Below are 144,179 nucleotides of genomic sequence, written 5' to 3'. Positions count from 1 at the left end.
AAGCATAAAGGCACAAAAGTCGGGTTAAGGGGAGAGGAGGGGGGCAGGAAGGGAGAAATACATGCATACAGAATGATTAGCTGGAAAGTGCGAAAGGCTTGTGGGGTGAGGGGGAAGTTTGATGTGAGAAGAAGGAGTAGGAATGAACATACCATTGTTGTCCCCAAGGGGGTCAACGGCGCTGGTGGCCACACGCCGACCACCTGGCGCCCAATAATCTGCAGCACTCTTTCCCGCAGTGCAGACACTGGTTGGGTGAACATAAGTACATAAGAAATAGGAGCAGGAGTCGGCCATTCGGACTCTCGAGCCTGCTCCGCCATTCAATAAGATCATGGCTGATCTTCTACCTCAACTCCACTTTCCTGCATTATCCCCATATCCCTTGATTCCCTTAATATCCAAAAATCTATCAATCTCTGTCTTGAATATACTCAACGACAGAACCTCCACAGCCCTCTGGGGTAGAGAATTCCAAAGATTCACCACCCTCTGAGTGAAGAAATTTCTCTTCATCTCAGTCCTAAATGGCCGACCCCATATTCTGAGACTGTGACCCCTGGTTCTAGACTCCCCAGCCAGGGAAAACATCCTCCCTGCATCTACCCTGTCAAGCCCTGTAAGAATTTTGTATGTTTCAATGAGATCACCTCTCATTCTTCTAAACTCTAGAGAATATAGGTCTAGTCTACTCAGTCTCTCCTCATAGGACAATGTCCCCATCCCAGGAATCAGCCTGGTGAACCTTCATTGCACTCCCTCTATGGCAAGTATATCCTTCTTTAGGTAAGGAGACCAAAACTGTACATAATACTCCAGGTGTGATCTCACCAGGGCCCTATATAATTGCAGTAAGACGTCTTTACTCTTATACTCAAATCCTCTTGTAATAAAGGCCAACATACCATTTGCTTTCTTAATTGCTTGCGGTACCTGCATGTTAACTTTCAGTGATTTGTGTAAATAATAGTAGATAAGTAAATAATAATTCTAAAAGGTCTAAGAGCATTAAAAAAACAAGCCTGAAGGCTTTGTGTTTTAATAAGGTGGATGAATTAGCTGCACAAATAGAGGTAAACGAATATGATTTGATTGGGATTACGGAAACATGGCTCCAGGGTGGCCAAGGCTGGGAACTCAACATCCAGGGTTATTCAATATTCAGGAAAGATAGGCAAAAAGGAAAAGGAGGTGGGGTAGCATTGCTGGTTGAAGAGGGGATTAACACAATTGTAAGGAAGGATATTAGCTCTGATGATGTGGAATCTGTATGGGTAGAACTGAGAAATACCAAGGGGCAGAAAACGTTAGTGGGAGTGGTATATAGACCTCCAAACAGTAATGCAGAGGTTGGGGATGGCATTAAAAGGGAAATTAGAGAAGCGTGCAATAAGGGCACAGCAGTTATCATGGGTGTCTTTAATCTACATATAGATTGGGCTAACCAAATTAGTAACAATACTATGGAGGAGGAATTCCTGGAGTGTATACGGGATGGTTTCCTGGACCAATATGTCGAGGAACCAACTAGAGATCAGGCCATCTTAGACTGGGTATTATGTAATGAGAAAGGATTAATTAGCAATCTTGTTGTGTGAGGCCCCTTGGGTCGGAGCGATCATAATATGCTAGAATTCTTCATTAAGATGGAGAGTGAAGTAGTTGACTCAGAGACTAGGGTCCTGAATTTAAATAAAGGAAACTACGATGGTATAAGGTGCGAGTTGGGTAGGATTGATTGGGGAATGTCACTCAAAGGGTTGACGGTGGATAGGCAATGGCAAGCATTCAAAGACCGCATGGATGAACTACAGAATTTGTTCATCCCAGTTTGGCATAAAAATAAAATAAAAAAGTGACTCAACCGTGGCTAACAAGGGAAATTAGGGGTAGCATAAGATCCAAGGAGAGGACATATAAATTGGCCAGAAAAAGCAGTAAACCTGAGGATTGGGAGCAGTTTAGGATTCAACAAAGGAGGACAAAGGGATTAATTAAGAAGGGGAATATAGAGTATGAGAGTAAGCTTGCAGGGAACATAAAAGCTGACTGTAAAAGCTTTTATAGATATGTGAAGAGAAAAAGATTGGTGAAGTCAAGCGTAGGTCCCTTGCAGTCAGAATCAGGGGAATTTATAATGGGGAACAAAGAAATGGCAGACTAATTAAATACATATTTTGGTTCTGTCTTCACAAAGGAGGACACAAATAACCTCCCAGAGATGTCGGGGAACATAGGGTCTGATGGAAGGGAGGAACTGAAAGAAATCAGTATTTGTAGGGAAATGGTGTTAGGGAAATTGATGGGATTGAAGGCCGATAAATCCCCATGGCCTGATAATCTACATCCTAGGGTACTTAAGGAAGTGGCCCTAGAAATAGTAGATGCATTGCTGATCATCTTCCAACATTCGATAGAATCTGAAACAGTACCCATAGATTGGAGGGTAGCTAATGTTACCCCACTATTCAAAAAAGGTGGTAGAGAGAAAACGGGGAATTACAAGCCTGACATCGGTAGTGGGGAAAATGCTAGAGTCCATTATAAAAGATGTAATAGCAGAGCACTTGGATCACAGTGACAGGATTGGACAAAGTCAACATGGATTTACAAAAGGTAAATCATGCTTGACTAATCTACTGGAATTTTTTGAGGATGCAACTGGTAAAATAGATATGGGAGAACCAGTGGATGCGATGTATTTGGACTTTCAAAAGGCTTTCGATAAGGTCCCACATAAAAGATTAGCATGTAAAGTTAAGGCACATGGGATTGGGGGCAAGGTATTGACTTGGATAGAGAACTGGTTGGCAGACAGAAAGCAAAGAGTTGGAATAAACGGGTCTTTTTCCGAGTGGCAGGCAGTGACTAGTGGGGTACTGCAGGGATCGGTCCTTGGACCCCAGCTATTCACAATATATATTAATGATCTAGACGAGGGAACTAGATGTAATATCTCCAAGTTTGCAGACAACACAAAGCTGGGTGGGCGTGTGTGCTGTGAGGAGGATGCCGAGAAACTCCAGTATGATTTGGACAGGTTGGGTGATTGGGCAGAAGCATGGCAGATGCAATATAACGTGGATAAATGCGAGGTTATCCATTTTGGTGTCAAAAACAGGAAGGCAGATTATTATCTGAATGGCAATAGATTGGGAGAAGGGGAAGTGCAACGAGACCTGAGTGTCCTTGTGCACCAGTCGCTGAAAGTAAGCATGCAGGTGCAGCAGGCGGTTAAGAAGGCAAATGGCATGTTGGCCTTCATAATGAGAGGGTTTGAGTACAAGGACAAGGCTGTCTTGCTGCAGTTGTACAGGGCCTTGGTGAGACCACATCTTGAGTATTGTGTGCAGTTTTGGTCACCTTATCTGAGGAAGGATGTTCTTGCCATGGAGGGAGTGCAGCGAAGATTCACCAGGCTAATACCTGGGATGGTAGGAATGACGTATGAGGAGAGATTGGGTCGATTGGGCTTATACTCGTTGGAGTTTAGAAGAATGAGAGGCGATCTTATTGAAACTTATAAAATTCTGACAGGACTGGACAGACTAGATGCAGGAAGGATGTTCCCGATGGTCGAGGAGTCCAGAACCAGGGGTCACAGTCTAAAGATAAGGGGTAAGCCATTTAGGACAGAGATGAGGAGGAATTTCTTCACCCAGAGAGTGGTGAACCTGTGGAATTCTCTACCACAGAAGGCAGTAGAGGCTAATTCATTAAATATATTCAAAAAGGAGTTGGATATATTTCTTAAGGCTAAACGGATCAAGGGATATGGGGAGAAAATAGGGACAGGGTACTGAATTTGGATGATCAGCCAGGATCTCATTGAATGGCGGAGCAGGCTCGAGGGGCCGAATGGCCTACTCCTGCTCCTATCTTCTATGTTTCTATGTGTACAATGACACCCAGGTCCCTCTGAACACCAACATTTCCCAATCTCTCACCATTTAAAAAATACACTGATTTTCTATTTTTCCTACCAAAGTGGATAACTTCACGTTTCTCCACATTATATTGCATTTGCCATGTTCTTGCTCACTCACTTAGCCTGTCTATATCCCCTTGAAGCCGCTTTGCATCCTCCTCACAACTTACATTCTCACCCAGCTTTGTATCATCAGCAAACTTGGATCAGCAACCAAAGATGTGCGGGTTAGGATGATTGGCTATGATAAAATTGACCCTTAGTGTTAGGGGGATTAAATACGTGGGGTTACGGGGATAGGGTGGGATATGTGTTGGTGTAGGGGTTACGGGGATCGGGTGGGATATGTGTCGGTGCAGGCTCGATGGGCCGAAATGGCCTCTATCTGCACTGTGGGGTTTCTGTGATTCTGTGATTCTGTGATATATTACATTTTGTCCCCTCATCCAAATCATTGATATAGATTGTGAATAGCTGAGGCCCAAGCACTGATCCTTGCGGTTCCCCAGTAGTTACAGCCTGCCTACCCAAAAATGACTCGTTTATTCCTACTCTCTGTTTTCTGTCCATTAACCAATCCTCAATCCATGCTAATATATTACCCCCAATCCCATAAGCCCTAATTTTGTTCAATAACCTCTTGTGTGGCACCTTATCGAATGCCTTCTAAAAATCCAAATACACCATATCCACTGGTTTCCCCTTATCTATTCTGCTAGTTACAACTTCAAAAATCTCTAACAGATTCGTCAAACATGATTTCCCTTTCATAAATCTGTGTTGACTCTGCCCAATACTATTATTATTTTCGAAGTGCCCTGTTACCACGGCCTTAATAATAGATTCTAGCATTTTCCGTACTACTGATGTCAGGCTAACTGGTCTGTACCCCGTTTTCTCTCTGCCTCCTTTCTTAAATAGTGGGGTTACATTTGCTACCTTCCAATCTGCGGGAACTATTCTAGAATCAATGGAATTTTGGAAGATGACAAGCAATGCATTCACTATCTCTATAGCCACCTTTTTCAAAACCCTAGGATGTAGGCCATCAGGTTCAGGGGATTTATTGGCTTTCAGTCCCATTAATTTCTCCAGTACTATTTTTTTATTAATACTAATTTCTTTCAGCTTCTCATTCTTACTAGGCCCTTGGTTCTCTACTATTTCTGGGAGGTTTTTTGCATCTTCTTCCGTGAAGACAGACACAAAGGGTTGGATTTTCCGAGTGGAGGTGGGTTGGCGGCGGGTCTGGCAGTCAACGGGTTCTGGACCCGCTCCCAGCTCCAGCCGGCCTGCTGAAACAATTTTCGATTGATTGGGCTCGTTAAGCCCACCGTGCGCGTTACCCGGCCTGATCATAAGGTGCGGGTCTGCTGAGCTGCTCTGATGATGAGTTTGCAGCCGATTTATTTAAGGGGGCCGTGTCCCCATTAGCTCTCACTTTGTTTTTGATGCTCTATGTGCTGGTGCTCTCCACGATGTCTGCAGAGAGACCAAAGACTGGTCCCCGCTTCAGCGATGACTCACTCCATGTTCTTGTGGAGGAAGTCAGAGGACGCAAGGAGGTACTATTCCCGGGGGATGGAAGAAGGAAACCTCCTCAGCAGACAAAGAGAGCCTGGCTGCAAATAGCTGAGGAGGTAACTGCAAGGTGTGTGTTCAGTCACACCTGGGTCTAATGTAGGAAGAGGTTCAATGATCTCCTGCATTCTGGAAAAGTGAGTATAAAAGCTCACCTTAATTCTGCTGTGCCTGTCATCACATCCCCATCACTCTGCATTGCCAACCCAGTCCTGCACATCCTAACTCACCCCAACATCCCTTGCACCATTACCCATCCCTCTCTCCCTATGTACAGAATCACTTCCCCATCTTACTACGCAGCCCTCGCACCCACCCTCAAGGTTATGCACTGACAACAACTGACAACTGAAAAGGAGCAAACTTGGTAATGGGAACCCACTCCATCATAGTTTCCCTCAAACATCTATCCTGTCCATTCTTTACAATTATACCATCACTCTCACTGAAATTCCACTTCTTTCCCTCATTGCAGGAAAAGAGCGCCCACAATAAGAGGGAGAGGGAGAGAACAGGAGGAGGACCACCATCGTTGGCTCAGCTCACCCACGCTGAGGAGGCAGCTTGCGACATTGCAGGAACCGGTGATGAGCTCGAAGTGGGTGATGGAGAGAGGGGCTCAGTAGAACAGCCCAGTGACAGAATAATTTTCCATCCATCTTACTTGACATTCATGAGTGAATCATGTGGGATCTGCTGTCAATAGAAATTGAATGCTCATCATGTGCATAATGGGGTGTGTTTGCAATCTACATATCACATGTCTAATTCATGTCTTTCCTCTCCCACAGGACCATTCCCCTCCCTACTGTCCAGGAGGAAGAGCAGGAGGGCTCCTCAGAGGATCCTCCAGCCTCTGAGGGAGCAGCGTCAGCAGAAATGAGCACACCTAGCACCAGCATGGTGACGCACACGGCGGTGGGTCATTTGCGAGATAGAGTAGTGTTGTCACCTGGTGTCTCACAACTCACTAGTGAGCAAGAGCAGATGGTGGAGACAGAGACAGCAGTGGAGACTCCTCATCGGAGGCCGAAGAACGCTCCCAGCTCTGCTCAGCTGCATGTAGACGCAGAGCCTCGGGGGCCATCCAGAAAGAGGGTGATCCGGGAGCTGCAGGAACAAGTGCAGGGGGCTCTGACTGGGTTTGCAACCATGCGGACTGCGAGTGTGCAGAGAATGGAGGAGTCCATCTCAAATATGAGCAATGCCTTATCGCACGCAATGGCAAATGTAGGTACCGCCATGGAAAGGATGGCAACCTCCATGGAGAACATAAATCGCTAGACTCAGAACAACATGGTAACACTTCTAGATGGTCAGCTATGGAGGATAGATGGGCATCTATCGCGGAGATGAACCAGATGTTCATGGACGTCCCCGTTATGAGGAATATGAATATAGACATGGGTCCTCATGGCCCCACTGAAGTGCAGCAATGTGCTCTCCAGCTACTTGCTAGCAGGGAAGTGCGGGTGGCCCATGAGAGTGATGATGATGGGAGTGGGCATGCAACTGGGGGCTCCTCTCCAAGCGCTCTGACTTCCACCCCCTTGCCAACCCCTCGGTCAGAGCCTCAGATGCCTACCCGGACAGTGATGGCCGAGTCTGCCCCTGCACAGTCGCAGGAGGAGCAGACTTTGGCGGGGCCAATCAGAGGCTCCAAAACCCAGAGGATGACCGCCAAAGGCGTCTAAGCAGGGAAGTGAGCAGGCTGCCTCTACATCCACTGATGTCACAGGGGTAGCACCACGTAGAAGCATGCGTAAGAGAAAGCTACCACAGAAATAGTTACAAGGGTACTCACTTGGGTGTTCTGCTAGAAATCAATGTTGAGTTTCTGTTCTTTTATTCTGTTGTAATAACTTAAAGTTCTGTGAATGTTTGAATTCGTTGCCATATGTATGGTCACAATTTGAAGTGGCACAGTGAAGGGTGAGGATGCCTTTTATGTCCAGCAATGGCGGTGACAGTGCAAAGAATGCACAGATCATTGTAGAGATGTTTTATGGTGTTGAAGTGTGGTCATGGCAACCTTTATGTGCATGTGGCAGCCACATGTCTGTGCTGCATAAATGTAGGTGAATCTGGCAATGATCAGGCCACCCCTGGCATCACGGACAGTAATGTGCTCGTGTGCTGGTTGCAATGGGTCAGCCACCTCCTCCAGGTATTCCTCACTTGGGACTTCATTCTGTTCCTCCTCCTCCTCCTCTGAAGAGGCTGTGCGCTCTGTGCCTTATTCCTCATCCAGCGCTAATCCTTGCTGCATTGCGATGTTGTGCAGGGCACAGAAGACATCGATGATTCTCGAGTCCCTGGCTGGTGCATACTGTAGGGCTCCACCAGATCTGTCCAGGCATCAGAAGCGCTTTTTGAGCAACCCTATTGTTTGCTCTTTGAGACTTCTGGTGGAAATGTGGCTTTGATTTTAACGCTCCTCAGACTCGTTTGATGTCCTCCTAAATGTTGTCATTAGGCACGTCTTCAGGGGATAGCCCTTGTCTCCAAGGAGCCAGCTGGAAAGTGTGTTTGGTGGAGCAAAGAGCTGAGGGACAGTGAACTGGTGCAGGATGTAAGAGTCATGGCAGCTGCCAGGGAATTTGGCGCACACATGCATGATGTTCTTCCTATGGTTGCACACCAGCTGGACGTTAAGGGAGTGGAAGCCCTTGCGGTTGACAAATACTGCTGGGTTCTGATGGGATGCCCTGATGGCCACACGTGTGCAGTCGATGACGCCCTGCACCCGTAGGAAGCCAGCTAGAATGACAAAGCCTAACACCTGCGCAGTACCACCTGCCTCATCAGTGGAAAAGTGGATGTAATTGCCAGACTTGCTAAAAAGGACATTGGTAACCTGCGTGATGCATCTGTGGGCGGCCGACTGGGAGATGCCGCTAATGCCTGCTGCTGATTCCTGGAAGGAGCCAGATGCAAAGAAGTTGAGGGCAGTGGTGACTTTGACAGCCACTGGTAAGGGGTGTCCACATGTTCCTCGGAGCAGCAGGTCTTGATCGAGCATTGCGACTACCTCTCGCGAAAGTCTCAGCCTCCTTTGGCACTGCTGCTCAGTCATGTTGAGGAAGCTCATCCCCTGCCTGTAAACCCTGTGTTGGGGGTATCTCCTGCGGTGCAGTGCAACCCTGCCCTCATGGCCTTTACCCTGCACATCATCAGGTGGTCGAGGAGAAGGTTGGCGCTCTTTTTGTTGGTGCTGCTGGTGTGCCTAGTTATGCTGGTGCTGCGGCTGATCCTCTTCAGGTTCTGAGGACCAGGATGAGAGAGTATAAAGCATTCCCATTCTGGTGTATATATGGCAGTTGAGGATGAGATGTTATAAGCATTCAGTCAATGGGGAGAGAGGTTATTCCAAGGAGGTGACAGTGCATAAAGAGTTAACACCACACACTTACACCCTCAAGACAGATTGGCCTAGAAATTGAGTTGCCTTAGCGCCGCTTTTGAGGCGCTAGAGGGACTAGCGCCAGAGTTATGGCCAGTTCAAAAATTCCCTGGGGCCCTAAAGCGGCGTTGCACCGGTAGCGCTGCGCCGGCACCGATGACGTCATCGGTGTGCGCAGCGTCCCGGTTGCCATGCCGACGGGCCCCAGCGCCGAAATTCAGTTGCGGCCGCCTCGCCCGTGGCAGCCGCAACTAAGACTCTGGCAACAGAGTCTTACATGACTTTGCGCCGGCGCATTAAAGGCCCCGCGGCGGCCGGCCGCTTTCCCGCCGGCCGCCTGGCCGCAGCTCCCTCCCCGGACTTCCCCCCACCCCCCCCCCCGGAACAGAAGCAAGCCCGGCACTTGTCCGAGGTGCTGGGCTCATTTTTAAAAAGATTTTCGCGGGCCGCGGCCGGGTGCAGCCAGCTCCTCCTTAAGGGAAGGAGGAGGCCTGCACTTCCCGAACCTGCCGCACCGCAGCGGGCGCCGCAGCGCCGGAATAGCGCCGAAATTCAGCGCGTAGCGCCAGTTTTCAGGCGCAAACAGCTCTCAGCAGCGCCGGCAGCCGTTTGGGCGCAGAACTATTGAATTTTGGGCCTGATCAGCGCGACTTAGCTCCGGCACTAACTTCCGGCGCTAAAGCCCTGGCTGCGCCAAAACTCAATTTCTAGGCCACTGTGTCTTCTAAATCCTGAAATCAGCAACCTCTGACATTTGAAAGTGAACAGATGTGAGAGTTCAGCTTTTATACTGCAGTTGCACCTGTGAACTACTCAGCTCATTGTTACTCCCAACATACTTACCTGACATGATCTCCAAACATCGTGAAACCCATTGAAAATGTGTGAAAATAGGAAAAGGCTGTCAAAATAGCAGGTAACAAGCACTTAAGAAGGAGTTAAGTATCTTAAATCCCTCACCCACCACTTGGTGTCGGGTTTGGTCTGAAATGGCAGACCCGACACTTTGGAAACTCACACAGAGGTGGGATCGTGGCGGGTTACCAACCCGCCGTCAATTATTTTGAATTTAACAGCTGACTGCCTCCGAACCCGCCCTCTGAGCACCAGCAAAATCGCGGCCAAAGTATTTGTTTAATTTCTCTGCCATTTCCTTATTCCCCATTGTAATTTCTCCTGTCTCAGCCTATAAGGGACCCACATTTATTTTCGTTAATCTTTTCCTTTTTACATACCTATAGAAGCTTTTACAGTCTGTTTTTATGTTGCTCACTAGTTTACTCTCATATTCTATTTTCCCTTTCTTTATCAATTTCTTGGCCCTCCTTTGCTAAATTCTAAAATCCTCCCAATCCTCAGGCTTACTACTTTTTTTGACAACATTATATCTAATACTATTCTAATAGTTTGATCTAATACTATTTTTAATTTCTCTTGTTAGCCACGGTTGTACCACTTTTCCTGTGGGGTTTTTGTGCCTTAAAGGATTGTATATTTGTTGTAAATTATGTATTAATTCTTTAAATGCTAGCCATTGCTTGTCTACCATCATACCTTTTATGTAATTTCCCAATCTACCTTAGCCAATTCGCCCCTCCTACCTCCGCAGTGTGCGTTGTTTAGATTTAAGACCCTAGTTTAGGACACTAAATTTTTTTAAAAAGATGAATGAGGTATTTAAAGATTCCCTTCCCATGCAACCTTTAAGGCACTGCATCCCTTTAACTTTTTTCATAATCCCACCCGCTCCATAATTCATTTCCAGTACATCAGGTGCTAGATATTGGGAGCGCCATTGAAGGGACAATTCCCCACTCCTGTGCTTCCAGTAGAGAGCAGCACTCACAGGCTGAGGATCACAGCAAATCAAATCAACAATTAAAATTAATGGAAGGTAAACCATGGGCTGTGTGCCCGTCATTTCCCACACTTCACTTTCCTGCGAGCGCTACGCCACTCTGGGAGTGTGGGAGCACAGAACCCACCCAAGAATTTATTTAACTGCTTGTGAGGTCAGCTGTTTGCCCGACAGGCACAGCTAGCAGGCAATGCGTAGTGGTCCTGAGGCTGCATTGTCAGACCCGTCTAGCTAATACCGCCACAGTAAGTTCTAGCTTTTAGACTCGACAGCATCCATTGTAACCAAACCACCCGATGTGGGTTCAGGTCGCACGCCCGATTTCACGCTCCATTGACTTCGGGAGAGGGATGTAAAACGGGTGTTCGACTTCAACACGCCTCACTCCTGCCCGGCCGGTTAGGTTAAAATTGGGGCTTAAAGAGAAGTTCTGCACTGCCAAGTAAGTGCACAAGCAGGGAAACTTATTGAAAAAAATCCTGTAAAAATGAATTTCAACACTAGCATCAACTATTGGTTGGTAATAAAATAATGATTTTTTATTGTCTCTTTCCAATTGGTTTATTGAATGATAACATTTTTATTCAGAGTAAATTTTCTGAGAGGGTCTGATGACTCAGACTCTGCGAAGAAAGTTTCTTATGGTTTTTGCCAGGCACAATAAAAATAAAAATGATTTGCATTGATATATCTCCTTTAATGTAGAAAAACATTGCAAGGCACGTCACACAGTTATAAAGAAAAATGAATGCTGAGCCAAAGAAGCAGAGATTAGAATGGTGATCAAAACCTTGGTCAGAGCAGCATAAAGGGGGAGAGACAGATGGAAAGGCAGAAGAGTTTAGGAAGGGAATTCCAAAGTGTGGGGCCTTGGTGGCTGAAGACATGGCCATAATGGCAAAGTGAAAGGCGCGGGAGTGAACAAGAAGCCGGAGTTACAGGAATGGAACGATCAGCAGGGGCAGTGGGATTGTAGGGCTGCTGATTCCCCCTGCGGATCCCTCCCCCACCACTGGCTTCCCCTCTTCCCCGCCTTGGTTTTCCTTCTTCGCTGGGTGGCCTCCTGGCTCTCGGAACTTCTTGCACAACAGCTGCTCACACAATACCATGAGCAAAGACAGTCAACGACAGGGGACCCAACCTTTGTAAGGTAAATGCAATAACATTTGCAGTCGTCGCATGATCAGACATCTCACATGAGCACATGTAACATGGTCAGATGTGTAAGTCTAGGGTTCGCAAAATTCCCGCACTCCCCGAAATTATGGATCAAGGGACCCTGTTTGGACAAGTTATGAAAAACAGGGTACCCAAAATGGCTTCTGCAGCCTCGTGACCAAACCGACAGGATTTTTAAAACAGGGCTCTGCAGACAGGCAGGCCTGGAGACGAAACTTAAAATGCAGGAGGACTCTGTGGTGACAGACAGCCAAAGTAAACACAGAATATGCATTCATTCGACTTGTAACAAATCAAGCTAGAATGGGCCTAAAATCGTGGCCATTAGGTATTTAATCGGTAACAGCTCACAATAGCCATCAAGTCAGGATGGGGACAATTAAGTTTCATCCATGACAAACAACCAGGACATTGGGGCCATTAGACCCGGAGACAACCACTCCACAAGTCATTAAAATAGATGGCTGTAATCAGTTTAAACAAGCCCGCCAAAAGTAAAACAAAGGACTGACCTGATTTGGCGCGCAGATAAGGAGTTGAAGAACGGGTATAATTGTAGGCCCATCAGTGGTAATCGCTCTCTTAGCTCTTGCTCTGGCTTCTCATCGTTTGGCTTTTGACCTGCTGCCGCTCGTTCTCATGCCCTGGCCTCGTGGCGGGCTCTCTTCTCGCTCCCCGCACCGCTCAACAACCAAGGACGCCCATTACACCGGGGCCAAACGCGGGAGGAGAACGAGACCCGAGTTCAAAACCACACAGGACACACAGGCCACAAACGGGCAGACGAGACGAGACGAGACGAAGAAGAAGGTAAACCGATAAAAGCAGAGAAGGGCAGCGAAAGACGCATTGGGAAAAACCAAACGCCAAGTTATAAGCTGGCGTTTGGTGAATAAGTTGGCGTTGCACGCATGGACAGTAAAACCCCGTTGTGATGAATAAACTGGCGTTCGAAGCTTGGATAGTAAAATCTTTTAAACGGTAAAAACCGCCAACCGACCCCCGACCGTGACGTTACCGCTGATGACCGCCCGAGGGAGAAGAAGAAGAGAACTCATCGCGGCCCGACGACGATGGTAGCTGAGGTAAAGGGAGGGTGCTTCGCATCAACAACTTCAGCATCGCGCCCTGAGACCACATGGCGATGGGATACCCCAAAGGACAGCAAGAACGGACCCCAAAACTCACAACCATTAAAGCAACAGGTTCTGGATTGGTGAGCTTGAATTCCTGGCCCCTCATAGCTTAACCTAGTTAGGTTTAGGGGGTGGGATTAAGGATAAGGGGATTGTTAATGTAATTATTTTCACTCGATGTGCCGTGTGTTCCCCATTCCCATATAAGTGTAATTGTTTATGCCTGTAATTTTCATACCAGTAATTTTCATAAGATTGTTTTATTCTGCTTTCAATAAAATTCTGGTTTTCTTACAAAAACCACTTGTCTACTCGATTTTCTGTATCGCCGCCTGTACCTAAGTCTGGTATCTAGAACCCAGGGGTGTGGGAGCAATTCGAACTGCTCAAAGGACAGTCAGAGGCAAAGCTGACTGGGCGCACACACCACACCACCCCCCTTAGAGAAATGGCGACCGCAGTAGAACTCCAGCAACAGGGGTGCGATACAGTAGACAATGGTTCGGATGAGCAAACCATGATGGAGGAAAGGATTTCTGATTATGAATTTAGCAAGGTGAATATTACAAAGAAGTGGATCACCACTCTGTTAGGGGCTGGGCATCCGGTAGATGCAGCAGCTAAGTGGACAGAGGGGAGGGAACACAAGAAGTCCTTAGAGAAGGCAGTCTGGCTGATGTGCTTCAAAAAGCAGGTCCAGCTTTTGGACAGGGTCATTGCAGCACAGGCAGCCAAGTTAAAGGAGTCAACCCTGGAGATCCAGGATAAGGCTCCAGCAGGGGAGAAGTTACTGGTAGCATTGCAGGCCCTGAATCAGGAGAGGTTGGATTTAATGGGTGAACATAAGGCCCAGTTGGAATACCTACAGTGCCAAGTCACCAAAGCCAAGGGTAATGAGTTAAGGTTGTGGGAAAAGAACGTCCGCCTAGCAAGGCAAGTTAGAGAGCAGGAGGAGAAAGTAAAAGAGGTAAAGGCAGCTTACAAGCTAGCGAGTGAACAGGGGTTTGAAGATGCAGATCATGGCCCCTGCAAGGAGCAGATAGAAAATCTGAGCCTGGCCCTGAGTAAGGCGAAAGGCATGGTGTGCCTCATAAGCCCGAAGGCAGGCCAGGCGGATTTTATGGGAAACGAGGGGAGGACAGTTCAAACATCACTGGTAGTGCCCAGGGGCGACCCGGTTGAGGAACAGGAGGTCTCACGACCACCATCCGTAGCACCAGGTTTCAGCGAGGTCTGGCAGCAAGGGGGGGGTGGATTCAGAGGTGGGAGCGGAGGTGGAGCAACCCCCGCCAGAGAGGCCGGAGCCGGGACCAATGTGCCCAGCCCGGCATCGGAGGTTCGGCCCACCCGTCAATGGCAACGATGAGGGACCCCTCCAAAACCAGTTCGTATTACCCTATAGCACCCAACAGCTTAGGGCTATGGTGAGCCATATCCCAAAGCTCTCCGAAAAAGGGGACCCCTCGATCCACTTCAGGGAAGTAGAGCAGGCAGCCAGCGTCAACGACTGCGATAGCGCTGAGCAGGCCAAAATGCTGCTATTCTCCCTGGAGAGTAGGCTCCTCCAATCCCTCTCTGACGAGTGTAAGAAGGGGCAGTGCAGGTATGAGCAGCTCAGGGATGAAGTTCTGGAGGCCATGGAGATGAATGAGGGAAGTCCTTTCTCCCGTGTGGAGAAGACGGTGCAGCTTGCAGGGGAAATCCCGCAAGCCTTCGCGGACAGGTTATGGCCGGTGTACCGGAGTGCCTGTCTGGGGTCACCTAACCGGATGTTCCTGAAAGGGGATCCACTGGCCCACTGGCTCTGTTGCCTGGTGGCAAACAGCTTGCCACAGGTACGGGCCAAGGCGGAAGTCTGGTTCGACCCTAAGAATCCCCAGACCACCGAACTTACGGTGATCAGACAGTTGACCCTAGCCTATAAGAACGGTCGGGGAACCGATGCACACCCACCTAAGGGGAAGGTGCATGAGGTACAACCCGGACCGGGTAGGAAAGAGTGGCATCAGGAAGGAAATAACCCCCCCAACACAAAGAGGAATTGTTACGGGTGTGGGAAGGACGGTCATTGGCGGAAGGAGTGCAAAAACCCTTGGAAAGAAAACAAGGGAAAGAATTCCGCAGCCCCAGAGGCAGGGATCCCTCCCGCCGCGGTGGAGTTAGTGTTGGACATCATGAAATCCATATTGACTGGCCAAGGGAGGGTAGCAGCCACTACAGGTGCGCTGACCCCATCAGCCCCATCCAACCCACAGCCGTGACTAGAGCCAGCGCAACCTGTTTACCTGTGTTCCCTTCGATACGATGAATGGAAAATGTTGTGTCTGGGTATAATAAGACACAGACTGCAGGAGAAACGGTGCAACAGGTGTTTACTCAACGTGGCTCACAGTGGAACTGCCTGTACAGATTACTACTCAGTGCTATATACAGGTGTGGTCACTGCCGGTACTACAGTATACATGAGCTGTAAAAAGTAGTTCCCCCCTTAAAGGTATATACATTACAATTCCTCCCCTTTTAGATTAACAGTACCATAACACTCATTTAACAATTAAATATTAAACTAATTACAATTAACACTTTTAACATGCAACATTAGCTGAAAATAGTCTATTTATATATTCAGTCTTTGGGGAGGCCTCCTGATCCTTTCTGGATAGTGCCTTTCCCGAGTGTCTTGCTCTTGGTGCGGAGGCGATTCTGGCCCCCTGTCGTCGGTTGGTTCATCAGCTTCCGATGCTACTGTTTCTGGGGTAGATGCAACCTGTACATCGGGTTCCTCACCAGGTACGTATGGGCGAGGCATGGGGTTGACTTGTTCCTGTGACTCTAGGATCTGGTCAGCATGGCGTCTCACGATGCTCTCCCCAACGTCCACTGTGTACATTAGTGGGCCCTGCCGTGTGCATATCGTTCCTGGCTGCCATTTTTCTGTTCGGTAGTCGCGGGCCAAGACTGGTTGCCCTACATTGAAGCTCCTTGTTGGCTTCTCATGGATGTGCTGGAATTGCTTACTCTCAACATCTCTTCGTACGTTTGGTCTGAGCAAATCCAGGCGAGATCTTAACCTTCGGTTAAAGAACATCATGGCTGGGGCCTGGTTGGTGACTGCACGTGTCACATTCCGGTAGGTGAACAGGAAATTGTCCACCTTGTGCTGCAGCGGAATGTTGTCATTGTACATAGCCTTTATTGCCTTCTTAAAGGTTTGTATGAACCTCTCAGCCAATCCATTTGTGGCTGGATGATACGGGGCGGATGTGTAATGCCTTACCCCATTCTTTTTCAAGAACCTCCGGAACTCTTTGGACACAAACTGTGGTCCGTTGTCGGAGCAAATCTGTTCTGGCAAGCCATTCCTGGCAAAAATGGTCGGTAGGACTGCAATAGTTTTCTCCATGGTGGTGGAGGACATTTTGATGACCTCAGGCCATTTCGAGTGCGCATCCACGGCTATTAAAAACATTGAGTCCATGAATGGACCAGCAAAATCAATATGCACCCGTTGCCATGGAGATGAGGGCCACTCCCATGGGTGTAGAGGGGCCTGTGGTGGTGCATGTAGTGTATGTAACCTGTACTACCTTAAGAGGATACCTTAAAGTGATGGACTACTTTTTAATGGCTCCTGTACATTGTAGTACCGGTGGTGACCACACCGGTATATAAACCCTGCGGAGCAAGTGTACCTCAGTTCCAGCCTTGACCCTCAATCACTAAAGACCTGTTTACTTACTTCTGTTGTCTGTGTACTGTTATTCATCATATAAGTGCACTTGTAAACACAGACTCAACAGTGCATTTTGGACTTCCTGGCATCCTGAGCAGCTCTTGGTCAGGTCCTCGATTTGTTTATCGATTCCTGGCCACCACACATAAGCCCTGGCTAGGCTTTTCATTTTTACCCCTCCCAGATGACCCTCATGAAGCTCATTGAGCACTCTATCCCTTAACTTGGGTGGAATTACCACTCGGGATCCACACATCAAGGTCCCCCGGCACACTGACAGCTGTTCTCTCCTTGTCGAGAATGCTGGCAACAGTGAGTCGCCATGTGCTGGCCATCCCTTCACCGTCAAATCATATACCCGAGACAGTGTCGGGTCATTTCGGGTTTCCTTTTCGATACAAGTGTTAGTTACCGGTAGGTATTCAACTATAGTCGAATGGAATATTTCGACAGGATCCACTGCTGGTGCTTCCTCCGCAGTAGGCAGTGGCAGGCGTGATAGCCCATCAGCATTTCCATGCTGTTTCGTGCCCTTATATTCAATCTCATAGTGGTGCACCCCTAGAAAAAGTGACCATCTTTGTAGTCGTTGCGCAGTCATCACCAGAACGCCCTTCTTCAGATTAAAAATGGAGACAAGAGGCTGGTGATCAGTCAGCAAGGTGAATTTCTGAGCGTGCAGATAGTGGTTGAACTTTTTCACTCCCCACACTAGGCTGAGGGCCTCCCTGTCAATCTGGGCGTAGTTACGCTCGGCTGAGGTTAGTGATCGTGACGCAAAGGCTATTGGCCTCTCTGAGCCGTCCGAGAATTTGTGCGACAGCACCGCTCCAATGCCGTAGGGTGACGCATCACATGCCAACCGAATTGGTAATGCTGGGTTGTAATGGGCCAATACCTCTTTCGATGTGATTAGTGTTTTGTTCTTCTGGAAAGCTTGTCTACATTCGTCACTCCATTCCATGGCACCCCAGTTTGCAGTAGGGTGTTCAGTGGGTGTAGTATTGTAGACAAATTTGGCAAGAACTTATGGTAGTAGTTTACCAGCCCGAGGAACGACCTCAGTTGTGACACATTTTCCGGTGCTGGAGCCTTGACTACTGCCTCAATCTTCTCTGGGGACTTATGTAACCCCTCTTTATCGATAACGTGGCCACAATACGAGATCTGTTTTCTAAAAAACTCGCATTTGGGGCGGTTAGCTCGGAGCCCATATTCCTGCAATCTAGTGAGCACCTGCTCCAGGTTGGCAAGGTGATCACTGTCATTTTCGCCCGTGACCAGGATGTCGTCCAAATAACACTGGGTCCCTGGGATCCCTTGCAGGACTTGTTCCATTGCCCTCTGCCAAATAGCCGGAGCTGATACTACCCCGAATACCAGCCGGTTGTATTGGTAGAGACCTTTATGGGTGTTGTATGGGTGTTGATTGTGAGGTATTTTTTTGATGCTTCTTCTACCTCCATTTGCAGATACGCCTGGGCCAGATCAATCTTAGTGAAGCCTTTCCCTCCAGATAGCGAGGCGAAAATATCTTCCATCTGCGGAAGTGGATATTGTACGGTGTGAAGGACTGGGTTCTCTGTTACCTTAAAGTCCCCACAGATGCGAACCTTCCTTGGTTCCCCAGGCGTGCTGCTCAACGACTTTTTCATCACAGGGACGATGGGTGTAGCCCACTCACTCCAGTCTACCTTGGACAGTACACCTGAACGTTCCAGACTCTCCAGCTCTGCTTCGACGGCTGGGTGGATTGCATAAGGTACCGGTCTGGCCTTAAAAAATTTTGGGCTTGCGTTTTCTTCAATTTTAATCGTTGCTGTCATGCCTTTTAGTGTTCCGAGTCCTTGCTGGAACACTTCTTTCGCGTCAGTTAGGATCTTTGACAGTCGCTCAGGTGTGACGTCGTCATCCTTTTTGTCAGCCACAGTCAGTGTCTGTATGGAATGCCAATCCAGTTGTATTTTCCGGATCCATTCACATCCCAGTAATGGTGGTCCTCCATCTTGCAATACATACAGGTCTAGTTTTGGTGTTTCCTTACCGTTATATATAACGGTCACCTTTATTTTTCCTTTGGGGTAGACTTTTTGCCCCGTGTACATCTTCAAAATAATTTTTGTGTCTCTCAAGGGTATGTGTGAGAATAGCCGCTCGTAGTCCCGTCGGTTTATGACTGTTAGGGCTGATCCTGTGTCCAATTCCATATTTACCTGGACTCCTGCTATCTTGAGAGTGACCCAAATGGTTCGGTGATCCTCTGTTGTGATCACATTATGTAGTTTCAGACAACTCAGTTCCCTGCTTTCGGAGTCGTTATCACTCTTTTGTTCGTCTGAACTATTCTCCGTCATCTTATGTACCTTCTTGTACTTCCCTTTGGTAGGTTTCTTATTGCTGGTTTTCTTTCCCAACCTGCAGACTCGTGCTATATGTCCTACTTTTCCACACTGTCTGCACACTTTGTCTTTGAACCAGCAATCATTCTGGTCGTGTGTTGTTCTGCCGCAGTGATAGCATTTCTCTGTTCCATATGACATTTCGTTTGTGCCATATTCTTGCGGTCTCTGTTGTATCTCTGCAGCGCCCCATGCTGCTGCTTCATATGATACCGCAATGCTGAAAGCCTTTTTCAGCGTAAGGTCCTTTTCAGATAAAAGCCGTTTCTGGGTTCCTTCACTTTGAAGCCACACACAAACTTGTCCCTTAAGGTATCTGCCAGTCCCACTCCAAACTGGCAGTGTTTCGATAGTTTGCGCAGTTCTGTTAAATAATCAGCATTGCTTTCATCCTTATGTTGGTTCCATTTGTGAAACTGGAATCTTTCTGCTATCAGCAGCGGTGTGGGGTTTAAATGTCCCTGTAGTATCGTTACTATGTCTTCAAAACTCTTTTCTATTGGCTTCGTTGGGGTTACTAGATTTCGTAGTAAACCATACGTCTTTGCACCCATTAAATTTAACAATACCGATGCTTTCTTGTCATCTGACACCTCATTTGCCTTGCAGTACACCTCGATTCGTTCGACATAGGTAGTCCAATCTTTGACCTCATTGTCAAATGCGGTGATACTGCCACTCTTTGGCATTTTGGGAGTGGTTTAAAATGGCGTCTCCCAATGGCTTAAAATGGCGTCTCCTGCGCTTTCCTTCCTCCCCCGCTGCTGCCAACGCCGCTCCCGGCGGTTCTCGTGGCAATGGCGGCGCCCTGTAGGTTTTCTGTGCGTCTCTCTCTCCCTCTCTCCGACGCTGCTCGGCCCCTGAACACCGGCTGCGCCCTGTGCGCTCTGCCCTCTCTCTCTCTCCCCCGTCGACACTGCTCGGCCCTTTGCTGTGCCGCTCGGTCGGGCTCTAGCCCGCCACTGTCCGGGAAGGGTCTGCACATTACCTGTTGCCAGCCCGTTTCGCTGTACCACCTTGACTGGAAAGCCAAGCCTGGCTCTCGACAGCCTCCCCTGCAATTTTCGAGTCTCTGCTGGATGACTGGGCGGTTGCCCATGGTCGACGCCCAAGCCTCTGGCCTTGACCTCCAATCCACTGATCTCCAGGAACGAATCCCCGGGAAGTGATGCAGAGTTGCAGGTAGGTTCGAACTTGCCTCGTCGCCAATGTTGTGTCTGGGTATAATAAGACACAGACTGCAGGAGAAACGGTACAACAGGTGTTTACTCAACGTGGCTCACAGTGGAACTGCCTGTACAGATTACTACTCAATGCTATATACAGGTGTGGTCACTGCCGGTACTACAGTTTACATGAGCTGTAAAAAGTAGTTCCCCCCTTAAAGGTATATACATTACAGAAAAGACCCCTCATGGAGATGGAGGTGGAAAAGGTGAAGAGGACCTATCTGTTGGACACGGGGGCATCATGCACCGCGGTCCATTCAGCTAACCCCACCACCTCACCTCTATCTAATGGGGTCCCATACAGGCTGTCGGGGTTCACAGGCAAAGAACAGGCCGGCTCGTTTTCCATCCCGCTCGCCATTTGTTTAGGACCGCTCCGCTCTAAGTGGACCTGTGTCCTGATGAAATGGGAAGTGGAGGGTGAAAGAGGGGACCTGGGAGCTGACTTTATTGTAGGCCACGGGATCCTGGTCGATTTAAGAAATCATTGCCTATGGGGGGCAAGTACAGGAAAGGACGGCAAGGTAGTAATAATCCCAGGGAAAGAAGGGAAGGGGACCCTATGCACCATGAAGCCCAAAGAGGGTTATAACCTCGAGCTTATGGTCAGTAACACCCCAAAGGAGTTCCAGGCATTTTTGCAAGCCCAGCTAGCCACATTTGCCACACACAAACACGACTGCGGGAGGGTCAACGGGTTTGAGGTCAGCGTAGACGGGGACCCCATGGCCCGACCACAGAAACAGTATAACTTCCCCAGGGAAGCGGAGCCAGACTTGGAAGCAGCCATGTCCTCCTTAGTACAGCAGGGGGTTCTGAGACCGATAGCCACCCACGTAAACTCTCCACTGTGGCCGGTTAGAAAGCCGGACAATTCCTGGAGGGCCACAGTGGACTATCGAGTGCTCAACAGTAACATCCCAGCCTGTGCACCCACGGTAGCAGCAGTTGCCGACCTGATAGGAAGTATCCCAGCATCTGCGACCACTCTCACGGTGCTGGATATTTCCAACGGGTTTTGGTCCATCCCTTTAAGGAGAGAGGATCAGTATAAGTTTGCCTTTACTTTTAAAGGGCAACAGTACACGTGGAAGTGCTTGCCTCAGGGCTTTCATAACAGCCCCAGCATTTTCCATCAGTGCATGGCCAACAGTTTAAAGGATTTCAGTCAGCCCAGACAGTTGGTACAATATGTGGATGGCCTACTTCTCTTCACCGATTCGAGAGAGGAGCATGGCCCACTACTGGCCAAACTGCTGGAGCTGCTCGGGCAGAAGGGTTTTAAAGTAAACCCCAAGAAAGCGCAGCTCGGCCAGCAGGAGGTGAAATTCCTAGGCCTGACCGTACGTGCTGGAGAAAGGGCCATAGATAAGGCTAGGAGAGAAGCGGTACAAGAGTTACCAGTCCCCAACACGGTCATGGGTGTGAGGTCGTTTCTAGGGCTAACCGGGTACTGCAGGGATTTTATTGAAGACTACACAGCCACAGCAGCGCCTCTGCTCTGACTCCTACACAAGGGAGTGGAGTGGGTTTGGGATGAAAGTTGCCAGTCAGCATATGTCAGGCTCAAGAAGGACTTGCAGACTGCACCAGCTCTAGGGGCCATAGATGGGGGGAAAGAGTTTTTCCTGGAGGTAGCAGCCAGCGGGGATAGCCTGAGTGCTGTGCTGCTCCAAGAGCGGCACGGTAGGCTGAGGCCGGTGGTCTATTCCTCCAGGATACTCACGGATGTGGAGAGGAGCTACTCCAACTGTGAGCGGCACCTCTTGGCCACACATTGGGCTGTGAAGAGATCACTGATCTTCACAGGGACCTCTCCCACCACCCTCCACACTCATCACACACCCACCCAGATGCTTCTGGATGGGAGGATCAAGGATGGAACAGTGAGCAGTGCCCGCATTGCTCGCTGGACCCTGCTCCTCTCACAGATGGACCAAAAGGTGAAGGGCCTCTGCGAGCCAAAGCTCGCAGCCAACCTGGTATATCCTGGAACAGCCCACCGGTGTTCCATAGAAGGGGTTTGGGAAGTGAACATAGGTTTACTTACCGGGATACATCCCATGGGCCGCGAGATCTATGTAGACGGTTCCAGCATGGTACCTGCTGACAAGCGTCTCACAGGGTGTGGAGTTTATGACCCAGCAGCAAACATTGCCCTGGCAATTAAGCTCCCCAGCACCATGAGCGCCCAGCAGGCTGAACTGTCCGCAGTAGTGTACACACCCCAAAATCTTCCCTACCCCATACACGATTTGCTTGGACAGCATGTTTACGTGCAATTCGTGTATGGAGTACCTGGCCATCTGGTCCCGCCGCGGATACACCTCCGCCGACGGGAGACCCCTCACAGTAAAACCCCTGCTGGAGAAGATCCTGGCAGCAGTGGGGGAGGAAGGGGAGCTTTTCATTCACAAGGTGAAGGCCCATTCCTCCACAGAAACCTGCGGCCAAGGCAACCAGCAGGCTGACATGCTCACCAAGGAGGGTGCCCGTGCAGGCACTTTCTGGGACCCATATGGGTCCAGACCCATGGCAGCAGTCAGAGGTAGGGACGGGACCCAAGGGAGTGCAGGGGTAGCTTTAGCCCCTGACCTTAAGACGGTCCAAGCCCAAGACCCCTTCCTCAAAGCAGTCCTCAGTGCAGTGACTGAGGGAAAAAGGGTAGAGGGTCCTTACGGCACAGCATCCCTCTCCGTCAAAGAGGGCGTGCTGTTCCGGGGGGAGCAGTGGGTTGCGCCGCAGCAACATTGGAGGTAATTCCTTCAACTGGCCCATGAGGGTCCAGGAGCAGGGCATCCCGGGCCTGTGACCACCTGGCAACGGGTGGAACAGGCGGGATGGTGGCCAGGACTCAGGGAAGATGTCCGCGAGTTCTGCGCCAGCTGTCTGGTGTGCGCTGCTAATAACCCTGACCCCCACAAAAGGAAGGTACCTATGGGACACATCAGGAGGGTAGCGGGACCATGGCAGTCGATACAGGTCGACTACATCGGGCCCCTACCCACCGCCCAGGGAGGCTATAAGTACTGCCTAGTCCTGGTAGATGTGTTCACCAAATGGGTAGAGGCCTTCCCCTGCAGAACAGCCACAGCTCTGGGTACTGCCAGGATCCTGGTCCAGGAGGTGTTCTCGTGGTGGGGGCTACCACAGTATGTGGAGTCCGACCAAGGGAGTCACTTCACCGGACAGGTGATGCAGAATACTCTTATGCTGCTAGGCATCGAGGGGAAGTGGCACGTGGCCCACAACCCACAGTCATCAGGGATTGTGGAGAGGATGAATAGGACCCTAAAAGAAAGGTTGAGGAAGGAGACGGTGGACTCGCCCCGTAAATGGGCCGAGGTCCTACCGTTGGTTCTGATGGGGATCCGGGCCAGCCAGTCAAAAAGCACGGGTTACTCCCCGTACAAGCTGATGACTGGCAGGGTTATGCGGACCCCCACCCATGTACTAGCCCCGATGCTCACAGAAGGTCAGCTCAGAGAGGTAAACTGGGATAGGTTCGCCCGAAACCTCTTCGAGCACCTTAAACAGGTCCACGAGCAGGTGGCTGGGAACATGGGAAAGCAGCATCGGAGTAACCAATTGCTGTTAGAACCCCGAAAACACCACGAGTGGGAGGTAGGGAATCAGGTCATGGTGAGGAACTATGCCCAAGTAGGGAGTCTGGAACCATTATACATGGGGCCCTACAGCGTTGTAGACAAAGCCAGTCCCATGGTATACGCTGTTAAGATGCCTCGGTGTACCAAATGGTTTCACATTAATCAGTGTAGTGGCGCTTCTTAATTTCCAAACAGGCAGCCACTGAGCTTTGGGGCTTTTAACAACGAGTAGACGCGTGTCGAAATAAAACGTTCCCAAACGTAGCTTTGTCTTTTAAACTGTTTACTATAACACCTTACAAACAGAATTACAAAGCAAACACGTATAAACGAATACGGTCAAAAACTGTATTGCTCCAGCCCTCACAAGCTTCTGCCTCCTCCAGCCACGTGGAGTTTAAACTGTAAAATGGCTGCATACCATGTGACAATCTTTAGGACTGTACCATTGTGGCAAGAATGAAGGGGGTATCTCGGACTATACTACTGGAGCAATAAAATAGGGGGTTTCTCAATACAATAAGTCAGTCAGGTAAATTAACTGTATTATACTATTTAACCAATATTTTGAAGTATTTTCTTTCTTAAACTTTCATGGCTCTTACAATCAGTGTAAACTGTTTAAACCCGAAAGGAGAAAACAGCCAGTTGGGGTAGGGTCTGAGGATAGAAATCATCAGCCTGCAGCAGGGACAAGTTCACAGACTGCGCAGGCAGGCGCTGTGGCTTGCTTAAGGGGAGGGGTCATCCCGCCCACCGATTGGGACACTCCCTCACTCTTCTGGGCTCCAGATGAGGAGGGACCCGAGGGCGAAGACCCCGCCCCCGACCCAGGTTTAGAGGAGGAGGGACCCGAGGGCAAAGACCCCGCCCCGGACCCAGGTTTGGGACCTGGGGGCGGAGACTCTCAGCCTGCAGCAACAGGCTGCGAAGAGTTACCTGCTGATATACCTATCAATTCCTCCAATAAAAGGCGAAGAGTTACGAAGGTGACTAAAGGTTTTTATTGACTAAATAACAGAGCCCACTCTCGTGGGTGATCCGATCCAAGCAGGAGGAATACCAGTCAGTCGCTCACCTTTATACCTGGCCTGGTGGGTGGAGCCAAGGCGGAGTCGGCGGTGGTCATCCCAGGTATAGCAGTGTGGCAAGAGGCGACCTCGTACCGTGATACAATAGTGGTCAGTGATACAGTTATAACGAACAGTGGTGAACAGTGCTAACTACTAACAGTGATACGATAGTGAACGTGGTTTACCACATTCACCCCTTGTTTAGAATTAAGTCCGGCGGGGTGAAGTGTACTACCAATTCTGGTAGGTCAGTCTGTCCGGAGGCTTCGTAAGCCTCTCCGATCGCCGCAGCGGTGGTGTTGCCTTATCCGGTGCTGGTGCCTTATCCGGTGTTGATGCTGGTGTTTGCGTGGTCGGCGAGGGCTCGTGGGGTTCCGGCATGCCGTCTACCTGGGCTGGGGTTGGAGGGGGTGGTGGCGGTGTTTCCAGATCGGCTGAGGGTGCGAGGTCTCGTAGGGAGACAGTGTCCTCCCGCCCGTCTGGGTACGCCACGTAGGCGTACTGGGGGTTGGCGTGCAGGAGGTTCACCCTCTCGACCAGGGGGTCCGTTTTATGGGCCCTCACGTGTTTCCGCAGCCAGACCGGCCCCGGGGCGGTCAGCCAGGTTGGTAGAGTGGTTCCCGTAGTCGACTTCCTGGGGAAAACGAACATTCGTTCATGGGGGGTGGTGTTAGTGGCCGTGCAAAGTAATGACCGGATGGAGTGCAGCGCTGTCGGGAGGACTTCTTGCCAGCGGGAGGTTGGGAGGCCCTTAGACTTTAAGGCTAAGAGGACGGCCTTCCATACCGTCGCGTTCTCTCTTTCCACCTGACCGTTACCTCTGGGGTTGTAGCTGGTGGTCCTGCTTGCTGCAATACCTCTCTCTAGGAGGAATTGCCGGAGTTCCTCGCTCATGAAGGAGGAGCCCCGGTCGCTGTGTATATAGTTCGGGAACCCGAACAAGGCGAAGAGGGCATTCAGGCACTTGATGACCGTGCTACTGGTCATGTCGGGGCAGGGGAAGGCAAAGGGGAAACGGGAGTACTCATCAACGATGTTGAGGAAGTACACATTACGGTCAGAGGACGGGAGGGGCCCCTTAAAGTCGATGCTCAGGCGCTCGAAGGGGCGGGTGGCCTTGATCAGGCTTGCTCGGTCCGGCCTATAGAAGTGCGGTTTGCACTCCGCACAGGTCTGGCAGTTCCTGGTCATGGTCCTGACCTCCTCGATGGAGTAGGTCAGGTTGCGGGCCTTAATGAAATGGTAGAGTCTGGTGACTCCGGGGTGGCAGAGCTGGTCGTGGAGGGTCTGAAGCCTATCGATATGCGCGCTGGCGCATGTCATTCGTGAAAGGGCATCAGGAGATTCGTTCAGCTTGCCTGGCCGGTACAAGATCTCATAATCGTAGGTGGAGAGCTCGATTCTCCATCTCAAAATCTTGTCATTCTTGATTTTGCCCTTCAGCTTGTTATTAAACATGAAAGCCACCGAACGCTGGTCGGTGAGGAGGGTAAATCGTTTGCCTGCCAGGTAGTGCCTCCAGCGCCGTACTGCCTCCACGATCGCCTGGGCCTCTTTCTCGACCGACGAATGTCGGATCTCGGGGCCCTGTAGGGTCCTTGAGAAGAAGGCCACTGGCCTCCCCTCCTGGTTTAGGGTGGCGGCTAAGGCGAAGTCGGATGCGTCGCTCTCCACCTGGAAGGGGATGGACTCGTCCACTGCGTGCATCGTGGCCTTGGCTATGTCTCCCTTAATGAGGGAGAAGGCCACGCACGCCTCCTCCGTGAGGGGGAAGGAAGTGGCTTTCAGGAGGGGTCTGGCTTTGTCCGCGTAATTGGGTACCCATTGGGCATAGTAGGCGAAAAGCCCCAGGGTTCTCCTAAGTGCTTTAGGGCAGTGGGGGAGGGGTAGCTCCATGAGGGGGCGCATTCTTTCTGGGTCGGGGCCGATGATTCCGTTCTCCACTACGCAGCCGAGGATGGCAAGGCGTGTGGTGTTAAACACGCATTTCTCCTTATTGTAGGTGAGGTTCAGCCGTTGGGCCGTACGGAGGAATTTCTCCAGATTCGCGTCATGTTCCTGCCGGTCGCGGCCGCAGATAGTGACGTTATCTAGGTAGGGGAATGTAGCCTGCAGTTCGTTCTGGTCAACCATCTGGTCCATCTCCCTTTGGAAGACCGAGACCCCATTAGTGACACCGAAGGGGACCCTAAGGAAGTGGTATAGGCGCCCATTCGCCTCGAAGGCGGTATACTGGCGGTCCTCAGGGTGGATAGGGAGTTGGTGGTAGGCCGACTTCAGGTCGATGGTCGAGAATACTTTATACTGTGCAATCTGATTGACCATGTCAGATATGCGGGGGAGGGGGTATGCGTCCAGCTGGGTATATCTGTTTATGGTCTGGCTGTAGTCGATGACCAGGCGGTTTTTATCGCCGGTCTTTACGACTACGACCTGGGCACGCCAGGGGCTGCTGCTCCCCTCGATAATGCCCTCTTTCAGGAGGCGCCGCACCTCAGAGCTAATGAAGGCTCTGTCCCCGGCGCTATACCGCCTGCTCTTGGTAGCGACGGGTTTGCAGTCAGGGGTAAGGTTAGCAAACAGAGAGGGTGGCGGGACCTTGAGGGTGGAGAGGCTGCAGGTGTTACGCGGTGGGCGGTTTAACGTTTGCTGGTTGTTGACTGTGAGTGGGGGGAGGGGTCCACCGTATGCTAGGGTTACGCTTTGGAGGTGGGATTGGAAGTCCAGCCCTAGTAGGACGGCAGCGCAGAGATGGGGGAGGACGAGGAGTTTAAAGTTTTTATACTCCGTGCCCTTAACCGACAGGGTCACGACACAGTAGCCGCTGATGTCCGTGGCGTGGGACCTCGATGCCATCGAGATTCGGCTGCGCGTTGGTAGGACAGAGAGGGAGTAGTGGCTCACCGCGTCTGGGTGGATGAAGCTCTCCGTGCTTCCGCTGTCGAACAGGCAGGTCGTGGCGTGGCCGTTCACTTTGATGTCCATCATTGACTTGGACAGATGGTGCGGGCGGGCTTGGTCCAGGGTGACGGAAGCTAGTGTGTAGCTGAGCGAGTCGTTGTCATCTGCGGGCGAGGCGGTCGGGCGTGGTGAGTAAAATGGCGTCTCCCACGAGGTAGGGCAAAATGACGGAGAAGATGGCTGCCCCCGTAGCTCACAGGAGGCACTATTGTGGTCGGTTGCCTTAATCAAAGATGGCCGCCCCCATGACTCATGTGTGGGGATGCTGGCCTCAGTTGCCCTAAACAAAGATGGCCGCCCCCATGACTCATGTGTGGGGATGCTGGCCTCAGTTGCCCTAAACGAAGATGGCCGCCCCCATAGTTCGCATGCGGCACTGCTGGCCTCTGAGGATCCGCTCCTGCAGGCCTTGGAGAAGTGGCCTTTCTTCAGGCAGGTTCTACATATGGAGTTCTTGGCTGGGCAGCGCGACCTCGGGTGCTTCTCCTGGCCACAAAAAAAACAGCCGGCGGCCCGATCGCGGATGCCCGATGTCGGGGCCGGTGCCGGGGGTGGCGGGGCCGGTCGGGTCCGGGACGCCGACGCAGAGGTAGGTCCCGGGGGCGGCGCTGGGAAGGGTGCTGTGGTAGGGGTCGGGCCCGAGTCCCAGGGTCGCGAGCAGTACCTGGTGAATGCTTCCTGATCTTGGTGGGCCACTTCCAGGGAGATAGCGAGGGCTTCAGCTTTTTCCATGCTGAGGTCTTTAGCTTCCAGCAGTCTTTGCCGTGAGTACTCGGACCGTAGGCCTTTCAGGAATGCGTCGCGGATATTATCTTCAGTATTTTCGGCTGCCGACACCGATTTAAAGTCACAGTTCCTGGCGAGTGCATATAGCGCCTGTGAGAATTCGGCTACTGATTCTCCTGGCTGTTGCGGCCGTGATCTTAGGAGGTGCCTAGCGTACATGTAGTTTACCGGGGTCCGGTACTTCTGTTTCAGCAGGTTGATGGCGGTCTCGTAGGTAGTCATGTCCTCGATGAGAGTGTATACTCTCGGGCTCAGTTGCGCCTGCAGGACACTTAGTTTGGATGCCTGAGGGACGCTGGATTCTCTCAGGTATGATTCGAAGCAGACCAGCCAGTGTTTAAAGTCTGCGGCTGAGTTTGCTGCTCGTGGGTTCAGGTCCAGGTACGGCGGTCTGAGGGCTCGCAGCCAAGCTGGCTGGTGTGGCTGTGCTCCTGGGAGCTGCGCTGGTGGCTCCTCCGCCGGTTGTGACTCGTTGTCGGACATCATTAAATTTAGTCAATAAAATTGATATACCTATCAATTCCTCCAATAAAAGGCGAAGAGTTACGAAGGTGACTAAAGGTTTTTATTGACTAAATAACAGAGCCCACTCTCGTGGGTGATCCGATCCAAGCAGGAGGAATACCAGTCAGTCGCTCACCTTTATACCTGGCCTGGTGGGTGGAGCCAAGGCGGAGTCGGCGGTGGTCATCCCAGGTATAGCAGTGTGGCAAGAGGCGACCTCGTACCGTGATACAATAGTGGTCAGTGATACAGTTATAACGAACAGTGGTGAACAGTGCTAACTACTAACAGTGATACGATAGTGAACGTGGTTTACCACACCTGCCCCTAGCCCAGGTTCGGGAGAGGTAAAGCCTGAGGAAGAAGATCCCCGGCCAGTGGCAGTGGTAAGCCCACAGACCGCACCGGAGGGGACGGCGGTTCGGGTTAAAGGCCCACCAGCCAAGGAAACCCCACCCGCCAAAATCCCTAGAAGGTCCCCACGGACGCCAAAGCCAAGGAAACCCTGGTCACCGGCTCCCCATTTTAAAGGGGCAGCCTCCCGAGTCAGGGGTAAGTCCAAAGACAGAGGCCCCCAGCCAGCAGCCGCAGGCTGCGAGGGACCGGAAGTGCAGGACAGTGCGGCCATGCCGAAGGGAGCGATGTGCCGCAGTCTGAACAGGGATTAGGCTGGCCGCCCGGAAACGGGCGGCGGATGTATATAGTTTAGGTAATTTAAGTTTAGGTAATTTAAGTTTAGGTATTTAGCTTAAGTTTGGGTGTTTAGCTTAGGCATTAATTAAGGTGATGGGTAGTTTTAATTAAGTAGTGATCTGCTAAGAGTGTGTGTATTTGAGTCGAGGTTGCGAGACCCAACTATGCTTCACCCAAGCCAGAGAATCTCTTGGGGACCTGGCTGTATGTTTTTGTATCTGTTGCAGAAGGACTTTCAGGATGAAGGGGGGTGTAATCCTATTTGCCCTAATAGGACTGAGCATTGGAAAGAGAGGTGACGTGGAGGAATCCCACATCTATGGGTGCTCAGGAGAGAGAGCACCTATAGTAACCGATGGAAGTGGCGAACGGGATGTGGAGGAAACATAGAAACATAGAAACATAGAAGATAGGAGCAGGAGTAGGCCATTCGGCCCTTCGAGCCTGCTCCGCCATTCAATGAGATCATGGCTGATCATCCAAATTCAGTACCCTGTCCCTGCCTTCTCCCCATATCCCTTGATCCCTTTAGCCTCAAGAAATATATCCAACTCTTTCTTGAATATATTTAATGAACTGGCCTCTACCGCCCTCTGTGGCAGAGAATTCCACAGGTTCACCACTCTCTGGGTGAAGAAGTTCCTCCTCATTTCAGTCCTAAATGGCTTACCCCTTATCCTTAGACTATGACCCCTGGTTCTGGACTCCCCGGCCATCGGGAACATCCTTCCAGCATCTAGTCTGTCCAGGCCTGACAGAATTTTATAGGTTTCGATGAGATCCCATCTCAATCTTCTAAACTCCAGTGAGTATAAGCCCAATCGACACAATCTCTCCTCATACGTCATTCCTGCCATCCCAGGTATCAGCCTGGTGAATCTTCGCTGCACTCCCTCCATGGCAAGAACGTCCTTCCTCAGGTAAGGTGACCAAAACTGCACACAATACTCAAGGTGCGGTCTCACCAAGGCCCTGTACAACTGCAGCAAGACATCCTTGTTCCTGTACTCGAACCCTCTTGCTACGAAGGCCAACATACCATTTGCCTTCTTAACCGCCTGCTGCACCTGCATGCTTACCTTCAGTGACTGGTGCACAATAACACCCAGGTCTCTTTGCACTTCCCCTTCTCCCAATCTATTGCCATTCAAATAATAATCTGCCTTCCTGTTTTTGCCACCAAAGTGGATAACCTCACATTTATCCACATTATAGTGTATTTGCCATATTTCTGCCCAATCACCCAACCTGTCCAAATCATACTGGAGTTTCACGACATCCTCCTCACAGCTTACCCTCCCACCCAGCTTTGTGTCGTCTGCAAATTTGGAGATATTACATCCAATTCCCTCGTCCAGATCATTAATATATATTGTGAACAGCTGGGGTCCTAGGACCGATCCTTGCGGTACCCCACTAGTCACTGCCTGCCACTCGGAAAATGACCCGTTTATTCCAACTCTTTGCTTTCTGTCCGCCAACCAGTTCTCTATCCAAGTCAATACCTTGCCCCCAATCCCAGGTGCCTTAATTTTGCACGCTAATCTCTTATGTGGGACCTTATCGAAAGCCTTCTGAAAGTCCAAATACACCACATCCACTGGTTCTCCCTTATCTATTTTACCAGTTACATCCTCAAAAAATTCCAGTAGATTAGTCAAACATAATTTACCTTTTGTAAATCCATGTTGACTTTGTCCGATCCTGTCACTGCTTTCCAAGTGCTCTGCTATTATATCTTTTATAATAGACTCCAGCATTTTCCCCACTACCGATGTCTGGCTTAGCGGTCTATAATTCCCTGCTTTTTCTCTACCACCTTTTTTGAATAGTGGGGTAACATTAGCTACCCTCCAATCCATGGGTACTGTTCCAGAGTCTATCGAGTTCTGGAAGATGACCAGCAATGCATCTACTATCTCTAGGGCCAATTCCTTAAGTACCCTGGGATGCAGACCATCAGGCCCTGGGGATTTATCGGCCTTCAGTCCCATCAATTTTCCTAACACCATTTCCCTGCAAATACTGATTTCTTTCAGTTCCTCCCTTTCATCAGACCCTATGTTCCCCGACATCTCTGGGAGGTTATTTGTGTCCTCCTTTGTGAAGACAGAACCAAAGTATGTATTTAGTTGGTCTACCATTTCCTTGTTTCCCATTATAAATTCCCCTGATTCTGACTGTAAGGGACCTACGCTTGACTTCACCAATCTTTTTCTCTTCACATATCTATAAAAGCTTTTACAGTCAGTTTTTATGTTCCCTGATAGCTTACTCTCATATTCTATTTTCCCTTTCTTAATTAATCCCTTTGTCCTCCTTTGTTGACTCCTAAACTGCTCCCAATCCGCCGTCTACGTCCACGAGGGAAGGTGGCCAAGGTGGCTGGGGTCCAATTCGTCTCAGTACTCCAGCCAGAACGGGTTCACATACGGGGAGGCCTCCCTCCTGTGCCCCAGGGTACAGGTCAGTAACACAAGGGTTAGCGTCACCGTAGGGAAACGTGTATGTTTAACATGCAAGGGATACATTCCTTTGGATAGGTGGTGGTGGCTCAGAAAACTGAGCAAAGATATGAGAAACCCCGCAGTCGAGTGGGAATGGTTGGGGAACAATACCCACCGGACGATTACAGGGACTCATGGAGGATTAAGTGTGTGCTGGGACAAGTGGTTGGAACCGGATCAAGGGATTTATATCTGTATGTGGGGGTCAGAGAGGGTCTGCCCCGCAGGCATATCCATCATTTTCCACCGGCAGTGGCAAGACGCCGGGGAGGGGAATGAGTGGGATACCAGCCTGAAGGCGTGTGCAGTCCCATACTCCCCGATCCCAGTCAATGCCACTGAGCTTGTAACCCGCCCCCGTAAGCCCCTGCCCATGACCCAGGCAGCGAGGACACACAGGGAAGGGTGCCCCGCCACCACCAAGGGACCAGGGAATGGGCTGGTACTAGTGCCTACGGATCAGGTACTATACCAGGGGGTACACTACGCGGTAGCCTCCGTGATTTTAAATCTCACCGAGGTACACTTACCGGAGTGGTGCCCCAAAGAAACAGAGCAGCTATACCAGGCCCTATTAAAGGAGATGTTCAGAAAATTTTATGAGGTCGATTTCGCCAATGTCGACAAAACTGAACTGTACACCACACCCCATGAGTTTTTGGGTAATGCAGGGAGACAAAGAAGGGGAGCATGGAATGATGTTTTTACTGTGTTTAACACTGGGTCCTCTGTCATCAACAGTTTGGATGACATAGAATTACAGACCCAGATAAATGGTTTAAAAACACAGTTGAAGAAAATCCTAATGGATGAGAACAAAGTAGTGGGCTCGGAGTTACATGAGGACCAGGCCATGACGGCCCATTTAAAAGAGATTATAGCCGAGCTGGAGAAGCACGCAAAGACCGTGAATGCCCTCATAAGAGAGGACAGAAATGCTTCGGACCAGGCTGCGCAGAACGAGGTGTGCGTGCTGTACGGGGCGTGGTTGCTGGGCGAGGGCCGCAGTAATCTGGAGGATTTGAAACAGGGTTTGGTCCCCTCCTGGATCAACAACAAGCACCTCGCAGCCCTCCATCCATTTCAGAATGCATTAAGCCCGTGCCAACTCCGGCTAGCTTCTGAGGCCTACCATCATGGGTATAGTAGTAAGGATGCCGGTCATGGGTAGGACAGCCCGACCCACACCGGTATACAGGGTAGAGAACATTGAAGTCATTCAGGGGGGGTGCACACATTCGTTTCACAGCAGTCCCACCTTACGTCATAAAGTGGGAGCATGCTATGACAGGTACTGAACCTCTCGGGGTGCTGGAGCCGGGGAGCACACATAATCCTGTGTCCCCAGCACTTGAATGCCTATTCGAAACCGCAGTGTGGGTTCAGAGCTGCTGGCGCGATACCTATAAATTGTGCCATGGAGGAAATGGCGCAAGGCCATGTTCCCGCGCAGGTAGCATATATAGGAGGTGGGACATGTTGTGTCACCACAGGAGCGTCCCACTACCAGCATGGACAGCATAGCTGGTGTCCGGTTAGTGACAGCAGTTTCTGCTTTAAACCCGAGGCAGAAGTTCAAGTGGCCCAGGAATGAATTGTCCCCATTCCTGAACCCTCCACTGTTCACCTCACTGTAAAAGAGAATTTTACCAACTTGCAAAAGTATGTAGCGCATTTCGGCTACGAAATTCCCCCTCTCCCAGAACACCTTACCAAAATACTCAAAGCAGTTATAGTTTCACAACATTTTTACACTCTGGTGCAGAAAACAGTAGAGATAGGGACTAAGATATTGAACATTGTGATCCCACCCTGGTGGGGCATTTTCAATAATATAGAGGTCCCTTCGTGGATCAGACTGGCTTCCCATATTCTCGTGGCTTGCTAGTTGGGGATAGTATTGTACCTAGTATGCACTCAGTGCAAGGGAAAGGGTCAGATACTAGAATTCCGAAACCAAAGGATCTGGAAGGAACCTTAATGCATTAAGGTGAAGGGAGATACACCTGTTTGAATTTGCTGTTTGTATCGTTGATTAAAGATTGTTCTTTTTTATGTTCTTTTATTGTTTTTAATCAAGATTCTCAAACGTGTTGTTAATAAAGATGTATGTGTACCAAGTGGTGCAGGGGTGTCGGACCCCCTCCGTGCTTGGATGTGTGTAAACAACCGTAATTATTCTATGTATGCTTATGTACACTACATTTTTACAGAATGGGAAATGCATGTGTCGTGGGTATCTTAGATAGGTAATTAGAGGGGAAGGTTGGCTATGGAGGGTCGGAAATTTTGCTCACCTTATCAGGATGATATTTAAAGCAAGTTTAGTATCAACAGGGGGGAGCGTAAGTCTAGGGTTCTCAAAATTCCCGCACTCCCCGCAATTATGCTTCAGGGCTGCAGTCTGCAGGGCGTGCCAGCCAAACAAATTGACCCTCCCCCTTTAAGAGCTGACCGGCGCCAGCGTGTCTGTCTTCAATCAACAACTCGCCACACCTGTGCTGCGCCCGCCCTGGGTGTTAGTGCCTCGGTTCGCCGGCTTAGCGCCTTATGATAGTCGTTCATCACCTACTTTAGCGCAGCAGCAACCTCTTGGGGTGATGCAACTCAATTTCGGTGAAGGTGGCGCTAAGTTGCGCCGGGCGCTAAATTTAGTGAATGCCCGGCTGTAGCACCCCAAACGTGGCGATACTGAATTTCTAGGCCAGGGTACCCAAAATGGCTTCTGCAGCCTCGTGACCAAACCGACAGGATTTTTAAAACAGGGCTCTGCAGACAGGCAGGCCCGGAGACGAAACTTAAAATGCAGGAATCTGTAAGAAGGACTCCGTGGAGACAGACAGCCAAAGTAAACACAGAATATGCATTCATTCGACTTGTAACAAATCAAGCTAGAATGGGCCTAAAATCGTGGCCATTAGGTATTTAATCGGTAACAGCTCACAGTAGCCATCAAGTCAGGATGGGGACAATTAAGTTTCATCCATGACAAACAACCAGAACATTGGGGCCATTAGACCCGGAGACAACCACTCCACAAGTCGTTAAAATAGATGGCTGTAATCAGTTTAAACGAGCCCGCCAAAAGTAAAACAAAGGACTGACCTGATTTGGCGCGCAGATAAGGAGTTGAAGAACGGGTATAATTGTAGGCCCATCAGTGGTAATCGCTCTCTTAGCTCTTGCTCTGGCTTCTCATCGTTTGGCTTTTGGCCTGCTGCTGCTCGTTCTCGTGCCCTGGCCTCGTGGCGGGCTCTCTTCTCGCTCCCCACACCACTCAACAACCAAGGGCGCCCATTACACCGGGGCCAAACGCGGGAGGAGAACGAGACCCGAGTTCAAAACCACACAGGACACACAGGCCACAAACGGGCAGATGAGACGAGACGAGACGAAGAAGAAGGTAAACCGATAAAAGCAGAGAAGGGCAGTAAAAGACGCATTGGGAAAAACCAAACGCTTAGTTATAAGCTGGCGTTTGGTGAATAAGTTGACGTTGCATGCATGGACAGTAAAACCCTGTTGTGACGAATAAACTGGCGTTTGAAGCTTGGATAGTAAAATCTTTTAAACGGTAAAACCCGCCAACTGACCCCCGACCGTGACGTTACCGCTGACGACCGCCCGAGGGAGAAGAAGAAGAGAACTCATCGCGGCCTGACGACGACGGTAGCTGAGGTAAAGGGAGGGTGCTTCGCATCAACAACTTCAGCGTCGCGCCCTGAGACCACGTGGCAATGGGATACCCCAAAGGACAGCAAGAACAGACCCCAAAACTCACAACCGTTAAAGCAACAGGTTCTGGATTGGTGAGCATGAATTCCTGGCCCCTCATAGCTTAACCTAGTTAGGTTTAGGGGGTGGGATTAAGGATAATGGGATTGTTAATATAATTGTTTTCCCTCTATGTGCCGTGTGTTCCCCATTCCCATATGAGTGTAATTGTTTATGTCTGTAATTTTCATACCAGTAATTTTCATAAGATTGTTTTATTCTGCTTTTAATAAAATTCTGGTTTTCTTACACCAAACCACTTGTCTACTCGATTTTCTATATCGCCGCCTGCACCTAAGTCCGGTGTCTGGAACCCAGGGGTGTGGGGGTGATTCGAACCACTCAAAGGACAGTCAGAGGCGAAGCTGACTGGCTGCACACGCCACACCACCCCCCTTACAGATGCCACATGATCAAACCTCCAGAAATACCTCCAACCAGAGTTGGCAACCCTATACCCTGACCTGAATGGGCTCCTTCATTGGTCTTCCTCTTCTTCTTCTGAACATATCAGATAGGTGACTCCTACTTGGAAATTTATTAATGTGGGCAATGATACTGTGGCCAAAAATATAAATTAGCACAGTTGGCATGAAGGCTCATGAGAACCTAAGTGCCAGCAGGAAGAAAATAAAGATACTGTGCTCTTTAAATCAACTACCACTCGATGGGTGCCATTTGCATCTGTGACCTGCATGACTGAATGGCAGGAAATTACATTTAAATTAATGTTTAAATTAAGATGTTGCCTGTTGCAGTAGAGGCTACGGCAAGTTGGAGTTTATGGATAGTGGAGAATGGGTGTCTAGCAGGGAAAGCAATGGAATAATCAAATAGGATTGTTACAGAGGTATCAATTCAATTCAATTTTATTTGTCACTTGCTGAAGTGCCCGGCGGTGCCGAGGGATTTTTGAGGGCATGTTGTTGTTGGAAGAGAGAGAGAGAGAGAGCGACTGGGGGGAAGAGAGAGCGCCACTGGGGCGAAGGGGGGTGGAAGGGGGGAAGGGGAAGGGAGGGGAAGGGGGGAGGGGGAGGGGGGAGGAGTGGGGGGAGGAAGGGGAGGGGGGAGGAGGGGGAGGGGGAGGGGGGGAGGAGGGGGGAGGAGGCGGGAGGGGAGGGAGAGGAAGGGGAGGGGAGGGGGAGAGCAGGGAGAGGGGGGAGGGGAGGGGGGGAGGTGGGGGAAGGAGGGGGGGAGAAAGGGAGGGGGGAGCCAGCAGACCCTCTCCCCTCTGCCGGCGATGGGGGGGAAGGGGGAAGGAGGGGGGAAGGGGGAAGGAGGGGGAGAGGGAGGGAGTCCCCGAGCCCCACCCCCGATCTCCCGATGTCCCGCCCCCGATCTCCCGATGTCCCGCCCCTGATCTCCCAATGTCCCGCCCCCCAATCTCCTGATGTCCCGACCCCAATCTCCCGATGTCCCGCCCCCCGATCTCCCGCCCCCGATCTCCTAATGTCCCGAGCCCCGCCCCTGATGTCCCGAGCCCCGCCCCCCACCCTCCCGAGACCTGATCTCACGAGGCCCGATCTCCCGAGCCCCGCCCCCCGATCTCCCGAGGCCCGATCTCCGATCTCACGAACCCCGCCCCCCCATCTCCCGAGGCTCGCCCCCCCCGATCTCCCGAGGCCCGATCTCACGAGCCCCGCCACCCCCACCCCCCCCGCCGATCTGCCGAACCCCGATCTCCCGAGCCCCGCCCCCCACCCGAGCCGGTTTCAAGAGCAGAGAGAGAGACGCTGCCGCGCAACCTACTGCGTGAGGCCCGGCTGGACTCAAGTCGCGCGCGCTGACTCCTGCCCCACCCGCCTTTACAAAGATGGCGGCAGTGGCGATGCTCGGCTCAGGCCCGCCCCCTCCAGCCTTCACAAAGATGGCGGTGATCACGAGCCGCTTGTTGAGCGCGACGGGTGGTGCCTAGCTTGGGCGTGGCTGGGCAACAGAGGCCCAGGCTTACAGGCCTGGAAAAAACGGTGAAAGCTAGGAAAATTCTAGATGTTAGAGAAAAGATTTACAAATTAATTAACATTTTTTAAAAACAATTTGTGTTTTAAAAGCAACTTTTTTTTTGCTGGAAATGTAGATTTGAAAAGAAACACGCAGAAAGTGGGAAAAAGAAATGAAAAGGTTGGAATCAAGATGGCGGCGACTCACCTCGGTTCAGAATGATAAGGCCCGCCCACACACGCACCGATTGGTCAACCGTCAGGTCACTGAACTGTAGGATTGGTCAATGGTCACGTCACTCAACTGTGAACCCGCCCCAATCGATGCAAATGAGCGGATAATGAGAGGAATTTTGAAAGTTTTTTGGATACCGTCAGCACAATTTTTGTCCGATCAAAAAGTAAATACGCCTACAAGAATCCCCTAATGATGAGCTTTCTTTTGATATAACATATGTGTAGGTACGCTCTATAGCTTTTGATTGTATAGCCGGCCAGAGAGACAGACAGAGAGACAGACAGATAGACATATCCTTTTATATATATATACTAGCTGAAGTGCCCGGCGGTGCCGAGGCTTTTTCGAGGGCATGTTGTTGTTGGAAGAGAGAGAGAGAGAGCGACTGCGGGGGGGGAGAGAGAGAGAGAGAGAGAGAGAGCGCGACTGGGGGGGAAGAGAGAGAGCGACTGGGGGGGTAGAGAGAGCGACTGGGGGGTAGAGAGAGCGCGGGTGGGGGGAAGGGAGGGCGGGGGGGAAGGGAGGGGGGAAGGGAGGGCGGGGGGGGAAGGGGGGGCGGGGGGAAGGGAGGGCGGGGGGGAAGGGAAGGGGGAAGGGGGGCGGGGGGGAAGGGGGGGCGGGGGGGAAGGGAGGGGGGGAGGGAGGGCGGGGGGGGAGGGAGGAAGGGAGGGCTTGAGGCTGAGAGACAGGCACGGCCACGCCCGGTTGCCGGGGTAACCCTGCCGTGCCGCCCCGCACTGCCGAGAGCCCAGCTCTCCGAGCCCCGCCCCCCCCCGGCCGAGAGCCGTGCTCTCCGAGCCCCGCCCCACCCCCCCGGCCGAGAGCTGCGCTCTCCAAGCCCCGCCCCCCCCCCGGCCGAGAGCCGCGCTCTCCAAGCCCCGCCCCCCCGGCCGAGAGCCGCGCTCTCCAAGCCCCGCCCCCCCGGCCGAGAGCCGCGCTCTCCAAGCCCCGCCCCCCCGGCCGAGAGCCGCGCTCTCCAAGCCCCGCCCCCCCCGGCCGAGAGCCGCGCTCTCCAAGCCCCGCCCCCCCCGGCCGAGAGCCGCGCTCTCCAAGCCCCGCCCCCCCCGGCCGAGAGCCGCGCTCTCCAAGCCCCGCCCCCCCCCGGCCGAGAGCCGCGCTCTCCAAGCCCCAGCCGGCCCGCACTCCCATTGCCGGGGTAACCCGATCCGCACTCTCGAGAGCCCCGCCCCCCCGCCCGAGCCGAGCGCGGAACAGAGTCTCACCTGCACCTGCTGCGCGCGCACCCTGACCCTCGTGGCTGACGCCATTGCCCCGGGTAACGTGACACGGGGCGGGGGGGGGTGGTGAGGAGCTTAGCAGCAGCCCAGTTACCTAGCTCGGGCCTGGCTGGGCAAGAAAGGCCCAGGCTTTCAGGCCTAAGAAAAAAACGGGCAAAGGTAGGAAAAAGAATGTTCAGGTGAGATAAAATATTTACAAATGAGTGATTTATTTTAAAAGAATTTAATAAATTGAATTTTATTTTGCTGGAAATGTATATTTGAAAAGAAAGATGCAGAAAGCAGGAAAAAGAATGGAAGCAAGATGGCGGCGACTCACCTCGGTTCAGAACGATAAGGCCCGCCCACACACGCACCGATTGGTCGACCGTCAGGTCACCAAAGCGTAGGATTGGTCAATCGTCCCGTCACTCGACCGTAGGAGGGCCTGGCCGCACGCGGCAGCAAGCCGCCGTACGATTGGTCGACCTCGAGGTCACTCTGTCGCTAATGAGCGGATAATGAGATGCTAATGAGCGGAATGTTGAAGGTTTTTGGGATACCGCGGGCGCAATTTTAGCCCGGCCGAAACGTAAATACGCTTAAAACCGTCTCGGAAACGTAAGCTTTCTTTGGAGGTAACGCGCGCGTAGGTACGCCCTGTAACTTTCGAGCGCATAGCCCGACAGACGCACAGGCGATGACAGACAGAATGACAGACAGACAGACAGATCGACCGATTTATATATATAGATAGGTATATGCAGCAGACGTGTGTACTGCACAATGAAATGTTGATTTTTACGAGTCCTCCCAACATTGGAATAAATATGGCATAGCAATGATAAAAATACTAATAGAAATACAGTAATAATAAATAAAACAACAGTAATAAATAATAATAAATTATTCATTCATGAGTCTTATGGCCTGGGGGTAGAAGCTGTTTCAAAACCTGCTGGTACGAGACCGTATGCTTCGGTATCTCTTACCGGATGGGAGCAGGGCGAAGAGGTTGTGGCTGGGGTGGCTTGCGTCTTTGACGATTCTCAGGGCCTTCCCCCGGCACCTCTCGGGGTAGATATCCTGCACAGCAGGTAGTTTAATTCCTATAGTATGTTGTGCAGCTTTCACCACTATCTGTAGAGACTTGCGGTCTATGGCGGTGCAGTTGCCATACCAGGTAGTGATGCAGCCAGACAGGATACTCTCGATGGTGCACTGGTAGAAGTTGGTGAGAATCTGGGGGGCCATTCCAAATTTCTTCAGTCTCCTGAGGAAGAACAGACGTTGGCATGCCTTCTTGGTTACGACGTCGATGTGATGGGACCACGTTAAGTCCTCCGCAATGAATACACCCAGGAATTTGAAGCTGCTGACCCTCTCCACCTTAGCCCCTTCGATGTAGATTGGGGTGTGTCCCTCCCCCTGCCGCTTCCTGTAGTCCATGATCATCTCCTTTGTTTTGCTGATGTTGAGGGAGAGGTTGTTGTACTTGCACCATTCTACTAGGGCTCTTACTGTTAAGTCCGTGAATGATTGAGACACGAACTAGCAGGAGTGAAAACAAACAGATCTTTACTGGTGAAAGGCAATAACGAAACTAAACAACAGAGGCTCTCTAGCGCCTTTTATACAGGGGTGGTCACTGCCGGTACTGCAGTCTGAGACCAGTTATTCTCTTAAAGGTACATACACAACAATTCCTCCCCTTTTAGATAAACAGTACATAACATTCATTTAACAACTAAATGATAACGAATTACAATCACAATTACTGTTGCTAGATACATTGGTTAAGTTTAAGCAATTATAAGTTCAGTCTTTGAGGAGGCTTCCTGATTCTGTCTGGATAGCGCCTCTTTGGGGTATCAGGTTCTTCTGGCAATGTTGAGTTGGAATCAATGTCGTTGTTTGGTTCATCTGCTTCCAATATTACCGGTTCTGCGGTAGCTGCAATTGGAACGTCGATTTCATTACCAGGTGTATCAGATCGTGGTGTGGAGTTGACGTTTTCCAGTGACTCTAGAATCTGGTCAGCATGGCATCTTACAATGTTCTCCCCAACGTCCACGGTATACATGAGAGGTCCTTGTCGTGTACAAATCGTTCCTGGTTGCCATTTCTCAGTGCGGTAGTCCCGGGCCAAAACTGGTTGACCTATCTTAAAACTCCTGGTCGGCCTTTCATTCATATTCTGAAACTGCCTGTTCTGCACATCTCTTCGGACGTTTGGCTTAACCAAATCCAAGCGGCATCGTAGTCTTCGATTGAAGAACATCATGGCTGGAGTTTGGTTGGTAACCGCATGTGTCGCATTCCGGTAGGCAAACAAGAAGTTGTCCACCTTGTGTTGTAGCGGTATATCTTCATTACACATTGCCTTGATAGCCTTCTTGAATGTTTGGACAAACCTCTCGGCCAATCCATTAGTGGCTGGATGATATGGGGCAGATGTGTAATGCTTAACACCATTGTTCTTTAAGAACCTCCGGAACTCTTCAGACACAAACTGTGGTCCATTGTCAGAGCAAATCTGTTCAGGCAGCCCATTCCTGGCGAATATGGTTCGTAAAACTGTGATAGTTTTTTCCGTGGTGGTTGAGGACATTTTTATTACCTCTGGCCACTTTGAATGTGCATCCACCGCAATTAAAAACATCGAGTCCATGAAGGGACCAGCAAAATCAATGTGCACCCTTTGCCAAGGAGATGAGGGCCACTCCCATGGATGCAGTGGAGCTTGTGGTGGGGCATTTTGGACCTTCTGGCATCCTGCACAGCTCTTGGTCATCTCTTCGATTTCTCTATTGATTCCCGGCCACCACACAAATGCTCTGGCTAAGCTCTTCATTTTTACCCCACCCAGATGACCCTCATGAAGCTCATTGAGCACTCTATCCGTCAACTTAGGTGGAATTACTACTCTGGATCCACACAGCAAGGTTCCTCTGCACACTGACAGCTGTTCTCTTCTCAGCGAGAATGCTGGCAGCAGTGGTTCGCCATGTGCTGGCCATCCCTTCACCGTTAAATCATAGACCCGTGATAGTGTCGGGTCATTCCGCGTTTCCTTTTCTATGTTTGCATTCATCACAGGGAGACATTCGACTATGGTTGAGTGGAATAACTCCATTGGATCCACTGCAAGGTCTTCTTCTTCCACCATCGGCAACGGTAGACGTGACAATCCATCAGCATTTCCATGCTGTTTAGTTCCTTTGTACTCGATGTCATATTGGTGTGCCCCAAGGAAAAGGGACCATCTGTGCAGCCGTTGTGCTGTCATTATCGGTACGCCCTTCTGAGGGTTGAAAATGGAGACAAGAGGTTGATGATCGGTTAGTAGAGTAAATTTTTGACCGTGCAGATAGTGATTGAACTTCTTCACCCCCCACACTAGGCTGAGGGCCTCTCTGTCAATCTGGGCATAGTTACGCTCAGCAGAAGTTAACGAGCGTGACGCAAAAGCTATCGGCCTCTCCAAACCATCAAGGAATTTATGTGACAGTACCGACCCAATGCCGTAGGGAGACGCATCACACGCCAGCCTGAGTGGCAGTGCTGGATTGTATTGAGCCAACACTTCCTTTGAAGTGATTAAGTCCTTACTCTTCTGAAAAGCACGCTTACAATCATCGCTCCATTTCCACGCTACTCCCGTTCGTAGCAGGGCGTTCAGCGGGTGCAGAATTGTCGACAAATTCGGCAAAAACTTATGATAGTAATTCACCAACCCGAGGAATGACCTCAGTTGCGACACATTTTCAGGCGCTGGGGCCTTAACAACTGCTTCAATTTTGTCAGGGGACTTATGTAACCCCTCTTCATCAATCACGTGGCCACAATACGATATCTGTTTCTTAAAAAATTCGCACTTGGGGCGGTTGGCTCGCAGCCCATGTTCCCGTAGTCTAGTGAGCACCTGTTCTAGGTTGTTAAGGTGTTCACTGTCATCTTCACCTGTTACAAGGGTGTCGTCCAAGTAACACTGAGTCCCCGGAATCCCTTGCAGGACTTGTTCCATCGCTCTTTGCCACATCGCCGGAGCCGATGCTACTCCGAATACCAATCGATGATACTGGTAAAGACCTTTGTGAGTGTTTATCGTAAGATACTTCCTAGAGGACTCTTCAACCTCCATCTGCAAATATGCTTGTGCTAGGTCAATTTTTGTAAAACACTTCCCTCCAGACAGTGAGGCGAAGATGTCTTCTATCCTTGGAAGAGGATATTGTACTGTGCAAAGGACAGGGTTCACCGTCACCTTGAAATCCCCACAGATGCGAATCTTCCTTGGCTCTCCGGACTTATTGCTTAACGTTTTCTTCATGACAGGAACGATGGGTGTCGCCCACTCGCTCCAGTCGACCTTAGACAACACGCCCGCCTTCTCCAGATTCTCCAGCTCTGCCTCGACGGCTGGGCGAATTGCATATGGTACCGGTCTCGCTTTGAAAAACTTGGGAACTGCATTCTCTTCTATTTTTATCGAGGTGGTTATGCCTTTAAGCGTGCCCAGTTCTTGTTGAAATACCTCTTTGGCGTTAGCTAAGATTGTTGACAATCGCCCAGGAGTGACGTCTTCATCTTTTTTACCGTCCACCGTCATTGCATGAATGGAATGCCAATCTAAGTTTATCTTCCTGATCCATTCCCGTCCCAATAACAGTGGTCCACCATTTGGCAGTATGTAGAGATACAATTTCTGTATTTTCTTGCCATTGTATTCGACAGGCACCCTTATTTTTCCTCTGGGGTATACTTTTTGCCCCGTATACGTCGTCAAGATGATGGATGTCTCTCTCAAGGGTATGTGTGAAAATAGCCGCTCGTAGTCTCGTCGATTCATGACGGTTAGCGCTGATCCTGTATCCAATTCCATTTTAACTTGGGACCCTGCTATCGTGAGAGTGACACAAATGGTTCGGTGATCCTCTTTTGTGATTACATTGTGAAGTTTGAGACAGCTTAGTCTCCTGTTTCCGGATTCACTATCGCTCATCTGGTCTTTGGAACTACTGTCCGTCATCTTTTGTACTTTCTTGTACGGTTCCTTAGTAGCTTTTTTGTTGTCGCTGGTCTTCTTCCCAGACCTTCAAACTCGTGCAATGTGTCCAACCTTCCCGCATTGTCTGCATATTTTGTCTTTGGACCAGCAGTCCTTCTGGCCATGGTTAGTTCTGCCGCAGCGATAACATTTTGCAAATCCCCGAGTCATTTCGTGGGTGCCGTATTCCTGTGGTTTTTGTTGAATTTCTGCAGCTCCCCTGGCTGCTGCTTCATACGATACTGCCACGCTGAAAGCCTTATCTAGCATCAGCTCTTTTTCTGAGAGTAACTTCTTCTGTGTTCCTTCACTCAGGAGTCCACAGACAAATTTGTCCCGTAGGGTATCTGCCAGTCCTGCTCCGAACTGGCAGTGCTTTGATAGCTTGCGTAGTTCCGTAAGATACTCAGCATTGCTCTCATCTTTGTGCTGAGTTCTCCTGTGGAATTTAAATCTTTCTGCTATCAACAGCGGTGCAGGGTTTAAGTGTTCCTGTAGGACAGCAACAATTTCGTTAAAACTCTTCGCCTTCGGTTTGGCTGGAGTAATCAGGTCCCGCAATAGGCCGTACGTTCTAGCGCCCATTAAGTTTAACAATATCGATGCCTTTTTCCCCTCCGCTATATCGTTTGCCTCGAAATATACCTCGACTCTTTCCACATACGTGGTCCAGTCCTCTAATGTATTATCAAAAGCAGTGATACAGCCAGTCTTCGGCATCTTGCAAATCTAAAATGGCGCCTCCCGTGCTTTGCCTTCTTCCCCGATTTAACAAAATGGCGCCTCCCGCGCTTTGCCTTCTTCCCCGCTGTTGTTAGCGCTGCTTTCCACGGTTTCTTGCGCGTATTCTTTTTCTTTTATTATTTTCCCATCGTGGAGCGGACCCTCTGGGACACTTCCCTCCCTCTTCTGAGGTCCGAACACTGCCCAGCTTCGAAGCACCGGCCGCGCCCTGTATGCTCCACCCTCTCTCTCTCTCTTTGCTTCCCGACTCGCTGCCCGGCCCCGTTGAAAAGCCACCCGATCGAGCTTCAGCCCGCCGCAGCCCAGGAAGGATCAGAGCACTACCTGCCACCAGCCCGATTAGCTGGGAAACCACGGACCGAGGAACCCAGCCTGGCTCTGGACAGTCTCTCCTGCAAGTTTTTAAATCGATGATTGACGGTCGACGCCCGTTTCTCGAGTTTCAATGGCCTCTATTTTTTTTCTAATTTTTTTTTCTTCTGGCTCCGACCTTCAACAACGTCGTCGGAGCTGCTGCTGAGTTGCAGGTAAGTTCGTTTCTTACTCGTCGCCAGTGTTAAGTCCGTGAATGATTGAGACACGAACTAGCAGGAGTGAAAACAAACAGATCTTTACTGGTGAAAGGCAATAACGAAACTAAACAACAGAGGCTCTCTAGCGCCTTTTATACAGGGGTGGTCACTGCCGGTACTGCAGTCTGAGACCAGTTATTCTCTTAAAGGTACATACACAACACTTACCTCCCCCTTGTAGCCTGTCTCGTCGCCATCTGTGATCAGGCCCACAACTGTAGTGTCATCAGCAAACTTGATGATGGAGTTGGAGTTGTGCGTGGCCACGCAATCGTGAGTATGTATAGGGATTTAAGCAGTGGACAGGCTACAGTAGAGGTAGGGGTGGGTGATGTTACAGAAGCAGTCTTGGTGATTGATAGACTGTGAGGGTTAAATCTCAGCTCAGGATTAAGCAGGATGGCAAGATTATGGACAGTCTGGTTCAGCCGAGAAGAAGTCAGTGGCAAGCAAGCAGTGCTTGTTGCCAGGGCCGAAGATAATGGCTTTGGTCTTTCGACGTTGAGTTGGAGGAAGTTGTGACTCATCCAGTGCTTGATGTCGGACAAGAGACTGACAGCATGGGGGCAGTGGAGGGGTTGAGAGAAGTGTTTGAAAGGTAGAGGTGGGCAGCATCAGCATTCATGTTATTGTCTGGAGCTCGATCATCTGCCCACATATGCATCTGTGCAGCTGTAGAGATTGCTCACGCCTGCAGTAAATATTCCCATTCTGTGAAAGTGCAGCTTAGTGTGGGCATTCTGTGAAAGTGCAAGTGCGTGATGCCAAGGAAGGTTATTAAAGATATGTATGCCAGCTACCTGGGCAGCACCCATGACTCGTTTGTCCTTTCCTATTCAAGGCTCGAGAGGAACTTTCTTCAAGGACAACTAACTTCTGAATGGCACCTGTGCAGTGCCTTGCGACTTTTAACTACGTTAAAGGCACTATATAAATACAAGTTGTTGTTATTAAGTAAAGTATTAACCTGTGGATCTCTCACAGTTTTTGTCCTCCGTTCATGTTGCTTTTAATGAGGGCCATCGCTTTCACAGGTAACAAAGGCAAAGGTCCAAGTTCATGATTTAGTCCCAACTGCCCATATAATGAGGCTCATATTAACTAAAAGAACAATAATAGAATGACTTTGAAAAATGGGATTTTAAATTGTAGATTTCAGTGGGGGCACACCTTAAGGTCTGAATGTTGTTCTGTATGTTGCATCTTGCTCCACATGACAACGCTGCTTGATATTACTCTCAACCTGTCAGAGGGCACCAATAACAGATGGATAGAGGAGGCAGGAAACCAAGGGGTGTAGGAACCAGATCGTGGCTAATTATGATGCCATCATCTATAATCCCTTTTCCGACAGGGTGAGTGGGCACTATTGTCTCAAGGCGTTGTTACAGAGCAAGGTGATGTGAGCGTGTGTCAAGGTCCTCCTCCCCAGAAGCTCCTGATGGGACAATGTGGGCACCTGTCACCTTGTAAAATCAAGTTTCTTTGCCACAAAGAGGTAGGGGTGAGTGAAAAGAATCCGCTTCAGTTGAGAAGACAGCTGCAAGAAAAATATTCTTTAACACAAGAATGTAAAAGAAAATTATTTATAAATAAGTTTTTTTTTGACATAAATTTATTATTGAAGAAAGGTAAGAAATTTATTCCCTTCATCTTTGGTAATAATTGTCAAATGTAACAAACTCAGTCTTGCCCATCAGGTACACATTCAGAAAACTGTTCCTATCAAAAAAATAACAATCGCATTTATTTTTCTTTAAAAAGCACAATTATTAGAGAGATTTCTCTGGTGCGAATGCAGCAGAAAGACCCAGGAACAGGCCATGACCTGGATGTACTGGGGTCCCCGCTGATGCTCGGAATGCCTGCGTGTCGTTGTGAGGGGCAGAACTCCCGGCCAACCCCTTTAAAGTCCAATGGTATAAAAGGTGCGGGGTTGGGGTGGTCTGAATGCAGCGACTCCTTATTCTGGGCATTCCCACTTCCCCAGCCTCAATGGGACTCGGTGTAAAGTTGGAGGCTGGCACACCAATGAGATGAGGCATACCACCCACTGGTGTGTGGTGGGGTGGTGGTGGGGAGGGGGGCGCGGTTGGGGGGTCGGGGCCCAGGTTAAGGAATCAGCCTAGACTCCCGAAGAAAAAGTCTGTGTTTTTTTTAATCTTTTAATATTGCCCCACCTCCCCCTCTTACAAAGGGGGCCAGTAAATTATTTCAGTGGGGTGGAGGAAGGGAGAAAGGAGGAAAAAACCAGGATGCCCCTCCCATGATAGCAGAAGGCTCCAGAGTTTCCAGCAGCATGGGGCTGACAGGCACTCAATTTAATGTCTAAAACCAGAAAGGCAGCACCTACAACAATGCAGCACTCCCTCAACACTGCACTGCTATCATCTTAGTTCTTATGATGTGAGCAAGAGGCTGAACTTATTGCCCCGAGACGGTGGTGGTGGTGGGCCTTCTCCTTGCACTGCTGCAAGATTGTGGTGCGGATGCTCCCTAACACGATGCTGTTTGCTAAGGAATTCCAGTGTATTGACCCAGCGGCAATAAGGGAAAGGTAAAATATGTTCAAGTGAGGATGGTGTGTGACTGGGAGGGGACCTTTGAGGTGATTGTGTTCCCACGATTTATTGATCTTGTTCTTCTTAGTGGTAAAGATCACAGGATATGGAGGTGCTGTTGAATTAACCTTGGTGAGTTGTTACAAGTGATAGAGGAGGTAGATATGGAGTCCAGTGTCAAGGGCACCGATCAAGTGAACTGCTCTGTACAGGCCAGTGTTGAGTTTCTTGAGTGTTGTTGCAGCTGCACCCATCCAGGATAGTGGTCAGTATTCTATCACACTCCTGACTTGAGCCTAGTAGATGGTGGAGAGGCTTTGAGGGTTCAGGAGGTGAGCCACTGGTCAGAGGTACCCAGCCTCTGTCCTGCTCTTGTAGCTATGTTGTTGATATGGTTGGTCCAGTTCAGCTTCTGGTCAATAACGACTCCCAGGATGATGGGGGACTCGATGATAGTTGTGTTGTAAAAGGTCAGGGGGAGATAACTAGGCTTTCTCCTGGTCATTACCTGGCACTTATGTAGCATGAACATTACCCGCCACTTGTCAGCCCAAGTCTGGATGTTATCCAAGTTTTTCTGTAGACTGGCATGATCCACTTCATTTTTGGAGGCATTCTGGATGGAGCTGAACACTATGGGCTCGATTTTCCAAGCCCCGAGGAGGCGGGCATGGAGGCAGGACAGCACGTAAAATCGGAGAAAGTGGGGGCAAACCCGCCCCTATCCCGCCTCCGTGCCCTTTTGCCAGGAGGCGGGAAGATGTGTAGCTTTGGGTCCCGTCTCCTGGAGGCGGGAAAGGCTTTTAATCCTTTTAACTGCCTGTTAACAGGTAGTTAACAGGCAGAAAAAGGGATTAGTGCCATTTTACCTTCACAGGTGAAGGCTTCCCGACCTCGGAGAACCCCGCCGGGTTGGAGGAGATGTGAAGGAGGTCTGCGGCGGTCGGAAGCACATGAAAGTAAGGTGTAGAGGTGAGTGATGGGTGCAAGTGTGGAGTGGTAAATATGCAAGGTGAGTGATAAGTTTAAAAAAGTGATCAATTACCTTTTTTTACTTCTGTAGCCTTTAGCCGTGCTGGATCGGGAGAGCGGACATCCACCTTGTCAATTTCAGGGAATGGCTGATGGACCCTCCGATCCATCAGACATCTGAAATGTACTTTTTTACAATGTTTTTTCAGTCCTCACCACAAAAATGAATCAAACTCAAGAGAAAGTCAGTGTTTAACAGCTTCACAGAGCTGTCAAACACTGTCATTTCTTCTTTCAAGAAGTCTTGACAGATAGCACGTCTGACGTTGACGTGATCTGTCAGTGACTTCTTCCCTAATTGGCTTGCTGAGCCCACCGGGCGGGCTTAACAAGCTCAATCAGGGGAAAATCCCCCTGAATGGTCAGGCGAGGATGGAGGCGGGACATTGACACGACAAGCAGCTGTCCCGCCTCCAAGTCGCCTCCATTGACAAAATCCAGTCCTTTGAATCATCAGTGAACAAACCCACCCCTGAACTTAAGAAGGAGGGAAGGTCATTGATGAAGAGATGAAGATGGCTGGACTGAGAATGGTTCCCGAGGAACTCCAGCAATGATGTCCGGGGGCTGTAATGATTGGCCTCCAGCAACCACAACCATCTTCCTTTGTGTCAGGTATGATTCCAGCCACTGGAAGGTTGTCCCTTTGACCTCCATTGGCCTTGGTGTTGCTCGGGCTCCCTGATGCCATACTCAGTTGAATGTCGCCTTAATGTTGAGAAAGCCTATTGTAATCTTTCCTCTGGAATTCAGCTCTTGCTGGATATGGGTCTGGAACTGGGTGGTTCTGGTGGAACCCAAACTAAGCAGTGGTGACCAAGTTATTGGTAAGTAGGTGTGCTTGATGGCAGTGTAAAAGACGCCTTCCATCACTGTACTGATGATCGGGAGGAGGCTGATATGGTGATAATTGGTTGGGTTAGAGTTATCCTTTTTTCTGCAGATTGGAAATACCTGGGCAATTGTTCATATTGCCGGATAGATGTAAGTGCCATAGCTGTACTGGAACAGCTTGGTTAGGAGAACAGCACAGGCTGCACTGGCCACACATCCAATACGATAGCAAAATACTGCGGATGCTGGAAATCCAAAATAACAACAGAAAACGCTGGAAAAACTCAGCAGGCCAGGCAACATCCGTGGAGAGAGAAACAGAGTTAACGTTTCAGGTCAAAACCCTTCTTCAGAACTGAGAAAAAAGCAGGAAATGGAACAGATTGAAAAGCGGGTTTGGGGGCTGGGAAATGGGGGAGGGGATGAAAGAATAAAAGGGAAGGTCTGTGGGATGTGAAGAGACATTAAGAGATATTCAAGGCGAGACAAGATGATAATAGGACAGGTAAAGAAACAAAGGATGGCTCTAGATGAAGTGTGAAATGCGCTGGCAGAATGAAAGACAGCTGCCATGTGGGAGAGAAAAAAAAGGAAAAGGCACAAACCAAAAGTGTGGATAAAAAATATATTAAAATATAATAGGGGCCGAGGTTATGATGTGAAATTGTTGAACTCGATATTGAGTCCGGAAGGCTGTAAAGTGCCTAATCGGAAGACGAGGTGCTGTTCCTTGAGCTTATGCTGAGCTTCCATGGAACAATGCAAGAGGCCAAGGACGGTGAGGTCAGAGTGGGAATGGAGCAGTGAATTGAAATGACAGGCGACCGGAAGCTCAGGGTCACCCTTACAGACTGAATGGAGGTGTTCCGCTAAGCGATCGCCCAATCTGCATTTGTTCTCCCCAATGTAGAGGAGACCACATCGTGAGTAGCGAATAGAGTGTACTAGATTGCAAGAAGTACAAGTAAATCGCTGTTCCACCTGGAAGGGGTGTTTCGGGCCTTGGACAGTGGGAAGGGGGGAGGTATAAGGGCAGGTGTTGCATCTCCTGCGCTTGCACGGGAAGGTGCCGGGTGAAGGGGAAGGGGTGCTGGGGGTGATAGAGGAGTGGACTATGGTGTCTCAGAGGGAGCAGTCCCTATGGAATGCTGAAAGGGGAGGGGAGGGGAAGATGCGTTTGGTGGTGTGATCACGCTGGAGGTGGCGGAAATGGCAGAGTGTAGGATGCATCTTTTACCTGGTTTACGGTCATTTACCTGGTCAAGCAGCTTTTTGCTGCTGCAGTCTGACCAATCCCAAACAGCGGTTTCGAATCGCTAAACCCACCCTTCCAGTTCTGACTGGAGGAACTTATAATTAATGATATATTAAAATGGACAAAATGGTCTGGATGTGAGAAAATCAAACTTTATTAACTAAAGAAAACTACTCCACACGACCAAAGCAATAAAGAAACCACACCACACGATCAATGTAAAATTGCTTAACAGGGGAAGGCAGATGGCAAAAATGAGGGATAAATGGCTACAATGTAAGTCTTACAATCTTAGCAATTTCCCTTAAATTACCACCCCTCTAACTTCTTACTAGATTGCCTTGTTGAGGAGTCAGAAACCTGCTCACCTGTGGTCCAAAGAGAGAGAAGAGCTCACCTGCAGTCCAAGGAAAATAAGAGAGAGATATGCTTCTGAGAAGCTATCTTTATATCCTGGGAGCTCCTGCTGTTTTGGCGCTGAAAAGGTCTGTGTGCAAATTCGCGCCGAAAAGTTCGAATACACAAGAGAAAGGCCATGATTGGCTGATTCAAACGGGCTATTTCCCAGTGGCCAAACTGCTCCCATTGTCTGGAATGGGTGATTCAAACCCATTCAGTTTAAACTGTTCCCTTCCTCAGTTTGAGTGTCCTTTTCAAAAGTCTGGGCTGAGCCTTCGAACCATCTCCATTCACCCTGATGGGTTTTGAATGGGGCTCTATTACTGTGTAAACAGAAACCCATTCATTGTGGTCACTCGAAACTGCAGCCTCAAGTGGTTTAATCCCTTATGTCAACAAGGTAGCAGTTTCCTGTAAACAAACATCGATTGTATCTGAAGGGAAGGGAAACTCACTTTTTTTGATTGATAGAATTTGACTGCCATTGCCTCCCCTTTTTACAGACATACACGCCTTTGTCCTTGGCCATGCTTTCTGATGGCCATTTTTATCCCTTTGCAATTTTCACAGTTCAAAACTCAAGAGTACATTTTTAAAATAAAATGTGCTGTCTTAAAGTGTGCGAATATTTCCACAAAGTTCCTCGATTCCATTGTTGTCCACGTGCTGCCCAACTCAACGCAGCCCCCCTGCGATTCTGGGTATGTTTAAAACATTGTCCAACCCAGAGGCAATTTCCATGATGTAGATTAATATTTCCCGATCTTCGGGGACTGAGGGGATTTTTGCGAACCCCTACATTCCACCCTTTGGATACTTCCAACTTGCTTGTAGTATCCACTTGAAGAAAGTGAGCAAAATTTTCTGACCCCCGACAAACAACCATCTCCTGTATTTACCTATAGCTACCTGTCACTGATCCCCTGACCCATCTATTCCCCTTAAATCCGAGAAAAACAAGGGGTCTCATACCCCTGCACCACTTGTTACATTATAACATATTACAAAATGTTGCAATCTTGGTTATACAATGTAATCAAAATGATTCCAAGCACGGAGAGGGTCCTACGCCTCTGCACCACTTGGAACTGTAAAACAAGATACAAAAATCTCCATTAAACAATTGAAACAAAATGCTGAAACATTTGAAACAAAATGCTGAAATAAACCCCGGCCATCACGTGCCAATGATGGATCGCGAAATTCGAGTGGGTATTGCTCCTCCCACCTGGGCAGTAAATGTTCCTTCCACCCCACTTTAATGGTCTTAAACTTTTAAAACATGCAGAATGGATTTTACAGAACAGTCTGATCCGCCAGCCCCGAGCCGTTCCCTTGTCCCTTTGTGGAGGCAGGGTACACCTCATGTTTCACAGACCAAGACCAGAGAGTATGGAATTGCGACTCCCAGTCCCTCCCCCTCCCGTCTTCCCTCGACTGGCTGGAGAAAATGATGGGTGCCTGTGTGGCAGCTCTCACTGGCCCCACACTCAAACTTGGATCCCCGATCTGGCCACCCACTCATCCTCCCCAGCCACACTTACACTCCAACTTTGCCCGTGGGCCCCCCGGGTGAGTTCCTCCCTTCCCCGAACGCACCCACGCGACTCTTGGGTCTCCCCTTCCCCTTTACAATCTTTCCCGGGCCATCACCACCCACTCCCGGGGAACGCGTCCCTATCTGACAAGACGCCCGTGCTTCCCCACCATGACTCCTCAATAGTGAGGTCTCCCGCAAGTGAACTTCGGTCAGGATAGTGCTGGGTTGGGGGCTGTGCCCCACCCAACTGGGGCCATCTCTTCCGCATAGGATGAGTAGGCAAGTTCCTCCGGACCCTGTGCGGTTTCTCCTGAAGGTCGCTGCGGGGTCTCCTCCTGGATTTGTCCAGTGGCGAGGTGATCCCCAACATTCTGTATCCATATCTTCATTCGATGCCCAGCTCGGGCTGGGCGAACAGGGCTGCTCCTTTGTCCACTCTCCTGCAAAAGAACTTAAAAGGACATGCAGCCAGGTCTGTCACTGACCTGCTGCCTTAGGTGGAGACATGATCGGGTCCCTCGACCTTGGACCAAAATACAAACATTTGGCACACTTATAAATTTAAACTTTTAACTTCTAGTTACATTCTAAACTTAAAATTCAAACACCTTAAAAACCAGCTATATACATTGGTTACTTAACACAAAGCTATAATACAAATGCCGCCCGTCTCCGGACGTCCAGGCTAATCTCTGGTGTCACTGTCGCAGATTACTGCTGCCTGCAGCGAAGCTGGACTGATTCCAGCTTCCGGTCCCTGGCAGCTTATGGCTGCTGATTGGGGACCTCTGCCCTTTGGCTTCTCCCTGGTTTGGGAGACCGCCCTACTCCACTGTAAAGTGGGTGACCATGCTTTCTTGGGCTGGGGCACCCGAAGAGACCTTCTGAGGGGCGTCTCTGTGGGGGAAACTTTGGCTGACGGACCCTGAGCCTGGGTCACAGCCCTAGCTGGCTGGGAACCTTCTCCCCCTGGTGCAATCAGCCCAAACTGTATAATATACCTGGCAGCCTGCCGGTACTCTGGGTTTGTCTCCTTTTCCCTACCCACTCCTGTACTGGGGGCAGGTATCCCCTCACCACCTGTTGCTGATGGCTGAAAATCTTCCTCTCCAGGTCCAAAACCTGGTACCGGCTCCCCTGCAAGAGGAATTGCTATTCCTTCCTCCCCAGAGTCCCACACCATAGGGGGAACCACTCTGGAAGCGGGCTGGGAAGCTTGTCCCTTTAAACAGGCGACTGCGTTGCGCAAACCTCCTCCCCGGAGTCCCACGGCAGAGGCTGTGAAGCCTCTGTCTTCAAACAGGCGACTGCGCCTGCACAGGGAAACCGAAGAGGACCCGCTGTGGTCCCGCAGGCAACTGCGCCTGCGCGCACAATCTCTTCACAGGGCTGGGGAACCGCTACACTATCACAGGCAACCACGCCTGCGCGTTCGATTTCTTTGAAAAGGGTAGGAAGAACCACTGGGTCTTCCAAGCAGGCTACTGCACCTGCGCGTATAGACTGAGAAGCAGGGACCTTTAAACGGCCGACTGCGCCTGCGCGCATGGCCTCACAGTGAACAGGAGCCGCTGGGGGTTCCAAGTCTGCGACTACGCCTGCGCGAACCCGGTGTTGGGAAACCTCTCCCCTCAGGCTCGCGACTGCACCTGCACGGGAAAACTGAAGAAGAGCCACTTGGGTCACGGGCTGGGGAACTGCGCCTGCACGAACAGGCCATTAAAAAGACTGGGGAATTCCTGTCTCCAGACCAGCGACTGCGCATGCGCGGGCAGTCTTTTCTGTGAAAGAACTGGCAGCAGCCTGCAGATTTCTACTCTCAGGCTGCTGTTTCTCTGTTTCTGAGCCAAATAACTGGTTCAAATTTAAACTTTGGCCAAAACTTAGGTCCCACTGGGGCGGGGAAGTGTCCCAATTGGTGGGCCGGACAACCTTTCCCTTGAGACAAGCCACAGTGCCTGTCTTTACAGCCTATGAACTTGAACTTGTCTGGTCAGATTTATACAATTTACATTGGTTGGCGTGGAACCACTTTGTGCACCAGGGTAGTTTTACTGCATAGACCATGGGGCTGGCCCTATCAACTATACTATAGGGTCTCATGTAGAGTGGCTCTAAACTTCCCACCCGGGCATAGTTTCTTACCATCACTAGGTCTCCTATCTCCCACTGGTGGCTCTTGCTAGGCTCGAGCAGCAGCCGGTTATTCCGATGCTGCTTCCCCATGCTGTCTGCTGCCTGCCCATAAATTTGTTTGAGGTGTTCTGGGAGGGTTCGGGTGAATTTATCCTGGTTTATTTCCTGCAGTTGTCCTTCAGTGAGGACTGGGGCAAGGACATGAGTGGGGGTCCTCATAACTCTGCCAGTCATGAGCTCATGTGGTGAATGCCCTGTACTTTTGGACTGGCTGGCTCGGATCCCCATGAGGATCAGAGGTAGGGTCTCTGCCCATTTTTGGGGCGACCCCACTGTCTCTTTCCTCAGCCTTTCCTTAAGGGTCCGGTTCATGCGCTCCACAATCCCTGAGGACTGGGGATTGTAAGCGACATGCCATTTCCCCTGAATACCAAGCAGCCTGAGGGTGTTCTGCATGACTTGGCCAGTGAAGTGGCTTCCCTGGTCGGACTCCACGAACTGGGGCAGTCCCCACCGCGAGAACACCTCCTTCACCAAGATCTTTGCAGTCCCCATTGCTGTGGTCGTCCTGCAGGGGAAGGCTTCCACCCGCTTGGAAAACACATCCACCAGGATGAGGCAGTATTTATAGCCTCCCTGGGTGGTGGGCAAGGGCCCTATATAGTCGATCTGGATCGACTGCCATGGTCCCTCCACCCTCCTAATGTGTCCCATGGGCACCTTCCTTTTGTGGGGATCAGGATTATTTGCTGTACACACAAGACAGCTAGCACAGAACTCGCGGACATCATCCCGGAGTCCTGGCCACCATCCCGCCTGTTCCACCCATTGCCAGGTGGTCTCAGGCCCGGGGTGTCCCGCTCCCGGCCCTCATGGGCCAGTTGAAGGAACTCCCTCTGGTGTTGCTGGGGCACTACCCACTGTTCCTCTCTGAACAGCATGCCCTCCCTTATGGAGAAGGGGGCTGCGCCGTAAGGGCCTTCTAACTTCCTGCCCTCCATCACTGCGCTGATAACAGTTTTGAGGACAGGGTCCTGGGCTTGGACCGTCTTAAGGTCTGGGGCTAACACTACCCCTGAGCTCCCTTGAGTCCCATCCCTGCCTCTAACTGCCGCCACGGGCCCGGACTCATACGGGTCCCAGAAAGTGCCTGTGTGTGCACCCTCCTTGACCAGCATGTCAGCTTGCTGGTTGCCCTGGCTGCAGGGTTCTGTGGAGGAATGGGCTTTCACCTTATGGATGAAAACTGCACCTTCCTCCCCCATAGCTGCCAGGATTTTCTCCAGCAGGGGCTTTACTGTTAAGGGCTTCCTGTCGGCGGAGGTATACCCACGACGGGACCAGATGGCCAGGCACTCCGTACACGAGTTGCAAGTGAACATACTGTCAGAGCAAATCGTATACGGGGTAGGGAAGATGTCGGGGTGTGTAACCACGTACATCATTGCGGACAGTTCAGCCTGCTGGGCACTCATGGTGTTAGGAAGCTTGATTGCCAAGGCAATGTCTGCCGTTGGGTCAAAGATCCCACAACCCGTGAGTCGTACCCCAGCGGATACCATGCTGGAACCGTCTACATAGATCTCATGGCCTGAGGGATGTATCCCGGCCCGTAAACCTATGTTCACCTCCCATACCCCTTCTATGGAACACCGATGGCTGTTCCAGGATATACCATATTGGCTGCAAGCTTTGGCTCGCAAAGGCCCTTTACCTTCAGATCCATCTGTGAGAGGAGAAGGGTCCAGCGTGCAATGCGGATGCTGCTGACTGTCCCATCTTTAATCCTCCCATCCAAAAGCATCTGAGTGGGTGTGTGGTGCATGAGGAGGGTGATGGGAGAGGTGCCTGTGAAAATTAAAGATCTTTTCACAGCCCAATGTGTGGCCAAAAGGTGCCGTTCACAGTTGGAGTAGCTCCTCTCCACATCCGTGAGGACTCTGGAGGAGTAGACCACGGGTCTCAGCCTACCATGCCGCTCTTGGAGCAGCACAGCACTCAGACTATCCCCGCTGGCTGCTACCTCCAAGAAGAACTCCCTTTTCCCATCTATCGCTCCTAGGGCTGGTGCGGTCTGCAGGTCTCCCTTTAACTTAACAAATGCCGCCTGGCATCCCCCATCCCAGGACCACTCCACCCCCTTGTGTAGGAGACGGAGCAGAGGGGCCGCTGTGGCTGCATAGTCCTCTATAAAATCCCTGCAGTACCCCATCAATCCCAGGAATGACCTCACCCCTCTTACTGAATTGGGAATCGGTAACTCCTGGACCGCTTCCCTCCTTGCCTTATCTATGGCCCTTTCTCCTGTGCGGACAGTCAGACCCAGGAATTTAACCTCTTGCTGACCGATCTGCACCTTCTTGGAGATGACTTTAAACCCCTTTCTCTGCAACAGTTCCAGCAGCTCAGCCAGTAGTGGTCCATGCTCCCCGACCGAGTCGGTAAATAAGAGCAGGTCATCCACATACTGCAGTAACTGAGTGGGCTGACTGAACTCCTTTAAACTATCCTTCATGCATTGGTGGAAGATGCTAGGGCTGTTGTGGAAACCCTGTGGCAGACAGGTCCAGGTATACTGCTGTCCCTTAAAGGTGAAGGCAAACTTATATTGGTCCTCCCGTTTTAAAGAGATGGACCAGAACCCATTCGAAATGTCCAGCACCGTGAATGTGTTCGCGGATGCTGGAATACTGCTAATAAGATTAGCCACTGCTTCTACTGTGGGGGCACACGCAGGGATATTGCTGTTAAGCACCCGATAGTCCACCGTGGCTCTCCATGAATTGTCCGGTTTCCTAACCGGCCAAAGCGGAGAATTAACATGAGTGGCTATGGGCCTCAACACTCCCTGTTTAACTAAGGAGGTGATGGCTGTCTCCATGTCGGGTTCTACCTCCTTGGGGAAATTGTGCTGCTTCTGTGGTCGGGCCAAGGGGTCCCCGTCTATTTTAACCTCAAACCCTGTGATCCTCCCGCAGTCGTGTTTATGGGTGGCAAACGCTGTGAGGTTTGCCTGCACGACTGCCTGCAGTGCCTCCGGGACCCCATTTACCATGAGCCCGAGGTCGTAACCTTCTTTGGGCTTCACAGTACACAAGGTCCACTACCCTCCTTGCCCGGGATGACCACTACACCTTCTTCCCTGTCTGTGCTAGCCCCCCAAAGGCAACGGTTACGGAGATCCACGAGGATCCCATGGCTCACCATGAAGTCGGCTCCTAGGATCCCCTTTCCTCCCTCCGCCTCCCACCTTGCCAGGATGCACGTCCACTTAGTTTTGAGCATGTCCAGACGGACTGAGAGGGGTCTGGAGTATACTCCCGCCTGCTTCTGACCGGTGAATCCCGATAGTATGTATGGAACCCCGTCAGATAGAGGTGAGGTGGTGGGATTATCCGTATGGATCACGGTGCATGATGCCCCCGTATCCAATAGATAAGTCCCTGTAACCTTCTCTACATCCATCTGTATGAGCGGTCTCTTCCATTCATCGTACCGGAGATTACACAGACGGACAGGCTGCGCGGGCTCCAGTCATAGTGGGGAAGCAGAGGTGGGCGAGGGGGCTGCAGCACCACTGATGGCTGCTACCTTTCCCTGATTGGCCCTGAGGAAAGATTTTATCGCCTCCAAGATGGACTCGACTGTATCGGGAGGAGTTTCTGTCTCTGCCTTCTGAGCTGGGGCTGCGGGGGCCCTGGCTTTATCGTTCACGGGCGGACCGTGCCTCCGTTATCAGAGGGGGTACACTGGTCCTGGTCCCCGCCTGCCTAGCGGGACCTGCTGGTGTTCTCCTACCACCCCTTCTGGCTGCCAGAGCTCCTCAAAACTCGGAGCTGTGGGCTGCTGTCTTGGGATCTCTAATTCCCTAGCCAGCTTTTCCCTGGGTGTTGCCTGTGGGGCTGTTTTGCTTAGGTTGCCAGTAAAATCCAGCTGACCTGCCTTCGGGCTGATCAGACAAATCATCCCCTTTGCTCCTTTTAAAGCCATGTTAAGGCTTTCTATCTCTGCCCTACAGGGGCCATGATTTGCTTCCTCAAACCTTTGGTCACAGGCCAGCTTATAAGCTGCCTTTACCTCCCTAACCTTCCCCTCCTGCTCTGTTACTTCTGAGGTGAGGCGGGCATTCTCTTCCTGCAGTCTCATCTCGTTACTCCTTGCTTCTGTAAACTGGCACTTTAGGAACTCTATCTTGTGCCTCGCATGGCTTTTGCCCTCGCTAGCTTCTTGGCTGAGGTGTGCGCTTTCCTCCTGTAGCCTCATCTCACTGTCCCTAGCCTCTGTGACTTCCTGCACTCTATCTCTGCCTGGCATTTTGTGACCTCTAGTGTGAGGCGTGCATTTTCTTCCTGCACCCTCATCCCACAATCTCTGGCCTCATTCACCTCTCTTACGAGGCGTTCTACCTCCGCCTGGCATTTTTCAAACTCAGACTCCCGATTCTTGGCCTCTGTAACCTCCTCCCGCGCCCTCATCTCACCCTTCTTAACCCAGCCACCTATACCATAATAGGTCAGCTTACATGCTGCCGCTAACTTCTGCAGGGCTACCCACAGACTGAAAGCAAGAAAAGCAAGAGCTGATGCTTTCTCCAGATCCAGACCACTTATCATATCAAAAACTGCCTCCAGTCCTGCCGCGGTCCCCAATTTGTAGGGGGGCATATTTTACCTGGTTTACGGTAATTTACCTTCCTTTACCTGGTTTACGGTAATTTACCTTGTCAAGCAGCTTTTTGCTGCTGCACTCTGACCAATCCCAAACAGCGGTGTTGAATCGCTAAACCCACCCTTCCAGTTCTGACTGGAGGAACTTATAATTAATGATATATTAAAACAGACAAAATGGTCTGGATGTGAGAAAATCAAACTTTATTAACTAAAGAAAACTACACCACACGACCAAAGCAATAAAGAAACTACACCACACGATCAATGTAAAATTGCTTAACAGGGGAAGGCAGATGGCAAAAATGAGGGATAAATGGCTACAATGTAAGTCTTACAATCTTAGCAATTTCCCTTAAATTACCACCCCTCTAACTCCTTACTAGATTGCCTTGCTGAGGAGTCAGAAACCTGCTCACCTGTGGTCCAAAGAGAGAGAAGAGCTCACCTGCAGTCCAAGGAAAATAAGAGAGAGATATGCTTCTGAGAAGCTATCTTTATATCCTGGGAGCTCCTGCTGTTTTGGTGCCGAAAAGGTCTGTGTGCAAATTCGCGCCGAAAAGTTCGAATACACAAGAGAAAGGCCATGATTGGCTGATTCAAACGGGCTATTTCCCAGTGGCCAAACTGCTCCCATTGTCTGGAATGGGTGATTCAAACCTATTCAGTTTAACTGTTCCCTTCCTCAGTTTGAGTGTCCTTTTCAAAAGTCTGGGCTGAGCCTTCGAACCATCTCCATTCACCCTGATGAGTTTTGAATGGGGCTGTATTACTATGTAAACAGAAACCCATTCATTGTGGTCACTCGAAACTGCAGCCTCAAGTGATTTAATCCCTGATGTCAACAAGGTAGCAGTTTCCTGTAAACAGACATCGATTGTATCTGAAGGGAAGGGAAACTCCTCAATTCCGGTGTTGTCCACGTGCTGCCCAACTCAACGCAGCCCCCCTGTGATTCTGGGTATGTTTAAAACATTGTCCAACCCAGGTGTAGATTAATATTTCCCGATCTTCGGGGACTGAGGGGATTTTTGTGAACCCCTACACAAAGGATGATCCGTTGAATGTGCAGGCTGGTGGGGTGAAAAGTGAGGACAGGGGGAACCCTATCGTGGTTCTCAGAGGGAGGGGCAGGGGTGAGGGCAGAAGTGCGGGAGATAGAACGGACACGGTCGAGGGCCGTGTCAACCACGGTAGAGGGGAATCCTCGGTTGAGGAAAAAGGAAGACATGTCGGAAGCACTGGTGTGGAAGGTGGCATCGTTGGAGCAGATGTGGTGGAGATGAAGAAACTGGGAGAATGGAATAGAGTCCTTACAGGAGGTGGGGTGGGAGGAAGTGTAGTCCAGGTAGCTGTGGGAGTCAGTGGGCTTGTAGTGAATGTTGTTCAATAACCTATCCCCAGAGATGGAGACGGAGAAGTCAGGAAGGGAAGGGAAGAGTCGGTGATGGACCATGTGAAGGTGAGGGCAGGGTGGAAATTGGAGGCAAAGTGAATGAAATTGTCTAGTTCAGGGCGAGAGCAGGAAACGGCACCGATACAGTCATTAATGTACTGGAAAAAGAGGTGAGGGAGGGGACGCGAGTAGGACTGGAACAAAGAGTGCTCCACATATCCCACGAAAAGGCAGGCATAGCTAGGACCCATGTGGGCACCCATAGCAACACCTTTAATTTGGAGGAAATGAGTGGGGTCAAAGGAGAAGTTGTTCAATGTGAGAACAAGTTCAGCCAGGCGGAGGAGGGTGGTGGTGCATGGGGGCTGGTTGGGCCTCTGTTCAAGGAAGAAGTGGAGTGCCCTCAGGCCATCCTGGTGGGGGATGGAGGTGTAGAGGGATTGTATGTCCATGGTGAAAAGGAGGCAGTTGAGGCCAGGAAACTGGAAACTGTTAAAGTGGCGGAGGGCGTCAGAAGAGTCGCGGATGTAGGTGGTAAGAGACTGGACAAGGGGAGAAAAGATAGAGTCGAGATAGGAAGAGATAAGTTCCGTGGGGCAAGAACAGGCTGAAACGATGGGTCTACCAGGGCAGTCCTGTTTGTGGATCTTGGGAAGGAGGTAGAAGCGGGCTGTGCGGGGTTGGGGAACTATAAGGTTGGTGGCCGTGGGGGGAAGATCACCAGAGGAGATGAGGTCAGTGACAGTCTTGCAAATGGTGGTTTGATGTTCGGTAGTGGGGTCATGGTCCAGGTGGAGGTAGGAGGAGGTGTTGGAGAGTTGGTGTTCAGCTTCCGCTAGGTAGAGGTCGGTTCACCAAACAACAACAGCACCACCCTTGTCAGCAGGTTTAATGACAATGTCGGGGTTGGATCTGAGAGAATGGAGTGCTGCAAGTTCAGAGGGAGGTAGGTTGGAGTGAGTGAGGGGAGCAGGGAAATGGAGATGGCTGATGTCACGGCGGCAGTTAGCAATGAAAAGATCTAGAGAGGGTAAGAGGCCAGAGGAAGGGGTCCAGGTAGAACGAGAATCCTGAAAGTGGGAGAAAGGGACAGCCATGCGGGGGGGAAGACTCCTGGCCAAAGAAGTGGGCACGGAGACAAAGGCAACGGAAAAAGAGCTCAGCATCGTGCCGAGCTCGAAATTCATTGAGGTGGGGGCGTAAGGGAATGAAGCTCAGGCCTTTGCTGAGGACTGATCGTTCGGAGTCAGAGAGGGGAAGGTCAGAGGAGATAGTGAAAATGCGGCAGGGGGTGAGATTGGGAGAAGGGGAGACAGAGGAAAGTGAAGGGGAAGAAGGTTCCGGAGGGGCGTTGGTGTTCAAGAGTTGATGAAGCTTGCGATCCTTGACATCGGAAAGGAAGAAAAAAAGTTTTTTGTTGAAGCGTCGGATGAGTCGAAGGATGAAATGGAACTGTGGACCCGGACAGCTTTGAGATAGAGTGCACCGGTGTTGCTGAAGAGAGAGGTCGAGATTGTTCATGTGGCGCCACATGGCGTTGAGCGTGGATCTCAAGATGCGGCAAGAGCAGTAGTTCAAGAAACGATGAATATCTTGGAGATATTTGTAATCCTGGGTGGATCCGAAACACGAAGGGTGGAAGTTTAGTTGGAATCCACGTGGAATAAGTCGGAACCGGAGACAGTTGCTGAGGAAAATGATGTGGCTGTGAAACCGAGTCTTGGCAGGTACCTGATCAAACACATCCAAGTTTGCCGATGACACAAAGATAAGCGGCATTATCAGCAGATTAGATGAAAGCATAAAATTACAAAGAGATATTAACAGATTAAGTAAATGGGCAAAACTGTGGTAAATGGATTTCAATGTAGGCAAATGTGAAGTCATCCACTTTGGACCTAAAAAGGATAGAACAGGGTACTTTCTAAATGGTGAAAAGCTAAAAACAGTGGAGGTCCAAAGAGACTTGGAGGTTCAGGTACATACTTCATTAAAATGTCATAAACAGGTACAGAGAATATTTTTTTAATAAGGCTAATGGAATGCTGGCCTTTATATCTAGAGGACTAGAATACAAGGGGGCAGAAGTTATGCTACACCTGAACAAAGCCCTGGATAGACCACACCTGGAGTACTGTGAGCAGTTCTGAGCACCACACCTTAGGAAGGATATATTGGCCTTGGAGGGAGTGCAGCGTAGATTTACTGGAATGATACCTGGACTCCAAGGGTTAAATTATGAGGTGAGATTACACAAACTAGGGTTGCATTCCTGGAATTTAGAAGGTTAAGGGGTGATTTGATCAAAGTTTTCAAGATATTAAGGGGAACAGATAAGGTAGATAGAGAGAAACTATTTCTGCTGGTTGGGGAGTCTAGGACTAGGGGGCATAGTCTAAAAATTAGAGCCAGACCTTACAGGAGTGAAATTAGGAAACACTTCTACACACAAAGGGTGGTAGAAGCTTGGAACTTTCCTTTGAAAATGGCAATTGATGCTAGATCAATTGTTAATTTTAAATCGGAGGTTGATAGATTTTTGTTAACCAATGGTATTAAGGGATATGGGGCAAAGGTGTTAGGTCGCAGATCAGCCATGATCTCATTGAATGGCGGAACAGGCTTGAGGGGCTAAATGGCCTACTCCTGTTCCTATGTTCCTATGTTCATTATCGCTTCACTGTGTCTTGGACTCCTTCTTGTGGGACACCATGGCCTGGATTTCTTCTGATGGGGCATCATGGCCTGATCTCCTTCCGGTGGACACTATGCCCTGGACTCCACCGAGTGGAGTTTGCAGACCTGGACTTCCCCAGGTAAAGCATAAGGGGATTCTGTTTCTCTCAGGAGAGGACTTTGGCCTATATTATTCCAGGTAGGACTCTGGTCTGAAATGTTTTAATGCGAGTAAGTTAACTCTAACTGTAAAGGCATAGCTGTGGATGAGAGCAATGGTTTACTTTTGCTATGAACATACACTATCTTAGCTAACCATTCTTACCTCCACCCTAAGCCTTCTATCACGCTCTGACTAACATTTTATATCTCCTAATTGATCCTCACAAACATCCCCTAACTATCCACTCCCAGCCATTTAATGCAACCAGATTATCATCTCTCATATAAAAACAGAAAATGCTGGAAATACTCAGCAGGTCAGGCAGCATCTGTGGAGAGAGAAACAGAGTTAACGTTTCAGGTCGATGACCCTTCGTCAGAACTGGAAAAAGTTGGAGGTGGAACAGGTTTTTAAGCAAGTGTAGGGGCAGGGAAAGGGGGGAGGGGAGGAAAGAACAAAAGGGACGGTCTGTGATAGGTTGGAAGGCAGGAGAGATTAAAAGACAAAAGGGCTTTGTGGAACACCTCCATTCAGTCCATAAGGGTGTCCCCGAGCTTCTGGTCACCTGTCACTTTAATTCTCCGCTCCACTCCCACTCTGACCTCTCCATCCTCGGCCTCTTACACTGTTCCAATGAAGCTCAACGTAAGCTCGAGGAACAGCACCTCATCTTTCGATTAGGCACTTTACAGCCTTCTGGACTCAACATCGAGTTCAACAATTTCAGACCATAACCTCTGCCCCTATCTTTTTTTTCATTTTTTTCTCTCTCACATGGCAGTTGTCAATCATTCTGCCATTGCCATTTACACATCATCTAGAGCCATCTTTTGTTTCTTAACTTGTCCCATTACCATCTCCTTTTGCCTTGCACCATCATTCCTTTTGTCTCTTAATCTCTCCTGCCTTCCATCCTATCACAGACCTTCCCTTTTGTTCTTTCCTCCCCTTCCCACTTTCCCTGCCCCTACTTCTTCTTCTTCTTAGGCAGTCCCTCGGAACCGAGGATGACTTGCTTCCACATTAAAAATGAGTTCGCAGGTGACTGATGAGTCCAATGCGGGACCGACAGTCTCTGTCACAGGTGAGGCAGATGGTGGTTGAAGGGGCGGGTGGGTGGGGTGCTTGGGTTGACGTGCGCTCCTTGCGCTGCCTGCGCTTGGCTTCCGCTTGCTCCCGGCGAAGAGACTCGAGGTGTTCGGCGCCTTCCCGGATGCTTCTCCTCCACTTTGTGCGGTCTTGGGCCAGGGATTCCCAGGTGTCGGTGGGGATGTTACAATTTTTCAAGGAGGCTTTGAGGGTGTCCTTGAAGCATTTCCTCTGCCCACCTGGGGCTCTCTTGCCATGCCGGAGCTCCGAGTAGAGCGCTTGTTTTGGGAGTCTCGTATCCGGCATGCGGACAATGTGACCCGTCCATCGGAGCTGATTGAGCGTGGTCAGAGCTTCAATGCTGGGGATGTTGGCCTGAGCAAGAACACTGACGTTGGTGTGTCTATCCTGCCAATGGATTTGCAGGATCTTGCGGAGGCAGCATTGGTGCTACCTCTCCAGTGCTTTGAGGTGCCTGCTGTACATGGTCCATGTCTCTGAGGCATACAGCAGGGCAGGTATCACTGCTGCCCTGTAGACTTTCCCTGCCCCTACACTTGCTTAATAACCTGTTTCATCTCCAACTTTTTCCAGTTCTGACGAAGGGTCATCACCCTGAAACGTTAACTCTGCTTCTTTCTCCATTGATGCTGCCTGACCTGCTGAGTATTTCCAGCATTTTCTGTTTTTATTTCAGATTTCCAGCATCTGCAGTATTTTGCTTTTGTATCATCTCTCATCTGTCTTTACCCCCCCCCCACCCTGCTCCCATCTTGTAATATCTATTCTAACCTATGTCTCTAATCTCCCATCAATCTAGGATGGTTTTTAACCCCGCCACACAGGTGGGTGGACAGTGTGCTAACCCAATGCACCAGCCAGTCTCCAGCTGTAGCTCAGAAATAATGCACTCTGGTGCCCATGTAAATAAATAGGCAACAGAGTGACTCTTGTAATATTGAAGCATAAACAGTTTCAAGTTCATGGGAACATGGGCGCAACTCACAAATATTATGTGAAAAAAATCCTTTAAAAATAAGTTGATAAATGGAATGCAGATACTAACTCTTAGAATTTAATGAAAAAGAAAGAAAAGACTTGCATTTCTATAGCGCCTTTCATGACCACCGGACATCCCAAAGCGCTTTACAGCCAATGAAGTGCTTTTGGCGTGGAGTCACTGTTGTAATGTAGGAAATGCAGCAGCCAATTTTCGCACAGCAAGCTCCCACAAACAGCAATGTGATAATGACCAGATAATCTGTTTTTGTTATGTTGATTGAGGGATAAATATTGGCCAGGACACCGGGGTCCCCTGCTCTTCTTCGAAATAGTGCCATGGGATCTTTTACATGCACCTGAGAGGGCAGACTGGGCCTTGATTTAATATCTCATCTGAAAGACAGCACCTCCGACAGTGCAGCACTTCCTCAGCACTGCACTGGAGTGTCAGCCTAGATTTTTGTGCTCAAGTCTCTGAGAGTGGGACTTGAACCCACAACCTTCATGACTCCGAGGCGAGTGTGCTACCCACTGAGCTACGGCTGATGCTATATGGAAGAAATAGAATGCAGATTCCCCGACTTGCCCCCCCCATCAAAAATGTGGCACCTACCCGCTCAATTAGACATGTTCTTCAGATTGCCTATATTTGGCAAGTTGGAGGGGGTAATTTTCCCAGCCCTGGGGAGGTGGGTATGGAAGCAGGACTGCTGGGAAAATGGCAGAAACTGGGAGCGGGCACGGAACCCGCTCCCAACTCTCCTCCGTGCCATCTTCCCGGGAAGTGGGTCCCCGACTCGTGCAAGGACCCATCTCCTTGAGGCAGGAAGGGGATTACAGCCAATTAACTGCCTGTTAACAGGTAGTTAACAAGCAGTTTTGAAGCTTATCTCCATTTTACCCCTGCAAGTGCGGGCTTCCTGATGTCAGGAAACCCCGCCAGGGTCAGTGAGGCGAGCAGTGGGTCTGCGGGGGTGAGAGGGATCGAAAAGTCCACTTTGGAGGTGAGTGATGGGTGCAGGTGTGGAGAGGTAAGTATGAGAGGTGAGTGTAAAGTGATAGAAAAAGTTTACTTACCTTTGCTTCTTCCTGCAGGCTTCAACCCTTGGGGATCCGGAGGTTCCTCATCTCAATGGCAGAGATGACAGAATGGCTGCTGCAACCTCAATCCAAAATAGGTTTTGGTGAGCCTTCAGTGCAAGGGCTCACCAAAGAACAGATATTGTCAGTATTTTTGACAGATGAAACGTCATACGCTGGCGTCCTCTGTCACCGGCTTTCCTTTAATTGGTCAGCTAAGCCCACAGGGCAGGCTTAACAAGGTCAATCAAGGGAAAATAGAGTGGGTTGGCCGGACGTCATTGGGGGCAGGACTGAAACCCGACAACCAGCAGTCTCACCCCCAACACACCCCCATTGGCAAAATCCAGCCCAATGTTGCTACTTTTTTACATCAGGCAAATTACTTATAGAAAAAAATTATAAATATTTCCTTATAGCAATTCTTTGTTAACATATTCATTTATAACTGCTTCAGATGTGGTACTGACATGTTAGCACACACTTTAGAGAAGTTTAGAGAAGATGGGGACACCCCCACTCTGAAGGAATAAGCAATATACCTATTCAGAAAAATACACCATTCTATGAAAAAAATCTGGCCTTATTAAAACATGACAAACTAGGTCTGGAAATCTAGAAACCTGGTTATGAAAAGCTGTATTGTTAACAGCATACAGGCTATTGAGATAAGATAAGTTGTTGACACTGAATCAATAACCTTATTGAAACAGGAGGTTAAAGGCTCCTGAAGTCTGCAGCTTTGGAAAGAACACAATGGTACACCCTGTTAAGGTGTTCTAAATTACACTTTGGAAAGAAACACAAAATTAAAAAACATATGCCTTCGTAAAAATGACATCAAATGAAACACAGGAGACATGATTCTGAGTTGCAATCAGCTGAGGTGACTTAAGAATTGTATAGACCACCCTGGTTGAGGTGTTTTAATTTACATGTCGTAAAAAGACACAAACAGAAGACCGTGGTAAAAATGACATCAAATAGATGCACCCGCTGTTACACCATTTTTTATAATGAGCTTTGAACACCTGAGGTAGAGACATAATTCTTAATGCTACCAGTTGATCTAACTGTAAGAATAGCAGGGATCAGCAGAAAAATGACTAGAGATAATTAGCTTATATCAGCAGAAAACTTCAAAGGAAATACCACTGAGAAAGGATATAAATATTGAACTTTCAAATGGAATGATAGATTCGCTGTAAAGGGGCAAAGAGATTCTTGGCTTCAGAGGCAGGCTCTGTAAGTCTACAACTCTTTGTACCTTGGGGATCAAGTTATTGTACTGTATTTGATTTTGGTGGATATCCTGGAATAAGACTAAGAACTGTAAAACTGTAGAGAAGTTAAGATCTCTAATAAGAATTGTAAAGCTTATTCTTTTTGGAACTGTTAATGTTTCTATTGAAACACCTACTGTAATTACATGTCGGTTCTTTAATAAATCTATATATTTTTAGAATTGTCTCACATAATACTTCTGTATCAAACTCATGAACTCAATCTCTGTATGCTCTTTGGTGAGGAGTTGCAGAATTCTGGGGGAGTTTTCCGGACCCTCATAATATCCGGAACGTTACAGTCTAGCTAAACTTATTAAAAGTGCTATCTGGAGGACGGTAACATCTTCAGGTTGTTCCTTTCCTTTAGGGAGAGATGGTCCAGACCTTTAGACCCAATTAAGCGTCTTTAGGATTTGGCTACCTCAAACTTTAGTTGAAAGAGAATGTCTGGGGAATACACCTGATCCGGGGTAGCCCTAAAGGGGCTAGGACTAGTAATTATCCCTTCACCACCACCGATTTTGACTCATGCTAGCCCTTGGTGAGGTAATTTCTGACAACTTCAGGTGGGACTCAATGTCAGGAAATGCTAATAAAGCCAGGGAGTTAAATTCTCCCAGGCCTCACGCTCTAGGGGGTAAGACGGTTCGCTGCCCTCTTTGGCCTCCGCACCCCCGATTCCTGCCCCGAATTAAAATCAGCCCTAAAGTGTTGCTTGTATTTGCGCTTCTCTATTTATAAAGCTTGAAACTGAGAGCTTTGTGCTGCTTCCCAAGTACAGGACAGGACTTATATACTGTACAAACTCAGAATGACCGAATATTGCAGAAAGTGCTCCTTATAGCCCAATCTTAAAATCCGGTTTTAATTATTTATGCAATTAGTGAATTGGCAGATACGTTGTTGGTTTTTAGATGCTGAATGATAACTTGCGCACACCCATCTGTGCACTTTCTTACATTTCCCTTTTCCATTGTTGGTCTAAAATTTCAAGGCACTGTGCGGTTCAATGCACAGAGGCAGTTTACAGTGTCCAATACACTCTACACTTTATATATCACTGACAACTTCAGGTTACATGCAGTCAAGTGCTTATTTTTCTAATATTTTATTTATTTTTAATGCGAGTGTAAATTCAGATCCTGAGGGTAATTTTGTTGTGTGGGCACATCTGCCGAGATCTAAGCTGAGGCTGTCTGTCCCATTTCAGTTAGAAACCTTGAACAGCCAACTAGTGGAGGTGAGCATAAAAGGGCCGACTCGATGATCCCAGCGAAGTGGAGCTGGGAATGGCTAGCTGCTTGCACAGCGCATGCTGAAAGTGCGCTGAGCTAGCAGCCTGTAACTTTCCGTGGTCAACTCATTTGAGTTATAGGTATGCGATCCCAGCACAGCTTTGGATTTGCACTGGGAGTTAGGCTGATGGCAAATGCAGAAAATCTGGCCAGCAGTTCAAATTTAAAGGAATGTGGCTATTTAAAGGTGAGTGCAAATATTATTTCTGCCTTTATAAAGACTCGAGATGGAGTTTAAAGTGCTGATTTTACAAATGTGTGCTCCCACTGGGGAAGCCATACATGCTGGAACACATTTAGGGAAATCGCAAATGCATTTGCTAGAATTCTCAGTCCATTATATCTCATTGGACAATTCTTCCCACCAGGGGCTCTATTTAGTCAAATTGGCCCTTAAGCATTTGTCAGCCTTTGCCAAGGCTGGTTGGAGAGAAGGACATGCTGGGCAAAATGAAGTGAAAAGAAACCCAATGTAGGGGCAGAAAACAGAATCTGTTGCAAGAGGTACAACGCTCACAAATTACAGGCCCCTGACTTTTTGGAGGAGGCCACGCTGGACATCCAGGCTTACCAGAGCATGGAGAGAATATGGAAAGGTAAAGCAGCAGGCCTCTCCAAGCTCGGGACTAGTACCATCCACCTCTTATGCTCTGTCCCATTGTCACTCACTCCCACACAGGCAACATCCCGCACAAGGCCCAATAATCTGGGGATCAGGCACTCTGGTCATATTAGCAACTGGAACCTCAATTAAATACAGCATTGGGGCCTAATGTGCACATAACTTGTCGCTGGCACCCAGTCTCCTTTGCGCTTGTAACCCATATTGGAAAGCAGTGAGCATCTAGAGCGTGTTGTAGCCCTCAGGCTCTCCTGCTTGATTTCCTAGGTACCAGTACCCGATGCCCCACAATGTTTGTCACTGCACGTTTTGTTTGAATGTTTGTTGGGTGAGCCACTATATTAACATTTGCCCCTTTTTGTTATTGTAGGCTTGGAAGAGTAGCTTGTCAGCACTGCTAGTGGCCGGAGCAAGGCAGCATCCTCCATCTCTTTCTCATTTGCAAGCACTAACGCAGCTACATACATTCCGGAGGATGCAATTAATAAGTTTGTGGAGGAACAACCAAGTGGGTCACAGTGCTTGGGTGAGGAGGAGTAAATGGTGGTGTCAGAAGGGGAGCAGGAATTTGCTGCCCGGATGGCATTAATAAGCGTCCAAATTTTGGGAAATGCAGCAATATGGTGACGTTGATTAACTGCGTCATGCCACTCAATCGGTACTTTGCATCTGTCTTCACCAAGGAAGAAGATGTTGCCATAGACATAGTGAAGGAGGAGGTAGAGGAGATACTGGATGGGGTACAAATTAATAAAGAGGAGGTACTAGAAAGGCTGGCTATACTTAAAGTAGATAAGTCACCAGGAATGCATCCTGAGACGCTGAGGGAAGTGAAGGAAGAAATCGCGGAGGTACTGACCATAATCTTCCAATCCTCCTTAGAAATGGGGTGATGGAGAATTGCAAATGCTACACCCTTGTTCAAAAAGGGGTGTAAGGATAAACCTAGCAACTACAGGCCAGTCAGTTTAACCTCGGTAGTGGGAAAGCTTTTAGAAACAATAATCAGGGACAAAATTAACAGTCACTTGGACAAGTATGGATTAATTAAGGAAAGCCAGCATGGATTTGTTAAAGGAAAATCGTGTTTAACCAACTTGATCGAGTTTTTTGATCAGGTAACAGAGAGGGTTGATGAGGGTAATGTGGTTGACGTGGTGTAAATGGATTTCCAAAAGGCATTCAACAAAGTGCCACATAATAGGCTGCCAGCAAAGTTGAAGCCCATGGAATAAAAGGGACAGTGGCAGCGTGGATATGAAATTGGCTAAGTGAGAGGAAACAGAGAGTAGCGCTAACGGTTGTTTTTCAGACTGGAGGAAGGTATACAGTGGGGTTCCCCAGGGGTCGGTTCTAGGACCACTGCTTTTCTTGATATATATTAATGACTTGGACATGGGTGTATAGGGCACAATTTCAAAATTTGCAGATGACACAAAACGTGGAAGTATAGTGAACAGTGAGGAGGATAGTGATAGACTTCAAGAGGACATAGACAGGCTGGTGGAATGGGCGGACACGTGGCAGATGAAATTTAATGCAGAAAAGTGCAAAGTGATGCATTTTGGTAGAAAGAATGAGGAAAAGAAATATAAACTAAAGGGTACAATCCTAAAGGGGGTGCATGAACAGAGAGACAGAGAGGTATATGTGCACAAATCATTGAAGGTGGCAGGACAGTTAGAGAAAGCAGTTAAAAAAAAGCTTACGGGATCCTGGGCTTCATGAATCGAGGTATAGGGCTCAAATTTCATCGGGCCGTTGAGGCGGGATTGGAGGCATGTGGGGGGTTAAAATCGCGAAATCGGGGGGCATGAACCCATCCCACCCCCAACCCGCCTCCATGCCTGTTTCACAAGAGGCGGGTACCCGACCTGTGCTGGGAGCGGGAAGGGGATTAGTGACAATTAACTGCCTGTTAACAGGTAGTTAACAGGCAGTTTTTAGCCTAATCCCTATTTTTATCCCTGAAGTGTGGGCTTCCTGACAGCTCCAAACCACGCCAAGTTAGCGAGGCGGACCGTCGGGCTGAAGGACTTGGAGGGTTCGAGATGTCCGGTGTTCAGCTGAGTGATAGGTGTATGAGTGCAGAGGTAAGTGTGTTTGGTGTGTGTAAAGTGTTTAAAGAAGTTTTACTTACCTTTTCTTACTAATGCAGCCTTCCTTCCTTCAGGGCTCAGGAGTCCCTCATCTCACCGGCACAGAAAGCAGAATGGCCGCGAGCTGTCAAAATCTGCAGCCTCTGCTTTCTGTTCTGGAGAGATCTCTAAATCAGCCTGAGAGGAAGGAATTAACTTAGAGTACAGATTGTCCGTGTTTGACAGCTTCAAAGAGCTGTCAAACGCTGATATTTCATCTGTCAAAAGCTCTTGACAGATGAAATGTCAATCTGTGACATCACCTGTTGCCGGGTGGCCCTTAATTGGCCTGCTGAGCCCGCTGGGTGGGCTCAACAAGGTCAATCAAGTGAAAATCGAGTGGGTTGGCCACAACTCAATGGAGGCGGGTCTACAACCCCAAAAGTTGTAGTCCCGCCTCCTACACGCCTCCATTGATAAAATCCAGCCCATAGAGTACAAAAGCAAGGAAGTTATGATGAACCATTATAAAACACTGGTTCGGCCTCAATTGGAGTATTGTGTCCAATTCTAGGCACCGCACTTTAGGAAGGATGTGAAGGCCTTAGGGAGGGTGCAGAAAAGATTCATGAGAATGATTCCAAGGATGAGGGACTCCAGTTACATGGATAGACTGGAGAAGCTGGGGTTGTTCTCTTTAGAGCAGAGAAGATTGAAAGGAGATTTGATAGAGGTGTTCAAAATGATGAGGGGTCTGGACAGAGTAGATAGAGAGAAACTGTTCCCGTTGATGGAAGGGTTGAGAACCAGAGGACACAGATTTAAGGTGATTGGCAGAAGAACCAAAGGCGGCATGAGGAAAACATTTTTTACACAACGAGTGGTTAGGATCTGGAATGCACTGCCTGAAAGGGTGATGGAGGCAGACTGAATCACGGCTTTCAAAAGGGAGTTGGATAAGTACCTGAAGGAAAACAATTTGCAGGGCTACGGGGAAAGGGCGGGGGAGTAGGACTAGCTGAAGTGCTCTTGCAGAGAGCCCGCGTGGGCTCGACAGGCCGAAGGCCTTCTTCCGTCTTGTAACCATTCTATAATTCTATGGAAAGGAGGTAAAATGTTGGCCGTGCTGAACTAGTGCATCAGTCATCTGCTTTCTATGTTGGCTGATATTGCAGTGCTGATCTGAAATGACTCGGAGGCATAACAGTTGAGGGCAGTGGTAACTTTGCCTGCCACTAGCAATGCCATACCTGTAGCAAAGCCGCTGACCCAAAGCAAGCAGAGATAGGTATCATGAGCATGCTTCCCATGATTTTCCATAGATTAAAGTTGTTATTTTTGTATGCATGGACAGTGTTGCCACATATAAGGCTAAAGATTTGAGTATGCTGGAAACCTGTGGGTAGCGGCGCTGGCCAAGGCTAACAGTCAGCCGCCGAGAGCTCAGGCAGCACCAGTGTTTTGGTGTTGCCTGCTAATTAACATCAGCAAAGTGTTGATTTTGTGGTGTACTGGGCTCTTTCCAGCGCTAAGCTCAGCAAGAGGCCGAAGGTCGCATCTGTCTCCCGCTTGCAGTGAAGGAGAATGGGGGAAAAAGGAGCGAACCTGTAGGCCATGTACGGAACAGTTGCCGTACTCGCTACAACAATATTACCTGCCATCCGATGTTTGTTGATGTTTTAATAGTTCATGAAATGAATGCATCTGCATTCCCTGGAACAGCAATCTTTCCCCAATGGTTACTCTTGAAAGTGTTTAAATGTGTAGTAATCATGGCAGCTTTTAGTGGGCCTTGCATACTCGACACAAAATAATTATTTGATAAATAATTGGTTATGGAATTTTCAATAAATTAATTATAATTCCTTAAAATCTTAAGCAGTTGAGTCCAGGTTTGCTGGGGGTGGCGTTCCGGTGACGCTACCATAAAGGTAAAAGAGATCTTATCGGAGATGACCTTCAAACGTTGCAATGGATTCTAGCCAATCTGATGCTCTTTAGGGATTTGTTTTTTTATTTGCTGGGAATCCGCCGAGGGATTTGCAGTTTTGTGCCAGTGTTCAGTTCTGGACTAAAAGCTTGTTCCACAAGGTTTCACCCATTGATTTACTGATCCACAAACACTGTAGGCCTCCCGGAAAGCTGCCAGAAAATGCAACACCACCCCCTCCCCCCTCCCCGCCATGTCCCACTGATGGGCAGAAAATGAAAGTATAAAAGGAGAACCTTGACAAAGGAGGCGTTTGAAATTCCGGCATCCACCTGAGGTGTTTTCCACTTGTCAGCCTCCATCCTCATATACAATCTGCAAAGTCCTACTGGACTCCTCATGGCCATTAATGCTGCTGAAACCCTTTTAGGGGCTGCATGCACTGGCGTGCCATAGAGAGGGCAGCAATAGGAGCGGCAAAATCCAAAATGGATGATCGAGTGTCAACTCGGCATTGCGCGCCCATTGACGTCATGCTCCGACTCATTACAGTACTTTCAGTTAGCGCAGGCAACGGCAGCGCTGCTGAGCTGCCGAAAATGGCGCCCGCTACGGGACCCACCAGCAGCGGGCGATAGTGCAGCGGTGGCCATTTTTTTCCCCGAATCTGGCGGTAACGGGTGTCGCTAAAACCCTGAATTTTTAGCCCATAGTGACCAAAGCATTTCTTCCCCATTGTGCTTAATGTACTTTCAATGCACAGCTTCAGCACTTGTAGCATAATGCATGCAAATATTGTCAGTATGTAACTGAAGTGAGCTTAAGATATCCCACAATTGCACTGAGTGATACTTTCTGCTATATATTCCAGTCATAATGCTTAAGGTGTCCAAAAACCTTGACAAGGTGAAAGTAGACAGCAGATTCAACCTCTAGTGATTCTGCTAAAAGAAGCATATTTCACATTCAAACAGAGGGAGCACCAGGAGACTTCATTTGGCTGACAAACTCCTCGGACCAGGTTTTCACACCAGCTTATCTTTTCATTCTTACGGGAAAAAAAGCACCCTATTTATGCCAGAATGCATCCAATTTCTTGACGTTTGTACATAAAATGTTCACAGTCAATCAAGGGAACAGGTCTCCCTTCAGTAGTCTCTTCATCTTTCACAAAAAATCTATTAAACATCCCAGATTCAAATCAATTATTTTTTTTCCAAAACTGAATTTTTTTGAAAGTGTTTGTAATTTTAATAGGGCACAGTGCTTCCACATTTTGCCCTTGTTCACAATTTACAGCACCTCTCTCTCTGTGCCATCTCCTGAAATAATGCCATTGCCACGACTGCTTAAGTTAAATGAACATGTCTCATAGCTTCATAACCGCAACAACAGTTGCCCATAGGTTTCAAATAATCTCTTGCATAATAACACTTAGGCAGCTCCACCCAGGGATACGTCCCATATCGTCCCCTGCCTAAACTGCCAGAGAGACAGTGTGGCACTAATTTCAAGCCTATCTTAATACTCCTCTGGCACCTTTTCCACATTTAGACACTGAACCTTACACACCTCTTCTATCTCTCTTTCAAGGCCTTTATCATCTACCACCTCCACAGGCTCCCATCTCAGCTGTGGCTCAGTGGGTAGCACTCTCGCCTCTTAACTCAGAAGGTTGTGGGTTCAGAGTTCAACTCCAGAGACTTGAGCACAAAATCCAGGCTGACACTCCAGTGCAGTACTGAGGGAGTGCTGCAATGTCTTTTGGATGAGATATTAAATCTGCTTCCTCAGGTGGACATAAATGATCCCACGGCACAATTTTGTGTGGGGTAGTTTTTCCTGGTGTCCTGGCCAATATTTATCTTTCAGCCAATATCACTCTGATGCTAACCCTGTCAAAGTTTGCAGGGTCAGGAGAGAGGTCCCTAATTAAATCCCTCCAGTGGGGCACCCGGCCAGTGAAGGAGACTAAATGCTTCAGTGTACTGTGCTGGTTCCTCGGGGTCGGGGTGGGGGGGGGGGGGGAAGGGGGGCGGGATTTCTAGTTCCCAGACCTGGATTCCCAAGTGGCCCCCACAATCAGCAGGCAGCTATGTCTGCTTTCACTGAGCGTACCAACCACCAATTTTGGGGACCCAGGAACTCCTCATATCCCTTCCCCAACCCATCCCCTATTAGCGTCAGTGGAGGTCCCACCCCTTGCAAGACCCTGTAGAATCCCCAATGTAAGGACTTGCTGTATCGGCGGCCCAGCCTAACTTGCAGCTCTTGTGGTAATCACTTGCTCAAGGGAAGCAGATCTTCAGGCCCCAGACCTTTTTGCAGCTTGATAACAACCTGTAATGTTTCTGTCACTCTGAAAGGAAGAAAGGAGTGATAAACAGATAATCCACAATGACCTTGGAGCCAGAGGACTATAGTGCTTTGTCTCAGCTCTTCTCGCATATGTATCTTTTTCTTTTCCCATGCGTTATATGGATATGATCTATTTTTACCCATTTTAAAGTTCAGGCTAAAAACTGCCTTTTTGTTTCTCGCAGATATTGAGTACAGTCTCTATAGCCCATAAAAAGGAACAGGACTCCTTTTGAAAGAAGTAGTATCAATATGACTGGATGTTGATGCATCATCTACTGAGTTGAAGGCAACGTGTGTCAGTAACTTGGCTCTGCTTCCAGTTTAATCCAGGCACCGATGACAGTAAGATGTGCGATACACACGGAGATCAATGACTCCATGGCACTGCTGCACAACCTACATCCATCCATCCATCCTGTGAACAGGTGCAGAATGTTTCATATCACTGGTTGCCTGGGTGATGATCTCAATGCAGTTGCTCTTGTCATTATTACAAACAAGAGCACTTTATTGTTTCATAATGAGTAAGTACATCAAACTATGGTCACATAGCAGGGAGAGCAGGTGGCATCAGTTCTCAAAGGTAATTGTCCACCATTATAGAGTAGGGCCAAGAGTTTCCGCTTTGGGCGCAATCGCCGATCCGGGCACAAATTGCACTCGTTTTCAGAAGTGCATTTTTTGCATATCACCGAATGTAAAATCTGCCATGAAGCAATGCAATTGGGCAGCGTTTTAGAATGTAATTTTTAAAAATTACATTAAAAAATATTCCCTGATATATTTAAGAGTGATAACCTGGTGCAACTTTGTTAATACAGCTGAAAATGGGTTTACTATAAAAAATAAGCATTTTTAATCAAGTGTCTTGTCCACCAGCTGTGAGTAACCCGATATTAAATAATTGTAAATGACTTTAATAAATTATACACAACCATTTACTCGTTTCATTGGTGTACAGTAGTCAGTTTCTGAGTAAATTAAATATTATATATTTAAAAGCTGTTAAAAGGCACCTAAAAAAACAAGTTCATTTTAAGAGCTTTCTAGAAAGCCCACAAACGGGCGCAATTAGTGGAAACTTGCCATTGTGATTAATTCGATCTGGGAACATGGTCAGTTTTGGGGCCGGCTTCTAGCGCAATGTTTTTTAAACCAGCCTAACCGATTGCGGAAACTCGATTTGCACTGAACATAATTTGCGCTTGAAATTCCTCGCTCTTAGAAACATAGAAACATAGAAAAATAGGAGCAGGAATAGGCCATTCGGCCTTTCGAGCCTGCTCCGCCATTTGGTATGATCATGGCTAATCCTCTATCTCAATACCATATTACCGCTCTCTCCCCATACCCCTTGACGCCTTTTGTGTCTAGAAATCTATCTAGCAACTTCTTAAATATATTCAGTGACTTGGCCTCCACAGCCTTCTGTGGTAGAGAATTCCACAGGTTCACCACCCTCTGAGTGAAGAAATTTCTCCTCATCTCAGTCCTAAATGTCCTACCCCGTATCCTGAGACTGTGACTCCTCATACTGGAGCCCCCAGCCAGGGGAAATATCCACCTGCATCCAGTCTGTCTAGCCCTGTCAGAATTTTATACATTTCAATTCAATTCAATTTTATTTGCCATATGTAAATAATATGTAACTAGTACAATGGAATGCTTACTCCCCGTAGGGACACGTCAGCTATTCTTACAGTGCCGTGTTCAGAAAGTCAATTCAATGGCATCCAGTGGCAGTGGAAGCACGATGTCCCTCAGCCGCTCCGTCCTCCTCATCACCGCGGCCTCCTCCTCACTGTTGCCGGCTCCACGTGTGGTGGCCTGCTTCTCCCGCTCACGATCCGACCTCTGGCCACCATGCCTGGCTCCCCTCCTCCCAGTCGGACTGCGAGCTTCCCACCAAGGAGCTGCCGGCCAACGTGCTGTAGCGGGTCATCGTGGCTGCTGCTGCTGCTCGTTGCACTGCACTGCCTCCGCCCGACTCGCCGAACACATCGTCAGGATGTAAATGCTCCGGTCGTCGCGGCCTCCTCCTCACTGTCGCCGGCTCCACGGTCCGCGATCCCCTCTCATTCTTCTAAACTCTAGTGAGTACAGGCCTATTCGACCTAATCTCTCCTCATACTGTTATGTATTGTGTGTTCTCCTCCCACCTGCGGTGGCGCTGTCACAGCAGATAAATGGTTGGGGTTGTTCTCTTGGTTAAGTTTTAGTTCTCTTTGTTCGGTACTCTCCAGAACCTTTTTTTTGAATAAAGCACTTCATGTTTAAATCTCTGAGTTCTGAGTCCTAATTGTGTCTAGGTAGAAAGGTACAGACACAACAAAGTGGCGACGAGGATTGGATGAATCTGCGTTGTGGGAACTTTCTTGTTTTCGACTACAAAACACTCGGAACAGAGATTGCAGCATCACATTAATGTTACGGGTGCAGTGAGTAAACAGAAATTAAAATGTGAAATGTGAGATGGCTACTATATTAGGAAACATCGGTGATTTTGATGAAAATGTGGAGCAATGGAGCGCTTATACGGAACGTTTTGACTATTTTGTTTTGGCGAATGCGATGGCAAACGAAAAGGTCGTGCCTACCTTTTTGAGTATAATGGGGGCAAAGACATTCAATTTACTTCGCAGCCTTGTACAGCCAGATAAGCCAGGAACTAAAACATATAAACAACTAGTGGAAATTCTTGGAACACATTTTTCACCAAAACCTCTGGTTATTACTGAGAGATTTAGATTTCACAAACGGAATCAAGAGGAGGGGGAATCTGTGACAATGTTTATTGCTGCTTTAAAAAGGTTGTCAGAACACTGCGAGTTCAAGGAGGTGCTGAATGACACCATTCGAGACAGACTTGTGTGTGGTCTGCTAAGTGCAGCCACACAGAAGCGCCTTCTTACTGAGGACAACCTTACTCTTGAAAAGGTAATTGAAGTTAGTGTCTCCATGGAGATGGCGGAAAAGGAGGCTCACCAGTTGAGTTCAACAGGGAGAGTTCACAAGGTGTCGTCTGAGCCTAAAAGGGCGCGGAACGGCACATGTTACCGTTGTGGGAAAACGGGCCATCACGCTAATGACTGCTGGTGTACGGAGCTGGAATGCCGAAATTGTGGCAAAAAAGGTCACATTGAACGTGCCTGTAGAGGTAAAGAAAGAACAGACAGAGCTGGGAAGCATGAAAGCAAAACGTCTGTATTTGGACAAGAGAAGAAAAAGAGTGTTCATCCAGTGCAGTATGATGGAACAAGCAAAACAGAGGGGAGCGACACCTCTGAGGAGGAAGAGGTGCACATACTGACGGTTGCAGGTGGTCCAAATGGCTACTGGGTGCCACCACTGGTGGGGGGACAATCAGTGCGGATGGAGGTGGACACAGGCACGGCTGTGTCCCTTGTTTCAGACACTGTCTACAACAAAATGCTAAAGCATCTTACCCTTCAGCCAACAAACATTGTGCTAAAGACATATACCGGCGAACCTGTGGCCATGAGAGGCGCCATTGAGGTGACAGTTAAATTGAATGGACAGACTGCGAAACTGCCACTATATGTGGTAAAGGGAAATTACCCATCTCTACTGGGACGTGCGTGGCTAGAGAAAATCACGCTGGACTGGCCTGCAGTCCGCATGATGTCAAAAGGGGAGTCAGGCCTGACTGCAGTTTTAAACAAACATGCAGAACTCTTCAGTGGTGAACTTGGGAGCATGAAAAAGATCAGCGTGAGACTGGACATTAAACCTGACAGCAAGCCAAAGTTTCACAAAGCCCGACCTGTACCCTATGCAATTAGGCCAAAAGTTGAGGCTAACTTGGAGGCCTTAATCAAGAATGGAGTCCTGGAGCCTGTGAGCGTGAGCAAATGGGCCACATCCATTGTTCCTGTCCTGAAAAAGGATGGATCTGTTCGAATCTGCGGGGATTTTAAAGTGACTATTAACCCGGTGCTGTCTGCAGAGCAGTACCCTCTTCCCCTCATTGGTGATCTGTTTACGGGCCTGGCCGGAGGGCAGAAGTTCAGCAAAATAGACTTATGCCAGGCTTATCTACAAATGCATGTCGATGACAAATCAAAGGAGCTGCTGACAATTGTGACACACAAGGGGCTATACCGGTACTGCCGCCTTACGTTTGGAATTACGTCGGCCCCTGCTCTATTCCAAAGGGCAATGGATCAGATTTTGAGTGGACTGCCAGGAGTCCAGTGCTACCTGGATGACATCCTTGTCACTGGGACAAATGAGGAGGATCATCTTCTGAACTTGGATGCGACACTACAGCGACTGAAAGAGTACGGACTCAGAGTTCGTAAGGACAAATGTGAATTCTTTCAGTCTTCAGTTGAGTACCTGGGGCATGTGATTGATGCTACTGGCCTGCATAAGGCGCCGTCAAAGGTCAAGGCGATCGTGGAGGTCCCAGCACCCCAGAATGTGAGCCAGTTACATTCATTTCTGGGGCTACTTAACTACTATGGGAAGTTTATTCCAGATTTAGTAACATTGCTGAAGCCGTTACATCAGTTGCTATGTCAAGGCAAAACATGGAAATGGACTGAACTGTGCAACGAAGCTTTCACCCAAGCAAAGAAAGCATTGCTGAAGTCGGAGGTCCTGACACACTTCGACCCAAAGCTACCCGTGCAGCTAGCATGTAATGCATCACCATATGGTGTGGGAACAGTCATATCCCACATCATGCCTTCTGGGGAAGAGAAACCTATCGCCTTTGCATCACGCACCTTGAACAAGGCCGAGAGTAACTATGCGCAGATTGAGCCCGAGGCCTTGGGAATCGTTTTTGGAATTCGAAAATTTCATCAGTACGTGTTTGGGAGAAGGTTCACACTCCTGACGGACCACCGTCCATTGACTTCAATCTTCGGGCCCCATGCAAGCAGGATGCAAAGGTGGGCTTTACTGTTGTCAGGACACACATACGACATCAAATATCGCAAATCAGACTTGCACGGCAACGCAGACGGTCTCTCGAGGCTGCCCTTGCCTGTTACTCCCCCAGAGCCTCGTCAGATAGACATCTTCTACTTTAGACAAGTGGAGGGAGCACCTGTCACTGCAGTTCAAAAAGAAATGAACTCTCCGTCCAGGCAGGTTGTCTTCTTTGGGGACACCGGGTCATCATTCCGCCACCTCTGAGGGAACTTATACTGCAACAACTTCATACAGGCCACAGTGGGATGGTTCAGATGAAGGAAATGGCAAGAAGCTACTTCTGGTGGCCAGGTCTCGATGGAAATATTGAGGAGAAAGCCAAAACATGTTCCCCATGTCAATGGGTCCGGAATGTTCCACAGCTGGCAACCCTACATCCCTGGGATTGGCCTGAAGAAGTGTGGCAGCGAGTACATGTGGACTTCGCCAGTCCTTTCGAAGAGAAGATGTTTATGGTGGTTGTGGACGCTCATAGCAAGTGGCCGGAGGTCGCTGTGATGAGGTCTACCACGGCAGAGAAAACAATTGAGAAACATGGTGAGATGTTCAGCCGTTATGGCTCACTGGAACAACTCGTAAGTGACAACGGTCCACAATTTGTATCACAGGAGTTTGCAACCTTCCTGCATGTGAATGGTGTCCAACACATCAGGTCTGCACCCTATCATCCCTCTACTAATGGCCTGGCAGAAAGGTTCGTGCAAACTTTGAAGCACGCCTTGAAGGCATCACAAGGTCAGGGCTCAATCCACCAACGTCTGAACAGCTTCCTGTTGTCCTACAGGAATGAGCCGCATGCCACAACCAAAACTTCCCCCGCTTCGCTCATGATGAAGAGGCAGTTGCGGACAAGTTTTGACTTACTCAAACCTCCAAGGGCAGAGCAGGTTGTCCATCGTCAACAACAAGCTCAAGTTGAAAAGAGAGAGAAAAGAGCCAAGGAGAGACGGTTTCATCCTGGAGAGCACGTCCTAGCTCGAAACTACAACACTGGACCGAAATGGGTTCCTGCTACGGTGATCACACAGACGGGCCCTGTGTCTTACACGGTTGAGACTGCTGAGGACGTCATCTGGAGAAGACACACAGATCAACTGTTGCTAGGAGCAGAGACAGCCACAGAGGCTCCAACGGCTGGTTGGCCTGAACTGTTTCCGGATGCTACTGCAAACCAGCATCCTTTGCCACACTGCTCTTCTCCAACACAGGAAGTCAAAGAGACTGTTCCACCTGTGCAAACTCCTGACTTTCGACTGACACAGGCACCTTCTCTATCTAGGCTTGTGTCAATGCCTACTGCTGTGGAAGCCAGCGATGACCGCCGGTATCCTGTCAGAGAGCGGCGGCCTCCAAGACGCTTGGATCTGTAGGCTTAGTGACTTACCCACAAGACTGGGGCAGAATAAACCCCAGGGTAAAGTCAGGGTTTGAGGCAGTCTACCTCTACCCTTGGTTAGTTGAGTGCATTGAAAGTAACTTACCTGTTGAGGAATAATGTGGACCTTTCATTTAAGAGGGGAGGAATATGTTATTTATTGTGTGTTCTCCTCCCACCTGCGGTGGCGCTGTCACAGCAGATAAATGGTTGGGGTTGTTCTCTTGGTTAAGTTTTAGTTCTTTTTGTTCGGTACTCTCCAGAACCTTTTTTTTGAATAAAGCACTTCATGTTTGAATCTCTGAGTTCTGAGTCCTAATTGTGTCTAGGTAGAAAGGTACAGACACAACACATATGACAGTCCTGCCATCCCAGGAATCAGTCTGGTGAACCTTTGCTGCACTCCCTCTATGGCAAGTATATCCTTTCTTAGGTAAGGAGACCAAAACTGCACACAGTACTCCAGGTGTGGTCTCACCAAGGCCCTGTATAGCTGCAGTAAGACATCCTTGCTCCTGTACACAAATCCTCTTACAAAGAAGGCCAACATACCATTTGCCTTCCTAACTGCTTGCTGCACCTGCATGTTTGCTTTCAGTGACTGGTGTACAAGGACACCCAGGTCCCTTTGTACATCAACATTTCCCAATCTATCACCATTTAAATACTCTGCCTTTCTGTTTTTCCTACCGAAGTGGATAACTTCACATTTATCCACGTTATACTGCATCTGCCATGTATTTGCCCACTCACTCAACTTGTCTAAATTGCCTTGAAGCCTCTTTGCATCCTCCTCACAACTCACACTCCCGCCTAGTTTCGTGTCATCAGCAAACTTGGAAATATTACATTTGGTTCCCTCATCCAAATCATTGATATGTATTGTGAATATCTGGGGCCCAAGCACTGATCCCTGCGGTACTTTTGCGCTGGTTTGGCCAATTTCAGGCGAATTTCATTGAAAAAAACCAGCGCAACTGAACGGAAACTCCAGGCCACTAAGTTTGTTCAAGAATTTGCCAAGAGAAGCTGAAAGAGCTGCCGGCTCTTCTAAACAATCAAGGCAGTTGTATGAAATGCAAATGACTATTCTGTACAGTATCTTGTCTATGTGTTTGCTTTTGTGAATCATTTGGACATTTTACATTTAAAATGATGCATTGTGGTTGACAGATTCTGCATCTAAAGAAAATACAGGAAAAATGATTTGAGTTATCTATATTCAACAGATCAACCAGATCATTACTTTGCTAAAAGCTACCTGAACAGTTACTCTTCCACCTGACAGAGATGCCCTCTCCCTCCCCTAGTTCACAAAGGGCCTGTCTCCCACGAAACCCTTCACTTCGTAACTAACCTGTCCGCTGTTCATAGAGACACTCGTCCCCTTTAACCACCTAGTTCACAAAAGCACCACTTCTGTCTAATCACTCCCCACTTCACAGAAATACTCCGCCCTAACCCAAATCCTTCCCTTTTCCCCCTTTCCCACTTTCCCTTCCCTAGGTTAACAGAAGCTGCATGGAATAATTGGCAGAATTTCCACCGTCGGAACCCGGCGAGATGCAGTGGGCGTCCGTTGGGCTAAATGCTAATGATGCCCGAGCCTGAACGTGGTTTTGGCCTCCCAACTGACAGCCGTGTTGGCCGGTTGCCAAGGGCTGCATCACCGATATCGCATCCTCTCCATGCCCAAGACAAAGGTCTCTTCCAGCATCTTTAGCTGCACACAAGGACAGAACTTGCAACGTAAAATTGACGGTATTGGAAAGGAAAACCGGCGGGGTGCATGACGAGTGGCCGATCCTCTACTGCCTGTTTTACGCCCCTAGCCACAGTTAAAAGTTCCTCCCAATCTCTCTGCAATGTCTCTTTTTCTCTGTTACTTCTAAAAACAATGCAGGTTAAAATGTGTTTCTTCAGTTCATTATTCAAAAAGAATCCCCAAAGTTTAACAGGGGAAGAGAATAAATATTTTGCATCCGACAGATTATGTACAGTACATAGCTGAGCATCAACATAATTGTCAATGTGTCTGAAAAGCAATAAAACAGGAGTAAGTAGCCTGTGAGGAAACCATGGAGATGATTGACGATCAATAAATGCATTTGCTTTTACTAATCTTTTTAATACACATGAGCTCTGCACCTCCATGGAGTTGCATTAAATTAGCACAATGATCCGCTCTGGGATATTCCTGGAGCTGGGCGATGTACACACACATGCACGCATATAAAAATGTCACATATCATGTTGCACTTCAGATATCACAGTACAAACTGTTACACATTGCTACAAATAGATACAAAGTAATCTTCAGAAAAGGTATTATAAACTAGAAAGAAAGCCAGTCATTTCCTGATGGTTTTTATGACTTGGAAAGAGGTCAAGCACTTACAAGCACCTGCCAATCTACAGAGAAACATTTAACCCCTATTTTTGACCTCAAAATGTATGTATACACATCAATTGTAGCCCTCAACCAAATGTTTTATTTTATCCTGTCAGTAGGAGGAAACATATTGTGGCCCATAAATTCCGTTCCCTATGGGTGTGTACGCGCTGTGTACTCACCTGTAGGGCCAACGGAAGTGCCGGTTTTAGGCAGGCACTGCGCATGCGCTGGAAACCGGAACTTCCGTTCTGTGAAGAAAGGGCTTCACAGGTCAAACGCTTGCGCCGGATAGGCAGCGCGTACGGCTGCAACTTTCGTTTTTTTCAGCAGTTGCTTCAGTCCAGGTAAGTCTGAAACAGCTGCGCCCGGAAAAGCAAGGCCTGCTTGTAACAAGGTAAGAGGTGAAGAAAGTAAAATAATTTTTTTTTCCATTGATTTATCATTTTTAAATACTTTAAAGAAAGGTAAGTTTATTTGTAGCCCCGTTAAAAACTTTAATTATTTTTTTCAAAAATGTAAATTTTTGTTTAAAATAGTTAATTTATAGTCATTTTAAAAATGTGATTTTTAAAAACAATTTATTTGAAGTTTTACTCATGTTTTGGGGCTGATCTCTATTCATAGATTTGACAGGTCTTCCTGTCAAATCTATGAATGGAGATTCCCTGCTCTGATTGGCTCCCCATGGCCTACGTGATCCCAGGGACGCTGCGAACTACCTGCGCCTCTGGGATACGCGTGCCCTGCACACCGGCAGTTTGATGAGGCACAGCAACGGAACTCTGTGCGTCCCGGGAGCCCTCCGGTCCAAGCACAGATTTTTCCGGATCGCAGCCCTCCTTGCGAATGGAATTTCTGGGCCAATATGTTTACATGTCATGACAGAACTAGGCATTTTTTTACAATGTGAAATAAGCTGTAGAGAGTACAGAGTAAAGTATCTTGTTTCTTACAAAGTGTAAAGCCTCTCGTCACAGTCTTGGCATTGTCAGAACTGTCAACTCTTGTTTATTTCCCCTAATAATCACTAGGAACTTTTGTGAAAAAACAAATTTTTTGTTTATCTTATTGGCAGAAAAAAATTGGGACCAAAAGTCCTCGGCGTCGCTCCACTGACATTATTGCAAGGATAATCGTGACATGGGGATTCATTCCTGTTGGCCTTTATTTGGCCTTGTGACATCAGGGCCATATTGGAGGTGGACGTAAGTTCCATCGGCCCAGGCCCCTGTATTCTGAGGGGTAAACAAACTAGCCAAACTTAAAGAGGAAAAGACCCTGCGACCAGATGGATTGTTCCCATGGATACTCGAAGAAATTAGGGAGGAAACAGCAGAGGTCAAGTATCCAGCTATAAAAATTCAATTGAAACAGGAATAGTGCCAGAAGACTGGCAAACAGCAAATATAATTCCTATCTTCAAAAAAGAAGATAGAACTAATCCAAGCAAATGTAGACCAGTCAGTTTAACATCATTGGTAGGAATGATACTAGAATCTTTGCTAAAAGATGAGGTAACAAAACATCTAGAGATAAAGAATATAATAAAATAATAGTCAGCATGGATTTCTAAAAGGAAGGTCATGCTTAACCAAACTTATTGAATTATTTGAAGAAGTAACGGAAAGAGTAGACAAGGGCAGTTAATATGGTATATATGGACTTTCAGAAGGCCTTCAGTAAGATGCTACATGAGAGACTCATGACAAATAAGTCAGGAGCCAGGTAGCAGATGGGTTGAAAGATGGCTACAAAATAGAAAACAGAAGATAGGAGTTAAGACATATGCTGCGGTCATGCACAAACTAATTTTGCAAAGGTGGCCTCAAACAAGCATCAGGCCTCCTTATTTGTCTAATTCCTGCCTCAGGTGTGTTTCCTGGACGCCTATGGAGGAGCCTTCACCAATATGTCAAGTAGCCCACTGCTGGTGCACACGCCGCCGGCTATGTTGGATCCTTAGGTCCCTGTCTTACGCCTGTAAAATGGGCACAATTCGATCCAATTTCTAGGCTGCAATTTTACTACAATGTGGATATGGGGGACAATTGCTGCACACATTTGTAATGACATTATAAGCCACCTCATGGCAAGTGATACATGTATACATTTGTGACACCCAGGATTTTACAGAAAGAAACAATTTAGAAGAAGCCCCGTTTGGTATACAACAGAAGAATGACAGAATTCCTCCCGGACAAATCAGCAGTGACCAGGGAAATAATGGTCTTATGTTGCTAACAAATGATGCCAACAGCTGGTGCCAGTAGCTTAGAAAGCAAGAGCCATGGCCACCTTCGCTGGCAATGACAAGATGTAATTGGTGTGAACATGACATTGCAAAACCCCTTTTAAGTCCTCATACAGGTAACACAGAATCTGATTGTTGAATATAAATCTCTTACAACAGTGTATGGTGGAGCAGTAAATAATTGAGATCTGTTTTCTGTAAAATTCTTCAGGATCCGGCTCATTCGGCTTAGAATTGGCATCAAATCCCAGGAATGAGTAGATGCATAAGAACATAAGAATTAGGAGCAGGAGTAGGCCATTTAACCATTTAACTGTTTCATTGTGCCCATGCAACATAATAATGCAAATATTATTTGGGTGGCACAAGTAATATTTATATTTGGAATTAGTCCAAGAAGCCTCACTGCTCCCAATGGAAAACTCCTCACCTGTGCACAGTGATGGCACAAGGAAAGTGGTGATACGGTTATACAGAGGAAGCATGCTGGCCAACATACAAGATTGCCTCCTTCTGGTTTTCTCCTTATTAATTGGCGAAGAAACAGATAATCAGAGTTTATTAATCAGAGTTCTCTCGCTTCGGCTATCAATGGGAAGACATTCCAGCAAAAAACACAAATCTTTTACATGACTTCTGCCCCCATCAGACAAGAATCAAGCAAAGATATTGAAATCTTTTAGAAAGGAAATTATAATTTTATGCATTCAGCAGAACTTTTACAGTATTATTTTTGTATGAATTTTACATTCTTTGACCCTATTCTTTTCTATGTGAGAGTAGCCCAAAAAATAACAGATTGAGGGTGTTCCATGTCCCCTACTACACTGAATGAAAATTAACATCGAATTAAAAACCTTTTTTCTACCACAGGAGAAATTTAGCTGTTAGTATTTGGCCACAAATTGGTGCGGTCTTTAAGCACAAGTGGGCTCCAGCACAGGGAATAATAACAAACATAAGACATTAGAGAAGGCCACCAAAGCCCATCTCACACACACCTCCTTACCATTTCCCTCAATCCCTTCTCTCTCCAGAAGCGTGCCTAATTGCCTCTTAAACCCATTTATACTGACTGCTTCGAAGGTCTTCCCTGATAATTTATTCTGTAGGAGGGAGGGAAATCCAGTCACCAAGAACTTGAAAGTTAAAGCTTTGAGTTTATGTAACATTATATTGTATTAGTTCCTGTGCTGGAGTTCAACAGCCTAATCAGCGAACTGCAGCACTTTCCCCAACTACTTGACGTCATTAGGCTGTGCTGGGTGAAGCTGCCAAGCAGTCATTCACATGGCATTTTATAGTGTCTTAAACAACACGTTTCAAGTCACTGTGACATTTATTGCTCACTAAACAAACGAATGCAAGCAACATGCCCAATATATATTCAAAGTAAATGTCGGTATCTCCTTGTTATCCTATATTTGCATGCAAACACTCATCATCTCAAGACATGAGTTTACACAACAAGATTTTCAGTGGTTATTTTTCACATTTAATTATTTTGTCGTGCGTCATTGGGTTCCATATTTTGTGTTGGACTTTTCATTATTATTTCACCCAATACTTCTTCCATGAAAACTGACTACGTGCTTTCCTGCTGGAAATATTTAACTGGTTTATTTATTTATGATACTGTCATCTGCATAGTCTGCTGTTCTTGAAACTACAAAAAATTCCACTTTTAAAAGGAAATCTATTTCAAAAAATGAGGCTGTCAATGGAGTCCTCTGCACAATGTGCTGGACTGAGCACAGCTGTAGAAATTTGGATTGTAAATTAAAATATTTCCACCACATGACAATTTGCCTTTGTTATTCTTGCCTTCCCTCGCTGTTAAATTGTGGACAGATTTCCTATTAAATATGGCTATAGTTTGATACATACAAGAACTTGGTGGAGGGATCAACTAAATCCTATTTAGTCAGTTTGAGGATATGGTTAGCATGTTGTTTGGTTCTTCCCCCCCTTTTTTAAAAGGAAACAGTTAATGAGGTGATGTGCTGGAGCACCAATAGAGTCCTTGAACATCTCCCATTGCCACCCACACCCTTACACACACACACACACACACATTGAGATCCTGAGCTCTGTGTGGAGACATGAAGTGAAGATGAGCTGGATATCGACAGGGAAAGAGGGAAAACTGGCGAGACAATGGGGGGGAATTGAACCTTGCTTCGCCCAGGAAGTGTCAACTTTTGCTGCCGATCGCGCAAGCCTGAAATGCACAGGAAGTGCATCAGTCGCCATATTCGTGGGTGTGCCTCTTAGTCACCCCGGGCGCCTCCTAAATTCAGCATGGAGCCAATTACAATGAGGGTCCTTAGACTGATTTAGGAACCATTTCTGAAATTAGTTTGTGCCAGTGCCTGATTCGTCAGTTCTTAAGCCCACTTAGTAAAAGATGGCGAGAACAGTCAGGAAGCAGCCTTCACAAGCGCTATTTAAAGAGATCCTCACCCGCCATTAACGTAAATCTCTGGTTAGTTATTTCAGGCTGCTAGGCTGCCGGTTGGGCTCGTCTTGGCTATTTTAGCTGCTATTGCAGTACTTTTAAAACTTTTTTTTCTTGGAGGTGCAGGAGGTTTTCTGTCATTACAATTCTGCACAGTTGTGGTCACAGAGCTGTGTCAGCACGAACTGGAGCCCCACACTAGGGCATGGACAGCACTGCCTGTGGCTGCCAAGGTCAAATCGGCCCTGAATTTATATGCTGCAGGGTCGTTCTGGGCTGCAACAGGTGACGTCCGCAACATCACTCAATATGCTGTGTGCTGTGCACTGCTGCATCAGGGAGGTCACCGAGGCTCAGTACTCCAGGAGGAGTGACTTCATCTCCAACTGGCGAGTTTTCATTTTGCACAAAAACATTTTTGTTTTGCAATTTGTTTTAGGTACTCACACAACGGATCATTCCTGACCAAGAAAGTGGGCCAGCCTCAGAACTCTGTTTGTTCTAACATGCTTCTATGAGAAGTATGAAAACAGAAAATGCCGGAAAAACTCGACGGGTCAGGCCGCATCCGTAGAAAGAGAAACAGTGTTAACGGGGGTAATTTTAACCAAACTCGTTGGGCTGGAAACCCACGGGATCCGATGGAACGCCGGTTCCACACCCCGCCCAATATTACCCTCCCTTGACCTCCCTTGATGGCACCCCGCCGTTCGTGTACCAATAGGGGATCCCACCCCAAGCACCAGCCCACACCTCCTCCAGTCTCAATGAATCTGGTGCAGTCATCCTTCATTACCAGTGCCTTCTGCCTGAGAGAAAATGGTAGCGGTGGTTAAGGTCTACAGTTGTTAAGCTCAATGTTAAGTCCGGAAGGTTGTAAAGTGCCTAGAAGAAAGAGGAGGTGCTGTTCCTCATGCTTGTGTTGAGCTTCATTTGAACAGTGTAGGAGGCCAAAGACAGAGAGATCATGAAATAAAAACAGAAAATGCTGGAAATACTCAGCAGGTCAGGCAGCATCTGTGGAGAGAGAAATGGAGTTAACGTTTCAGGTCGATGACTCTTTGTCAGAACTGGAAAAAGTTAGAGATGTAACAGATTTTAAGAAAGTGCAGGGGCAGGGAAAGTGTGGAGGGGAGGAAAGAACAAAAGGGAAGGTCTGTGATAGGGTGGAAGGCAGGAGAGATTAAATGACAAAAGGGATGATTGTACAATGCAAAAAGAAGATGTTAATGGGACAAGTAAAGAAACGAATACTTGAACAAATTAGCATTGAAGGGAGGAGGTACTAGCGGTTTTAGCAGGCTTAAAAGTAGATAAATCCTCAGGCCCTGACGGAATGTATCCCAGGCTGCTGTGTGAGGCAAGGGAGGAGATTGCAGGGGCTCTGACACAAATTTTCAGAACCTCTCTGGCCACAGGGGAGGTGCCAGAGGACTGGAGAACAGCTAACGTAGTACCATTGTTCAAGAAGGGTAGTAGGGAAAAACCAGGGAATTACAGGCCAGTGAGCCTAACATCAGTGGTAGGGAAATTATTGGAAAAAATTCTGAGGAACAGAATTAGTCTCCACTTGGAGAGGCAGGGATTAATCAGGGATAGTCAGCATGGCTTTGTCAGGGGGAGATCATGCCTGACCAATTTGATTGCAGTTTTCGAGGGGGTGACTAGGTGTGTGGATGAGGGTAGTGCAGTTGATGTAGTCTACATGGACTTCAGTAAGGCTTTTGACAAAGTCCTGCATGGGAGACTGGTCAAGAAGGTAAGAGCCCATGGGATCCAGGGCAATTTGGCACACTGGATCCAAAATTGGCTTAGTGGCAGGAGGCAGAGGGTGATGGTCGAAGGTTGTTTTTGTGATTGGAAGCCTGTGTCCAGTGGTGTACCACAGGGATCGGTGTTGGGCCCTGTCGTGTATTGATTGCGAGTTTGACACCAGTCAATACGGTAATGTAATGTGCAAGTTTGACACCAGTAAATACGGTAATGTAATGTGCATTGCATTATGGGAATTACCCGGGAAAATGGCAGTCAGCCATTTTACACAATAAAGTGAACATTGCAGTTATAAGCCTGTCTGCCTGGTTCTATGCTTGAATGCGTTCATACAACATTGGCGACGAGGATAACGAACGGAGTCATTTTAGATAGGTAGTTGCCCAAGTTTTAGTTAGCTAGGATGGAGAAGACCGGCATTCAAAATTTTGCATGCTTCGCCGAGCCAGCCACGTTGGGTCCAAGATGGACGAGGTGGTTAACATCTTTTGAGCTTTATGCCGACGGCAAAGGACTCATTATCGACGATACCTCTACAGGTGCCACAAAGAAGAGGAGAAGAGCTCTACTTCTACACCTAGCAGGACCCGATGTCCAGGATATCTTTTCGACTCTACCGGACATAGGAGAGCCAGCAGACTACACGGCGGCGGTTAGTGCTTTGAATCACTACGTCGTGCCTCAGGTCAACGCAGCATTTGCTAGACAGACTTTTCATAAGTTATCCCAGAAGACAGGTGAGACTGTGCAACAATTTGCTACTCGCTTGCGGCAGGCTGCTAAAGACTGTGCTTTTGGGGGGGATGCAGATAATCAAATAAGAGACGCTATCCTGAGTAGGTGCACGTCAGCCTATGTGCGGAGGAAATTGCTAGAGGAAGGGCAAGGTCTAACGCTCGCCTGCACGTTACAATTGGCCACACAATATGAAAACGTCGAGGAGCAGATGTCAGCCATGTCATGTACAGAGAAGGCGGAGACAGATACTGTTCGTCGTGTTACACAGAAAAGAGGGTATTATGCAAAAAGCTCGACAGAGAAACCAAAGGGAAATGGCGATAGGAACGAAAGGAAATGTTACAGATGTGGACACACTGACCACATGGGCAGGGATCCGAAATGCCCAGCACGCGGACAAACGTGTCATAAGTGCAAGGGAAAGGATCATTTCTCCAAAGTATGCCGCACAAAGGGTACAAAGAAACACAGTGTGAACAATGTAGAGGAACAAAATGACTTTGCATTTGCTGTTACTGGAAATAACGTGACAGAGAGACTTACCTTTTGTGTCGGGGGAGTAAACCTGAGAATGTTAATTGATTCGGGTGCAACTAGTAATGTGATAGATGAGAATACATGGGAAGGATTAAAGTCAGAACACATTAAGTGTCAGTCACGTGTCCCTAAGACAGAGAGAAAGTTATTCTCTTATGCTTCTAGCCGACCACTGTCAGTTAAAGGTGTATTCACATGTGGGATTACAATAGGTAAGAGAACTGAGCAGGCGGAGTTCATTGTGGTTAAAGGCCATGGAGAGCCGTTGCTAGGAAGGGAGACAGCCATGAAACTGGGAGTTTTAAAAATAGGTGCAGATGTCTCAGCTGTGGTAGATATAAGACAACTACTAGAACAGCGAGTTCCAGGGAGTAGGAAGGCTGAGCACAAAACATATCAGTTTGTATATCGACCCACAAGTGAAGCCTGTGGCCCAGCCACTCAGGCGTATACCATTCAACTTAAGGGGGGCAGTAGAGGCCAAAATAAAACAATTGAGGGACATGGACATTATCGAACCTGTAACTGGTCCCACCCCATGGGTAAATCCTGTGGTTATTGTACCAAAAGCGGATAAGGATGTAAGGTTATGCCTAGACATGAGACGAGCAAACCAGGCAGTAGTGAGGGAACGATATCCAATCCCCACCGTTGATGAGATACTCCAAGGTATGAACGGCTCGACGGTGTTTAGTAAGCTAGACTTGAAATGGGGTTATCACCAGCTAGAACTGACCCCTGAGCCACGAGAAATCACAACGTTTGCAGTACATAACAGTCTACAGGTACAAGAGGCTGATATTCGGCGTATCTTCAGCTAGTGAGCAATATCAGCACAAGATAGCTAATGCCTTAGCTGGAATAGAGGGTGTTGAAAACATCTCAGACGACATTATCGTGCATGCACACGACCAGGAAACGCACGACAGACGCCTGCACGCTGTCATGACCAGACTAATGGAAAATGGACTGACACTAAACTCAGAGAAGTGCCAATTCAACATGGACCGATTGATTTTCATGGGAATCCTGTTGTCTGAAAAGGGCATCGGACCAACAGCAGAGAGAGTGCGAGCGGTGGCAGAAGCTTGGGAACCAGAGAATGCTACAGGGGTGAGGAGTTTCTTGGGATTCGTTGGGTACAGTAGCAGATTCATCCCGCAGTTTGCAACGCTATCAGAGCCACTGCGGCACCTGACAAGAAAAGACACAGCATTTAAATTTGGATCACAACAGTGACAGTCATTCAGTGCACTCAAGGAAGAGTTGGCCAGAGCCGGCACTTTAGCATATTTTGATAAGGACGCACCAACCAAGGTGATAGCAGATGCCAGTCCTGTAGGTTTAGGCACAGTACTAGTTCAGGACCAACAGGGACAAGAGGTGCCAATATGCTATGTAAGTCGTAGTTTAACAGACTGTGAGAGGAAATACTCTCAAACAGAGAGAGAGGCCTTAGCTCTTGTATGGGCTTGTGAGAGGCTGCATCCATATGTGTATGGCCGAAAATTTAACTTGGTAACTGACCATAAGCCATTACAAGTGATATACGGCCCACACTCTAAACCCTGTGCCCATATAGAGAGATGGGTACTTAGATTACAGCCGTATGATTTTAAGGTGATACACATTCCAGGCAAGCAAAACATTGCAGACCCACTGTCACGATTGCTGGGGGAAACAGCGAAACAGGAGAGATATTCTCATGGCTCAGATGAATACGTGAGATTTGTAGCTGTGAGTGCGACACCAAAAGCACTCACTACTAGAGAGGTGGAGGAAGCCTCTGCTACCGATTCAGAGCTGATTGAGGTACGGAAGGCAATCACAAACGGACATTTTGAGAACTGTAAAGCTTATGCAGCAATTGCAAACGAGCTGTGCATAGTGGGGTACCTAGTTCTTTGGGGAACACGCATCATGCTACCCACAGTGTTACATGCACGAGCCCTGGTGTTAGCACATGAAGGACACTTGGGAATAGTTGGAACAAAGCAACATCTCAGAACCAAGGTTTGGTGGCCTGGCAAGGACAAGGCAGCTGAAAAACACTGTAAAGCGTGCCACGGCTGTCAGATAGTAGCCAGACCCGACCCACCTGAACCGTTGAGACCAACACCATTACCGGAGGGCCCCTGGCAGGATGTAGCTATAGACTTACTGGGACCCTTGCCACCCAACCACTCCATTCTTGTGGTAGTTGATTATTATAGTCGTTACTATGAATACGACATCATGACCTCCACAACAACAGAGAAGGTTATTGATAGTTTAGAGTCAATCTTCAGCCGTCATGGTTTGCCAATCACCTGCAAATCTGATAATAGTCCCCAATTCAGATCTGAATTATTCAAAGAATACTGTGAAAACAACAGGATCAAACACCTGAAAACGACAGCAAAATGGGCTCAGGCTAACGGAGAAGTTGAGCGCCAGAATGCATCGCTGATGAAGAGAATCAGAATTGCTCAGTCAGAAGGACTAGATTGGAAATGTGAACTTAGAAAATATGTGACTGTGTACAGGAGCATTGACCATGCCATGACAGGAAACAGCCCGGCAGAGCTGTTCTTCAAACAGAAAATGAGAGGAAAGCTGCCAGACATCACAGAGTCGCGCACAGACATGGAAGTACGTGACTGGGACGCAGAACAAAAAGGCAAGTTCAAAATGTACGCAGATAAACAGCGGAGAACACAATACTCAGAGGTGGAAGTTGGCGACACGGTGCTGGTACGGCAGGACAAAGTGGACAAGTTCACCACTCCGTTTAATGCCACACCCCACAAAGTTTTGAGTAAAACAGGGAGTTAAGTAGTAGTAGAATCTCCAGACGGAGCACGCTACTCGAGAAACACTATGTTTGTGAAGAAATGCAGAACCAATAGACCAACGGAGACACTCCATGAGCAGGAGGAAACACAAGGGACTGAGGACAGTATAGTAGACCCTGACACACATGCCACTGTGACACAGGCAATACCCACTGACACCAACATGCCAGACATACCCAATACAGCCAGACCTCAAAGGGTTAAAAGAAAACCCCAAAGACTATCTGATTATGTCACAACATAAACTGTGCGAGAACTGCATGGGTGATGTTAAATGTTTAAACCTGGGAATTATTTAGTTGTGTGGTAAGACACAAGTTTGTAAGAAGTTTATAAACCAAATAAGTTATGCAGTGTTATTGTAAGCAACTGTTTGTAAACTGCAAGTTTGTTTCCAAGGAAAAGGGGGATGTCGTGTATTGATTGCGAGTTTGACACCAGTCAATACGGTAATGTAATGTGCGAGTTTGACACCAGTAAATACAGTAATGTAATGTGCATTGCATTATGGGAATTACCCGGGAAAACAGCAGTCAGCCATTTTACACAATAAAGTGAACATCGCAGTTATAAGCCTGTCTGCCTGTTTCTATGCTTGAATGCGTTCATACAACAGGTCCTTTGCTGTTTGTAGTGTACATTAATGATTTAGATATGAATGTAGGAGATATGATCAGTAAGTTCGCAGATGACACGAAAATTGGTGGCGTGGTAAATAACGAGGAGAGGAAGCCTCAGGCTACAGGACGATATAATAATAATAATAATTCAACTTTATTGTCATTGCACAAGTACATGAACAACGAAATGTGATCTTGCAAGCTCCCATAAGTCCAGTACAAATAACATTAAATGTAAATAGCACCGTCCTGGGAGAAGCAAAGCCGCTGCGTCTGTGTGCGCCGCCATTCCATTTCCACTGTTCCTCCTGTCTGACAATCTACAGCCCAACACCCAGGCCTGCTCACCAGCCGCCCCTCCGGGGGCTCCTTCCATGACCTTCTCACCAACCGCCCCTCCTTGGGGCTCATTTCCATGACCTTCTGCACCTGGTCTTCCCTGATGGTCACCCCTCCAGATACTAACCAGGCCTGGCTCTTGCTTAGCTTCCAAGCCTTGGCCAGTGACCCTGTCCCTAGTCCCAGGAACAGGGTTAATTAGAGGGGCAGAACAGTGGCAAATGGAATTTAACCCTGAAAAGTGTCAGGTGATGCATTTTGGGAGGACTAACAAGGCAAGGGAATACACAATGAATGGTAGGACCCTAGGAAGGACAGAGGATCAGAGGGACCTTGGTGTGCATATACATAGATCCCTGAAGGCAACAGGACAGGTAGATAAGATGGTTAAAAAGGCATATGGGATACTTGCCTCCATTAGCTGAGGCATAGAATATAAGAGCAGGGAGGTTATGATGGAGCTGTACAAAATGCTAGTTAGGCCACAGCTGGAATACTGTGTGCAGTTCTGGTCGCCACACTATAGGAGGGATGAGATTGCATTGGAGAGGGTGCAGAGGAGATTCACCAGGATGTTACCTGGGCTGGAGCGCTTCAGCTATGAAGAGTGACTGGACAGGCTGGGGTTGTTTTCCTTAGAGCAGAGAAGGCTGAGGGGGGACCTGATTGAGATGTACAAAATTATGAGGGGCATAGATAGGGTAGATAGAAAGGAATTTTTCCCCTTAGTAGAGGGGTCAATAACCAGGGGGCATAGTTTCAAGGTAAGGGGCAGGAGGTTTAGAGGGGATTTGAGGAAAAACTTTTTCACCCAGAGGGTGGTTGGAATCTGGAACTCACTGCCTGAAAGGGTGGTAGAGGCAGGAACCCTCACAACATTCAAGAAGCAATTAGATGAGCACTTGAAACGCCATAGCATACAAGGCTACGGACCAAGTGCTGGAAAACGGGATTAGAATAGACAGGGCTTGATGGCCGGCGCGGGCGCGATGGGCCGAAGGGCCTCTTTCTGTGCTGTATAACTCTATGGGCTGGATTTTGTCAATGAAGGCGACTTGGAGGTGGGACTGCTGCTTATTGTGTCAATGTCCCGCCTCCATCCTCACCTGACCATTCAGAGGGATTTTCCCCTGATTGAGCTTGTTAAGCCCACCCAGCGGGCTCAGCAGGCCAATTACGAAAGAAGTCACTGACAGATCACGTCAACGTCTGACGTGCTATCTGTCAAGATTTCTTGAAAGAAGAAATGACAGCGTTTGACAGCTCTGTGAAGCTGTCAAACACTGTCATTCTCTTGAGTTTGATTCGTTTTTGTGGTGAGGACTGAAAAAAAATTGTAAAAGTAAATTTCAGATGCCTAATGGATCGGAGGGTCCATCAGGAATGACCTGAAATTGACAAGGTGGATGTCCGCTCACCCGATCCAGCACAGCTAAAGGCTACAGAAGTAAAAAAAGGTAAGTGAATACTTTTTTAAACTTATCACTCAGCTTGCATACTTACCACTCCACACTTGCACCCATCACTCACCTTTACACCTTACTTTCATGTGCTTCCGACCGCCGCAGACCTCCTCCACGTCTCCTCCAACCCGGCGGGGTTCTCCAAGGTCAGGAAGCCTTCACCTGTGCAGGTAAAATGGCACTAATCCCTTTTTCTGCCTGTTAACTACCTGGTAATAGGCAGTTAAAAGGATTAAAAGCCTTTCCTGCCTCCAGGAGACAGGACCCAAAGCTGCACATCTTCCCGCCTCCTGGCAAACGGGCACGGAGGAAGGATGGGGGCGGGTTTGCCTCCAATTTCTCCGATTTTACGTGCTGTCCCGCCTCCATGCCTGCCTCCTCGGGGCTTGGAAAATCGAGCTCTATGACTCTATGAGCTGGATTTTGTCACTGGGGCAGGCTGGGTTTGTGTAATCCGCTTTTTGTGTTAGCCACCCGATTCTAAATCGATGTGGGAGAATGATGCGATTTTTACTTAAGTGGGCAATTGAGTTCCAGCATGTGGGAACCCATGGCCCAATGAGTTTTTCCAGTCTGAAAGTTGCCTCCGATGATGTCATCATTGCTGCTGCATTTAAGGTCTGCAACAAGCCTTGCTTCTTCTGCAGACTGCCAAACTTTTGGCCCTAGGTCTGCTCCAAGGTTTGATGACGTTGCCCTGTAAGCTTTAGTGGAGGGAGCAAGAGCCAATAAAGAGGTGCTCTTCCCTTCTTCAGGGAGGAAGAAGCCTCCCCAGCAGACCAAGGCTGTGTGGATCCAGGTGGCCCAGGAGGTCAACCCTTTGTCGATAACCCGCAGAACCTGGCTTCAATGCAGGAAGAGGTTTCATGACCTTCTGCGCACTGGAAAAGTGAGTATGACTTTCCCATCACCCTCAATCTGATCCCCATTGCCTCTCCTCACCAGCACTCAGCTTTAGCAATCTCTTCCTCCACACCCCACTTGACACTGACATCCATGCACCCTTACCCATTCCCTCTCTCCCTATGGTCACATTCACCTAACTATTCGACTATGCAGCCCTCACACTCCCTATCACTGTGATGCTATGAAAACAACTTACAACACACAGGGAGGGCCCTTGGTCTTGCCACCTCATTCCATCTTTGTCTCCTTCTAAGCATTTATGCTATGGATTCTCTACACTCACTCCTTCATTCTCACTCAAACTCCCCTTGTCTCCCTCATTGCAGGAAAAGAGAGCTCACAATAAGAAGGAAAGACGAGGACAGGAGGAAGGCCACCCTCAGTAGCCCAGCTCACCCCCTGGGAGGATGCGGTCCTGGAGATCGTGGGAGTGGAGGACGATGCGCAAGTGGGGGACGGACAGAGGGGTGCATCACAGCAAGCTGGTGACAGAATAGTTTTCCATCTCTCTCATTGACATTGCATGAGTCGCTGATAATGATTCTGAAGTTCTAACAGATGGACTTATGATCATCTGCAAGATGCAATGTGCATGTAACCTTGGCATCACATCTCTGACTCTTTCCTTTACTCCCTCACAGGATCATCGCAAGCACCCGTCCCCACTAGCCAGGAGGAAGAACCTGAGCATCCAGACTCCTCAAAGGAAGCTGCAACCTCTGAGGGTGCAGCGTCAGCAGAATTCAGTGCACCCAGCACCAGCGCAGACACTCACACCTCGGAGGGAACATCGCGAGATAAAAGTAGTGTTGTCACCTGGTGTATCACAGCTCACAAGTGAGCATCAGCAGATTGTGCAGACAGGGACAGCAGTGGAGAGTCCTAGTCGGAGGGCGCAGGGCTCTCCCAGCTCGGCTCAGGTGCATGTTGACCCTTTCCCTCTGGGTCCATCCACAAGATCAGCGGTGCTGGAACTCCAGGAACAGATGCAGGAGTCTCTGGCAGGTTTTGTCTCTAGGGTCGCTGCGAGTGTGGAGCGAATGGAGGAGCCCATTGCGAATATGAGCAGAGCCTTTGTGGAGTCATTGGCGCATGAACGCATCATCATGGAAAGGATGGCAACCTCCATGGAGGTGATAAGTCGCCAGAGTGCAGAAAACATGGTGAGTGTTTGACGTAATAAAACTCACTACGCACTTGGTTTGAGCATAAAGCAAGGCTTTAATCAACTTGTTTCAGAACATGGAGGGCTAGTTGTACTTCACTAGTTCCTTGTCTTACAAAATGTCCCTGAAAAGCTGGGGCCGACGCCCGAGTATTTATACTCCTTGGACAGTGCCACCAGTTGGCTGTCCAGTGTTATTTCACGAGTAGTTTCTTGATGAATGATGAGATTTATAACAGTGTTCAGAATAGACTGACATCCCTGGAGGAGCGATGGTCAGCTATTGAACAGAGAAACCAGACCTTCATGGAAGTCCTTCTGAGTAGGACTGCCAGTGCAGCTACGGGACCCCATGGCCACCCTGATGTGCAGCAAGGTGCTCTCAAGCCACTTGCAAGCGCTGAGGTGGAACTGACCCATGAGAGGGATGATGGTGGCAGAGAACAAGGAAGTGGGGGCTCCTCTCCAAGTGCTCACACTTCCATGCCACTGACAAGTCCTCGGTCAGAGCCCCACCAGAGTCCCCACCCAACTGAGATCGGCGTCTCAACGCCTGCACAGCCGTAGGAGCAGCAGACTGTTGCCAAGCCCTCACAGGTTTGCAAACCCAGAGGACACCCGTCAAAGGTGTCGAGACAGGAGCAGCAAGAAACTGAGCAAGGGGCCTCCACATCTGCTGAAGCCACAGGGGAAGCACCACGTAGGAGCACGCATAAGAGAAAGATACTGCACAAATAATCACAAGGGTAGTCACTTGGGTGAAATTTGATGTTTAATGTTAAAAAACCATCAGATGGTTACTGTAAATAAAAAATCTGATGGCTACTGCTGCAGTTGTGGCGTGTGTCATTTTGCTAATGGGACTTCCACATTGAGGCCTTAGAATTACTTGCAATTGTCAGTATGGTGGTCAAATTGTTAGGAACCTGCTGGTTCTTGGCCATTGTCGAAGCTCTGGTAAGAAGCTGCGAGGCAAAAGTGCTTGATTGGCTAGGCTAAGCAAATCTGGCCAAGATGAGTGCGTTCATTGCATTCCAGGCAGCAATGTTCTCATGTACTGCTGCCGCTGGTTGATGGGCCTCTGCAAGATGTTCGTTTTCACTCCTCCTCCTCCGCCTCCTCCACCACCTCCTCCACCTGCTCCTCCTCCTTCTCCTCCTCCTCCTCATCTGAGGAGGATATGTGAGGATCCACTTGGTCCTCAGGAATCTGCAAGCCACGACACTGTGCCATGTTGTGAAGTGCACAGCAAACTATGACGATTCTGGAGACCCTGGTTGCTGAGTATTGCAGGGCTCCACCTGATCTATCCAGGCATCTGAAGCACATCTTCAGCAAACTGATGGTTTGATCGATTATGGCTCTGGTGGACATGTGGCTGGAGTTGTAGCTCTCCTCAGCTTTGTTGGATGGGCTCCTCATTGGCGTCATCAGCCACGTCTTCAGGGGATAGCCCTTGTCTCCAAGTAGCCATCCGTTAAGTTGGTCTCGCGGACTGAATAGCAGAGGCACACTAGACTGGCGCAGTATGAAGGAGTCATGGCAACTGCCAGGGTACTTGGCACAAACATGCAAAATTTCCTTCTTGTGGTCACACACCAGCTGAACATTGAGGGAGTGGAAGCCCTTGCGGTTGACAAAAATACATGGATTGCGATGGGGTGCCTTAAGGGCCACATGTGTGCAGGCAACGATGCCCTGCACCCTTGGAAAGCCTGCCAGATTAGCTAATCCAACCGCACGCGCCATGACACTTGCTTGATCCTTGGTGAAATGGATGTGATTGTGCGCGCTGGCAAAGAGGGCATTGGCTACCTGCATGATGCAAGTGTGTGAGGCCGCCTGGGAGATGCCGCTGATGTCTGCTGCTGATCCCTGGAATGAGCCGGAGGCAAAAAAGTTGAGTGCGGTATTGACTTTGATGGCCACTGGTAAGGAGTGTCCACCTGGTCCTCTGGGCTCCAGGTCTTGTTGCAGCATTGTGCAGATGTCACCCACTACCTCTCGCGAAAGTCAGAGCCGCCTTTGGCACTGCTGCTCAGACACGTTGAGGTAGCTGACCCGGTGTCTGTAGACCCTGTTTGGGGGTTATCTCCTGCGCCGACGGGCTTCTATGCGCTGGCCCCTTCTGGCCTGTGCAGCTTCAGGTGAGCAGCAGCTTGGTGCTCCTGTTGTTGCTGCTGATGTTGGTGCTGCTGTTGTTCATGGTTCTGCTGGTGCTGCAGCTGGCCTTCGTCCACATCTGATGTCCAGAAGGGAAGGAAATAAATGGCTCCCATTCTTCTGGTATATGCCTCAGTTGAGGAAGCGCTCAGTCAAGGTGGCAAGAGTGGTTTCCCTGGAGGTCACACTGGAGATGGGTGTCAGACTCCAAACTTCCACAGCTGTGGTTATGCCTTCTAAAATTTCCCCCAGACCTAAGACAACAAAGTCCTGCCACCTGCAAATGATGGCTGATCAAATATCCTATTTAATGGTGGAGCTGCAGCTAATAGTCAGCAATCCAATTGTGCTCCCGTCAGGTTTCACCATCGTATTTCAGAGCAGGCGTGCTTCACGTGGGAAAAGGGTTAAAATCACAAAGACCTTTCAAAATGGGATAATAGAGGCAATTTAGTGCTTATTAAGGGCCTTAAGGGCCTATCCCGCCTCTTGGAGGTGGGACGGAGACGGGAGCAGTAACCACGATTTCTTGAAAATTGCTTGGAGGCGGGATGGAGGTGGGGTTGGGCCCACCCGCCACTTTTTGCAATTTTAACACCCCACACCTCTCCATTCCCGCCTCCACAGCCCTGGGAAATTCGAGCCCTATGGCTCTATGAAAGATGAGTCTACAAGAGGTGAAAATGGGAATGGCAAAATCATCAACAGCTGCCATGTGAAAAAATAGGGACAGAAGTTATGGTCTCAAATTGTTGAACTCGATTTTCAGTCCAGAAGTCTGTAAAATGGCTAATCAAAAGATGAGGTGCTGTTCCTCGAGCTTACGTTGAGCTTCATTGGAACAGTGTAAGAGGCCGAAGACAGAGAGGTCAGAGTAGGAGTGGTGCAGTGAATTAAAGTGACAGGTGACTGGAAGCTCGGGGTCACACTTACGGACTGAACAGAGAGATCATAGTGGGAGTGAGATGGAGAAGTAAAGTTTGGAATTTTGCTTGCGTTCAGTGGACGGAATGGGTGGCGGGTCAGCTGTTAAATTTTAAATGATTGACAGCGGGTTGGGAACCCACTGTCTAAACATTGGACTTTCCCGATGTTGGGTCTGCCAGCGCTGAGCAGACCCGACAGGCAGCGGCGGGGGAGGCTATTAAAATCATTAGTGACCTGTTTACAGCCACTTATCCATGCTTTTCTCCCAGCTTTTTGGATTTGACAGGGCACCCACTGGTTTCCCGCTGTGCCTAGACCTCGTCTGTGAAGCTGAGGCGGGAGGTCAGTGGCCATTGAATCAGCTGATGAGTTTCCAGCTTCATATGTACAGTAAAAGCTCCCACCTTACAGGAATATCTTCCCTATGCCACAAACACTTCCTCACTGCATTTCCACAATAGAGTCACCATGCTGCAATTCTTTACACAAGTCTCCATCCAGTCTGACCTCATCACCTCTCCCACCATTGACAGATCGCTTCTGTCATCTCTACTTCACCTGCTATCTATTCCATCAGCATTGGTGCCCTTTATACTCTCTCACCTTGGTCCTCAGGATTCCACCACGATCAGCCCCAACACCAGCAGCACCAGGCATACCAGCAGCACCAACAACAACACCAACCTTCTCCACAATCAACTGATGCTGCACAGGACACAGGGCATCAGCACCCGACCACATTGCTGCCCAGAAGGCCACGGATGGCTTCTCCATGGCCAGATTTGCTTCACTTGACGCTGTACACCCTATGTTGGTATTCCCTCCTGGAGGTGAGGTCAATGAGAGTCTGCAATTTGTTGTTCACAGCAAACATGCTTTTGTTCGACTGGCGCATGAGCTGCTCCATGCAGTTGGAAATCCTTACAGCACATCATCACCATCACCTGCGATATGGTGGTGCTCATGTTGGAGATAGACTCCTCCATTCTCTGGACAATCCTGCACATTGTGGCTAGAAAAGCTGCCAGAGCCTCGCGCCTTTGTTGCTGCTTCTCCAAGATCACCCTCTTTGTCGGCGGCCCCTGAGGTTCTGCATCTGCATCTAGCTCAGCAGAGCTTGGAGTGTCCTGTACCCTCCGGCGAGGACAATCCACTGCTGTCCCTGTCTCCACCATCTACTCTTGCTCACTTGTGATGTGTCAGGTGCCTAAACTACTCTATTTCTCGCAGGACCCACCGACGTGCACATATCTGTGCTGGTGCTGGGTGCGCATGGGTCTGCTCACGGTGCACCCTCAAAGACTGGAGCTTCCTTTGAGGAGTCGTCTTCCTCCTCCGGCTGGACAATGGTGGGGGCGGGGGCACTCAATGCACCTGTGGGAGAGTAAAGAGATGAATTACAAGTCTTATGTTAAGAATGTGTAACGTTACCATTAAGTACATGATGACATTTCTCTGGCTGCTGACATCAAATCACCATGAGTGACTGTTGTATGCCATGTTGCTGTATGATATTTAATTCTGTCACCAGGTTGCTGGGAGGACCCCTCTCTCCATCTCCCACTGCCAGCAGCTCTGCAACTTGACTTATTTGTAGCACCTCCTCTGCTGGAGTCAATGTGCTGTAAGTTGGAGGGCCACCTCTGGTTCTTTGCCTCGCCCGGATGTTCTGTGTTTACTTCTCCTGAAAGGAGGGAAAGAAGAGAATTTTGAGTGAGAGTGATGGAATGAGTGTAAGGGATGGATGGGCTACATCTGTAGAGGGTGACTATGAGGGTGACTATGACGTTGCCAAATGGCTTCCTTCTGTGGCGATACTTCCGATGATTGCATCAGGATGGAGGTGAGTGTCAGTGGTGGTTAGTCAGATGGGGATGTGAGCAGGTGCATAGAGAGTGAGGGATGGGTGCACCTTGCAAGGTAGGTTGGTGTGAGGATTGAGGTGCAGCAGTAGGCTTAGGAAGGCAGACTGTTGGGGTTAGGGGTGACACGCACATCAGGATGCAGTTGAATGTGGCATTGCATGAAATCATTAAATCTTTTGCGGCACTGTATCCAGGAGTGGCTGACTACATCCCTGCTGCTGACCTCCTGGGCGGTCTCCAACCATGCCCTCTTGGTCCCAGTGGATGGTCTCTTGCGGCCGTTACCAGGGAACAGGATGTCCCTGCATGCTCGAATCCCCTTGAAGCAGGATTTCCAGGTAGGAGGAGGAGAATCTGGGTGCTGCCTTCTGCGGTCGGGACTCCATGTTCCCTCAAGCCTCAGACCCGCTCCATTTAATTGGCCGGGGAACCCTCATGCCTAACTCAATTGATCTAATTCAGTTAAAGACAAAGGGACAGAGCACTACCAAGAGAGTTAAAGGCAAGGTGGACAGAGCGTTACCGAGAGTTAAAGACAAGGGTCACAGAGCACTACCGAGAGAGTTAAAGACAAGGGTCACAGAGCGCTACCGAGAGTTAAAGACAAGGTGGACAGAGCCTTACCGAGAGAGTTAAAGACACGGTGGACAGAGCGCTACCCAGAGAGAGTTAAAGACACGGTGGACAGAGCATTACCCAGAGAGCGTTAAAGACACGGTGGACAGAGCATTACCCAGAGAGAGTTAAAGACACGGTGGACAGAGCGTTACCCAGAGAGAGTTAAAGACACGGTGGACCGAGCGTTACCCAGAGAGAGTTAAAGACACGGTGGGCAGAGCGTTACCCAGAGAGCGTTAAATACAAGGTGGACAGAGCATTACCCAGAGAGTTAAAGGCACGGTGGACAGAGCGTTACCCAGAGAGAGTTAAAGACACGGTGGACAGAGCGTTACCCAGAGAGAGTTAAAGACATGGTGGACAGAGCGTTACCGAGAGAGAGTTAAAGACACGGTGGACAGAGCGTTACCCAGAGAGAGTTAAAGACACGGAGGGCAGAGCGTTACCCAGAGAGAGTTAAAGACACGGTGGACAGAGCGTTACCCAGAGAGAGTTAAAGACATGGAGGGCAGAGCGTTACCCAGAGAGAGTTAAAGACACGGTGGACAGAGCGTTACCGAGAGATTTAAAGACACGGTGGACAGAGCGTTGCCCAGAGAGTTAAAGACAAGGTGGACAGAGCGTTACCCAGAGAGAGTTAAAGACACGGTAGACAGAGCGTTACCCAGAGAGTTAAAGACACGGTGGACAGAGCGTTACCCAGAGAGTTAAAGACACGGTGGACAGAGCGTTACCCAGAGAGTTAAAGACACGGTGGACAGAGCGTTACCCAGAGAGTTAAAGACACGGTGGACAGAGCGTTACCCAGAGAGTTAAAGACACGGTGGACAGAGCGTTACCCAGAGAGAGTTAAAGACACGGTGCACAGAGCGTTACCCAGAGAGTTAAAGACACGGTGGACAGAGCGTTACCGAGAGAGGTAAAGACAAGGTGGACAGAGCGTTACCCAGAGAGTTAAAGACACGGTGGACAGAGCGTTACCGAGAGAGTTAAAGACACGGTGGACAGAGCGTTACCCAGCGAGTTAAAGACACGGTGGACAGAGCGTTACCCAGAGAGAGTTAAAGACACGGTGGACAGAGCGTTACCCAGAGAGTTAAAGACATGGTGGACAGAGCGTTACCCAGAGAGTTAAAGACACGGTGGACAGAGCGTTACCCAGAGAGTTAAAGACACGGTGGACAGAGCGTTACCCAGAGAGTTAAAGACAAGGTGGACAGAGCGTTACCCAGAGAGTTAAAGACACGGTGGACAGAGCGTTACCGAGACAGTTAAAGACACGGTGGACAGAGCGTTACCGAGACAGTTAAAGACACGGTGGACAGAGCGTTACCGAGAGAGTTAAAGACACGGTGGACAGAGCGTTACCCAGAGAGAGTTAAAGACACGGTGGACAGAGCGTTACCCAGAGAGTTACAGACACGGTGGACAGAGCGTTACCGAGAGAGTTAAAGACACGGTGGACAGAGCGTTACCCAGAGAGAGTTAAAGACACGGTGGACAGAGCGTTACCCAGAGAGTTAAAGACATGGTGGACAGAGCGTTACCCAGAGAGTTAAAGACACGGTGGACAGAGCGTTACCGAGAGAGTTAAAGACACGGTGGACAGAGCGTTACCCAGAGAGAGTTAAAGACACGGTGGACAGAGCGTTACCGAGAGAGTTAAAGACACGGTGGACAGAGCGTTACCCAGCGAGTTAAAGACACGGTGGACAGAGCGTTACCCAGAGAGAGTTAAAGACACGGTGGACAGAGCGTTACCCAGAGAGAGTTAAAGACATGGTGGACAGAGCGTTACCGAGAGAGAGTTAAAGACACGGTGGACAGAGCGTTACCCAGAGAGAGTTAAAGACACGGAGGGCAGAGCGTTACCCAGAGAGAGTTAAAGACACGGTGGACAGAGCGTTACCCAGAGAGAGTTAAAGACATGGAGGGCAGAGCGTTACCCAGAGAGAGTTAAAGACAAGGTGGACAGAGCGTTACCCAGAGAGAGTTAAAGACACGGTGGACAGAGCGTTACCCAGAGAGTTAAAGACAAGGTGGACAGAGCGTTACCCAGAGAGAGTTAAAGACACGGTGGACAGAGCGTTACCCAGAGAGTTAAAGACACGGTGGACAGAGCGTTACCCAGAGAGAGTTAAAGACAAGGTGGACAGAGCGTTACCCAGAGAGTTAAAGACAAGGTGGACAGAGCGTTACCCAGAGAGTTAAAGACACGGTGGACAGAGCGTTACCCAGAGAGTTAAAGACACGGTGGACAGAGCGTTACCCAGAGAGTTAAAGACACGGTGGACAGAGCGTTACCCAGAGAGTTAAAGACACGGTGGACAGAGCGTTACCCAGAGAGAGTTAAAGACACGGTGCACAGAGCGTTACCCAGAGAGTTAAAGACACGGTGGACAGAGCGTTACCGAGAGAGGTAAAGACAAGGTGGACAGAGCGTTACCCAGAGAGTTAAAGACACGGTGGACAGAGCGTTACCGAGAGAGTTAAAGACACGGTGGACAGAGCGTTACCCAGCGAGTTAAAGACACGGTGGACAGAGCGTTACCCAGCGAGTTAAAGACACGGTGGACAGAGCGTTACCCAGAGAGAGTTAAAGACACGGTGGACAGAGCGTTACCCAGAGAGTTAAAGACAAGGTGGACAGAGCGTTACCCAGAGAGAGTTAAAGACACGGTGGACAGAGCGTTACCCAGAGAGTTAAAGACATGGTGGACAGAGCGTTACCCAGAGAGTTAAAGACACGGTGGACAGAGCGTTACCCAGAGAGTTAAAGACACGGTGGACAGAGCGTTACCCAGAGAGTTAAAGACAAGGTGGACAGAGCGTTACCCAGAGAGTTAAAGACACGGTGGACAGAGCGTTACCGAGACAGTTAAAGACACGGTGGACAGAGCGTTACCGAGACAGTTAAAGACACGGTGGACAGAGCGTTACCGAGAGAGTTAAAGACACGGTGGACAGAGCGTTACCCAGAGAGAGTTAAAGACACGGTGGACAGAGCGTTACCCAGAGAGTTAAAGACACGGTGGACAGAGCGTTACCGAGAGAGTTAAAGACACGGTGGACAGAGCGTTACCCAGAGAGAGTTAAAGACACGGTGGACAGAGCGTTACCCAGAGAGTTAAAGACATGGTGGACAGAGCGTTACCCAGAGAGAGTTAAAGACACGGTGGACAGAGCGTTACCCAGAGAGTTAAAGACATGGTGGACAGAGCGTTACCCAGAGAGTTAAAGACACGGTGGACAGAGCGTTACCGAGAGAGTTAAAGACACGGTGGACAGAGCGTTACCCAGCGAGTTAAAGACACGGTGGACAGAGCGTTACCCAGAGAGAGTTAAAGACACGGTGGACAGAGCGTTACCCAGAGAGAGTTAAAGACACGGTGGACAGCGCGTTACCCAGAGAGAGTTAAAGACACGGAGGGCAGAGCGTTACCCAGAGAGAGTTAAAGACACGGTGGACAGAGCGTTACCCAGAGAGAGTTAAAGACATGGAGGGCAGAGCGTTACCCAGAGAGAGTTAAAGACACGGTGGACAGAGCGTTACCCAGAGAGAGTTAAAGACATGGAGGGCAGAGCGTTACCCAGAGAGAGTTAAAGACACGGTGGACAGAGCGTTACCGAGAGATTTAAAGACAAGGTGGACAGAGCGTTACCCAGAGAGAGTTAAAGACACGGTGGACAGAGCGTTACCCAGAGAGTTAAAGACACGGTGGACAGAGCGTTACCCAGAGAGTTAAAGACACGGTGGACAGAGCGTTACCCAGAGAGAGTTAAAGACAAGGTGGACAGAGCGTTACCCAGAGAGTTAAAGACAAGGTGGACAGAGCATTACCCAGAGAGTTAAAGACACGGTGGACAGAGCGTTACCCAGAGAGTTAAAGACACGGTGGACAGAGCGTTACCCAGAGAGAGTTAAAGACACGGTGGACAGAGCGTTACCCAGAGAGAGTTAAAGACACGGAGGGCAGAGCGTTACCCAGAGAGAGTTAAAGGCACGGTGGACAGAGCGTTACCCAGAGAGAGTTAAAGACATGGAGGGCAGAGCGTTACCCAGAGAGAGTTAAAGACACGGTGGACAGAGCGTTACCGAGAGATTTAAAGACAAGGTGGACAGAGCGTTACCCAGAGAGAGTTAAAGACACGGTGGACAGAGCGTTACCCAGAGAGTTAAAGACACGGTGGACAGAGCGTTACCCAGAGAGTTAAAGACACGGTGGACAGAGCGTTACCCAGAGAGAGTTAAAGACAAGGCGGACAGAGCGTTACCCAGAGAGTTAAAGACAAGGTGGACAGAGCGTTACCCAGAGAGTTAAAGACACGGTGGACAGAGCGTTACCCAGAGAGTTAAAGACACGGTGGACAGAGCGTTACCCAGAGAGTTAAAGACACGGTGGACAGAGCGTTACCCAGAGAGTTAAAGACACGGTGGACAGAGCGTTACCCAGAGAGAGTTAAGGACACGGTGCACAGAGCGTTACCCAGAGAGTTAAAGACACGGTGGACAGAGCGTTACCGAGAGAGGTAAAGACAAGGTGGACAGAGCGTTACCCAGAGAGTTAAAGACACGGTGGACAGAGCGTTACCGAGAGAGTTAAAGACACGGTGGACAGAGCGTTACCCAGCGAGTTAAAGACACGGTGGACAGAGCGTTACCCAGAGAGAGTTAAAGACACGGTGGACAGAGCGTTACCCAGAGAGTTAAAGACACGGTGGACAGAGCGTTACCGAGAGAGTTAAAGAAAAGGTGGACAGAGCGTTACCCAGAGAGTTAAAGACACGGTGGACAGAGCATTACCCAGAGAGTTAAAGACAAGGTGGACAGAGCGTTACCCAGAGAGTTAAAGACACGGTGGACAGAGCGTTACCGAGACAGTTAAAGACACGGTGGACAGAGCGTTACCGAGACAGTTAAAGACACGGTGGACAGAGCGTTACCGAGAGAGTTAAAGACACGGTGGACAGAGCGTTACCCAGAGAGAGTTAAAGACACGGTGGACAGAGCGTTACCCAGAGAGTTAAAGACACGGTGGACAGAGCGTTACCCAGAGAGAGTTAAAGACACGGTGGACAGAGCGTTACCCAGAGAGTTAAAGACATGGTGGACAGAGCGTTACCCAGAGAGAGTTAAAGACACGGTGGACAGAGCGTTACCCAGAGAGTTAAAGACATGGCGGACAGAGCGTTACCCAGAGAGTTAAAGACACGGTGGACAGAGCGTTACCGAGAGAGTTAAAGACACGGTGGACAGAGCGTTACCCAGAGAGAGTTAAAGACATGGTGGACAGAGCGTTACCCAGAGAGTTAAAGACATGGTGGACAGAGCGTTACCCAGAGAGTTAAAGACACGGTGGACAGAGCGTTACCCAGAGAGTTAAAGACACGGTGGACAGAGCGTTACCGAGAGAGTTAAAGACACGGTGGAGAGAGTGTTACCGAGAGTTAAAGACACGGTGGACAGAGCGTTACCCAGAGAGAGTTAAAGACACGGTGGACAGAGCGTTACCCAGAGAGTTAAAGACACGGTGGACAGAGCGTTACCCAGAGAGTTAAAGACAAGGTGGACAGAGCGTTACCCAGAGAGTTAAAGACACGGTGGACAGAGCATTACCCAGAGAGTTAAAGACATGGTGGACAGAGCGTTACCGAGAGAGTTAAAGACATGGTGGACAGAGTGTTACCGAGAGTTAAAGACACGGTGGACAGAGCGTTACCGAGAGAGTTAAAGACACGGTGGACAGAGCGTTACCGAGAGTTAAAGACACGGTGGACAGAGCGTTACCCAGAGAGAGTTAAAGACACGGTGGACAGAGCGTTACCCAGAGAGAGTTAAAGACACGGTGGGCAGAGTGTTACCCAGAGAGAGTTAAAGACACGGTGGACAGAGCGTTACCCAGAGAGAGTTAAAGACACGGTGGACAGAGCGTTACCCAGAGAGAGTTAAAGACACGGTGGACAGAGCGTTACCCAGAGAGAGTTAAAGACACGGTGGGCAGAGCGTTACCCAGAGAGAGTTAAAGACACGGTGGACAGAGCGTTACCGAGAGAGTTAAAGACACGGTATAAGGGGTTGTTTTAACCAGCTTGTGGTGTGCTAGATCGGTTTTGATTTCGCACTGCTCGTGAGCGGTTCCGAAGCGCTCCCCCCTCACCGGTTCTAGACACTGGGCTTATTGCCAGACAACCTTGATGTGTGGCCCAACTTGTGACTCGGAAGACAAATGGATCAGGTGAGACAAGGTGAGTTTTAAATCAGAAATATCTTTATTTTCAAGGAGAATAAACACAGAGAATGCAAGAATCAATTTAGACAAAAATCATTAGCACGTCTCCCAATGGGAACTAAAATTTAACACACAAGGAATAACTTTGACTATCTTAAATCATACAACAATTCTTAATCAGTGGTATACTAAAATGGTGGTGGGAAAAGCGCATGGACACATCGAGGGATAAATCACACTCCTTAATTACAAAACCCTTAATGTTACAAACCCTCCCGTTGCTAAAATATACCTCAACTATGTCAGTTAGGTAGAGTTGGGCCTTTATGCTCACCAGAATTCTAAAACCCTCCTGGACCTTGGTACTCCTTGTTACGTCTGGGATCTCCAATCTTCCTTATGGGACCGGCTCCTGGACCCGCTCTCCTGCACAAACTTGGAAGTCCTCCGAACTCCTCGAGCCGTCTCCTCTTCCGCACGGTCTTCGAACTCCTGATGGTATCGGGACTTGGACTTCACTGCTTCTGGTGAATCTTGTGGATCTGTCTGAGTCTGGCTGAATCTCTCTCCTGCACAATCTTGTGGGTCCTCCTCCCTCTGTCCTTGACCTCGTGTCTGTGTGAATCTGTGATGGATCTGGCTGAATCTCACTGAATGAATGAATGTCTTGCTGTTGATTTTCCCTCAACCAGTTATACTGTTTCCTTGTCCTTATCTCGGCGCCAAATCAGGGGTTTTCTTTTGTCAAGGTAATGGGCAGGCTGCTTTGACAAAAGCAAGTACTTTATTTTAATGTCTTGTAAATGAAACTGATGGGATCTGTCCTGTGTCCCTCTGAGTTTGGTACAGATAATGGTTTTTTTTCTGTGCTCAGCGATTTCAGAGATGGGTTTGCATTTTGCTAGCAATTAGCGCACCTCCAGGTGCAAATACTTTTGTTTTGACTTCGTTACTGCTGTAACCATATTATCATATCAATAGCAGTAAGTTCTGGAATCTTCTAATCGGTGATGACTCAGGCTGCTGGAAGATACTGCTGGTGTGTCCTTTTGAACTGAGCCATGAGAACTGCCAACTCCATCTTGTGTTCTCACAATGTGGCCATTTCAGGGGTTTTACCAAATCTAGACTGTATTTTCTGGATTTTGCGAATCCTACAATCCCCCCTGTGATACAATGAACATCTCAAATCATCTTTGTATCATGTGTCTTTGGGTGAGCACAAATCCGTTCCCTCCCCAACTGACCTTCCCCGTAGTTTACCTTACTATGCAGTGTACCTCGCCCACGCACTTTCCTCATTCCGACAATGAAGTTGGGTACACATCTCCTTCGGAGAAAACATTCAAACAATGTACAGACTCGCCTAGAGTCGTAACATAATCTTATTTCAATAATACAAAACCATCCAATGTATAAAACAATCCAATGGAATAAAAAACACGGTAACAATAACTAAACCTTATTCTCCAAAACTATATATATCCATGTACATCTGCCGCCCGTCTCCGGACGGCCAGCTTATAATCTGCGGGGACTGTCGCAGGCCTCCCCCTGCGGCGTTCCCACATCAGTCTCAGCTGCTAGTCCCAGGCAGCCCGTGGCTGCTGGCTGTGGACTGTTTAAACTTCCCGCAGCTTTCTTACGGGGGTTTCCTTTTGTGAAAACCGGCGACCAGACCTTCTTCGGTTGCGGTTTTCTATCTGACCGTCTGACGGTCACCACATATGAGGTTTCCTCATGGGTCGGACCCTTGGCTGGAGTTTTGGCCCTGGCTGCAGTTCGTGGCTTCCCCACAACTGCCGGCTGTGGGCTTCCTCCCGCAGGCTCCGCCTCCCTAGGCTCTGGGTCAGCGGCAGGCACCTCTTTGCTACCTGGGACTCCAGGTTGAGAGTCCCCGCCCCCAGACGCCACCTCTCTAATGCTACACTGAGGGGCAAGACCTAAAACCTCCGGCTCCTCCCCTTCGCCGCAGTCAGGGACGGGACCTTCGTCCTCCGACTCGGCTTCATTATGACCAGGGACAGGACCTGGGACCTCCGGCTCCTCCCCTTCTGGGTGATCGGGGACAGGACCTGGGACCTCCGGCTCCTCCCCTTCTGGGTGATCGGGGACAGGACCTAAGACCTCCGGCTCCTCCCCTCCTGGGTCCCAGAACAATGGGGGAGTCTCCCGTTTAGATGAGACCACTCCTCCCCTCACATAGGCTGCACGTCCAGCCTGTGTGACCTGTGGCTGCAGCGCCCCTACAGCGTTTAACTCTTTACTGGCCTTTTCAGCCCCTGCTGTCGGTTTCCCTGCCTCCGGCTTAAACAGCTTGCACTGTTTAATATACCTGGCAGCTAGCCAGTAATCTAGTTTTATCTCCTCTTCCCTACCCACTCCTGTACTGGGGGCAGGTATCCCCTCACCACCCGCTGCTGGTGGCTGAAAATCTTCATGAACCATTTTAAAAACCTTTAGCTGACCCTCTAAACTGCCAGCCCTCGCTGTTAACCTAGCGTTCTCCTCCCTTAAAGCCTGCTCAACTAACCTAGCCTCCGCAACCTGGCACCGCAGGTATTCCTCCATTTTACTGGAGGTCTTTTCCTGTGCATGTCTTTCTGGGGGACACAGGTCGACAGGCTGCACTGGCTCTAGTCATTGTGGGGGGGCAGAGGTGGGGGAGGGAACTACAGCAGCTGTACTTCCCTGGCCAGTCAGAAGAGACCGCATGGCCTCTAAAAAAGACTCGATCCCAGCGGGAGCAATTTCTGTCTCTGCCTTTTGGACTGGGGCTGTGGGAACCTTTTCCCTTGTGTCCTTCCAGGGATTCTTACAGTCCCTGCGCCAATGCCCCTCCTTCCCGCAACCGTAGCACGTTTGCCTGCTTTGGTTGGGACGGCTCCCTTCCTGGCGCCAATCTTTACGGGGCTGGTCACCAGGCCTGACCTCACAAACCTCCCCTTTTTGCTGGGGTGTCTCACTATCCCTCCCGCTTCTAAAGGTGACAGTGAGTTGGCGGATTACCATCGCCTCTGTGGTCAGAGGGTTTCGGGGGTCGAACCAGGCCATTGCCTGCATTCGAACGCGGGGCAGGGAGTTGTTCATAAGGCACCTTAGCCTGTGAACTAACTGTTCCCCGTTCAGGCGCGCTCGCGCCGACATTCCCGGGCACGCATCCTGATAGACTGGCCACAGCCTGTCCGCGAACGCCTGCGGGAATTCCCCGGGGAGCTGGACTGTTTTCTCTACCCGGGAGAACGGACTCCCCTCGTTCATCCCCATGGCCTCCAGGATCTCTTCCTTGAGCTTGCCATAATTCTCCTGACCCCTCTTACACTCATCGGGTAGCGTCTGGAGGAGATCGCTACCCAGGGAGAACAGCATCATTTTGGCCTTTTCTGCCTCGTCGCAGTCATTCACACAGGCCACCTGCTCTATCTCCCTAAAGTGCAGAGAAGGGTCCCCCTTCATGGTGAGCTTGGAGATGTAGCTCACCATGGAACGCAATTGTTGCGTACCGTGTGGCACCAGGAATTGGTTCTGGATGTCCCCAGGTTCCCCGTCGTCACCGGGTGGTCCGTACCTCCGTTGTGTCACGGGGTACACCGGTCCCGGTCCTTGATTCTCTCTCGGGCTACCCTGGTCTACCTTGGGTTCTTCATCCTCCACCCCCTCCTGATCCCAGACCTCTGGAAAACTAGGGGCTAGGGGTGGCGGCTGTGAAAACTCTGGTTCCCTAACCCGTTTTGTTCTGGGGGCTGCCTGTGGGACTTCCCTGCTTGGGTTACCGTTGAACTCAGCCTGGCCGACCTTGGGGCTAATGAGGCATATCATCCCCTTTGCCCTGGCCAATGCCAGATTCAGGCTTTCTATTTCCTGCCTACAGGGGCCGTGGTCTGCCTCCTCAAACCCCTGAGCGCAAGCCATCTTATAAGTTGCTTTTACCTCGGCTACTTTCTCCTCCTGTGCCTTAAGTTCCCCCGTGAGACTGCTAATTTCCGCCTTTAACTTCCTTTCTCTTTCCCTAGATTCTCTTGCTTGGTACTCAACATGTTCTACCCTAAAACTAGCACTCCCCTCTAACTCAGCTATCTTGCCCTTTAGCCTTTCTACCCTGGCTTGGTGCTCACGCTGTATTTCAGCGGCCTGGCTTTCCATGTGCACTACTTTCCCCCGATGATCCCGGACCATCGCTGCCCTCTCTTGGCTTATTGCCTCCAGGGCCACTAGCACTTTCCCTTCTGCTGCAACCTTTTCCTGCAGCTCTTGGGACAAATGCCTAATCTTAGATTCTTTACTGGCCACCGCGTGGTCCAGTACCAGAACCTGCTTTTTATAACACATGAGCCATACCGCTTTCTTAATGCCCTTGCGGTGCTTTTTACTAGCCGTCCACTGAGCGGCTGCCTTTAGGGGACGCTCGGCTCCTAACATGTCATACACCCATTTTTTCGCTACATTGACTTTCCCACACACGTAGGAAGCTAACTTATCTTCCATCACATCTGTCTCACCCGAGTCTTTGTCCACCACACAAGGTTTCTGTAGCCAGTGTCCCATCTGGGTCGCCATTCTGTAAGGGGTGGTTTTAACGAGCTTATGGTGTGCTAGATCGGTTTTGATTTCACACTGCTCGTGAGCAGTTCCGAAGCGCTCCCCCCTCACCGGTTCTAGACACTGGGCTTATTGCCAGACAACCTTGATGTGTGGCCCAACTTGTGACTCGGAAGACAAATGGATCAGGTGAGACAAGGTGAGTTTTAAATCAGAAATATCTTTATTTTCAAGGAGAATAAACACAGAGAATGCAAGAATCAATTTAGACAAAAATCATTAGCACGTCTCCCAATGGGAACTAAAATTTAACACACACGGAATAACTTTGACTATCTTAAATCATACAACAATTCTTAATCAGTGGTATACTAAAACGATGGTGGGAGAAGCGCACGGACACATTGAGGGATAAATCACAGAATCACAGAATCTACAGTGCAGATAGAGGCCATTTTGGCCCATCGAGCCTGCACCGACACATATCCCACCCTATCCCCGTAACCCCATGTATTTAATCCCCTAACACTAAGGGTCAATTTATCATAGTCAAATCAACCTAACCTGCACATCTTTGGACTGTGGGAGGAAACCGGAGCACCCGGAGGAAACCCACGCAGACACAGGGAGAATGTGCAAACTCCACACAGACAGTCGCCCGAGGCCAGATTTTGAACCCGGGTCCCTGGCGCTGTGAGGCAACAGTGCTAACCACTATGCCACCGTGCCCCCCTAACACACTCCTTAATTACAAAACCCTTAATGTTACAAACCCTCCCGTTGCTAAAATATACCTCAACTATGTCAGTTAGGTAGAGTTGGGCCTTTATGCTCACCAGAATTCTAAAACCCTCCTGGACCTTGGTACTCCTTGTTACGTCTGGGATCTCCAATCTTCCTTATGGGACCGGCTCCTGGACCCGCTCTCCTGCACAAACTTGGAAGTCCTCCGAACTCCTCGAGCCGTCTCCTCTTCCGCACGGTCTTCGAACTCCTGATGGTATCGGGACTTGGACTTCACTGCTTCTGGTGAATCTTGTGGATCTGTCTGAGTCTGGCTGAATCTCTCTCCTGCACAATCTTGTGGGTCCTCCTCCCTCTGTCCTTGACCTCGTGTCTGTGTGAATCTGTGATGGATCTGGCTGAATCTCACTGAATGAATGAATGTCTTGCTGTTGATTTTCCCTCAACCAGTTATACTGTTAAGCCATCATTAATGACCGACCGATAACTAAGACATCAGATGATCCCAATGACCTCGAAGCCCTGACTCCGAACCACCTGTTGTTGTTGAAAACACAGCCAGCCATGCCCCCGGGAGTCTTCAAAAAGGAAGATCTGTATGCCCGTCGGAAGTGGAGGCAAGTTCAGTATATGTCAGACCTCTTCTGGACCAGATGGACAAGAGAATACTTACCTCTGCTACAGGAGCGTCAAAAATGATCCAAAATAAAGAGGAACTTCATCGTCGGAGACATTGTCTTAATTGTGGATGATTCAGCCCCTAGAAATTCTTGGTTGATGGGAAAAATAATTAAGACCATGCCAGACTCCAGAGGCGTCATTCGTCGCGTCTGTTTGCAAACCAAGACCAGTACCCTGGAGAGACCGATCACAAAGCTCTGCCTGCTACAAGAAGCAGCGTGAAAAGCTCCTGAACGAAAGAAAAAAGTGGACACTTGTATTGTAAATATGTTGAACTCATTAGTTTATGACTCTTAATGTTTGAGTTAGGGGCCGGAATGTAAGAGCCATAAAAGCTTAAGAAAATACTTTAAAATAGTGGCTAAATGGCATAATACAGTTAATTTACCTGAACGACTTATTGTATTAAGAAACCCCCTATTTTCTTGCTCCAGTGGTATAGTCCGACACCCCCTTCATTCTTGCCACAATGGAACAGTCCCTAAGCCACACATGGGTGCAGCCATTTTACAGTTTAAACTGCACGTGGTGAAAGAGGCAGAAGCTGTGAGGTTTGGAGCAGTACAGTTTTTGACCGTGTTCGTTTATACGTGTTTGCTTTGTAATTCCGTTTGTTAAGTGTTATAGTAAACAGTTTAAAAGACAAAGCTACGTTTGGGAACGTTTTATTTCGACACGCGTCTACTCGTTGTTAAAAGCCCCACAGCTCCGTGGCCTGCCTGTTTGGAAACTAAGAAGCGCCACTACATTAGTCAAAAACTGTATCAGGGGTTTTCTTTTGTCAAGGTAATGGACAGGCTGCTTTGACAAAAGCAAGTACTTTATTTTAATGTCTTGTAAATGAAACTGATGGGATCTGTCCTGTGTCCCTCTGAGTTTGGTACAGATAATGGTTTTTTTTCTGTGCTCAGCGATTTCAGAGATGGGTTTGCATTTTGCTAGCAATTAGCGCACCTCCAGGTGCAAATACTTTTGTTTTGACTTCGTTACTGCTGTAACCATATTATCATATCAATAGCAGTAAGTTCTGGAATCTTCTAATCGGTGATGACTCAGGCTGCTGGAAGATACTGCTGGTGTGTCCTTTTGAACTGAGCCATGAGAACTGCCAACTCCATCTTGTGTTCTCACAATGTGGCCACTTCAGGGGTTTTACCAATCTAGACTGTATTTTCTGGATTTTGCGAATCCTACAACGGTGGACAGAGCGTTACCCAGAGAGTTAAAGACACGGTGGACAGAACGTTACCCAGAGAGTTAAAGACACGGAGGGCAGAGCGTTACCCAGAGAGAGTTAAAGACACGGTGGACAGAGCGTTACCGAGAGAGAGTTAAAGACACGGTGGACAGAGCGTTACCCAGAGAGTTAAAGACACGGTGGACAGAGCGTTACCCAGAGAGTTAAAGACACGGTGGACAGAGCGTTACCCAGAGAGTTAAAGACACGGTGGACAGAGCGTTACCCAGAGAGTTAAAGACACGGTGGACAGAGCGTTACCGAGAGAGTTAAAGACGCGGTGGACAGAGCGTTACCCAGAGAGAGTTAAAGACAAGGTGGACAGAGCGTTACCCAGAGAGTTAAAGACACGGTGGACAGAGCGTTACCCAGAGAGAGTTAAAGACACGGTGGACAGAGTGTTACCCAGAGAGAGTTAAAGACACGGTGGACAGAGTGTTACCCAGAGAGTTAAAGACACGGTGGACAGAGCGTTACCCAGAGAGAGTTAAAGACACGGTGGACAGAGCGTTACCCAGAGAGTTAAAGACACGGTGGACAGAGCGTTACCCAGAGAGAGTTAAAGACACGGTGGACAGAGCGTTACCCAGAGAGTTAAAGACACGGTGGACAGAGCGTTACCCAGAGAGAGTTAAAGACAAGGTGGACAGAGCGTTACCCAGAGAGTTAAAGACACGGTGGACAGAGCGTTACCCAGAGAGTTAAAGACACGGTGGACAGAGCGTTACCCAGAGAGAGTTAAAGACACGGTGGACAGAGCGTTACCCAGAGAGAGTTAAAGACACGGTGGACAGAGCGTTACCCAGAGAGAGTTAAAGACACGGTGCACAGAGCGTTAGCGAGAGAGTTAAAGACACGGTGGACAGAGCGTTACCCAGAGAGAGTTAAAGACACGGTGGACAGAGCGTTACCCAGAGAGTTAAAGACACGGTGGACAGGGCGTTACCGAGAGAGTTAAAGACACGGTGCACAGAGCGTTACCGAGAGAGTTAAAGACACGGTGGACAGAGCGTTACCCAGAGAGAGTTAAAGACACGGTGGACAGAGCGTTACCCAGAGAGTTAAAGACACGGTGGACAGAGCGTTACCCAGAGAGTTAAAGACATGGTGGACAGAGCGTTACCCAGAGAGAGTTAAAGACACGGTGGACAGAGCATTACCCAGAGAGAGTTAAAGACACGGTGCACAGAGCGTTACCGAGAGAGTTAAAGACACGGTGGACAGAGCGTTACCCAGAGAGTTAAAGACACGGTGGACAGAGCGTTACCCAGAGAGTTAAAGACACGGTGGACAGAGCGTTACCCAGAGAGTTAAAGACACGGTGGACAGAGCATTACCGAGAGAGTTAAAGACACGGTGGACAGAGCGTTACCGAGAGAGTTAAAGACACGGTGGACAGAGCGTTACCCAGAGAGAGTTAAAGACACGGTGGACAGAGCGTTACCCAGAGAGAGTTAAAGACACGGTGGACAGAGCGTTACCCAGAGAGAGTTAAAGACACGGTGGACAGAGCGTTACCGAGAGAGTTAAAGACACGGTGGACAGAGCGTTACCCAGAGAGTTAAAGACACGGTGGACAGAGCGTTACCCAGAGAGAGTTAAAGACACGGTGGACAGAGCGCTACCCAGAGAGTTAAAGACACGGTGGACAGAGCTTTACCCAGAGAGAGTTAAAGACACGGTGGACAGAGCGTTACCGAGAGAGTTAAAGACACGGTGGACAGAGCGTTACGCAGAGAGTTAAAGACACGGTGGACAGAGCGTTACCCAGAGAGTTAAAGACACGGTGGACAGAGCGTTACCGAGAGAGTTAAAGACACGGTGGACAGAGCGTTACCCAGAGAGTTAAAGACACGGTGGACAGAGCGTTACCCAGAGAGTTAAAGACACGGTGGACAGAGCGTTACCCAGAGAGTTAAAGACACGGTGGACAGAGCGTTACCCAGAGAGTTAAAGACACGGTGGACAGAGCGTTACCCAGAGAGTTAAAGACACGGTGGACAGAGCGTTACCCAGAGAGTTAAAGACACGGTGGACAGAGCGTTACCCAGAGAGTTAAAGACACGGTGGACAGAGCGTTACCCAGAGAGTTAAAGACACGGTGGACAGAGCGTTACCCAGAGAGTTAAAGACACGGTGGACAGAGCGTTACCCAGAGAGTTAAAGACACGGTGGACAGAGCGTTACCCAGTGAGAGTTAAAGACACGGTGGACAGAGCGTTACCCAGAGAGAGTTAAAGACACGGTGGACAGAGCGTTACCGAGAGAGTTAAAGACACGGTGGACAGAGCGTTACCGAGAGAGTTAAAGACACGGTGGACAGAGCGTTACCCAGAGAGTTAAAGACACGGTGGACAGAGCGTTACCGAGAGAGTTAAAGACACGGTGGACAGAGCCTTACCGAGAGAGTTAAAGACACGGTGGACAGAGCGTTACCGAGAGAGTTAAAGACACGGTGGACAGAGCGTTACCCAGAGAGTTAAAGACACGGTGGACAGAGCGTTACCGAGAGAGTTAAAGACACGGTGGACAGAGCGTTACCGAGAGAGTTAAAGACACGGTGGACAGAGCGTTACCCAGAGAGTTAAAGACAAGGTGGACAGAGCGTTACCCAGAGAGTTAAAGACACGGTGGACAGAGCGTTACCCAGAGAGAGTTAAAGACATGGTGGACAGAGCGTTACCCAGAGAGTTAAAGACACGGTGGACAGAGCGTTACCCAGAGAGTTAAAGACACGGTGGACAGAGCGTTACCCAGAGAGTTAAAGACACGGTGGACAGAGCGTTACCCACAGAGTTAAAGACACGGTGGACAGAGCGTTACCGAGAGAGTTAAAGACACGGTGGACAGAGCGTTACCCAGAGAGTTAAAGACACGGTGGACAGAGCGTTACCCAGAGAGTTAAAGACACGGTGGACAGAGCGTTACCCAGAGAGAGTTAAAGACACGGTGGACAGAGCGTTACCCAGAGAGTTAAAGACACGGTGGACAGAGCGTTACCCAGAGAGAGTTAAAGACACGGTGGACAGAGCGTTACCGAGAGAGTTAAAGACAAGGTGGACAGAGCGTTACCGAGAGAGTTAAAGACACGGTGGACAGAGCGTTACCCAGAGAGAGTTAAAGACACGGTGGACAGAGCGTTACCCAGAGAGTTAAAGACACGGTGGACAGAGCGTTACCGAGAGAGTTAAAGACACGGTGGACAGAGCGTTACCCAGAGAGTTAAAGACACGGTGGACAGAGCGTTACCGAGAGAGTTAAAGACACGGTGGACAGAGCGTTACCGAGAGAGTTAAAGACACGGTGGACAGAGCGTTACCCAGAGAGTTAAAGACACGGTGGACAGAGTGTTACCGAGAGTTTCGTGAGACTGACCTGTTACGCACGCCCCCCCTGCACCCGACTCACCTCACAGCTCAAAGTTCTGGCCATTAACTCTGTTTCTTTCTCCACAGATCCTGCCTCACCTGCTGAATGTTTCCAGCATTTTCTGTTTTAATTTCGGATTTCCAGCATCTGCAGTATTTTACTTTTCTTTAAATAAAAGTTATCCAGATCGACTCACCTACCAATTTCTCCTCACTCCTCTGTCCCTTTGACAAGGCTAAGGCCAAACCCTACAGTCAACCCAACTCTGCTGGATCACAGAACTCAAGCCCACTGCTGATGATAGCTTCATCTGAGCAGTAAAGGAGATTGATCTTAAATAACCTAAGATTCTGGTGATTGCATGAGTTTGAAATGTAAACATGTGGGCTAAAAAAATCTCTGGAAACTGGGGTTCTGCTAATGAAGCCTAAATTCAAGTGTCTCACTACTCAAGATTTCTCTCTATTCCCGCTTCCTAAGTTATCTCTCCATTCTCAGTCCCCAAGTCCTTTTATATTATTGCTCCCCACACTGTCTCCATTCTCTGTCCAAAGCTCGCTCTGTCCCTGTTCCCTGGTTGATGTCATGGGCATGATTTTCACTAATAAACAGCGTCTGGCAGAACTCTACAGACAATTCCCTTGAAATATAATTTATTTTAATACCAAACATCCATAGAATTAATCTTCAGCACATGGGCAGTGGCATTTCCTTACTGTATTGTGATACTTGAAACATCTGTTCTTGTTATAAAGCTCTTCATTTTTGAATTTTTAATAAAGCAACACTGGAAACAGTCCAATTGCCTTTTCTCAGTCCGACTATGTGCTTTGAAAGGAAATAGTCACTCGTCAATTTGAAACTGTTTTCATCCCCTTTTGACTTTTCGCAGCCTAACAGAGATAACCTTTGTACATTGTTCAACGTTTTTCATCTCAATGCAGCTTTAAAAAAAAAAGTCTGCCTGCAGGCTGTTCAACCCCATTATCAAACTTCTTTGCGAAAGCAGTAAACATATTTGTACCATTTTGAAACCTTTTTATGGGGATCACGTTATTTGGGTTTTCTGTAGGCCTGGGGCAGGCAGGTGCCAGAGATGCGTCTGTAGTGGCACTTGCACTCATCTGTTCCATGCTAATGAGGTGCCCTCCCGCTGAACTCGCAAATTGCGGCAGGGTCAACGCAGGAGGGCACCATTGGACTCGAGGAATTTCACGGCTATTTGAACTTGTTTAAGGATTTTTTGCAATCCAAGGTTGAATGAAATGGAATAATTTCATTAAGGTTTAAAAATAAAATTATATTCAGCCACTGAGTTTCTGCTAACAAAATGTCATCTTTCCTGCTCTGGTTGTGGCAGTTAGCCTTCAAGCAGTTATCTAATTAATGGGGGGATGTTTCTAACCAAGGCCTAGAAATTCAGTGGCCTGCGCCACCAGTTTGCGCCCAAAGAGGGCTTTTGCGCCACTGTGCAAACCTACCGCGATATTTAGCGGGGCGCTAATGCTGCGCCGCCACTGATGACGTCATCGGTGTGCGCAGCGCCCCGCTATCGCCCCGCTGGCCATATTTGGTCGCTGCCGCCTCCCCCGCACCGGCCGCAAACAGCGACCGGTACACGGGGCCTACCTGTGCCGGTAGTGGGGCGAGTTAAGGTGGAGGTGCGGCCGGCCGCTTTTTCGGCGGCCGCCTGCCAGCACCTCCGTCCCCGGCCTCCTACATCCCCCACCCCCCCCCCGCGGCATTGCCGGCTGTTTCCAGAGAGCCCGGCACTTCTCCTTGGTGCCGGGCTCATTTGCCGGCACTCGCGAGCGGGGATCGCGCTGTTGCAGGCACCTCCCCCTTAAGAGTGAGAGGAAGGCCTGCAGTACCGCAGGCTGCCGTGCCGCAGCGGGTGGCGCTGTGGCACTTTGCACGCCGATATTCAGTTTCAGCGCCCCAAGCGGGGCGCCGAAACCCTTGTTTAGCGGCCGGCTTCCACTTGGGGCGCTGAAACTGAATATCCCGCTGGCGCAAGTGGCTCCGCGCGCGGCGGTAATTCCGGCGCCCAGGCGAGCTGGGCGCCCCTAACTGCATTTCTAGGCCCAAGACTCTTAAATGCTTAAAGTGATATGAGATATTGGGGGAAAAATTCGGTTGGTTTGCGCCTCCCGTTAGCGCCCTAAGAGGGTGCTAATGGGGCGCAAAGCAACTAGCACCCGGGCACGGCGATGTTTGCGCCGCTCGCGAAATTGACCAGACATTTTGTGGCGGCGCTAAACACTACCGCCACGATCTCCTGCGCCGGCAGATCGTGACATCAGTCGCGTGCACAACGCCCCAGTAGTGCCCCGGACTGGATATTGAGTGGCGCCCCCTGCCTTACCGCCTGCTGCGAGCAATGGCAGGTTGAGGGGAGCGTTTTGCAGTTGGGAAGGGACTGGGGGAGCGCTATTTAAAGGTGACCACTTCCTGCCTTTTTTTGTCAGCGACACTTTTGCACCGCCCATTCTGAGTGAGAGAGAGAGACTTCTGGAGATATTCAATGCTGTGTTGAGGAGCTTTGGGTACTGAGCAGCACTTTGAAGGTTCATTTTGATTTGACCTTCCTTGCATTGATTTAGAAGAGACTATGGAGTCTGCACTCTGAGCTCTTTCCCTGGGCCTCTCCATTGTTCTTTCCAGCAGATTTGATGTACAGGTTTCTCCAGGCCGAGATTCAAGGCTGCAATGAGCAGGGTGTGGATGGAGAGCAAGATCGACCCTCCCCTTTAAGAACTGGCCGGCGCCAGTGTGTCTGTGTTCCATTGCTGACTGACATCACATGAGCTTCACCAGCGCTCTGAGGTAGCGCCTCGCTCCTCGGCATTAGCGCCTTAAGACAGGAGTGAAGCGCCTGATTTAGCGCTCCAATCACCTCCAGGGGCGATAAAAGCCAAGTTTGGAGTCGGAGGCGATAATTAGCGGCAGGCGCTAAATTTTGCGCCCGGCCGATAATTGCGCCCCAAACGGGGCGATACTGAATTTCTCCCCCATTGACACTTACTAAGGTGCTCCTGGACCTGGTGAAATCCATCGTGCACAGTCCCAGGATGTGTACGGTCACTGGAGATTGCTCTGACTGCTTGCCTGTCTCTTATATGCGCCCAAGTGACCATGGAGAACAACCACAAAATGCCCATGAGTTCAGTTGAAGCCTTCCACAATTGGTAGGCACTGTGGGACGTTGTCTGCTTCACTGATTCAAATGACCATATAGAATCATAGAAATTTACAGCACAGAAGGAGGCCATTCGGCCCATCGTGTCTGCGCCACTCAAAAAAGCGTTATCCAGCCCAATCCCACTTTCCAGCTCTTAGTCCATAGCCTTACAGGTTACAGCACTTCAAGAGCATAACCAAGTACTTTTTAATCCATTGAGGGTTTCTGCCTCTACCATCCTTTGAGGCAGTGAGTTCCAGACCCCCACCACCCACTGGCTGAAAAAAATTCTCCTCAACTCCCCTCTAATCTTTCTACCAATTACTTTAACTCTGTGCCCCTGGCTATTGACCACTCTGCTAAGGGAAATAGGCACTTTCTATCTACCCTATCTAGGCCCCTCATAATTTTATACACCTCAATCAAGTCTCCTCTCAGCCTCCTCTGTTCCAAAGAAAACAGCCCCAGCCTATCCAATCTTTCCTCATAGCTAAAATTCCCCAACCCCGGCAACATCCTCATAAATCTCCTCTGTACCCTGTCTAGTGCAATCACATCTTTCCTGTAATGTGGTGACCAGAACTGAATGCAGTATTCTAGCTGTGGCCTAACTAATGTTTTATAAAGTTCAAGCATAACCTCCCTGCTCTTGTATTCTATGCCTCAGCTAATAAAGGAAAGTATCCTGTATGCCTTAGTAACCACCTTATTTACCTGTCCTGCTCTGCTGTTAAAATAAATTTGCAGCCAAGCATGTATAATTTGAACAGGCTACCCAGCCTCTATTTCTAGCACACTCCTTCTTCCACCCAGCTTCTAGTGAGTGCAGACTGGGGGAAGGCACATTTCAGTGGGTTGAGATTACAGATCTGGCACAGGTAAATTGGAATCAAAGATTGGCAGGCAAAACTGTAATTGAACAATGGGCTGCCTTTAAAGAGGAGATGGTTCGGGTACAGTCGAGGTACATTCCCACGAGGGGGAAAGGTCTGGCAATCAAAGCCAGAGCTCCCTGGATGACGAAAGAGATAGAGAGTAAGATAAAGCAGAAAAAGAGCGTGTATGACACATGTCAGGTTGAGAGTACAAGTGAGAATCAGGCTGAATATAGAAAGTTCAGAGGGGAAGTGAAAAAGAAAATAAGAGGGGCAAAGAGAGGGCATGAGAATAGATTGGCAGTTAACATAAAAGGGAATTCAAAAGTCTTCTAGTGGCATATAAATAGTAAACGGTTAGTAAGAGGAGGGATGAGGCTGATTAGGGACCAAAAAAGGAGACCTACGCATGGAGGCATGAGGTATTAAATGAGTACTTTGCATCTGTCTTCACCAAGGAAGAAGATGCTGCCAAAGTTATAGTGAAAGAGGAGATATTTGAGATACTGGATGGGATAAAAGTTGATAAGTCGGAGATACTAGAAAGGCTGTCTGTACTTAAAGTAGATAAGTCACCAGTACCGGATGGGATGCATCTTAGGATGCTGAGGGAAGTAAAGGTGGAAATCGCGGAGGTACTGGCAATAATCTTCCAATCCTCCTTAGATATGTGGGTGGCGTCAGAGGACTGGAGAACTGCAAATGTTACACCCTTGCTCAAACAAGGGTGTACGGATAAACCCAGCAACTCCAGGTCAGTCAGTTTAACCTCAGTAGTGGGGAAGCTTTTAGAAATGATAATCAGGGACAAAGTTAACAATCACTTGTACAAGTGTGAATTAATTAAGGAGAGCCAGCACGGATTTGTTAAAGGCAAATCATATTAACTAACTTGATTGAGTTTTTTGATGAGGTAACAGAGAGGGTTGATGAGGGCAATGCGGTTGACATGGTGTACATGGACTTCCAAAAGGCATTTGATAAAGTGCTACATAATAGGCTTGCCAGCAAAGTTGAAGCCCATGGAATAAAAAGGACAGTGACAGCATGGATATGAAATTGGCTAAGTGGCAGGAAACAGAGAGTAGTGGTGAACGGCTGTCTTGATATATATTAATGACTTGGACTTGGGTGTACGGAGCACAATGTCAAAATTTGCAGATAACACAAAACTTGGAAGTATAGTGAACAGTGAGGAGGATAGTGATAGATGTCAAGAAAACATAGACAGGCTGGTGGAATGGGCAGACACGTGGCAGATGAAATTTAACGCAGCAAAGTGCAAAGTGATACATTTTGGTAGGGAGAATGAGGAGAGACAATATAAACTAAAGGGTACAATTCTAAAGGGGGCGCATGAACAGAGAGACCTGGGGGTATATGTGCACAAATCGTTGAGGGTGGCAGGGCAGGTTGAGAAAGCAGTTAAAAAAGCATACGGGATCCTGGGATTCATAAATAGAGGCATGGGGCAAGATTTTCATTGGGCCATGGAGGCAGGATTGGAGGCGTGTGGGGGGATAAAATCCCAAAATCGGAGAGCACGAACCCATCCCACCCCCAACCCACCTCCATGCCAGTTTCAAAGGAGGCGGGTACCCGACCCGCACTGGGACCCGCCTCCCCGAGGCGGGAAGGGGATTAGTGCCAATTAGCTGCCTGTTAACAGGTAGTTAACAGGCAGTTTTTAGCCTAATCCCTATTTTCATTCTTGAAGTGTGTGATTCCCGACGGCTCCAAACCACGCCAAGTTAGCGAGGCGGGCCGTCGGGCTGAAGGGCTTGGAGGGGTCGAGATGTCCAGTGTTCAGGTGAGTGATGGGTGCATGAGTGCAGAGGTAAGTGTGTTTGGTGTGTCTAAAGTGTGTAAAGAAGTTTTACTTACCTTTACAGCCTTCTTTCCTTCAGGTCTCGGGAGTCCCTCATCTCACCGGCACAGAAAGCAGAATGGCCACGATCTGTCAAAAAATTGCAGCATTCAGCTTTCTGTTCCAGAGAGATTTCTAAATAATCCTGAGAGGAAGGAATTAACTTAGAGTATAAATTGTCAGTGTTAACACCTGTCAAACACTGATATTTCATCTGTCAAAAGGTCTTGACAGATGAAAGATCAATCTGTGATGTCACCTGTTGCCGGGTGGCCCTTAATCGGCCTGCTGAGCCCGCTGGGTGAGCTCAACAAGGTCAATCAAGTCAAAATCACGTGGGTTGGCTACAACTCAATGGAGGCGGGACTACAACCCCGAAAGTTGTAGTCCCGCCTCCTACCCCGCCTCCTCAATGAAAATCCAGCCCATAGAGTACAAAAGCAAGGAAGTTATGATGGACCTTTATAAAACACTGGTTCGGCCTCAACTGGAGCATTGTGTCCAATTCTGGGCACCACACTTTTGGAAGAATGTGAGCGCCTTAGAGAGGGTGCAGAGAAGATTTACGAGAATGATTCAAGGGGTGAGGGACTTCAGTTATGTGGATAGATTAGAGAAGCTGGAGTTTTTCTCTTTAAAGCAGAAATGGTTGAGAGGAGATTTGATGGAGGTGTTCAAAATCATGAGGGGTCTAGACAGAGTAGATAGAAAGAAACTGTTCCCATTGGCGGAAGGGTCGAGAACCAGAGGACACAGATTTAAGGTGATTGGCAAAAGAATCCAAGGGCAACATGAGGAAAAATGTTTTTACACAGCGAGTGGTTAGGATCTGGAATGCACTACCTGAAAGGATGGTGGAGGCAGACTCAATCACAGCTTTCAAAAGGGAAGTGGATAAGTACCTGAAGGAAAAACATTTTCAGGGCTACGGAGAAAGGGCGGGGGAGTGTGACTAGCTGAAGTGCTCTTGCAGAGAGCCGGCACTGGCTCGATGGGCTGAATGGCCTCCTTCAGTGCTGTAACCATTCTATGATTCTATGATTCATCTAATTTCTACTGAGCACAGAATGCCTCATACTGCTGAGGGGGATTTTAACTGACGGCGGGCTTTGGTCGGGTTGAGGGCAGGGTGAGTGTCAAGCTCCCACCACCTCCACCCCCCAACAGCATCAAGCTGAGGCTCGGGTTATTTTAACTTCCGAGCCTCATTTACATCCCGCCGGCCAACTGCCCATCCGAAACAAACGTCAAGTGGCAGCTGGCCAGCAGACGGAGATCATGCTGCCCGCTGGCACTCAGATAAGTCTCGGGGGGTGGGGGTTTAGCAGAGTCTCGTGGGTGGGAAGGAGTGAAAACGTCCCTTTTAGGAGCTCCGCTTCTTCCCTGACAGGTTTTACTGAGTTAGGCAGGCCATGGCGGGCACTCCGCTCAGTCACCGATTAAAATGGCATCAGGGTCCTAATGACATCCTAGGACTCAGATTCGCACGTATACTCGAGGCGCGAGCCTGAATCAGGTGGCTGCCTCGGATGCCTGACAAAATAGAAGTTGAATTGGTCGCGGTGGACGGGAACGGAGCAGTAAATTTTTGGAAGCACTTTTAACTGTAGGGCTACCCCATTCCCTCCAGGCCAGGTGGGTAAAAATGGCCCCTACTGCTTCTATTGAGCAAACCGTCCCACACAGATTCTAATCAGCACAGACGGTCTTGCCCAGCTTCTAATTAATGAAGATGTCTCCTGCAGTTGTTACTGAACGCAGACTCCTTCACTCAGCCTCCACCAACAGTATAATCCCTTATCTGGCTTTCCTTAACCACAGCCTCGTACAAGAGAACTCCCTGCCACATTGCTTACTTTGTAGCGTAAACAGAGTCCAAAAAAATGTAACGATGGGAACGCAAATACTGTAGATTTATTATGTGGCAGTTTCAGATAAATTCACAACCCGGGATTGCAATAACTAATGGCAGTGAACTGAAAACAATAATGAACTCCCGTTAATTATCACTTAATGGTTCACACTAGGCGGTCAATTGCAGAGAATATTTAAAAGCTAGCCCACAGAATTAATAGAGCATCACACTGACAGTGTTAGAGGTCTGTGAAAAATAATTATTTCAGCCTGCTGACGTATGGGTCTTTCAAACTGGGGAAGGAATTCCCATGTCCTGATATGGTGCAGTATCACACATGGTATATACACTTATTTATTTTGATTTAAGCTACATTAGATTTTGGATTTAATGTTGTCTAGAGAAGAAAGGCAAAAAAATATATATAAGCACCTTTCACAATGTCCCAAAGCACTTTACAGCCAATGAAGTACTTTTTGAAGTGTAGTCACTGTTGTAATGTAGGAAACGCGGCAGCCAATTTGTGCACAGCAAGCTCCCACAAACAGCAAACAGATAATGACCAAAAAATCAGTTTTTGTGATGTCAATATTGGCCAGGACACCATGGATAACTCCCCAACTCTTCTTCGAAATAGTACCATAGGATCTTTTACATCCACCTGAGAGAATAGACAGGGCCTCAGTTTAACATCTCATCTGAAAGACAGCACCTTCAACAGTGCAGCACTCCCTCAGTACTACGCTGGAATACCACCCTAGATTGTTGTGCTCAGATCTCTGGAATGGGACGAATTCACAACCTTCTGCTTCAGAAGTGAGCATGTTACCGACTGAGCCATGGATAACACTATAAATACTGCTGCCTGAACAACATACTGCTATTTCCAGAATGTCGATGATGGGACTTCTCACCACCCCAATACTGATTCCGATACAGTGCCTAAGTATTTTTCAACTAGTATTTTACAGCCACTGCTTATATTGTTTATGATGGCCCTGATTCAAATGTCTACAAAGAAGCAATGAGGCATCACACACTTATTACCACATCAGCTACTAAATTGCTGGAGAAGAGCCACAGGTCCACTTGAAGAGTGTAATCAAATGCTCTTCCAGGCACAGTGGAAAAACTATTAATCATATGCACTGTCACAGTGCTGTATACAATGGAAAGCAAAGACCATGTGTGCACTGAGTAAATTGTACATGTCCTTTAACACTGAGATTTAAAAAAAATCTGATTGCTGCCAATTGGTCAGATTTGACTTGGTTATTTATGTGAAGTTTCAGTCTCATTTTAAGTCTGAGATTGGGTTAAAGACTGTCCTAGTTCGTATAGATTTAGTACTTAATGTAAGTCTAAAATTGGGAGAATACCCTCACTTTCAACACATTTTTGTTTGTTTGAATAAATTACTTATTTATGGGTTGTTTGAGTTTCCATTGTGTAACCATTCTTTTCTTTTGTTAAATACACATGACCATAATATTGGCAAAATCTGCGATTGATTCCTTCACACTGAGTAAATGTCAGTGACACCCTCACTGGAACAAGATGTTACCATCTCATCACATGAGAAGGAAAAGAGTTTCTTGGAAAAGCAAATGGGCATAAGCCCAGCCTGTCTGTCCCTTCTTGATAGATCACACTCATCTGCCCTCCTTCACACCATAGCCCAGGAATTGCTGTTCGGGTTAAGCATTATGCCAGCATCAATTACGCAACACGTCGCAGAGATTTCGGGGCTCCTGTTCCAGTCCAGGCTGATGCTGAAATTGCCCTCCGTCTGCTGGGTGACGGAGGTGGGTAGGGAAATTGAGATAGAGGTGAAGTAAATTTCAGGAGTGATGAAACATCAAGTTATAGCTGGGCGCCATCTGCTTTCCGGAAGCTTTCGTGATGCTGACACATTAAGATATCATTCTAGTCCTCCATATTTGAAAGGGTTATTCATTAAGTGGACCAGGGCTACCCTACGGAGCCATAGTTCATGACTCCTATACGCCAACCATTGATCACAGGTGCAACAAAGCTCACACTAGAATCAGGATTAATATCAGATATGCCAGTGGAATCTTGACACACCGCTTCATTGATTCATGTGGGAAGGCCTTACAACAACAACAAATTGCATTTATATCACACCTTTAATGTAGTAAAATGACCCAAGGTGCTTTGAAGAGCATTATCAGACAAAACTTTACACCAAGCCACATAGGAAGATATTAGGACAGATGACCAAAAGCTTGGTGAAAGACATAGGTTTTAAGGAGCATCTTAAAGGAGGAACAAGAGGGAGAAAGGTGGAGAGGTTTAAGGAGCAAATTCCAGAGCTTAGGGCCTCGGCAGCTGAAGGCACGGCCACCAATGGTGCAGCGAAGGAAATTGGGGATGCACAAGAGGCCAGAATTGGAGGAGAGCAGAGATCTCAAAGAGTGTAGGGCTGGAAGAGATTACAGCAATAGGGAGGGGGCGAGGCCATGGAGGGATTTGAACACAAGGATGAGAATTCTAAATTCGTCCTCTCGGGAGCAGGGGAGTTCTCCCTGGTGTCCTTGTAATTACAGGCTTAACATCCCCTCCTTGGAAGATAAAAAGTAGTAGTTGTGTCTGCTGCACTATCCCTTAATGTGAAGTGGACCTTGCTCAAGGTCCCTGAATATTGGTTTCTCCAAAGAGTCGCTCTGGCCTATTTGCAACATTGATGGCTTCAGACAGATGATTCAATTGGAACAAAACAGGCTGGGATATACTTTCAAAATCTGACCAGGACAAAGTAAATGTAAGTATGCATCTCTTAAATGCAAATAGATTTGCCAATCAAACATATATACAACAAAACTCATGGAATACTTGTATTTGAACTGAATGGCTTGCCGCTTCCTTGGAGAGCTGTAGCAGACTTAATGTCAGTTGTGGGGCAATTGTGCATAAAGACAAGCTGGACTATTTTCTGACAGTGAATTTGTTTTTTAGCTCCCTGTGTATTGTGGCAGAATGAATAAGGCCAATAAAATGATTCATCACAGGCAAAATGCTTCATTTGTATCAAAACCACTTTTTCATTGAGACAAACGATACTGTGTCACAAGCTCAGTTATACAGTCATGCTTGCAAATGTTATTAAAATGTCTTTGTTCCCTACCAGTTGAATCTAGATGAGGAAAAATCTTCACAGTTAGGGTGCTGATTACTACTGAAAGAAAGAAATTAACTTACATTTATATAGCGCCTTTCAGGACCTCAGGGCATCCCAAAGTGCTTTACAACCAATGAAGTACTTTTGAAGTGTAGCAACTGTTGTAATGTAGGAAACATGGCAGCCAATTTGTGCACAGCAAGCTCCCACAAACAGAAATGTGATACTGACCAGATAATCTGTTTTCCTTAATTAAAGACTCTAAAATTTTCCCTACCACAGATGTTAAGTTAACTTTCTTGTAATTACCTTGGATTAGCTCTGTCTCCCTTTTTAAATTTTGGGAATGACTATGGCTGCTCTCCAGTTTTCTGGCACACATCCGCACTCGAACTGTCTTCATCTCCTTCTCAGCTTCTGAGATTCTGAGCACGGGTAATATGAGTTGATGACACTTCCCGTAGATTTGTTTGCCCAAGTCAACACTTGGTGCTCAAAACTCCCACATCTTGCAGGAATGGGGGCCAGATAGCTCAGCTGGTTACAGAGTGGTCTACTAGAGGGGAGGGGGAGGGTGTTAAAAGTTTTTAAACAGGGCACACGTCCCCAACCCGACGCGTCCGTTGCCATTTTCACGGCAGCGGGTTTCGAGAGGCGAGACACTTGATTAACATGTTTAAACTAGGCTCCCACAGTGCAATTGGGATCCTGACTTAAATTTAACAGATGCCACGCACATCTCCCAGGCTCGGGAAACCCAGTAGCAAAATGGAGGTGGGAGCTGCCGGCTCCAGAAGGTAAGTGCCTTTTACGACACTCTTTGTGGGCCAGAAGAAGCAGAAGTGCTCCCCCTGGCATCTCAAGGAAGCCTTCAGTCTCATCTCTGCCAATCGCAGCCGAGCTCTCCTCCCACCCACCCCCCCCACCCCCAAGTCCCAATCTCCGACCATCTCCCCCTTCCACAATGGGCTCTCTCTCTCCTCCTCCAAGCCCTGATCTCCAGCCTTCTCCCCTTTCCAAGCCCCAGTCTCCGGCCTTCGTTCTCCTGATTGCCAGGAACCGTCCCCAAGGGTCCCCGGCTGCGTCCTTCTGCTGCAGGCTTTCCCGCCCAGCAGCTAGCCAGTCTATCAATTTGGTTGGCTGCCGGACAGAAAATGGAAGAAAAAAATTATAATGAGGTCCTGCCATTAAATTCAGCAGGACCTCCGCGTCCTCGGCCATGCTGGGTTTTCCTCGCGCTCCCCCACACCCTCCCCGCCTCCTCATAAATATCAGGGCCAGATTGACTGAGCACCTGGACAAACATGAACTGATCAAAGAGAGTCAGACTGGATTTGTGATGGGTGTAGTGTATGTGCCTTTAAGTCAGAACTACTTTTTACAGCTCCTGTATACTGTAGTACCGGCAGTGACCACACCGGTATATAAGCTGTGTGCATGCCTCTGTACCCCAGTCTAGAGATTACCCTCCTCCAGTAAATGTAAGAAGTCACACAACACCAGGTTATAGTCCAACAGCTTTATTTGAAATCACAAGCTTTCGGAGCGCTGCTCCTTCATCAAGTGAGGTGGAGAAATGCATAAAGACACAGCTTATATAGTCAGAGAATAATGTCAGATGTTTACAGGTAATCTTGCCAACTGCCATTTATCACACCTCGGCACAGAGATAATCACAGCAATCAAAGGTGTGAATGGTGTCCAAACAGGTCAGTCAGGAAAACATTACATCAAAGAACAATGAGGTGGGGTCACAAGGGGTCAAATATTGCAGATGCTGGGGTCTGTATGAAAAACAAAAAAACAGACAAAAAACATTTTTTTTTTTTGCTGGAAATCACAGCAGGTCCGGCCGCATCTGTGTAGAGAGAACAAGCCAATGTCGACTCGAGTCTGGAGGACCCTGCATCAGGTAGGGTGACATGAACCCAAGATCTCGGTTGAGGCCGTCCTCATGGGTGCGGAACTTGGCTATCAGTTTCTGCTCGACGATTTTGCGTTGTCGTGTGTCTCGAAGGCCGCCTTGGAGAATGCTTACCCGAAGATCGGAGGCTGAATGTCCTTGACTGCTGAAGTGTTCCCCGACTGGGAGGGAACACTCCTGCCTGGTGATTGTTGCGCGGTGTCCGTTCATCCGTTGTCGCAGTGTCTGCATGGTCTCGCCGATGTACCATGCTCCGGGGCATCCTTTCCTGCAACGTATGAGGTAGACAACGTTGGCCAAGTCACATGAGTATGTACCATGTACCTGGTGGGTGGTGTCCTCACATGTGATGATGGTATCTGTGTTGATGATCTGGCATGTCTTGCAGAGGTTGCTGTGGCAGGGTTGTGTGGTGTTGTGGTCGCTGTTCTCCTGAAAGCTGGGTAATTTGCTGCGAACGATGGTCTGTTTGAGGTTAGGCGGCTGTTTGAAAGCGAGTAGTGGAGGCGTGGGGATGGCCTTAGCGAGGTGTTCGTCGTCATCGATGACATGTTGAAGGCTGCGAAGAACATGGCGTAGTTACTCCGCTCCGGGGAAGTACTGGATGACGAAGGGTACTCTGTTGGTTGTGTCCCGTGTTGGTCTTCTGAGGAGGTCGGTGCGATTTTTCGCTGTGGCCCGTCGGAACTGTCGATCGACGAGTCGAATGTCATATCCCGTTCTTACAAGGGCGTCTTTCAGTGTCTGTAGGTGTCCATCGCGTTCCTCCTCGTCTGAGCAGATCCTGTGTATTCGCAGGGCTTGTCCATAGGGGATGGCTTCTTTAATGTGGTTAGGGTGGAAGCTGGAGAAGTGAAGCATCGTGAGGTTGTCCGTGGGCTTGCGGTAGAGTGAAGTGCTGAGCTGTCTGTCTTTGATGGAGATTCGTGTGTCCTCCAGTAAAGACCTGTTATTTGTTAATGTACAACATCCGTGTGATTATTTATCCACTGAACCACGGATCTAACAGTGGCGACGAGTGTCGATTGGAATCTACCTGCAACTTAAAAAATAAAAAAAATAGTCGAGTCCAGGAACACGGGCGTCGACCGCGAGCAACCGCCCTGCAGTCAGGCAGAGATCCAACTTCGCTGGGGAGGCTGTGGAGAGCCGGGCTTGGTTCCCCAGCCACAACGAGCAGTAAGAGACCGACGACAGGTCCAGAGCAGACCCTTCCCGAGCAGCAGCAGCTGGAGCCGACCGACGGCAGAGAGGGAGAGCCGAGCAGCGTCGACGGGGTAAAAAAGAGGGTGAAGAGAGCAGGTCGCAGCCGAGGGTTGATCACCGAGCGGTGTCGAGGAAAAATACTGCAAACGGAAGAGAGAGAGGGTAAGAAACAGCCAGGTTCTAGACTGAGCGGCGTCGACAAATATCAAGAGAAGAACGCGCAGAGCACAGCCAGGGATCACGGGCTGATCAGGGTCCGCGGGGCGAAGCAAGGGGAGACGCCATTGAGCCGCGGAGAAGCAGGGAGAGCACGGGAGGCGCCATTGAGCCGCGGAGAAGAAGGAAGAGCGCGGGAGACGCCATTTTGTGACAGTGGCGAAGAAGGGGAAGCGCGGGAGGCGCCATTTGTGATAGTTAACGCACAACCAAGGATGCCGAAGAGTGGCAGTATCTCTACGTTCGACAATGAAGTCGAAGATTGGGCGACATATGTGAACGTATTCAGGTGTACTGCAGGGCGAATGAAGTGCCAGATGCTAACAAAGCAGTGGTTCTGTTAAATTCCATGGGTGCAAAAACTTATGGGTTACTGCGAAATTTAATAACCCCAGAGAAGCTGGTAAACAAGAATTTTGAAAGCATAGTAGAAATCCTACAGGACCACTTAAACCCCACACCGCTGCTGATAGCAGAACGATTTAAGTTCCATAAAAGGAACCAACACAAAGACGAAAGCAATGCTGAGTACCTAACAGAACTGCGCAAGCTATCGAAATACTGCCAGTTTGGAGCGGGACTAGCAGACACGTTAAGGGACAAGTTTGTGTGTGGGCTACAAAGTGAAGGAACCCAGAAACGGCTTCTATCAGAAAAGGACCTTACACTGGACAAAGCTTTCAGTATGGCAGTATCACACGAAGCAGCCGCAAGGGGCGCTGCAGAGATACAACGGAGACCGCAAGAATATGGCACCAACGAAATGACCTATGGAACAGGGAAGTGCTATCGCTGCGGCAGAACAACACACGACTAGAAAGATTGTTGGTTCAAGGACCAAGTGTGCAGACAGTGTGGGAAAGCAGGACACATAGCAAGAGTCTGCAGGTCTGGGAAGAAAACCAACAGTAAGAAATCTCCACAGGAGAAGTACAAAAAGGTACACCAGGTGATGGACAGTGGTTCAGACGAACAAAAAAGTGACACAGACTCCGGAAGCAAGGAGCTGGGTTGTCTGAAACTACATAATGTAACCGAAATGGAGGATCACCAGACTATCTGGGTTACACTCAAGATAGACGGAGTCCAAGTGGAAATGGAATTGGACACAGGGTCAGCTCTAACAGTCATAAATCAAAGAGACTACAAGCGGCTATTTTCACACATACCCTTGAAAGCTACAGAGATTGTCTTGAAGGCGTATACGGGGCAAAAAGTCTACCCCAAAGGGAAAATAAGGGTGAAAGTGACATATTAAGGTCAGGAAATACCTAAAATGGATATATATGTATTGCCAAATGGAGGACCACCACTGCTAGGACGTGAATGGATCCGAAAGATACAATTAGATTGGCATTCCATACAGGCACTGAAGGTTGAGGCCAAAAAGGATGACGACATCACACCTGGACGACTGTCAAAAATGCTAACTGACGCAAAAGAAGTGTTCCAGGAGGGACTAGGAACACTAAAAGGAATAACAGCAACAATTAAAATAGAGGAAAATGCAAGCCCAAAGTTTCTGAAGGCTAGACCAGTGCCTTATGCGATCAGACCAGCGGTTGAAGCAGAGCTGGAAGGGTTGGAACGTTCAGGAGTACTGTCCAAAGTGGACTGGAGCGAGTGGGCTACACCCATTGTTCCTGTAATGAAGAGGTCATTGAGTAATACGCCTGGGGAACCAAAGAAGGTCCGCATCTGTGGGGATTTTAAGGTGACAGTGAACCCAGTCCTTCACACGGTGCAATATCCGCTTCCACGAATTGAGGATATTTTCGCCTCGCTATCTGGTGATAAACGCTTCAACAAAATTGATCTAGCCCAGGCGTACTTGCAAATGGAGGTAGAAGAAGCTTCGAAAAATTACCTTACGATCAACACCCATAAAGGTCTCTATCAATACAACCGGCTGGTGTTTGGAGTAGCCTCGGCTCCGGCTATCTGGCAAAGGGCGATGGATCAGGTCCTGCAAGGGATTCCAGGGACCCAGTGTTATTTGAACGACATCTTGGTCACGGGCAAAAATGACAGTGATCACCTCGCTAACTTGGAGAAGGTGCTCGCCAGATTAAAGGAATATGGGCTACGAGCTAATCGCCAGAAGTGCGAGTTTTTCCAGAAACAGATCTTGTATTGCGGCCACGCCATCGATGAAGAGGGGTTACATAAGTCCCCAGACAAGGTTGAGGCAGTAGTCAAGGCTCCAGCACCGGAAAATGTGTCACAACTGAGGTCGTTCCTCGGGCTGGTAAACTATTACCACAAGTTCTTTCCAAATTTGTCTACAGTATTACACCCGCTGAACACCCTACTGCAAACAGGGGTACCATGGAATTGGGATGACGAACGTAGACGAGCTTTCCAGAACTGTAAAGCATTGATCACATCAAAAGAGGTGTTGGCCCATTTTAACCCAGCACTACCAATTAGTTTGGCATGTGATGCATCACCCTACGGCATTGGAGCGGTGCTGTCGCACAAATTCCCAGACGGGTTGGAGAGGCCAGTAGCCTTTGCGTCTCGGTCACTAACCTCAGCCGAGCGCAACTATGCCCAGATTGACAGGGAGGCCCTCAGCCTAGTATGGGGAGTAAAAAAATTCAACCACTATCTGCATGGGCAGAAGTTCACCTTGCTGCCTGACCACCAACCACTTGTCTCCATCTTTAATCCTAAGAAGGGCGTGCCAGTAATGACTGCACAGCGGTTACAAAGATGGTCCTTGTTTCTAGGGGCGAATCAATATGAAATAGAATATAAAGGCACGAAACAGCATGGGAACGCTGATGGGCTATCGCACCTGCCACTGCCTACGGTGGAGGAAGCACCAGCAGTGGACCCTATCGAGATATTTTATTCGTCGAAAATTGAACGATTGCCAGTAACAAACGCGGATATAGAGAAGGAGACCCGCAATGATCCGACGCTGTCATGGGTATATGAATTGACGGTGAGGGGATGGCCAACACATGGCGACTCACTGTTGCCAGCACTCTCATCCAGAAGAGAACAGCTGTCAGTATGCCAGGGGACAGTGATGTGTGGATCCAGAGTGGTGATTCCACCCAAGTTATGGGAGAGAGTGCTAAATGACCTTCATGAAGGTCATCTGGGGGGAGTGAAAATGAAAAGCCTTGCTAGGGCTTATGTGTGGTGGCCGGGAATCGATCAACAAATCGAAGACCTAACAAAGAGCTGCTTAGGATGCCAGAAGGTCCAAAATGCACCACCACATGCCCCTCTACACCCATGGGAGTGGCCCTCCTCTCCATGGCAACGGGTGCACATTGATTTCGCTGGTCCATTCATGGACTCAATGTTCTTAATAGCAGTGGATGCTCATTCAAAGTGGCCTGAGGTGATAAAGATGTCTTCAACCACTACAGAGAAAACGATTGCAGTCCTACAGACCATATTTGCCAGAAACGGGTTGCCAGAGCAGATCTGCTCTGATAATGGACCATAGTTTGTGTCCGACGAGTTCCAAAAATTCATGAAAAGGAATGGGGTAAAGCATTACACATCCGCCCCGTATCATCCAGCCACCAATGGATTGGCTGAGAGGTTTGTACAAACCTTTAAGAAGGCGATAAAGATCATGTGCGACGAGGAAATTCCACTACAGCATAAGATGGACAATTTCTTATTAGCCTACCGAAATGCGACACATGCAGTTACCAACCAGACCCCGGCCATGATGTCTTTAAGCGAAGGTTGAGATCTCGTCTGGACTTGCTCAGACCAAATGTGCGAAGAAATGTTGAGGACAAACAATTCCAGCACATCAACGAGAAGCCGACAAGGAGCTTCAATGTAGGTCAACCAGTCTTGGCCCGGGGCTATCGAACAGAGAAGTGGCAACCCAGAATGATATGTACAAGGCAGGGGCCATTAATGTACACAGTGGATGTCGGGGAGAACATTGTGAGACGCCACGTCGATCAGATCTTAGCATCACAGGAATGCGTCAACCCCATGTCTCGAGTACCTGGGGATGAATCCGACATACCGGTCGCATCTACTTCAGACCCAATAGCAGTGGAACCCGATGAACTACCCGATGAAAAGGGGTCAGAATCGCCTCTGCACCAAGAACAAGAACCTCTGGAAAGGCGCTATCCCGAAAGGGTCAGGAAGCCGCCCCAAAGACTGAATCTATAAATGGACTTTTGTTATTGAATGTACATGTAAAAATGTAATTGTTATTTGAATATTAAGGGGGTATTATTAATCTAAAAAGGGAGGAATTGTAGTGTATGTGCCTTTAAGTCAGAACTACTTTTTACAGCTCCTGTATACTGTAGTACCGGCAGTGACCACACTGGTATATAAGCTGTGCGCATGCCTCTGTACCCCAGTCTAGAGATTACCCTCCTCCAGTAAAGACCTGTTATTTGTTAATGTACAGCATCCGTGTGATTATTTATCCACTGAACCACGGATCTAACAATGGGTAGGTCATGTCTGACTAATCTTGTTCAATTGTGTTAGAAGGTCACTAGTATTGTAGATAGGGTAGTGCCTATGGATATTGTCCATATGGACTTCCATAAGGCATTTGTTAAAGTTCCGCACAAGAGATTATTAGCAAAAGTGAGAGCACATGGAATTGGAGGTAACCATGTAATATGGATCAGTAATTAGTTGGGAAGTAGGAGACTAAGTAGGGATAAAAGGAATATACTCTGATTGATGGAATGTGACAAGTGGTGTTCCACGAGGATCTGTACTGGGTCCTCAGCGTTTCACCATATACATCAATGGCTTAGATGAAGGAATAGAGCCTCTGATGACAACTCACACTGCTGCCATGGAAGCTTAGGTTGCTGCCACCTTGTGCCAGACTTCCCCAGACTATGCAGAGATGCTTCAGTCTGTAGCCGAGCCCCTCAAGACCCAAAACTGCTCAAGATCGCCCACCATAGCCATGTGAAATATCCTCCATGGAAGCTCAGAAGCATTCCACCCCTCAGGCTGTAGCGACTGGGGATACAACTCATTGGAGCACAGGGATACACAAGGGGTTAATTATTCCAGCTAACTGTTATTCAAAATTGAACGAGTTGTTGAAGTAAAGTTTCAGTTTTTTCGATTTGGTGTTGGTGTTCATATTTGTAATCAGTTGAGGGCAAGACCCATGAGGGTGGACTGAAGGAGCTCAATCGCTGGTGGTAGTGAGGACAGTGGTGATAAGGATTGCAGGACTGTTGGTGTACTGGGGAAGGGAGGGATGGCTCACGTGAAGCACATCTTGGATGAGTTACTCTCTAAGAGAGGCACTGGTGATCAATGCTACTCCTGTTCCTCCTCCTCCTCCTCCTCCACCACTTCTTGCTGTCCAGGTGATGGTAAGGGTTGGTCCCTTAATATCACAAAGTTCGGCAACATGCAGCACACAACCTCCAATCTGGTCAGGGATGTACTGCAGAGCTCCTCCCCAACAGTCCAGGCAGCGGAAGCATTGGTGAGCATGCCGACAGTCAGCTCAATGATATTATTGGTGGCTGCATGGCTCTCGTTGTAAGCTAGCTCTGCGTCCTTGCCCAAGGTCCTGACAGGAGTCAAAAGCCATGTCTGGAGGGGATATCCCTTGACACCAACCTGTGACCTAATGGCCTGGTTGGCATAAAGTCGGTACAGGGGATGGGCGCAGGATGAATCAATCATGACTGCTGCCAGGAAGCTGGGCACAGACCTGTAGGATGCATTGCCTCAGTGGTTGCAAATTAGCTGCACATTCAATGAGTGGTATCCTTTTCTATTGAGAAAGGTGCAGGCTGCTGATGGGGTACATGTAGGGCAATGTGGGTGCAGTCTGTGGCACCTTGGACCCTGGGAAAGCATGCAATGCAGGTGAAGCCTAGTGCTCTCTCTGTCCATGGGGAATGTGATGTATGTGATCCTACTGGTGTAGAGAGAATCGGTCATCTCCCTGATACGGCGGTGCACGTCAAACATCGCTATGTCACCTGGAATTACCCCACAGTGACCTAGACAGCCGCAAGCCATGTTGTCCATGCTTTGGTTTGGGGCTCTAGTTGTGGCTGCAGCAAGTGACAGAGCACAGTTACAGCCCCTTGGTGAAGCACAGGTGCCTCACGCATTGTTCCTCAGTGAAATTGTGGCGTGAGAAGTGCTCCCTGAAGACCCGCTGTGGACATGGCCTCCTGCGCAGTGCCCTCCTCCTCACTCTTCTTCCAGCTGCTCCT

The sequence above is a fragment of the Somniosus microcephalus genome, chromosome 9 (assembly GCF_052327205.1).
Source record: "Somniosus microcephalus isolate GS21.2 chromosome 9, FLI_Smic_1.0, whole genome shotgun sequence".
Taxonomy (NCBI): Eukaryota; Metazoa; Chordata; class Chondrichthyes; order Squaliformes; family Somniosidae; genus Somniosus; species Somniosus microcephalus.
This window is presented reverse-complemented; position numbering follows the sequence as displayed.